This window comes from Thermobia domestica, chromosome 16 (assembly GCF_964235325.1).
Source record: "Thermobia domestica chromosome 16, izTheDome1.hap1.1, whole genome shotgun sequence".
Taxonomy (NCBI): domain Eukaryota; kingdom Metazoa; phylum Arthropoda; class Insecta; order Zygentoma; family Lepismatidae; genus Thermobia; species Thermobia domestica.
The window spans coordinates 159,833,471-159,977,649 of record NC_137469.1 but is presented as its reverse complement, the minus strand read 5'-3'; the positions used below and the strand labels follow the sequence as shown (position 1 = coordinate 159,977,649).

Genomic DNA, 144,179 nt, shown 5'->3' with positions numbered 1-144,179 from the left:
GATGAATAATTTATGCTTAGTACACTCGGAATGAATTGACTTATCCCCCCTCCCAGAACAATAAGCACCTTGATGAGAGGCAACAATGGACCTTCCAAGTTAGTAAACCTGACTTGCTGAATGCAATAGGAACTTCAATCAAGTACGATTGGAGTAATTTATGTATTGAATTAATTATTTGCCTTAGGAAATCTTGAGTTCTTATCTTTGTCATGCGATACAAAACGTTTCAATAATTGCCGTTTGTACGTAATATATATTTGCTCAACACAGAAACTTTAATTTTTATCCTATAAAAAAAGTCTGATTAAACTACTACTCTATGCTACAAAATAGGTAATTATGTTGCAATAATTTAAAGTGAATTTTAAACTTCACATTTGGTATTTATTTCACATATTTTGGTTATTATATAGTTTTATTCAGTGGTCGAAGTGAGGAGATATGCAATAGTACAGGGTGTCCGAGAAGTCCTTCCCTGATTACAGAAATTGATAACTCAGGCTAGAAATAAGATAGAAATATGAAACTGGTGTTGAATTGTTTACAAACTATGAAAGTTTTGTAACTTTTACACAGTACACTTCCACATGAGCACCCTTGGTAGCACCTAGCACATCTAGGCGATATTCAATTTCCATCCACACATTAGCCAACATCACTGGATGGATCGATGCAACGACTGTGGTTATTCGTTGCTGCAGGGTTTCAAGATCTGGTACACGTGTTCGGTAGACCTCATCCTTGACATAACCCCATAAAAAGAAGTCTAATGGGGTTATGTCAGGAGAGCGTGGAGGCCAAGCTGTTGGTCCATCACGACCAATCCATCGCCCAGGAAATGTCCTATCGAGATAGGCACGGACGTCCAAACCCCAATGTGGTGGTGCACCGTCTTGCTGAAAAACGCCATCGGGGCGATACTGAAGCAGCTGAGGAACAGCATACAGCTGCAACATATCCAGGTACACTGCAGATGTGATGGTATTCTCAGCGAAGAAGAATGGCCCGATAATTCGATCGTTCAATAACGCGCACCAAACATTCACCTTTGGACTGCCTCTGGTGACCTCCCTGACCTCCCTGGGGGGTTCTGAACCCCAAATGCGTACATTATGCCGATTCACTACTCCACTGACAAAGAATGTCGCTTCGTCGGAAAAGGCAATTCGTCTGAGATAACCATTATCGTCCTCAATACTTGATAGCATTTCGACCGCAAAGTCATATCGACGTGTACCGTCGTCGGGCAACAAGGCCTGAACGAGTTGCATTTTGTAAGCACGAAACAATAAACGTTTGTGTAAAATGTCATGGATAGAGCTTTTTGGCATCTGTAATTCACGTGAGGCCCTGCGCACCGATTTCTTAGGACTTCTCAGAAAAGACTGCCGCACAGCCTCCACCGTGTCTGCTGAGGTTCTTGGTCGACCAGACCTCGGAAGGTCAGCAACCGACCCTGTGTTCTTGAATTTCTCATATCAGGCTTTAATGCTCTTGACATCAGGTGGAGTCCTCCCAAATGTTGTCTGGAACTGTCTCTGCACCGTAGTTGGTGATCGTGTCTCATGGTACCACAGGACACACTGTGCCTTCTCCTGGTTGGTTGGCATGGCTTCTTGGGCTTCTTACTTACGTACTACAAACCTAAAACAAAAAAATTGAGCCTTGGTAAAACAGAACAAACCTAACACAGACAAAAACTTTTATAGTTTGTAAACAATTCAACACCAGTTTCATATTTCTATCTTATTTCTAGCCTGAGTTATCAATTTCTGTAATCAGGGAAGGACTTCTCGGACACCCTGTATGTCATACCACCTCTGGTTTTTCAATTATTAAAACATATCATCACTGCAAAATAGTTGCTAAATACTTTTAAGAAATCCAATTTTATACACAGTAATTGACGAATAGCTTTGCACGTAAAAAAAATCTTGTGTAGAAATAATTTGACAACACTGACATTTTTGTTACCTTTCTCCTATATATTTTTTTTTAATGAGGTGTCTTCAAAGAAGTTAATCTAGTTTTGTGCCATATTGAATTGTTTCTTTGTTATGTGTGTGTGTATGTCTTCTTGCCTTAATGCATATAAATGCTGTGTCATTAACCATGGGCGGATTTAAGAGTTCTCAGCTGTGGTGGTGTACCTTCCAGGAGTTTGGAATACCCTACAGGCGACGGGGATAGCCCGCAGGAAATTGTTAATATCCTCAATCGGTTTTTGAGCATTTTCCTGCATAATTCTATATAATACAACATAAGGGGATATTTTTTTTATTTTCTTTTTTTTTCAGAAAGTTGTTGGCGGGGATGAAAGTCTCTCCATATTCTCTTCCCCCACGTTACTACAAAAAGGTTCTCCAATAGTTTTCAATCATTATGTAAATAGTAATGCAATCTTTTAGGCAGCAATCCTCACCGAATTTCAACATTTTGCTAGTCGGTATGTCGAGTCAAAATCGTAATAAAACATACCGCTTCTGCTTTTTTTCCATTTCGTGCACTGGTTTTATTCCTATGTAGGGTAACGAGTTTTGAGTTTTTATAAGCCGGAAATCTTATATACGAATATGATTTATGATTTTATTGTTGTGTTCGTTTACACTCCGAATTTAGTGAAAAATTTCGTTTCCATTAAATATGTTTGCAGATATATATGAATGTGTCTATTTCCAGAATATATATACACAGGGGAGTATTTTATTATTTTAGTTATCCCGTTTTTAGCTGTTAAAATTATGGTCACTCTATACATAGCTATATAATACATTCAAGATACAGCTGATAGCCTGATTAACTGTCGTAACTCTGAAATGTCAATTTTAAGAGTAAGCCAAAGAAATTTGTTATATCTAAAGGAACTTCATTATCTCGTCTCTTTTTGAAGATTGTAACGTTATTTCAATATGTATAGTAATAATTATTGCAGACAAAGACTTTCTTAAATACATACACATTGCAATTATTACACGTTAAAAATTGATAACAATTAAAAATCTATTTTGAGTTACGACAGTCTTATTCTCGGGGTGCGATTTAATATAAATATTAAAATGCCAATAAGGTTAAATAAATAAAACTTTTGTTATTTTTAAACTCTGGGAATCGTTTTCTTCAGCATGAATGACGACACAAAACTGATAGTATCCATTTTGATACCCTTCCCAGTTTATTAAATATCCTATTTTCCTTTAGATCTCAAGCATCATTCCGTGCCAGTCTTCGCACGTTCTGAATAGAGCAATGTAACACAAACAATTAAGACATTATAGCTGCTAAGCATATTATCACTAACTACAAGGGAGAATCCAAAAATAAATTTCCCCAGGCGACTGTGGACAGAGGTGGGAATGGAAGACCAGAAACAGCATAAGGCATTAAAGATCAGACGTCCTTTTATTTTTCAGGCTGACGTCCATGCATTGTGGTATGGTTCGATGTTAGTTGTCGATGTACCCATCGTGCTCACACTTTCTGGTAGCCAAGACGTGTCATGAATGATTTTGTAGCTTGCGCATGTCTGATTCCTCCGCTACTTCATAGATGGTAATACGCCGGTTCGCTTTAATCATGTCAGCCACCATCCTGACTTTTCCGTCTGTAGTGGCCATGCACGTCCTTCAAGGTTTCAGTGTGTCCAGCATTTGCTGCCGCCCCTCACTCAATTGTCGACACCACTTCCGCACGATTTATTTCTACATCACATCAGGCCCATAAACTTCCACGAGGCGGTTATGGACTTCTGATCCGGATACGCAAGGTGCTCATTCATAGCAGACAACTGCTCGCACTTGCTTCTTTGACCACGATATCAAAACGCGCCTTCTCTTCATAGCTACCAGCCTCAGACTGAGACTCACCTCCGTTTTGCGCAGGCTCTGCGACGGCACAATCTGCAGGATCGCGGGCAAATGATACCCACTTGTGTCCGGGTGTGTTGGACATGCAATCTTTTTCTTGTTTTCCCCATTGCTGTTCCCCTGGGAAAACGAGAGGGGAACTTATTTTCGGACTCTTTCTCGTAATTCGAAAAATTTGTGTTACTTTGAAGCAAACTGTAAAGGAATGTGCCCGCTGCTTATCCTAAGATATGCTAAATGAAGCTAGTTAAATTTTCTTTCATTAGTTAGTAGTTTTACACATCTCAAATCACGTTAATTTCTATGTTGATGCACTGGTTTGCAACTTTTTTTTTTTTTTTTTTTTGAGTGATGACATATTTTACTGAATACACATGACATCGCAACATGCCTCTTTCATTTTTTTATCATTAACAATATAAATCACAACTGCATGCCTCTATATGCATCCCTAAACTAGTGCCTATATAGTAAGGGAAAGTGGGGTACAGTGAGACACAAAATTTTTAGATTGTTGTAATCTGCTTAATATTTACGCAAACATTTTCAAAAAAAGGGTTGAACTTTATTGGTATTTCTAGTATACATCAAGACTACAATTGGTTCGATACATGTATATGTAAGTGAGTGAGTGTCACAAAAGCCTGGCAAAGTGTTTTGTCTCACTGTACCCCAACCATGGGGAACAATGAGACACCTCACATATAATGAATATCACCAATGACACTTAAATCTATCTTACATATAACAAACTGAAGTCCACATTAAAGTTTAAGTAGGACTGTTGTCTTTTTGTTTGCCCATGCATGCTGGGCTCAGGAAGTACTATTTTGATATCTTCTTCAAATACACTCGCTAAATCAGGGACACTTGGAAAAACAAACTTACCAGCTACCTTTTCACTTTTTCTTAAGAAAGAGACCTCGTAAGTCTTTCCTTCGGTACTTTGGAGAACTTTTCCAACATAGTAAACTTTCTTTTTTCCACTAAATTCGACAAGTACGAAACTATTATCACTAATATGATGAATATCTGGAAAACAGTCTGGATCAATAATTGGAATTTCTTCGTCAGAAGAAAGTAAATCCACATCATCATCATCATCTGTTTCTTCAGTGGGCTCATCAAATAGACGCTTGTTGGGTTTATTAGGATTTATTTTGTTTCTACTTTTGCTTCTCCTGAGCTCCAGGATTTGCTTCTCTGGTGTGTCAGTTGCTATGATACTTCTGCCTTTTTTTCTGGAGCTACCCAATGTTTTCGATTTTGATTGCCGTCTCGGATACCCTAGAAATTCTTGAGGGCTTACAATTTTGGGGGGATTACTCGATTTTCCAGAGAGTAACTTAGACACCGTTTGTGCAGTGTCTTCTCCTGAGTTTCTGGGTGGATCTTCTTCTATTAGCAATATTATATTTGCTCTTTCAGTAGAAGCTGAAGGTGATGAATCCATTACTGAACTAGGAAGAAAATCTTCGTTGCTGAAAACATGCCTGTCGAACGGATAAATCCCAGTTTTACGAAATGCAGAGGTAATGTTTGAGATAGACATAGCTTTCTCGAAAGCAGTTCCAACACATGATGCGACTTCATAGATTTTCAGAGTATTGCCTGGATGACGCATCATCCAGCTCTCGACAGCAGCAGTATAATAGGAATGAAAAGGTTTGAAAACACCCACGTCTAAAGGCTGGAGACGGTGAGAAGTGTAAGGAGGAATTGTGAGAATAGTAACCCCAGATTGTTTTGCTATATCTAGGGCTTCAACTGATAAATGACTTTCATGATTATCATAAATTAGGAGGGAAGTTTTCAGGAGAACTACCAGAATGTTTAACAAAGTGTTCAATCACCTGCACAAACAGTTCAGTGTTCACCCAACCACCTTTCGCTGCCAAATCAAGAGTTCCTGTCGGAACACCATGAATCATATGTTCTTGAAAATGAACTCTTGGAAATACCATAACCGGAGGCAGAGAGTTTCCACTCGCACTTACAATACATCAAGTTGTAACCAGTGTCCCTTTCTCTGAACTTTGCACTTGGTTAACTTGTTTGATGCCTTTCTCGGTTATCACTTTTTGGTGTCTCGGAACAGTACTTGTTGCTGTTTCATCGAGATTGAATATCCTAGTGCCGTCGGAGAAATTAGGATGTCTTTTATAGATCTCTTCTAAGTTATCAAAAAATTTGTCAACGATTTCTCGATTAAAAGATAACGCTCGCGACAAGCTACAGCCTTCAGGTGATCGCAGACTTAAATTCTTGTGCCGCTTGAGAAATCCCTGTAACCAATCTAGTCCTGCCTTCTTTCGTCCAGTTGGAAGGTACTTTTACATTATTTCTAACAGCCATTTGAAATGCCAACGATCTACATTGAATCGTTGAAAGTCCATAGCACATTTTCGAGCACATAACAATGTAATCAACTAGAACACGTTCTTCTTCATCCGTGAACACCCTCCTAACGTCGTAGTGAGGTCGCATTAGAATCTCTGATGTTGGATGTTGACGCTTCTTTCGGACATACCTGTAAATATACGAAAAATACGTTTCCATTAGAATAAGCTTTCTGATATACAGGGTATTTCAAAACAACACCGACAACGTTTGGGAGGTAATTCCTGACACAAAGATAAGACAAAAGGTATAGACCGATCTGAGTTCACAATTGCTTCCTTTCGGAGCTACGGGCATATAATTTGAAGTACTCACCAACTACATCTATAAAAATTGTTGCGAAAATACCACAGGATTCTGGAACATGGATATTTGGATAGGAGTCTTACTAGTTCTTACGTGAAGTCTTGACTGACTACAGTAGGTTCCATAGTTTTGGAGCCATGACCTCTAAAATTCATTTTTTTCATATTTTCGACAGCCTATAAGATCGAAAGGAAGCATTTGTGCACTCAGGTTGGTCTATACCTTTCGTCTTATCTTGGTGTCAGGAATCATCTTCCAAACGTTGTTGATGTTGTTTTGAAATACCCTTTATATGAAATTACGTTTCATAATTTAAAATTCATTTATTGAGTTGAGTTTAATGTCCCTTTCAGCAACAAGGCTATATGAGACGAGGATCTACTGATTAACGTGGAATCCCAACCGAATAAGCTCCCGCCGGGAATCGAACCCGCGTCTCGCACGCTAAAGGCGCGTACGCTAACCGCTTAACCACGAAGGAGCTCAATTTCAATTATTATAACAATAATCTGCTGTTCTGTCTCCCTGAAAATCATGACTTCCTTGATTACGAATCGGAATGAAAGTTCGCCCAAAAGTGGCTATTTGCAATACAATATGTTGCTTGAGTGTGAAAATCAGAATGATCCGTCAATAAATTTCAAAAATAAATAATTTGCGCAATTATGAACCAATCGGAACCAAACTTAGTACAAACTTGTTATTTACAATAGCTTAGTTGAGTGTGAATACCAACACGATTCAACGAAAGCCTATAAAATGATGTCTGTTTGAAATTTTAAAAATCTACCTGTCCTTTGTGGCTCTAGCAGACTAGTAAAAAACAATATCATAGAAATATTCTTAACTTATCGCAATCGACTTGCATTAATCCCAGAATACAAATAAATAAAGAAACATATGTATAAATGTAAGTTACCTGAACAATGTTTGGAAAGCTACTCCCTTGATCTTAGCTGCTTGGCGAATGCTGATATTATCATTCAATACAAGATTAACAGCTTCAGACATTTGTTCTTCCGTAAAGGTACCAATATTTGTTTTCCTTGGCTGATGTCGAGGCATTCTGAAATGCAATGCGAAAGAAATCATTAGAATGTAATGATTTTATGCGGTTAATACATATTTTTTTTCTAAAACATTAATTTTATTGTAAGTGTACGTAACATTTTACTTCCTCTAAAGATAAAATTAGGCTTTGTTTGGATCGACTTCTTTTTTGGATTACCTATATTTTCGGTGACCCTGCGACAAATACTGCATCCAGGAAGTATAATAAAGAAATAGAAGTGAAATATTTGGGGACGTATTTTCTTATCGAACTAAACGACGTGGAACCTAAATTACGCAACAGCAATTTAATTACAAATTAGATATGTAAGTTTTATTAGAAATTAAATGTCGACTAAAAGCAGGGAATTCGTGTTACTATTCGGTTCAAAATCTCTTGTCGTCGCGAATTCTGTCGAGGAATTTGAAGCTTAAAATATATAAAACGATAATCATGCCTGTTGTTTTGTATGGTTGCGAAACATGGTCACTTACTCTGAGGGAAGAACATAGACTGAAAGTATTTGAGAACAGGATCCTGAGACGAATATTCGGACCCAAGAGGAACGAGAATGGGGAATGGCGGAAGCTTCATAACGAGGAACTACATAGTTTATACGGTTTACCCAACATTGTTAGGGTCGTCAAGTCTAGGAGGCTTAAATGGGCAGGTCATGTAGCTAGAATGGAAGAAAGTAAAAACGCTTTCAAAGTCTTGATTGGTAGACCCATAGGAAAACGACCATTAGGAAGACCTAGGCGCAGATGGGAGGATAATATTAAGATGGATCTCGCAGAGATAGGAATACAAAGTAGAAACTGGATGCAATTAGCTAAGGATAGAAGTCAGTGGAGAGCTTTTGTGAACGCGGTACTGAACCTCCGGGTTCCATAGGCCATAGAGTTAGTTAGTTAGTTTTATTTACTTTTAGAGTAAATATAGCATCCAAAACAGAAGTAAGCTTTTCGTCATTAGAAAGAAAAAGGCCAATTAACAAAGAAAGAATAAACTGTATTAATTGGGGTACAGTGAGACACGTCTCACTGTACCCTTTTTCAGTTTGTCTCATTGTTCCCCTATAGCTACATGCAGTTATTTTTCTTATTCCAGTGCTTACAGAAAGGAAGATTTTCGAAGTAACTTGGACAATAAAATACTTTATCCTCCAATGCAAAATAATCTTATGGTTTAATGTCTGATTCGTCAAAAGATTATGTTTTCTATGCTGTGTAAGAGAACACAAATAATTTACTTTTCTTACCTGAAAACTGATGAAACGCAGCTGCTCACAAACCACCTTCAGCAACTACGACGCAACTAGCATAACAAAGTACGATCGCTGTTCGCATTATTTAAGGCTCATTGTTGCAACCTTCTTCCTATAAATTATTCACAAAATCCGTATGTCTCACTGTACCCCAGTGTCTCACTGTACCCCCTTTTCCGTTACTCATCGTTGTTTGCTGCCAATAAAGGGGTTGATGGGTAAACTCTGTCTAAAGCTTGATTTTAATAGACTGAAATAGCGTAACGTCACATCCTTTTCGATGCCATGGTGATCGCCATTTTATTTTCTATACAAACACACAGGATGAGAAATAACACATAAATGGTGATGTGTTATGTATTTGATTGTAAACATTAATGTAATTGAGCAGAAATGGAACAACCAATATCCTAGAATTCTTTACTAAAGATTTTCGATATTCTGGAGGCAACATAAAATTCTTAATCGTAAACGTAAAATTACTAAGGCAAAATAAATGAACAAATATGATTCGATCAGAACACACAATTGTAATATTACATGATACACACAAATCAATACGATTTTTACATAAGGTTTGTTCCCCTTCTGTGCAATATATCGAGGCATTTATATAACCAAAAAATGGATACAAACTTACCTCTACTTCACTTCTTCATGTTTGTCTCCACTCTGCCTTTTAAATATTTTAATTCACTATTATACATTACGGAAGACACGTGATTTGATTTAAGACCATTTTCGCCTTTTTCCACCAACTTTACTTCGTTCTCAAAGTATTTAAAAATTCTAAATAATTTCACAGGCATTGTTTACTCAACAACTCATTTACACACGTTTGTATAGAAAACAAAATGGCGATCACCATGGTAAAGGAGAGGAAATGACGTCACCGCTATTCAAGTCTATTACTCTTAAAGTTTAACATTTCCCGACACACTCTATGTAACTATGCTTCATGCTTTCGAACAGTCTAAAATCTCGCTACAATCCCTATTAGCGTGCAAGACACACTGGTGTACCCTGACACATTGGTTCTGAACCACTGTTTTAATTGATATGTTGGGGCCGCGGTGGCTCAGTGGTAGAGCGTTCACCTCCAGTGCCTGGTTCGATCCCAGCTCGCGCCGTGTGGGCTTTGTGGTGGACAAACACCGTGCTCGTGTGTTTTCTCGGGGTTCTCTCGTTTCCTCCCACTTTCTTCATTCCACCATTTTCACTCATCTCTAATCATCACCGTCTCCTTTAGCTTAACCGGCATAAACGTGGGACGTAAAACTTAAAAGATTTCATTTCATTTTTAATGGATATGTTCCATTCCGTATAACCATTCGCAAAATTTGCGGAGCACATCTCAATGAAAAGCACTGAGAATGTAATTATAACTGCTATGCCGAATATATTAACATAAAAAGCAAATTTTACATTCCGTTGACACAACCATTAAAGAATGACCTCCAAACGGTTTTCACAAAATCGATTGAAAAATTTAAATTAAAGAAATAGCTTGAGCTGTAAGCATTGAGCATTACTGGCCAAATTTATTTAATTTAATCAATAATTATATTCATTTCCAAATCTAGAAATTTGCTCAAGGAATATAAGTAATGTTCTAATGAAATGTTTCTAGCAAACTTCTTGAATGTTCCTATGTGTTCCACCGTTCGAATATATTGAAAGATATTAGGCCTACTGTCATATGGGATTACATGAAACATTTAAAATTTTCAATCTGAAGCTGTTTAAAAACTATTACAAAATTTACATGCTCAGAAGCCCGGTTTGCTCACCTTATTCAAACGGAAAACAAAATATCAAAAGTTCTCCTTCTAGCTTTCCTAAGGGACAAGAAAACTGTGCCTCCAGTTACCTAACAAGTTCGAGAAACTTGAGACAAGAAGCAAAACTCTATAATTAAGCATGAGAAATCAAACACTGTCGCAAGTTATGGATCGTAAGGGATACTTGACACACACTAAAGAGCAGAAAAAGAGTTTTAATGAAAAATATATACATAGAAGCAAGTAAAAAAAAATCAAAATTCGCATTCAGACGTCTATAGAACAATATCAAAAAAATATCTCCCTTTTGAGACTTCTGAGAGGAAAATCTTACAAACATAAAGTTCCCGTCGTAACCCCGTTCTCGTCGTAAATGTCAGGGAAAACATAAATGTTGTTAGTCTATTCTTTTGAGACTTTCGCATGAACTTTAATCCATGTTTTCCTGTAACTTATGCTTATTCATTTCCCTTTTGGTATTCTAGTCATAGATTAATTTGACGACGACAAAGTCTTGCTTTGTAATTTCTTCCAGGGAAAGAGTTCTTTCACCTTCGTCAAAATTACTTGCATTCCATAGCTTCTTGGCTACTTTCATTTTCATTCTTATCTAAGAGAATATCATAATCAGAATTTAAGGTATGCAGTGAGTAGATAGATTGTAACACGTCGGTAGATCGTAGATCCTAGGTAACATTTTCTAGTTTTAAATCAACACAAAGAATTGATATATTTGGAGTTTTACCTAGGGATGGGCACAAGCGAGTTTTAGTTGAAACTCGACTCGAGTCGAAACAGACATCTTTGAGCTCAACTCGAGAACTCGGCTCGAAAAATTTCCTCCGAGCCAAATCTGTGTGTAGTTTCAAGTACTTTCTTCAAGTATCCTACATAGACAATATAATTATTATCAATGATACTTACTACACTACTACTACTACTATTTATTATTATTATTATTATTATTATTATTATTATTATTATTATTATTATTATTATTATTATTATTATTATTATTATTATTATTATTATATTATTATTACAATACCGTGTATAAACATGAAAGTTAGGCGGTTTGTATCTGAATACTAAAAACTAGTTGACTGCTGGCCTCGGTAGTCGTGAAGTCTAGGAGTCGTTCACGAGGTACTGGGTTTGAACTCCGGAGGAGCAAGTATTCGGCTCGAGCCAAAAATTGTTAAAAGTTAGAGGGCGCCGGTCAAATATATTCAAAACTGCTCGGCCCGGGTTTACGATTGACAACGGCAAGAGTGGCTAGGCTCACAGCTCATTCACTTTTGAGCTGAGCCAATAGCTCACCCAACTGAGCCGGCTTGAGCCGAAACAACCAAGATGATGGCTCACCTGAGCCGAGTCGGTGCCTCATCTCAACGGAGCCGGCTTGAGCTGTTCTTTCAGTTGAACCGGGCTTCTGCTTGGGCTCAAACCTTCGACCGTGCAGGTCTCAGGCTTGGTGGTAACAACTACAGTACATACTTACATTTGTGCTCACGACATTTAAGGCTGTCTCGTTGTAAAAATCCATTGTCATCTTGTTAATGGACACGAAACGAGATGCGAGCAACGTCCCATCTCGTGTGCAACACTAAAAATATTCTACATTACTGCTTACATTTTTCATAGCTTTCCCTTTCCAGTCTAATCAGTCAATGATTTCAAAACGAGTTAAAACGAGCAAAACGAGCGAACCATTTATAAAACTCGACTCGACTCGAAACTCGACCTTAAAACAATGACGGCGCGGAACTCAACTCGAATTCGCTTCGAGTTTCGAGTCGAATCGAGTTTTAGTTCGAATCGTGTCCATCTCTAGTTTTACCTCGATTTTCTTCTCATTAATTATTTAATTTCCCATAAAAATAGTGAAGTGACTCATTTTATCTCGTTATTTTTGTTTCAACTTACCTGTCATCAATCTAACTTTGGGGAAATTAAATTATGTGTGAGAAAGGACTAGCCACACTCAAGGGCGTCCATCAGGGGAAGCAAGGTGGGATGCTTGCCCCCTACAGGAAATTGTACTTCGGAATATCGAAAACCCAATAGAATTTTTAAAATAGTTACAGCAAAATTTAAAACTATATTTGAAATGTCGCTTTTTCTTGCCTCTCCTTGGAAACCACAACATGGGCGTCCTTGGCCACACTGCACAAATGAATATCCTATAATCTATTAAACACTCCCTAAGGTAGGCTCTAGGTAATAAATTTTCAAATTCATTACGAAAATATTGGGTAGTTATAAAGGCAATAAAAATAGATTCCCAAAAAGCTAATTTATATTTCCGTCCCTTGCGGGATCTTATGGCACAATTTGTATCATACGGGTGTATCATCGTACATTGCGTTATAACTGTCATATTTGAGCTTCTTCGTCCGTTTTTTTCAAGTTCAGAGGCATTGTAGAAGACCTTACGTATGGTTTCACACCTTCCTGCTTCGAGACATAGGAGGTGATGACGTCATAATTTTAAAATATATATTTTCTTTTATTAAGCCTATGTTCATTATTTTTTGGCGGGCTTATTTTTGCACGTAGAAGATTGAAATTTTGCACAAACATTCAGTCCACCGAGTAGTATTTACCAGATTTTTTCAGATTTCTGCGTTAAAATAGGGGGGTCCAGAGGGGCAAAAAGTTGAAAAAAGGGATATTTTGACCAAAAATCCCTTTCTTCGGGATTTTCCCGCCTTAGATACATGATGGAGACTTGTGAATGGTACCGCCTGAAAGGCAGTTCTATTCTGAAGACAATGATTGGCGGATTATAGTCCTAGGGTAATTAGGGATGTCTCTGGGAATTTTTAAATAATATCCTTTTGTATACGGGAATATGGGACATTGTCGGTATATATATATATATTGGCGGACTTTGCATCTAGAAAATTGAAATTGTGCATAAACATTCAGCCCACCTAGTAATATTTATCAGATTTTTTCAGATCTCTGCGTTAAAACAGGGGGATCCAGAGGGTTAAAAAGTTGATAAAAGGGATATTTTGACCAAAAATCCCTTTCTTTTGGATTTTCCTGCCTTAGATACATGATGGAGACACGTCAGTCGTACCGTCTGAAAGGCAGTTCTATTCTGAAGAGAGTGATGGGCGAAAAATGACCCTAGGGTAATTAGGGATGTCTCAGTGAATTTTTATCAAAATATACTTCTGTATAGGGACATATGGGACATTTTCGGTACATTTTTGGGGGGGCTTATTTTTGCACCTAGAAGCTTGAAATTGTGCACAAACATTCAGTGCACAGAGTAGTATTTAACACATATTTTCAGACTTCTGCGTTAAAACAGGGGGGTGCAAAGACGCAAAAAGTTGAAAAATGGGATATTTTGACCAAAAAATCCCTTTCTTCGGGATTTTCCCGCCTTAGATATATGATGGAGACATGTGAATGGTACCGCCTGAAAGGCAGTTCTATTCGGAAGAGAATGATTGGCGGATTATAGTCCTAGGGTAAATAGAGATGTCTCAGGAATTTTTTTTTTACCTGAGATCATGGTCTTTTGCGGTAATTTGGGTCGTTGTGGGGATTCTTGATAAATTTTCTCCCGCCCTTGCTATTCAAGATACAAAATTGAAAGTTTGCACACACATTTAGTCTACCAAGTACTATTTATCAGATATTTTTAAAATCTCTACGTTCACACAGGGCCGTTCCAGAGGGGCCGAAATTGTGAAAAAAATTTCCCACCGAAATTTTCCTTTTGACATTACTTTTCCCTCTCCTGGTATATGGTATGGGCATGTAAGTGGTACCATTTGAAAGCCTGCTCTATTCTGAAGAGAATGAGGTATAAACCATGATTCTAGAATAAATAGTGACGATGCAGTAGCTGCTTGACTGAAAGTCTAAAAAATACTCCAAAAACCCAAGATCCTGAGAGGGTTCCATAACAATTTTAATTGTAAAGTAATACTTGCTGTTTTATTCAGTACCTTCTAGAAGTAATCTTCACAAAATGCTTCTATTCACAACAATGTAGATAACACGAGATGGATGATTTTGTCTCAAGTTGTTCTTAAGTCTCAAATTACCCCATTTGATGGTACTAGTTAATATACAAGTGTGATTCAAATGAAAACCTTAAGAGCGCTATAAAATGCCTAAACATTATATGATGGAATTGATATTTGGCAGCAGTGTTGCCAGACCAGTCAATTGGAAAAGCAGGAGATTCGAAGATAAAAAACAGGAGAAAGCAGTAGACACATAGAGTGGTGGCGTTTGAATGTAAATCCGGGGAAGGGGGAGCAGTAAAATTTGCCATTATTAAGGGCGCAGTAGTCAAAACAAGCAGTCCAGAATTCATTTCCGATGAACTACGTTGAGCAAATGAAAGGGAAATGTCCCGATTTATATTAGTATTATTTGATACACACGTGTGTGAAGTAAAACGTAGTGAAAGAGCAAAGTGGAGTGGGAAAATGTCTTTTCATGCACATAGCGATAACGTAGCTATATGGTACAGTCACACATGATCGTGGCGTAAGACGATTTCTTGCTGACGATCGTGGAGAAATGATCTAAGCCACTCTTTCAACCCAAGTCTCAAGCTAAACAACACTTACTTGTAAATCTTACAGAAAGTCGTAAAAATTCTAACCATAATGCATATAGAAGATGACGTACAGTTGTATTCTTTGGATTCATATTATATACAGTAAAGCTCTATATCTATACGCTCTACAGAGCTTTGTGTATTATAACAGAGAAATTTCACCTTTTTATGTGAGGAAACATTCAAAATTCAATATTAATAATAATAGATTACTTCAACTTCTCGAATAAGAAAAAGCAGGAGATTGTTCACTTTTCATTTTCTTTCGCAGTAGATCAGTAGAATGGAGTGAAAGTAGGAGATCTCCTGCAAAATCAGTAGATCTGGCAACACTGTTTGGCAGTAATATTCATTGAGTTTCACAAAATGACCGACAGGTGACAGAGTGACCTACATACAGGAGATGGAAACAGCATTAGTACAAAGATTACTTCGCCACTAGCAACATGCACCGCATTAGAGCATCGCTCTGTGATACGTTTTTTGAGTGGTCAGAGTGTCAAACACCTATTGAAGTTCATCGCAGGATGACAGCACAGTATGGTGATTCATGTTTGTCCCTGCAGCAAGTGTACGAATGCTGTAGAAAATTCAAAAACAACGTAAGGTCTGTGTAGGATTCCCCACGACCGGAGCAGGCTCACTGCGTAGTGAAGGAAAAAAGCAGTGCTTTAGTGCAAGAACTTACAAAGGAGAACAACCGTACTACTCTGTACGAAATAGCCACCATTTTGAACATTATTATTGGTTCAGCGTACAATATTGTCCATAACGTACTACAGTTCAATAAAGTATCTGCAAGATGGGTGTCCCGTCGTTTGAGAGAGGAATTGAAAAACCGTCACGCCGATGCCTGTAAACTGCCTGCAAGAACTTTAGCAAGTTCCATTCTTCAAGCGAATGTACTATAGTAGAATCAATATGTTCTTCTCTTGATGACGACAAAATGGGAACACCAATTAACCTCTCATGACCATCCCCTGTAATAATTATTGATAACCTGCCGGCAGTCTCTCTGCCAGTCAAATTCAGCAGTAGTTTTCCGTTCCAATGCACAACTAACGCACTTGATGCACTCTGAAATTGTTTCTTGTAGTTCTGTGCAACTTCACTACAGGTTTTCTCTCAGCATCGGTGAATGGAAAACCCATTTATTGCTAGTTCCTCTACATTATGGCCTAATGCCTCTGCCGTCGCTGTTAGAATGTGTATTCCTGTTCTATGAGTGATCTTTTATCGATTAAGAGCAACACCAGTCTTTGAGCAATAAAATTAGTTTTCTCCCTATTACATCTCTTGGACGGTCCGGGCACACACGCATTCGTATTTATATTTTCTTTAACATTCTCAACTGGGTTTTCCTCTTCATTATTTGAACTACTCCATGTCTTTTTGCGTATAAAGTTCAAACAAATTATTTTCAGAAGTGCATTTTCTTTCGCGTTCCTCTTTCGTTTGAAGCCGCGCGTATCCCTTTCGTTCTTTTCACACCAAACTCATGTCTTTACTTTTAGTCGTGTAAGATTTATTAATCTGAAAAGGAGAAATCTTTTCACAGGTAATAATTCTTACATGACTAAAGCTATCTTTAAAATAGTGCCAGATTTGTGCTTCTGGTAAAACGGTACTTCAAAGCGATATGTCACATGACCCTCTTTCTATTTAAAAAGTTTGACCTGAATCCAAGATGGCGGTTTTAAAGATGGCCGCAATGGCAGTACTATACAAAATTAGATATGTTTCTTCCTCTATTTCTATTATCCAGGGTATCTTTGCATTACCTTTAGCCGTTTCTAAATTAAATGAGTTTATTCCAGATTTTTCCCCCATACCATGTTCTGTAAACGGATTCAAAATTTTAGGTCGCTTGGGGCACCATTTAATATTATTCAATGAAGCTAATTTTTCTCCTGGCTTAATTTAGTCCCATACGGAACCATTTTAGGGGGTGAGAAAAGCCCGATCTGAAAATTGATATTTATGGACCACCCTAATATATATATATATATATATATATATATATATATATATATATATATATATATATATATATATATATATATATTAAGGTGGTCCTTATTTATATGCGAAAAATAAATTTAAAAATTTCCTTGAACGAACGATCTAAAATGGTTCCATATGGAACCAAATTAAGCCAGGAGAAAAATTAAATCCATTGAATAATTTTAAATGGTGGCTCAAGAGACCTAAAGTTTTGAATCCGATTACAATACGTAGTATATGGGGAAAATCTGGAATAAAATCTTGTAATTTAGAAACGGATTAAGGCAATAGGGAGATATCTTGGATAATGGAACTAGAGGAATAGACCAACCTAGTCTTGTATAGCATTATCATGGCAGCCATCTTGGAGCCCGCCATCTTCAATTCAGGTCAAAATTTTCAAATAGGAAGAGGATCATGTAACATATCATTTTGAAGTAGCGTTTTCCCAAAAGCACAAATCTAGTATTATTTTGAAGCTACGGATAATCATGTATGAGTTATTACTTTTGAGAAACGAAATACTTCGATGTAGTTTTATTGTAGTTATGGACCACAGATTTGTAAGAATTTTGGAAGTATTTTACATAAATTGGAAACAAACTGCTAGAGAAAGTTATGAACTACAAATAAGTTTTTTTCCATCAAGATGACTCATAGACCATTATGAGGAAAAAGAAAAATTATAACTTGGAAGAAATTGAAATATTCTTTGTTTATGTAGTAATTTTCAATAAGTTCTCAATCTTATTTGCTACACAGTTCACTTTGTCACATCTAGGAAAAGATTGCATATTGGCCTTCACTATCTGTAAAAGAAACAGTTTTTGATCCTCATTTTTCGTAAAAACGTTGTTGTAATCTGTTCGTTTCACTCCCCTTTCTTCTGCATCATTTATTACGGAGATGAATTTAACTATTGTCTTTCCTTGAAGATAATCATTGTTATTTGACCATAAATTCGGATCACACTCAAGAAACCCTTTAGGTATTTTAAATCTCTCGAGAAAAATGTGTTTGTTGTAGCAAAAACTCTGATTTCTCTTTTCACAAGAATTTTTATGGTATCACCTCTTGCGTCAAGCATTTTTGCTGCTACTCTTTGCACGGTTTTTCCTTACAGTTTTAATTCTTTCAACCAATTTTTGTTTTTCTACTATGCTAACTTCATCATCAAAAACCCCAATGCTACTTATTCCTCCTTCAAGTACAAGAGATGCCGAAATAGTTTAGAAAAAGCCACTTCAGATAATTTAGCATCTATTTGTCATTAACTGTACAAGCCTTTCAAAAATTATAGGTCTTGTAATGGTGAATGGGATGTTTGATCACATTTAAGGCAACTGTGAACATATAGTCGGATCAGAAAGTGTATACTCTCCGAAGACCCGTTTCTATTTGCTTCGTTAAAAGAAATTGTTGGCGAAAGATAAATATTTTTAAACAGTAGATTGCTTTTCCCATCCACCTTGCATGGTGAATTACTCCAGGCAAACTAAAGAAAGCTCTTCGAGGAGGCATGCCACGCAAGAATATGATGGTCAGTTCTAAAAATTATTTGTAATCTTCTCTGCGGTGTCCTGCTTCTACAAGTTTGACAGCAAAATTCAACACTTCATTTCTTACATCTGGAATATTATTCCTTACGTCATCATCGTCAATTTCTGGAATAAAGTTAGTACAATCTATTTTAGACCACTCGTTCTAATAATGCTAAAATTGGGAAACGTCCGGTCCAGATGCAAACGAAACACAACACTTGTGAAATACACATTTTAAAACGAACCAACCAATGTAGCGTCTACAAAGAAGGTATAGAAGATTATTTTGGAGCATCTGCTCTAAAAGAATGCAAGCGCCGTTCACATGACACATATTGCAGGGAGTAGTGTGACAACAAACTGCCTGCACGAACTTTACCAAGTTGCATTCTTCAAGCTAATGAACTGCAGTAAAAGCAATATGTTTTCCTCTTGATGATGACAAACTGAGAACAATTAGTCTCTCGTGACTATCTCCTGTAATAATTATTGATAACCTGTTGACAGTCTCTCTAACAGTAAATTCGGCAGTAGCTTTCCGTCCCATTGCACAACTAACGCACTTGATGCACTCCGAAAATGTTTTTGTGGTCTTATGCAACTCCGCTACGGATTTTCTCTCAGCATCGATGAATGGAACACATATTTATCACTATTTCCTCTACATTATGGTCTAATGCTTCTGCTGTCCCTGTCAGAATATGTATTGTTGCTCTATCAGTGGCCTTATATCGACCAAGAGCAGCAACCTGTCGGAGTAATGAAATTAGTTTTTCCCCTTTTACATCTCTTGCAGAGTCTGGGCGCACACAAGCATCCACATTTACATCTTCTCTAACATTCTCAACTGGGTTTTCCTCTTCATTTCTTGAAATGCTTACCTCCATGTCTTTCGGTGTATAAAATTCAAACAAATCATTTTCAGAAGTGCATGTTTCTTTTGCGTTCCTCTTTCTTTTGAAGCCGTGCATATTTTTTAATCTTTTTGTTCTTTTCCCTCCAAACTCATGTCTTTACTTTTAGTCGTGTAAGAGTTAGTACCTGTCAAAAAGAGAAATCTTTTCACAGGTAATAATTGAAAGGCTTGGAGGATAAAGGTGTTATGTTACATTTTTCGAAATGTTGCATTTTGGCCGTTCATGCACGTGTTAAATGCTACTCATGCTACGTAACACATTATTTGGTGAGTCCTCGTCCTAGTGCGGATATTTAGAAACGATGAAGGTGGTATGTTAATGGACAAAGTTGTGAAAGTCAATTTTCCCATTATATTCAATTTGTTACATACCACCTTTATCTTGCAAACGCTTCAATTCTTAGACGACTAAAGCTATCTTTAAAACAGTGCCATATTTGTGCTTCTGGTGAAACGCCACCTCAAAACGGTGTGTCACATGACCCTCTTCCTATTTGAAAATGTTGATCTAAATCCAAGATGGCGAACTTTAAGATGGCCGCTATGATAATACTATACAATAGGGCTGGGCAAAAAAATTAAGTGATGCAAATTTAATGAAGATCTCTGCTCTTGCATGTGCTAAGCACACTTTCAGTATGATTTCTAAAAAAAAATCCTACTTCTACTGGTCGCAACTGGAATTTCATTCAGTAATTTTATTATTTTGTAATTTTCCAATTTCTCGCTAGATGGCACCACAATATATGTCAGTCAGTGTGTTTTTGTAAAACAAAAGGTTTTGCGTGTAGTTGCAGAATTTCCTTACCACATATTTTAATTATAGTTTAAACATATTTTCATTTTTCTCTTGTTTTGCTTAAAATAAATGTTTGTTCGATGCAATTAACGCAGTTTTATCCTATGAAAATTTCACTTTGTGGAGGATCAGTTTCTGGTCGACATCACCGTGTTTCTCGTCTGAGACCACAGGGGAGCCACAAGAAAATCGATATTTTTGAGAAAGCTTACACTGTGAAGGATCGTAAGATCGACATCACCGTGCTTTTATCTTATTGAGAGCACAGGGGAGTCACAGCTAGCTTTATGCATTCGATTTGAGGACACCCGCCTCATTAATAAACGGGTTCTCACTTTTAGTGGGAGCAGAACAATTTAATAATCATCTATACTTTCGATTTGAGGACACCCGCCTCATTAATAAACGGGTTCTCACTTTTAGTGGGAGCAGAACAATTTAATAATCGTCTATACTTTCGATTTGAGGACACCCGCCTCATTAAAAAACGGGTTCTCACTGTCAGTGGGAATACAGCACGCTATCATCAAATATCTAAGAGTGTGAACCACCTCAGAAAAAACGGACTTCTCATCCCTAGTGAGTGTGAAGTATATCTCTTAATCTATTACATTTATATTTAGTTTTAAATTTTCCATACCGAGTACAACGATTTTGTGAAATTGTATGTATTTCAGTATAGCAAACTAACAGTGAGTATGGCTTCATCTTCGAGAGGACCACTGACTCGATCAGAGTCTCACCATTCTTTATTTGGCCAGCATGAAGTATTTCCTAGAAGACAACTCCCGATGAAGGAAGAAGTAGTTAAATGCTACCTGTTCTACAGAAAATTGCTACCTGAAGAGGGGGGAAAAACACCTTCTACGAGAGATATTTTAAAATATGTGGCGAATGATCTTGTCAGTATCTGGAACAAAGCTAGCATTTCAGCCATTGGATATTCCAGCGTTTTGGGCAAACTTTCAAAGCTCATACGACTTGCCCAACAGCTCCAAAAATATCCACCAGCAAAGCGCACATCACTTACATTCAAAGCGGACTTCAGTAATTTCAAACAAGTATTTGATATCTGTACTTGCAAGTGTGTTAGAAACAAAATAATGGACAGACAGTTGTGTAAATGCGCCATAAAAGTACCATAAATTGAGTGGAATTTCTGGGTAAATCACACTTCGGGTCGGAAAATGGTAATCGGTTGGATTGACAAGATTGTTTAGAGTTCATTTCAGAAAAATCAGAAAGGAAGGACCAGGAAGAGTGGTTTAGGAAAAAGCATTTGCAAAGCCTAACTACGACTAAAACTACTACCTGTCAGTTGAACTTTATGGAAGAAAATGAAGCAAGTGGTGTGGCCTTGAAAGATGAATCACCTTATGAAGCAAACACATCCGACTCTGAAAACACAGATTCCGAAAAACGGCCAGCACAAAATAGACATCAGTACCCAAACTTAAGCCAAATGATGGAAAGCACTGGCGTTAGTAACCGAGATGCTTGCAAATTAATTAATGCATGCCTGAAAGACCTGAAACTGGATAAACCGGAAAATATACTAGAACCAACAAAGTTGCAGAGACAGCGAATTTATTGGAGAGACAAGGGAGCAGAATCTTGTTCGTTTGACTTGCGCAGGCTAATTTGTGTTGGTTTTGAAGGGCGCATAGATGAAACCAGACTATTTGGATCAGATGGAGGACAACTAACAAAGAAGGAGGATCACTACGTTATTATTGCATATCCTAGTGAGCAATACGTGGATCATATTGCTCCACAAAGTGGCAAAGCAGAAGATATTTCAAATGAAATACTCTCTGTTATACGTGACACGGATTCGACAGCTACTTTGGGTGCTGTGGTATGTGATGGAACAAATACAAACACCGGCGAACATTCTGGAATTATACGTCGACTGGAAATAGCTTTAAATCGACCTTTACAGTGGCTCATTTCTATATTGCATCTGAATGAGCTTTCACTAAGAGAAATTTTTAAAATATGGATGGCAAAACAACTGGTCCAAAGGGATTTTCGGGGCATATCGGACAGATGCTAAGTTTTGATCCACGGAATGTTCCAATAGTTGATTTCCAGCCCGTCACTGGGAATGTCAAGGAATTTTGTGTGAATATCACAAAATATTTTAGCGCATGATCAAAAGTATTTGCTGAAGGCTTCATCGCAGTACAAAAGGGAAAGGACAACGCTGATGCTGCTGTTATAAAATTTTTACAAACTGCTTCTCCAGGTGCCCTTAATCACGCCAGGTGGATGACGCTCGCCAATTGAACCCTTCGTTTGTTCATGAGCACAAGAAATCCATCCAAAAACTTATTGCAGCTTGTAACCTACATCGTTAGAGTGTATGCTCCAAGTTGGTTTGAGATAAAAACCCATCCCAACTGCACTGATGGATCACGTAACTTCTATTTTATTTTGGAGAAAGTTAGAAATTTACCCGATAGTGAGATGAAGGAAGCTGCAATAAGATCTCTAAAGTTAAATTGTTATTTTGCCCACAGTGAAAATATTCTTCTTGCAGCCCTTGCAGATCCAGACATTGAAGTAAGAAAAGATTGTTATTGCAAGAACGACCAATCAAGCTGGAGTGAGAAAATTTTGAAAATCAAATATTATGATTCATCTCGAAGCAGAAAACTACTTCAAGATGATTGATTGGGATGCTTCCGTCACAACGCCACCTCCACTTGTAAACTCAATGTCAGATAAAGAATTGCTGGCAAATATTGAAATATGACCACTGGAATTTACAGGAATTCAATGTCATTCACAAGCAGTTGAACAAGTCGTAAAAGAATAGGGTTTCCACAAAAGTGTTTGGTCATAAAGCCAGACATGGAATGATTGCTTCATCCGAGGAATCAAGAATTAAATTTGGAATAATAATAATAATAATAATAATGCATTGTTTTAGATCAATAAACCTACTGAACAGAAAAAAACTACTTTTTATCATATGCCAATAATAGCTTCATTGTTAACTCAAAGTTGGGACCCTGAAATTAAAAGATGAAATTTGAAATTTTCCATACGAAATTATCTTTACCTGTATCAACTTTTAGAACTAGAGACAAAAGCTTCTGCTTACATTTCTTGAAGTTCGCCCCGTCCTACTATACAACATTAGGTGTGTTTCGTCCTCTAATTCGATTATCTAGAGTATCTTTGGATTTCCTTAAGCCGTTTCTAAATTACAAGAGTTTATTCCAGATTTTTTCCATATACTGAGTATTGTAATCGGATTCAAAATTTAAGGTCGCTTGAGGCACCATTTAATATTATTCAATGGACCTAATTTTTCTCCTGGCTTAATTTGATCCCATATGGAACCATTTTAGGGTTTTTTTCCAAACAAATTCAAAAATCAAAAAACTGAGGACCACCCTAATATATATATATATATATATATAGTGCCAGACTGGCCACGTTAGCTACTTGGCCAAGGGCCCGACGCTCGAAGGGCCCCGCATGGATCACAAGGCACAGGATCTGTAGGCGTTGGTCGAATTTTTGAAACCATTTGTCTCCTTTACTTTTTGTATTTACAGAAAAAGATTTATCCCAGAATGTAGACAAACAAAAAGTCATTGATTTGATTGCCTCATCAAGTGAAAAGCTGCGTTAAAAAACTGTCAAAATAACAGAAGTAACCTCACGGCTACCTTTGATTGTTTCAGTATTATTGTAACATTTCTGCGATCTGTTTGTACTACATATTTATTCAATACAGAAAATATGATTTTCATTTATCATGGTTTGCCCTGACGTATTGTTTATATATATATATATATATATATATATATATATATATATATATATATATATATATATATATATATATATATAGGGTGTTAATGAGCGTTACCGAAAAACTTTAAGAGGTGATTAACCCTCACATCAAAATAAGAGAAAAGTTCATACGGACGTATGTCGAAAAGTGCATAGTTTCAGAGCTAGGGCTGTCCAAAATTGCGAAAAAGCCAAATTTCAAGAGGCCCTAGTTCGAATTCGAGAGACTGTGGACGGTGGTTCTTACCAGCGTAAAGTAAGTCACGCCTAAGCAATCCAAAATTACATATTTCATCAATTGTCAGTAGGTGTAAAGGTATTCCCTACAGAGTGTAATTCTCAGATATGTTATCAAGAGTTTTCAGATATACCCTGATTTCAAGAAGGGTTGACAACCTTGACAACAATGAACACCCAATGCTTTGGAGGGAAGTCGGAAGTGTTAGGAACCGGTAGCTCCATGTTTCTTTGTGTTCGGAATAACGTGTGATGGTGTATTTCGTCACGGTATATTTTACGTTTTCTTCACTTATAAGCGTGAAAGAATACATCGCACCATGCGTTTTTTCCAAGAATGAGAAATCGTGCTGCTGACGATCCTTAACACTTTCGACATCGCGCTAAAGGATTCCGTGTTCACTGCAATCAAGGGTTATCGCTTGCCTACTTTGGACCAATCATAAAGTGAGAACATATCTCAAAATGCGGTTTATGACATGTCTGGGAATTTCACTCTGCAGAGAACAATCTGTATGTACATCCATTGAACAATAATGAAATATGCACTTTTGGATTGCGTATGCGTGATTTCCTATATGCTGATAAGGACTACCATCAACAGTCTCTCGAATTCGAAATAGGGCCTCTTGAAATTTGGCTTTTTTAAGATTTTAGACAGTCCTAGCTGTGAAACTATGCACTTGAACGATCTACCACTGAGCCACCGCGGCCCCTACCTTAAAAAGAATCTCATGTATGAGACAGTACGTCGAATAACAGATGTCATGAAAATTAAGGGATTAAAGTCTGTTGAACATATTGCAGAAACAAATAATGATAGTTGCTCAAAACCTAATTTTAATTTGATTCAGAGATATATAAAGCGCTCTAAAACATTTCTTCATATATGGTAGTATACTGGAATCAAGTACTACGAAATAATATGAAAGTAATTTTATGATCAATACTTGTAAAGATTTGTAGACATTCCTGGAATGAATTAAGAATCATTGAGAACTATAAAATGTAGGAAATGCATACTAAGTAATGCTGGTAGTGTCTTGCGTTGATCGATTATACATGAACGAGCCTTTTTTGTAAATTCTGTTCCAGAATAAACAAACATAGAGAAGTAGTCTTAGTAGATACGTGTCAAAATCAAAAATGTTATTATGTTCGTTCAATTACGACTAAATAAACGAATTGTAGTGCATATTAAGGTTGCAGTTCGTTGCTCCTTATTATATCACTGTATCAGTGTTTATTATGTTATTATAAAAAGTATTTTCGTAACTAATAACTGGAACATATTTTCAAATGTTATTGTTAATTGTGTCGAGTTATAAGCTGGATAAGAGGCAACAGCTATAATACCGTCACATGAAGGCTGTATGTCACCGAACGTATTTGCTAGGTTAAAACGAAATATTACTCTAGCAAGTGTGGCGAATGGGAATGATTGGTATTCATTCAAATAATGCAGTTATGAAGTAAAGGCGGAGATTTGAAGCTTCCTAACTAGGGCCTCCCATAAAGAACCATTACCCCTAAGTACGTGATAATAACGCATAATTTTGTTTGCACTCCAGTTGCTATGAAGCAAACAATGTTTGATATATCGCCTTAAACTATTGAACAACCCCTATATTGTATACACACACGCCTTTGTGTGTACATTTCTGATCCTATGAAGTAAACTGACAAAACATCCACTTACACTTTTGAACAACGCGTAATTGCGAGTTATTGGATGCATGACGGAAATCCAACAAGAAACACTATGGCAAAAGTGAGTAGTGACTTCGTGACGCGTTTCAACAAATTATCCTCCGAAACAAGCCCTTTTGAAATGGAAATAAACTTTTCTCCACATATGGTGTCAAGGATACAAGAGAAGTGGCAGACCTTCTGCCAGAGGAGGAACATGTAATCTCGTTCAGTAGTCCATGGAGCAATCTATAACAGTCGACGCGTAAACGATCTGCTGAATACGGTATGTAGAATTCAGAAACATATGAAACAGGACTTAACATGCATGCATTTGCCATATATTCGTTCAAGAATTATTCGATTATTTTGTGAATCGAAGAAATTGCGCATTAGCGGTTCTCCTTGAGGGCTTTAACATAATACAAAAGCGCGGTAAAGTGATACTTTCAGATGTGCGGACTACTTAAGTTCTCGAGCACGGATTTATTATGTTATTATTGGTAAAACGAAATCGACATTTTCACGAAGACTTGGAAAATAACCTCCACATGCTGTATGGGCAGCTATGGGTAGCAGACACTTGTTGGGGTTGTTCTTATTTGAGAATATAGTGAATCAACATCCGTACATGGACATACTGCGGAAATGGTTTGTTTTTTTCTTGGGAGGCCAGGATAGGAAACGTGCTCAATATTGCATTAGAGTACGTAACTTCATAAGGTGTTTCCGAACCTCTGGATTGATGATGGGTGACCTCTATTCCCAGTTCCATTTTCTTGGCTACAACGAAGTCTAGATTTTTTTACATGTGATAATGTAAAGTCTTGGGAAGACGTTATTATACCACTGACAAGCTGAAAAACGCTGTAAGACAAGCTTTCACTCACGCCAGCTTTGTTCTGAACAATATTATATAAAACCTAGCGGCATATTATCCTTCGCCATGAGATGGACAGTGCACATACCGATTCCTTAGATCGTTAATGGTTTACATCACATGAGAATATAACACATTCATTGAACGTTAAAGATACTGTTTCAGGTTAAATTTGTTCATTATGTTTACGTATAATAGGGGAACGGAACTTTCTGGCCACACTCTACTGTTCAAAAATATAGCTGATACGTTTAAGAAATTGGGGAAATGTACGCGCATACCAAGTAAAGGATATGTCATCAGAATTGATAGGATTATATGAAATGTGTGTTAAGAAAAAATTGGGCAATGAGTGAAAAATAAGGGAAAACAGGAATACCGTTCAGGACGACCTCAAACTCATTACCAGGCAATTCAGATATACCCTCCTGGAGGTGATTACTCAATGGACTGCACATTAATTAGCCGCAAGAGGAGACATATACTACAAAACCTTACTGCGCAGTCTGCACATTTTTGCGTTCTTAAAACTATAGCGTGGTAAATACTAAATTACTGAGCTCCAGAAATAGCAACACCATGCAGTTTTACAGGACTTAGTGCACCGCTATAAGTGTGACAGGTTATTACAAATTCCTTCATTAAATTGCCACTTGGACGAAACAAGGCTGACTCGTATGAACTGCGCCTAAATCTGCAATTCAATGAGTGGGAGTATCTTGGTCTCCTAGTCCAATAACGTCTCATGCTAATATGTTGATGTGAAACTGATGTTCGCTGTGGGAAACGCAGGGATAATTTTTCCACTATTAGGTGTATCACAGGCGGAGGGCACATTCTAATTTAATATTATTTAATCTTATAGGCTGTAGAAAATGATATCATTTGCTAACGACGCTCATTGTTCTTCATGATATTGACAAGTTCAATATATATATATTGCGGCACTGGAGATAGAAAATACTTGACCATCCGATGAAGTGCATTTGATTACAAGCGCAGCAAAATATCCTCGAGTTCGGGCGATTACACACGGAAACTATGTAAGTGGTATTTACTCTCACAATTAAGCCAGGTAAGAATTATAGCGATGTAGTCACTAGGTTTTGTTAAGCCTTTGTAAAATCCGAAAAGATATAAACCTGTCTGGAAATCGGTAAGGATAGTCACATGAGAACTTAATTTATAACCTCGTTCTTAAAATCAAAAATACTTTTTTTTAGGTCAAGTTACGAAGATCAAATTGAAGATGACATCATAATTAATCGTAAATCAATAATGGTTAATAACAAGTTAAAAGAAATCTTCTTATGCCCGCGTTGTAATAAAACTTTTTCAAAACCTAAGAATGTAAAACAACATATAATCAAGAATGTATGTAACAAATCCTTTCGGTGCCACCATTGCAATCGAACACTAACATCAGCAGCGAATTTGAAAGTGCATTTGAGAACTCATACAGGAGAAAAGCCTTTCTTATGCCAAATCTGTAATAAGTCGTGTTTAACTGCTAGTGATCTCAAAGTTCACTTAAGGCTTCATACTGGTGAGAAACCTTTCTCATGTGAATACTGTAATAAAACTTTTGCAGGTAGAAGCAATTTGAAACTTCATTTACGAACACACACAGGTGAGAAACCTTATCCATGCGTACATTGTGAAAAGTCATTTAAAACCACAAGAGCTTTGAGAGAACACACACGAATGCATACAGGTGAAAAACCGTTTCAGTGCTCGTACTGCCAAACTGAATTTTCTAATAAGAGGAAGTTAATTACTCATATGCGAACACACACTGGTGAGAGACCCTATAAATGTAAGCAGTGTTCAAAAACATTTCTGGACTCAAGTGGTTTATACATACATATGAGAATACACACTGGAGACAGGCCTTTTCTGTGTCAGCAGTGTTCTCGTTCATTTACACGTTCCCATAGCCTGAAGAATCATTTGATGACACATACAGGGGAAAAACCATTCCATTGCCAATATTGTAGCAAGTCGTTTACAGACCGTGGTAATTTTAGGGTACATATCAGAGTCCATACGGGTGAAAAGCCATATTCCTGCAATCATTGTTTCAAGAAGTTCTCACGTCTAAGAGACCTTCAAAGTCATATATCTATTCATAGCAAAGATTACGGTTAACTTTTATTTAGTAAATAGAAAAATTCAAGTTTGTAGTCTACTTGACGTAAAATGTAATAGCGGTTACATGTAAGCATTAGACTTATATGCTAGTATTTTGAAACTATATATTGTCGTTGTCAATCGATGGAGGTCCATCCTAATGACGGAATGTCTCCGTATTTAGTACGCAGAACTGACTTGTTACAAATAGCTCTTCTATGCATGAAGACAAGATGTATAAATATAATCTGAGACTTCAACACTCCTAAGAAGAGCGATAGCTGTTAGAACATTCATCTCCTTCAACAGGTTCCTCGTTTGACTCCACCTCGCGCGAAATAGACATTTAGTGTATAAACCGTGAGCTTTCTCGGGGTTCTTCCGTTTCCTTTAACGTTCATTCCATTTCTTTAGTCTCCTGGGCATAATGTGAAACATTAGACATATAAACATTCCTAAGAAAACCGTTTTAATCTAATACATATACTTTCAAGGCTTACGAAAAATCAATGCAAAATTCATGTTGTCATTCGTTCATTGCTAAAGTGAAACCATCAATTTATGGGACTAGATCCACTATAATATGTTCAACGCTAACCCCTCGAAAATACAGTATGTGGTAAAACAAACAGTACTGAAATTCGCATACGGATGGCGCTCAGATGCAATGTAGTATGAGCTGTGAGTGCCACATGTGTGCTCAGTTGTGTGTGGACTAGCGTAGTGTGCAGTTGGTGCGAAGATAATGTTGCTTACAACAGAGGAGAAGGTTCTTACTGTCGAGCAATATTTCCGCTCATACGGTGTGGAGCAGCGTCTCACTGAAGGAGATTAGCATGGAGGTCTACTGTATTGCTCTGGAGTGTTAGCTATGGCATATGAAGATGAAGATTTCATGAGTAGCATATGGTTCAGTGATGAAAAGCCATGTGTACTTTGATCGCCGCATCAATCGACAGTTGATTATTGACCTTGTCTTGCATGATTTGTGCGCCTCTTACCGCATGAAAAATCTGTTGTTATAACAACAATGGATGCAGCAAGACGAAGCTATTGCCCACACTGCAAGTGAGTCACTTACCCTTCTGCTCACAAGAGTTTGGATAATCGCTTGATTTCCTGTGGAACGGATTTTCTATATCCTTCCCACTCCCCTCACCTCATGACTCCAGATGCCTATATACGGGGTATGCTGGAGGAAGCGATTTCCCGAATAGATAACTTCCTACCACTATACCGGAGTTAAGAGAAAAGATTTTGTCATTCCACCAAACCGTAATCACGAACATGTTCATCGATCTACAGAAACACTATGAATATGTGCAACATTTTGAACACATGATGCACAGGAATGATTCCTTGTAAATTTACATGTGTTGAGTAACATTTAGTTGACATCCATATGCCAATCTTTCGTATGTTTCATTATGTTGTACAAAAAATAAATGTCAACGATGTGATTTCAGTACTTTTTGTTTTGCCGCATACTGTATAAACCGAAACGTCTGTCTTTAACACTACTTACTAAAACTACGAGAAGCAATTAATCACATCTTTATGTTGTGATTAAATGTTTCTCCTAGGATCAATACCTTTGCGTGATCATTGTGAGGTATCTCCTTTTTTGCTTCGCAAAAGTTAGAGTACGGGTCTCCGAATCGACATATTTCGCAATCGGAAAAACGCATTGGGTGTCTCAGAAGTTTATGCATCAAGGGAATAAGACGACCATCCATTAAACTCCTAAGCAATATGAAATAAAGGCAATAGTTGATGTTAGAAATAATTATAATTTGGTCAAAAGATGTGTCCTTTATGAAAACTAATTTAATTAAGCCATCATCAAACCTTTCTCTTATATTAAAATACTGACCTTATTTCATCAGTCGGTCGTATATTTGCTTTATATTTTCATTATTTATCGTAGTGTACTTCGTTCATTTTTTACCATATTGTTTCATTTCTGTGTTACCACTAATATTTGTCGTTATTGTATCATACACCTAACCAGTTTCAAGTCATAAGTGATAACTTTCTATCATATATTCTATTCAGCTCTTTAATAGTAGTTGGTGTAGACAGTATCACAATAACTTCAATCACTACTTAAATCATGCGCAGCTATAATAGACCTCAATTACTCGTATATAATTTTTGAAACGTTTGAGCAATTGAAATATTCCATAGTAATTTCATATTCATTGTATCTACAATACGATTCGCATTAAAATTAGTACCATTACATTAGAAAGAGAAGAAAATGATTCGTTGAGACGGTACAACATTAATACATCACAGCACATATCAACAGCATACTAAATAATATTAATTTTAACCAATGTTAAAATAAATATTAATAGTTGATCAAATACAAGGAATATCAATTAGTTATTCAGTTTCGAACTTACATATTATCTTGAACAATACGTGGGTTTTCAGTATATTAATGAAACTGGGACCATATAATTGAAGTTTTTCTGTTTCGCTGTGAATCACTGCTGAGTCTTGATATTTCTACCAGATGCCATTTCTTCTTTCTTTGTTCAATTCATAAATTATTAATTGCAGAAACAGAATATAACATGGTAACAAGAAGAAAAGATACTAAATAATTAATTGATATATATAAAAGAATAAATATTACAGAACAAGCGAGAAATTAATAAACATATAAAGAAGACAATAGCCATTCATGAATCGTTACTATATTACAATCGAAAATCGCGCGATTTCTCTCAGCGTCAGGAACTTGAAATTCACATGAAAACGAGCAAAACAAATTATTCTCAGCTTACGTATCAGCATTTTCATGAAGTATAACTTTGAAAGTAAATAGTATCATTATTATCAACATGAAAGAAGGTTAAGTTTTTCGTGCATAATACTTTGGGGCCGTATTTTTCTCAAAACATAAGGGGAACATGTTGACTGTCTATGATGATCGTCAGTTACCGTACAATGAAGCCATTGCAAGAGAGCGGGAATGTGATTTTTTAAAATAAGAATAATAGTTCTGTAACTACTAATATATTTTTCTCTTTTTTTCTGTTTCTCCAAGTACTGTGCTTATGCCGTAAAATTAAATCCCCTTACGCAAGGAACTTTTATATACTAGAGCAAAAGTGGATATCTGTCTGTAATTTATGTTGTCTAGAAATTTGTAATGGAAGCAGATATTTATATCTTTTGTGATACATTTACAGTAAAGACTATTCAAATCGGCTCTCCTATCTTAAAGCTTTTAGAACAAACCTCAATCAGATATTCACTCTCAGTGGGAACTACAATTATCTCCAGTAGAATTATAGTTACGGAACAGCGTGGAAACATGTATTATGTCCTACTAATCTTTTTCAGTGCTGCAACATTCTCCTTCCGGCAAGTCTCGTTGCATCCGACCTTTAGAGCGTATGTTCAGGGTTCCCACAGAAAAGTGAAGATCCTTTTCCCTGACATTCCCTGACTCAAATTCTTGTTTTCCCTGACTTGAATTCTTGAATATCAATGGGAAGATATGTGGTAAGTCTTATAAATACTGTCACGTACCCGCCAGGAAGGACAAACAAAAATCTCTTTCTTTGTTATCTTTAAGCATTAAAAACAGCTCAAGATATGGAAATGACTGACAACGACGGAAACCAGTATGGAACCGAATAAAACCTGACCCCGCATGCTAACACCCAACCTTCAAATAAATGACTATTAAAGTGTTTTAGTAACTAGATAAAACGAAAAAACAAAGATAAAATTCCAAATAAAAAGGTGGGTGGCAGCAGCGGGGGCATCTCACACTCACTCTCACTCTCATCGCCGTTCTCCACAGTGAATCTTCTCGACAAAGTGATTGAAGAGCTGACCTTCCTGGAGTATGGGACTGAAACCTGCAGTGTAAGTCATTTTTCTCTATCCTCTCTCTGATTTATGAGCTGTGGATTTGGGTAGCGAAGTCGGTATCCCGTGAGGGGATAACTTACTGTAACACACTATACTACCTGTAATACAATAGCCAATAAACCAGTTACTGTCTAAATTAAAATAGTTCCTTTCAGTAGACAACATTGACACCTAAGTAGTTTCTGTAATTGTCTCTTTTGAGTATTGAAAAGATAATTTAAAGAATCGAAACATAGCTCCCCGGCGTAAACTAGATCCTAATTCACAGCTCATACTCACCATAGCAATATCATAATTTTTTTCCTATATATTTCTTTTTTTAATAGTTTGGTTTGTTTTCATGTTTCTTTTTACGTTGCACTATGCCTAACCATCGCCGTTCGAATTTAACTAAACCGTTTAACTCCCACCCCCCAACCACCTACTGGCCCTACTCCATCCTCCCCACCCATCTCAACGTCCCTTCCCATTACTTCCTCACAGACCACGCCCCAATACTCCAACCCTTTCATGATGCAATCCGTTCCACTTGAAATTTTTTCTGCAGCCCCCATGAAAAAGTTGATCTGTTCTTAACTAATTTTGAACGTCTAGCTGCCATTAATAATTGGTCTGATCAGAAGAAAGCCTCTATCTTTGTTCTCTGTTTGGCTGGCCCACCGTTGTACTGGTACGAAACAAACTCATCTTCTCTGTCTTCTCTGTCATGGTCTGACCTCAAAAAACAATTTCTTCAGCACTTCGGCCCGCAGAGAGTACCTCTTTCGGCCATTGAGGTATATCGTTCACGGGTTCAACAACCCGACGAACCGCTCACACACTATATTTACGAAAAGAAGTACCTTGCAGATAAAGCTCTACCGAATCAGCCCTTTAACGATTTCCTTGCAGATACTATCACAGGCATGCTGCCTCAATTTATAATTGAATTTTCACAGCACACCATTACAGATTTTGTTGCACTTGTTAAGGCCGCTACGCTCCGAGAACGCGCGGATCATCTGGCGAAAAAACGCCTCGCGCAACTTTCGCCTCCCCTAGCATCCTCCCCACTTACGCCATCCTATACAGTCTCACCTTTCCCTAATGAAGAATTATTGAACGATTTGGCTACTAAACTTGAAAACCTTCAACTTCAGGTCCATACTCACATTAATTCCCACTCCGCCTCCTCCCCATCACCCGTAGTCGCTTTCGCCCAACCTCCCACCGTGTCACGCTCTCCGCGTTCTACCTCCTCCACACCGAACCGCAGTCGCGATTCTTCCTTTGACTCTCACGATCGCCGTGACCCCTCCCCTCACAATTCCCGCCAAACTAACGCTTTCCGTAAATCTAGACGCGATCGAATCCCGACCCAACCTTGCTCTCACCGCTGCCCCTCCTGTACCCAAACTCCACGATCTCCTTCACCTCACCCCCCAGACTCAACTTGTAAATGTCAGTCCACTGTAACCTGTCCCTCGCACCCTACCTCCAACACTACACCCCCACACACAACCAATCCTCAACGCAATCATCAACCCCGTGCTTCTAAACGCCCTTTCCCAAGGCGAACCAATCACCGCGCAGTTTCCTTTCAACATCCTTTTATCCCTCCTTTCCCATTCAACCCATACAGTTCTTATTCCTACGCCCCAGTCGCTCATCCCGGATTCCTTTTTCCAGCCTCGCTCCCCGCGCTCCCTAACACTCAACCTCCATCTGATCCAAAAAACTCCTAACTCCCGCGGGGCGTTGTAGTTCTAACCCCGCGGCCCTCCCTACCCCTCAGGTTCTCGACCTACCAATTATCTATCACCGTGAACTAGCTTTTATATCAGGTTCCGCCTACGGACGAACTTATAAATTTTGCCTAGACACCGGAGCTGAGACTTCCCTTTTTCCCGTTGACAAATTGCCTACGGCAGCTAAACGGTTTCCTCTGGACACTACACTCAATGGTATCTCCCACGACCCAGTTCATTTGACGGAAGCTGTTTCTCTAAAAATTTTCTTGGCCGATAAACAATACACACTACTTTTTAGACTAATACCAATTAAAGGCTTTCCAATTATACTTGGAAATGATTTCTTACGAGCTCATAACGCCATCATAGATTACTCGAATAGAACGCTAACAATATCCCACCATGGCTTTCAACCGCGCACCCAACAAAACAGCCTCTCTCAGGCAACACTTTCACCTGCTCTTGTGCAACGTTTTGCACGGCAGCCACAGTACACTTTTGTTGCAGCCCGAACCTGCACAATACCTCCCCGGTCAGCCACCCTTATCCCCTTACACTTTCCTTTCCGTGCACCACATTCTGCATACCGCCTCCATACCCCTATCAATTCATCCCTTAAGGGCTGTTTTACTGTGCACACCGCAGTAAACGGGGAACACCCTCTCTTCCCGGTAGTAAATTTAGCTCCTTATCCCAAGACGCTGACGAAAGGCACTCCTTTAGTTATCGGGTCCGTACTAGCGCGCACAGACTCTTCCTTTAATGTTAATACGGTCAGGCAGTTGTACACTCCTACGGAGGCAGACGCACGTCGCAACGTACAAAAGAGGCTTATGGGCATCGGTCATTTAATCGATATTTCTAAATTTAGGATTAATCCACATCTCACTCCTGAACAGCAAACAAAATTAAAAGGTGTACTAGCACAACATGCAACTGTTTTTAATTGGGGCAAAGATGATTTCACACAGCTTACATCATTTGAGGCGTCCCTTAACATCATTGACAAGTCTCCACATCAGGAACCCCAATTTACCGTGCCTCACCGTCTCCGACCACAAGTTCGAACAGAGATTTTACGTCTTCTAAAACAAGGCGTCTTAGAGCCTAGTGAGTCTGATTATCGTAATAATATTTTAGCAGTCCTTAAACCTCACTCTAAAACTGAGATACGCCTCTGTTTGGATCTACGTAGACTAAACCGGAAATGCCTTCCTCTTTCCGAGCCTATTCAGCCAGTGGCGGATATTATAGATAAACTTTCGGAAGCAAAATTCTTCATCAAGTTAGATTTGACCCAGGGCTATTTTCAGGTCCCACTGAGTAAAGATGACCGCCCTAGTACCGCATTCAGTGTGCGCGATATTGAATTACCACATACTCATCTCCAGCTTCGCGTCCTTCCTCAAGGTCATGTCAATAGCGCCATTACTCTGCAACGTATTTTGCGCTCCATTTTCCAGGACGTTTATCCTGCAAACGTGTGTTTGTACTTAGATGACCTTTTTATACACTCACCTACTTTTGACACTCTTTTACAAGCCTTCACAGCAGTCCTTGAGACTGCCGAAAGACATTCTCTCCTCTTTAACCTACAAAAATCGACTTTTGGAGACACTACAGTAAAGTGCCTTGGTTTTCAAATTACAGATGGTACTGTAACTCCAGACCCGGAAAAGCTGGCCGCGCTCTCACAAATCGAGCGCCCCACCACTCTGAAGGGCCTCCGCAGCTGGTTAGCAGCCGTTAATTTCTACCGCAATTTTTTCCCACACATCTCTTTGAGGTTAGCACCTCTTTACAATGCTTTAAAAGGAAAACCTAAAAAACTGGTTTGGACTCCAGAAATGAATACGGCTTTTATTGATATGAAAACGGCTATGACTACACGCCCGGTTTTAGGAATCTTTTCCACCAAGGACACCACTCACATTGTTATGACAGATAGCTCACAGGTAGGCGTTGGTGCCACCTTGTTTCAGAAACGGAATGATTCCGACACTTTGCAACCTATACATTACGTCAGCTCGCGACACCCCCCGAGAGTTCACCCCCTCCCTATCTATCAACAGGAATTATTTGCTGTCTTCTATGCCTTTAAGAAGTTTCATAAGTACCTCATCGGAAGCCATTTCATTCTACTAACAGACTCGAAAGCCCTGACGGCTATTCAGCAAACAGCACAAATGTCGCCAAAGATTATCCGCTGGATTGAATACATTAACAGTTTCAATTTTACTGTACGCCATATTAGGTCAAGCTCTAACCCCGTGAGCGATCTTTTAAGTCGCAATCCACTTCCGGTGACACAAGACACAATTGATCTTTCCAATGAGGAACCGCATAAGTATCACCTATTAGCCTTGGACGATACCCTGGATTTTCCCAAACTACAACGGGAAGATAAATTCTTTGGGAAAATTATCGAAGCCCTACATTCCCAAAATAGTAACCACCCCTCCTATCACCGCTGGAATAAGGAATATTGTTTCCAAAATCATGTCCTTTACCGCCGTCTTTTTTCTACAACCACACCCCGACTTTTGCTTTGTGTACCTCTTTCTCTCCGCGATACCATATTCACCGAAATTCATAAGAACAGCCTAACCCACCCGGGATATCAAAAATGTTACCTTCTGCTACGTTCTAAGTACTTCATACCAAATTTAAAATCATGGCTGCGTTCAAAAATTAACGGGTGCCTCGATTGTGCTTTGTTCAAGCGTTCCTATACACACAATTACGATCACACCCAGAGGCTACCTGCGGCCGCTACGGTGTTTTCTACATTTTCAGTGGATCTTTGTGGCAAATTAATTCCGTCAGAACCAGATGGGTACACCTATTTCTATTGTGCAACTGATCATGCTAGTAGCTTTGTCATTACTTGTCCCATCAAATCCCCAACTAGTGAGGCGTTTATAGAATTCCTCCTAAATCACGTCATCACACCTTTCTCCTGTCCCGAGCATTTATATCTTGACCGCCAAACAAGCCACACCAGCGAAAGAACCAAGCAATTTTTGAAATCACTTGGCATCAAAGTTACGTACGTTCTCCCGAACCAACATAAAACATTAGGCCACGCCGAAGTCCGAATTCAAAACTTACAGACCGCACTTAAATTTCTAACGAGGAACCAACATAAACAATGGCCCTCTCATCTCGCAGCCGCCACTTCCTCCATCAACAAGACCCCTCTCACAGCTTTGGGCGTGAGTCCATTCCAGATTCTTTACGGCGTCGAATCTCGATTTATCGTGGACCAACTAACCCAAGCCTTTTCTCCCCACCCAGACAATGCCGATAGGTTAACCTCTCTCTTTGAGCTCCGAGACTTAGTTGAATTCAAAAGACAGTTAATCTTCTCGGACCTCAAGGCTAAAAATGATTCTCGGCACTCACCAACGACCTTTCTTCCCGGATGCAAAGTAATGGTGAAAAATCTCTATACCAAAAAGAACGAATGTTCCACGTTTGCACAAGAATTTTCCGGCCCTTTCACTATTTCGGCCAAATTAGACGAAAACTCTTTTCTGGTTCACATGAATGGGAAAGATACTCCTGTTGCAAAGAATAGGCTTAAATTATTCATACCGGACACTCAAACCAACGGGAAATTTGAAACTAAATACCGGCGTTTCCTTCAGACTTCTCACTCATCCTAGCACTTCACGCAAAGATCTCCTGACTTCGTCTCCCGATCCTTGCAGTATGTTTTCGTTCCAACGCTCATTGCAGTGTCCCTATACATATTACTCATCACGTTTCTGTTAAGCAAATATCACGGCTACACACTAGACGGCTTACTAACATCGTTTTAGCTGATAGTTTTAACCTCTTCTTGATCCATCACTTCCAAATTAACCTTATATTTCGTGCGTAAACGTATTAATCACTTCATACTTTTGAGGCTTACAGGATTCCGGTGAACATTACACTGAAATTAGGTACTACTAGTGTTGGAAAATTTCATGGAAAGTTCAAACTTGAAAAGTTAAAGCGAAAGTTCCCTGAAAGTTCGGCTCCTTTTTTAACTTGTCCATTAAAAAAAATCCCTGTAAAATTACAAACGTTTTGGTATATAACATGGCTATATTGAAAATCGAAGTAAATTCATTTCAGTTTCTTTTCTCTTTCTAATAGTTCATAATTTTCACATTTTTTAAAAACGTTACGGAGCGTTACAAGCATGTATTTCAAATTTCAAGCCTATATCATAAAACAATGTTTTCCGCAGAAACCTTCAAATGATGCTGACAACCGAAAACTTAAATTTAACTTGCACAAACAAGTTTATATCATAAACTCACGCATTACCAATACAAAATTAATCATTTTATTTTCTTTTTCTTTGTGTAAAGCACTCATTCAGTTACGATAATGTGTTTTACGTGTATAATGTCAATATGTGTCAGTCCATCTTGTATCATTATGGTGCAAATAACTATCCTGTCTAACACATAACTAGCTCACAGTCATCACACACTGTTCACAATAAGTTATTATAAAAATGAGTGTCGCTAATTAGTAAAAAAAAGGCGAAAGTTCGGGAAAAGCCGCTTGGGAAAAGTTCAGAAACGAACTTTCGAAAATGAAAGTTCGCTCATTTATATCTCTAGGTACTACAGCTATAATCCAGTTACAATTCTAACTACAGTATCACCCTCCTATATTTTTCATTCTAGCCCAAAAAGAATAATTAAAAACTCGCAGTAAACTCACGGAATATTTCCAATCTGGGGGGGAATCATATTTAATACATTTAGTATTTCATAAAGTCCTTGGTATATTACGCCACAAACCAGGCACACCGATAGAGCAAAACGGTAACAATGTCTTTACACTGTGCGCGGTAATTACGGGCATACATACAGCGATAATATGTTCAAAAGCGCTTTCAGTGTTTATTCGTTACGGGCATACATACAGCGATAATATTTTCCCATGCGCTTTCAGTGTTTTTTCGTTCCAGACCTCACAGTTTAACTTGCAAGTAGATTACTCCTACTACTAATAAGGTTAATATCAATGCATATACATATGTATAACAGAGATACGCATATGTGTAAGAAAGTCATTCACCGACATCCAATTGTATCCAAACGAATCTTTCTCAAATCCAATGGCGTACGATGTTTTTTAGGGTCATCTTTAGCCAAAATTATGCATAGAACAAGTATCGTGTTTAAGTAAGCCAGCCGACACGGGTTTTCTATAATCCAGGGTGCATACACCTTTAAATCATTTCGCACTACACTCATGTCCCTCGTGCGCGGAACGGGCATTTGCCCCGGGTCTTGGCGACGTATTATATATAACTCGATTTGCATTTTACGCATAACGTCGTTTCAACTACTGCCTACAAATATTACTCTTTCTGTAAAAAGTAGGGTTTTTCTGGTACTTATAACAGGATGCAAACACCGTGTACATAGGTTTTCTCGGGGTTCTCCCGTTTCCTCCCACTTTCTTCATTCCACCATTTCATTCGTTATTCATCATCACCGTCTCCTTTAGCATAACCGGCATAATCGTGGGACGTAAGACTCAAATATTTCATTTCATTTCATTTTTATAATACGATGCTACACCGCCGTCTAGAGTGCGCATCCACACAGAGAGTAAAAGGCGTACAACAAAATTACTTGCACATACACCCGATCATCCAAGAACGTTTCCTCTATCATAGGTGTGAATAGGCCACAGTCCCTCATAATGCAATAATTTTAACTGTTGTTCCGTAAAGCTTACTCATATCTCATTCACAACAACTAATGATCACAATTCGTTTTTCACGCACATCTAAAACACATTAGCCCGAACGACGCGCCACCTTCGTCTCAGCAATTATGATATCTGATCATATTTCAAACCAAGAGCGTCATTTCAGATTTTGCTTGGGGGGGGGCAAAACCCCTCGATATAAGTAAAATTTCGCGTTTTTTACTCATTTACTACTACTCTATTGAATAAAATCTATATAAATATCAAACTCAGGGGGATCGACGTTTCGAACATCACATTTTGCTTAATTCATAGCCTACATCACGATGCGTAACATGCGTGCGGATATTCATTATGCGGGATTTTGAATAACAGCTATACTATTCATTGCGACCGTATTCATCCCTCTCCTATCTCATACACCGAACACGTCTATTGCATTCATAGCGAGTAGTCTTGTTTGATTACTATAAAATTATTATTTCTCTACAGGAAGTGCAATAATCTCATTTTTTTTCTTGCTTCAGTGGGAACATATAAAAAACATAATAATAATAATAATAATAATAATAATAACCATCCAAAAAAAATAGTTCAGACAACAAACAAGAAAACGCCAAGGACAGAAAGGACACGGCACGTTCTCTACCACTACATAACACTTTACGTGTAGAGAGAGTGAATGAGGGGCGTCGTTCGATTTCTGATGAGGGGCGGCCCGAACCACCAAATACGCCACTGCAACAACCTCGTTACTTTCCGATACCCTCTTACCGACGGGCCGGTTTTTGCAGTCACACGTGACGCTCATTCGATCATAATTCAAAGTAGTATGATTTGTTTCAAGAAAAATATTTAAAAAAAAAAATAAAAATTAAAAGACAGAAAAATAGTAATAGCTCACAACAATAAAAACACCACCAACAGAAAAACACAAAGAAACCGTATAAAGTACTGGTCCCTTAACGTTCACACCTATACTTCAATTTAATGTAGAATAAGAGGTTATATGTTCGCTTACGAAGGGGGCTTTGCCCACCCGTCCCCTCCCATACCTCCCCCAATCACTCTATAGTGGTACTCTTTGTCACAAATTCCATATCAGATTTCAGTTTCTCGCTTTGGCGCGTTCGGTTATAACAGTCACGTTTGTGATCAGGAATCATTCAGTCATATATAGGAACATTTGGTATGCTAATCAAATATACAGTACATATTAATACCTCGTTTCAGGGGAGGTATCTTTCATTTTCTGGCCATACTCGGCAAATAATTATATAACAAAAAGAAAAGAAAGAAAAGAAAAACACAAAAGCAAAGTACTTACCCTCAGCCATTCTTCATCTGGTGCAAGACACGGAACAATTGTTACACGATTCACCGCATTACGCGAAAAAAATAAAAGCGGCTAAACGCACCCGTATCGATAATTGATGACAATTATTGATGTCACCTTTGATTTGCCACTCCGCACTTCACTTTAAATATATTCATTTCATAGTTTCAGGCACCAACACAAGGTCGATATTGATTTAGTAAGCAACTAGTACATACTTTCACTCGCAGTCTATGTTCCCTGCAGCTATTTTTCACGTGTTTCCACTGCAAACTAGCAAATTCTTCACATTCTCTTTTTCACGGAAAGCACCTTGGCAATAGTGAATAACGTTTTTTTCTTTTTCTTTGTTCTATGAAGCAAGCTTTTCTTTATTTAGACAAGACCTTGCAACAATTTCTGTAGTTTCTTTTTCTCAGACACTTACATTTTAGATAGCTGCCAATAATATGAAATAATATACAACACATGGTAAATTGCTGCCGTGAATTACAACATACGTATCATATACGGGTTTCCATGGGGCTAGAGCCCCGTCTACATGTATTTTCTTTCTTTCCTCTCTAATGGAAAAATGAATAAACTTATTTATTAATATATAAATAAACAGTCCCACGCATCTCACAGTTTTTTTTTCCTTTTTTCAGAGCCTTCATAACGACTTGGCTTTTCTGTATTCACGCTTTAGATTTGACACCCAGCCATGTTGAATTATCGATTGGCGCAGAGTATACTAAGATTGAACATGCCATTCCCCACACTCATATGGTACCTTTGGTTTATTCCTTCACCCTACCTTCGTTTGACCTCACTGACATTACTGTCCCATGTAACCCGGACAATGGATCAAGATTCTGTACTACATTAACAGAATTTTTACATTCTGTCAACAATTTTACCTCTGATATCTTTCAAGCAACCTACGCAACCAAATTCGCTACTGTCGGTCCAAAACCGCGCACTACACGTGCCCTTCTACCATTTTTAGGTAATTTTTTGAACTGGCTTACAGGAACAGCTACAGAATCTCAGATCTCGAGTTTTATTACAAATGAACATGAACTTAAAACACACTTGCAACTTCTAGAGCAGGAACAAATGGGGGTTCATTCACACTTATATAATTTCTCATATTCCCTTTCTCGCCTCGCCAATGAAACACGGCTTGGTTTTTCACAAATTCAAACCGCTTTCCGTCGAATTATTGACGATGAACAAAACCTTACGGCTCAACTATCGAGTAATCGACAACACCTCCTGTCGTTTATACAACTATTCTTTCAGATTGATACCCTTCTACTACATAAGTTAAGCGAAATTTTTCACCTAGATATATTCAATAATATTTACGAAAACTGTAATCGAAATTTGCTTCCTACTACTCTATTACCCATCAATACCTTCCAAAATGATCTCGCTAAACTCAACACTCGCTTGTCCACAAAAGATCTCAAAATATCGCCATATTTTTCACCTCATTTAATACACTCACTGCCGCTCACCCATTGCCACGTTACTCCAGACAAAGTCTATTTGCAAATACGTATTCCGGTTTTGCCCCTATCTTCGTCTTTTACTTTATTCCGTATTAGGACTTACCCGGTCGCCACACGAAATGAAACCTGTTCGCTTGCTTTACCCACAGATCTTGCCCTCTTTAATGCTACGCATACCATACCCCTTTACAAAACAGATTTGCCTTCCTGTGTTTATTCCACTCGGCCATTTCTATGTCAACTCCCGGTAATTTCGAACCGAAATTCACAGCTCACCACATGCCTGCATCATTTACGTTTCCCCACAGTAACCGGACTCTTTCACGGCGTCTGCAATTTTTCTTGTACCCAGGACCACCCTTTCTCTATCCTACAGCTATCTAGCAAAGAGTTTATCTTAACCAACTCCCCTTCTCCACTTTTTCTCGTATCCCCGAATGGTACCCAGCAACCATTACTCACACAGGACACTAGCACCATTAGGGTCTCCATACCTTGTGATCATTCACTGTCGACATCCACTACAGTTTTAATCCAACGTCCTTCCCTTTGTTTCCATAGTATTACCAACCCACGACTCATTTTATTACACCATATGCTATCAGTTAATCATACCTTATTTACCCTTCCCGCTGATCGCTTGTTTCCCTTTTATCCTAACTTTACCAACATTCCCCTTAATTTCAGCAAGCAAATTTCCCCCGTTTCACCCACTCTTCACACTTACAACCCTCCTAGTTGGGCGAGTTGGATTCCCGAAGAATATGCATTCCCCATACATAGTTCCCTCCTATCTTTCCAATTCATCTTATCTTTAGCCAATTCCGTCTCCCTTTTTCTTGTATATCGCCGCCTTCAACGGTTTGCCCATCACTCAGACCAACCCCACCACGAAAACCTTCCGCTTACAGCTCCAACATCAGATTTCTGATTCTTGCCCTTTCTTTTTTTTCAGCTTCTATACGGCGTTCGTCTTCCTTACACAAGGCATCTGCCCCTTCATGGCCTTACAATACACCGACCTTGTACTCATCGTCTTTACACCGTTAACTATGTTACTTCTTATACTCGCCTTTGGGTTCTGCTGTAAATTATATTTCACCCGCCGTTTCTATTCCCTGCTGCGCACCACCAACTCTCGTCTTCCAACTCCACGAGAACCACCCACCCACCTTACTTCCTTATCGGCCCCGCTTTCATTTCCTCTGGCAGATCCGCTTTTTGAAAATATTGTATAACCCTTGCGCGCTGTCTGATTGGCATATTACGTAACATTGGCCTCCTTTATTTCAATTTCTTTTCGACCATCCCCTTTATACCTCTTTTACCTTTTTTCCTGCTACTGTCAACTCCCTCCGGTTCCCCTCTCCCCAAACACAAGAGCAACGAGAGAAAAAGAGAAGCATGAAATATACTAGACTAAGACTTTTTCTTTCTCCCTTCTGAGCAACAATTATTTAAAACATTTCTCTATTATGATATTGCGTTTCATCCTGTTTCCTTCCTACCCCTTGCCCGCAACGACCATTCAGTTCCCAAGGCATACTCCAGTGGGGACCGGCGCATGTTCCTGATCCGACATCTGGCGATCCACAACGGCCCATGTTCCTGATCCGACATCTGGCGATCCACAACGGCGCATGTTCCTGTTCCGACATCTGGCGATCCACAACGGCGCATGTTCCTGTTCCGACATCTGGCGATCACCAACGGCGCATGTTCCTGATCCGACATCTGGCGATCCACAACGGCGCATGTTCCTGTTCCGACATCTGGCGATCCACACCGGCACCGTCTTCTTCGCTCCGAATCCGGATTCCAACTGTTCCTGCTCCGATATCTACTGATCCAGGTGCTTTACCCGCTGGCCATTGGTCCACAGCCCCCGCCACAACCGAAATCCACCGCCTTCGACTGTGGGGGACTCCAATCTCCACATCTTTCCCAGCATGGCTTTTCTGGAACTCTGGACCATACCACGCCGTCAACAACGCTCTGCTCCATCCCCTCCCTTGATATCCATTTTGCTACCGCCCACGCTCATAAACGTACTTTCAGTGATTCAGTGTATTAGTGATCTCAGTGTTTTTTTTTTCTTTTTGTGTGTGTGTGTGTCAGTGTATATACAGTGGCATTTTTCCTTGTACTCAGGAATGGACCCAGGAATGTACCCAGGAAGGACAAACAAAAATAAAAATAAAAACATTGTGAAATAAAATGTCACGATGACCACGTTGACTGTTGGTGCGATCCTGGTGGGGGACTGTCACGTACCCGCCAGGAAGGACAAACAAAAATCTCTTTCTTTGTTATCTTTAAGCATTAAAAACAGCTCAAGATATGGAAATGACTGACAACGACGGAAACCAGTATGGAACCGAATAAAACCTGACCCCGCATGCTAACACCCAACCTTCAAATAAATGACTATTAAAGTGTTTTAGTAACTAGATAAAACGAAAAAACAAAGATAAAATTCCAAATAAAAAGGTGGGTGGCAGCAGCGGGGGCATCTCACACTCACTCTCACTCTCATCGCCGTTCTCCACAGTGAATCTTCTCGACAAAGTGATTGAAGAGCTGACCTTCCTGGAGTATGGGACTGAAACCTGCAGTGTAAGTCATTTTTCTCTATCCTCTCTCTGATTTATGAGCTGTGGATTTGGGTAGCGAAGTCGGTATCCCGTGAGGGGATAACTTACTGTAACACACTATACTACCTGTAATACAATAGCCAATAAACCAGTTACTGTCTAAATTAAAATAGTTCCTTTCAGTAGACAACATTGACACCTAAGTAGTTTCTGTAATTGTCTCTTTTGAGTATTGAAAAGATAATTTAAAGAATCGAAACAATACACTTTTTTTAACGGCCTCCTCCATCCCAATAGCCGTCCATTACACTCCTTTAATTACCATTTATGTATTTTTTATATTCAACAATTGACAAAATCTAATATTTAAGTATATAACAATATTATATGTGTATGATACAATAACACATACCTTGACATTGGAAATTAGTTATTCCTTGGCTTGACAAAACAACAAGAAAATCCTAACAGTGACAGCTCTGAGATATATTACACACATTTTAAACATAATTTTGTTTTGCTTTCAGTTCTTAAATTTGTTGTACGAGAGTGTCCTGTTCTTGTTTATAACATAATTCCAATGTTTCTTCTTTGCTTCTAATTTCTTGACTTCAGCACTTACTTTTCTTTTTGCAGCTTTGACTTTACTTTCCTCTGCACTTTGGATTCGTTTCTCCTGAAGGTATTCATCATAGCATCTCCGACCTGAACGAATTGAAAGAAGCATTCTTCGATCAATGGGAACAGATTCTGCACCTCCATAGTATATAATTGTGTCATGCATCCGCCTCTGCGCAAGTAGAGAGTCTTCTATTTGCTTTCTACAATAAGTGTCTTATTGACTGAGAACCCGCCCTCCACTGAGGCATTGCCGTGAAATAAAATTAAACATATTTTCACAATATGCCACAAATCAGCATACTCTTGTTTCTTGGACAATACCTTTGCAAAGAAGTCATTTAACTTAGTGCTGCACATTTTCTCTTCACATTCTCTGAAGTCAACTCAAGTTCAGTACAGCAAGATATAAACTGACTCTTTGCTTTCTCAGCTATAAAATCAGATATCCTGTTATGCTCATGCAGAGTTTGTAGAATGCATTTCATCCTAGTCGGAGCAAGTTCTGGATTGTTCTTCTATAGACTGGGATCCAAAGCTGACAGAGCATGTACCAGTTTGTACTTCAGAGGGCTCCTTTCCACAATCTTCTTGATTGTGCCCAGCAAAACGACTTCACTCATACTTCGACTTCTACTTTCAAATTATCGATTATTACCCCGTCCCTCTTCTCAGTCTGATACACACATACACACACACACATATATATATATATATATATATACACTACCTCATTCCCTCAGTATGAAATAGCAACACTATTATCACTATCATCACTGACAATGATATATTATTGCCTTTCTCTCCACATTTACATACAGTACTCCATCCTTGCACATTTAAGTTCCCTGATTTTCCATATTTTACACGAAATGCACACTTTCCATGACTTTCTCTGACATGTTTCCATTTCGCTGATTTTCCATGGCTTTCCCTCATTTCCCAGAATGTGGGAACCCTGACGTTACATCCGTATCTCATTCAGATTTCTATTATCAAAGAAACTCTGAAACAAGGTGGTTAAATTGTGTTGCAAGTTAGATACCTATTCTTTCTCGTTTTGCTTTTATAATTTTCTAATACCTTCCGATCGTTCAATTGAAAGTCAGATCTAGATAAATTGTATTATTCATGAGTTGAAATAAGAGATTCCAATTTAAAAATGTTACTTCTTTTAGTAACATTAATAGTAGCCATTTCATTCCTTTACAAAGTATACCCACTACTTCTTTAGTGCATTATTTTGCATTGCGTAGTTTGTTCCAGAACGGAAACCGTGATACCCGGATCCACAGCCATGATAAACGACAGCTATCAATGAAAACGTCTTGCATAAAATTACAGTAAACAGCGGCAGATTATTAGACTGTCAAAAAACTTGAAATCGATACTTTAGACTATTGAAATCGGAATAATTTCACAAACTTTAATTGAGCTGTAATAGTTGAAGAACCTTCACCTAATCTGCACCATGTCTCGATGACTAGTATCAGCTGCATTGTGGGTGCACCGTTCCCCGCGTAGGTTGTCATTAACACCAGACCATGAACGACAGCGCGTGGAGTATTTTTGCACTCGGGCAGCATGGAATCCTCATGAATGGAACGGATAGTGTTCACTGATGAGTCTTGATTCTGCATTAAGACAAATGATCACTGTGTGCAGTTGTGGCGGCGACAGGGGCAAAGATAACATCCATCCAATATTGTGGAACCAGTCGCTCAGTGGTAGAGCGTTTGGTTCGATCCCAGCTCGCGCCAAGTGAACTTTGTGGTGGACAATCACCGTGTGCGTGGGTTTCCTCCGAGTTCTTCCGTTTCCTCACACTTTCTTCATTCCACCATTTCATTCATTTCTCATCATCGTCTCCTTTAGCATAGCCGGCATAATCATGGGACGTGAAACTCAAATACTTCAATACTTTGGGACCACTTCGGAGTCAACTCCGCGCTACTACCGATTGGCAAGATGTGACACAGTTCCAGCAGTTATGGACTGGCTTGCCTCTGGCAACGATACGAAGACTACGACTCATTTCCAAACTGGATCGACGTATGTATTTGTGCCCGATGGAGGTGATACAACTTATATGCAACGCGTATGCTCGTAGAATCAGATTGATTTAATATTGTAATCATTACAATAAAGTTGTATGGCCTTGCAACTCGTGATGTTTCATTTCCTCTATTCTTCTGGGTGCTTCATTTTCTTTTCTTTCATATGCGTCTGTAAGCGTAGTTCTTAATTCAATATTGGATTGGTAATTTAAAGCATCTATTTTCATATGGGTGCAGTCACGAGCAAAACAACAGGATATATCTATTACATATTTTTGCATTGATATCAGAATGACCAATTGAAATTGCTCTTGATAGTGAATAAGCAATTATATTTCGGATCCTTGTTATGGAAAGTAGGTCGGCTAGTTTCGAATTTACTTAGAAGAGATTGGAGCCTATGCAGAGTCGTTCTGATGCGTGATTAGTGCCATACTAGACAGTTTGACTAACAAGTTTCTTGCAGTAGTGAGACCTTTAGTATGACGCTAGTCATACGTCCAAACGACTCTGCATAAGGCCCAATATGTAAGGAGTATTGTACAACCACTTCTTCTGGCGTCTTGTGTACAAAAGGTGTAATGTTTTGAGTTGCATGTATGGTAAGAATATGATTGGGAGTCGTGAGTTTCGTTGTTGTATCTACGTTATATATGTATAAAATAAGTAATAAATTTATTATTAAAACCAGAACAGTAAATTTAATAACCTAAATTCCAACATATTTATCCAATTGTCTAAATTTAAGAAAATTTGCCTGAAACTCCTCCAATCGCAAAGTTATTATAAATAAAAAAAATAATCAGCATATACATGATTTAAACTAATTAAAAATATGTATTAAAAGGTATGCATTCAAGTTGGTTAAAAGCTTTCAGTCGTAAATGGTCATATTCATAGATACGACGCCAGGGAAAAACTCTCACTCGAATACTGAGCAATAAGAGGGGAAATGACTTAAATTGTGAAACAGTTCTTTCCGGATACAACAGATTCTGGATTATGTGACTTGTACTAGGGTTTACTTTTAAATTAGTTTGATGGTGTATGAGCAACATCTATTTTTGAGAAACTGATGAAAATTATACAAAGTGTCGGTAGTGCGAGTGCCAACATGGAAATTGTCAGACCTAATAAAATTGTAGAAAATGAAATAATTCAGCATCTTTCTGCCCCTTTCCCCTAGAAATATTTTAAGCAACTGCTTGTTTAAAAGCTTCATTACATTCAGATAGATCTTGATTCGCTTCTCGCTTGGTATTTTAGGAGGAGGAAAATGTTCAGTTTAGTGAGACTTCTAGTAAACGTAGACTGTACAGAACTGTAAGCAGTCATACTTTTTTCCAAAATAAAATATATTTTGATATGTAAATATGTCGTTATTACTCAGTAGAGAGGTTGTTATGGTGACAACTGCATACCTGTGGCAGCAGCACCAAGTAAGTGGTAGAGAATGAAGTTACCAGTAGTGTGGGTGCCTTGAATCGTTAGCTGTGAATGACATGAGCGGTAATTGTGCATCGTAAAGAACTCCACCTAAACTCAGAGCAAGGCTAGATAATACTTTCCGAGTAAACTCTAATGCCATTAAAAATTGTCCAAGGAGTGTGATTCACTGAGTTCAGAAACGTCATCTTACGTGTGTTGGAATGACCACGTTGAAGTACGGCGCGGAATTATCCCTGTGGGGCAGAAACAAGCCAACTCTCAGCCTGTCTTGAGCCGCACATCATCTCCGATTCAGGAAATCATCGGCAAGAATCCAGCCACAGGCAGAAGTATCAAGAAATAGCTACAAACCACTGAAACCAGAGAAAACATTAATTTACCGCGATTTGTTTGAAAAAGTGACGCAAGGGCTGTGTTTATAAGCTCTTAAAAAACACATTCAGGAATGTACCCACTGTCGAAAACTGAGAGGTAACTATCGGGTGAAAACTGGAAATTTTTGTTGTAATGGATGAGGCATATGTTTATCTTGATTACTACAAATCAACTGCAATTTCTTATCGAGCGAAAGGTGTGAGGGTCTTTCAAAGATGCCTCACTGAATGTAAGGAAAGTTTTGGCTCATATATCATGATTATTGCTTCATATTCATACAATCAGGGGTAAAAGTGAGGGGTCGCCGTCCCCTCACTTCCAGAAAATATCTGTTGTCTCCCCTTCTTTCTATAAAAATACAAGAGACATGGGGAACGGCATGACGTCATGCGTCCTCCTACCTTTTCAGACCTACTTTTACCCCTGCATACAATAGTACGTTCATTATGCATCATATGGACAAAATGATGAATGTTAATTCAGAATACTATGAGGCTAATGTTCTGACACCCGTTTATCACTATGCCATCACCCATATCTATGAGAGGGACCAGGATCATGTGGGTATCAAGTCACACTTCTCACTCAACTCGTATCTTCCTCCAACACATGGCAGAAAAAACTGGCATTCGTGCTATTCCATTCACAAACATTCTAGTGAATTCATCTGATGTCTCACCGCTTAGTTATTACCTTTGGCCTACTGAAACGAGCCTTGTCCCACAGGAGGCCCTGCATCATTGAAAAACTGGAGAGTTTGTCAGAAGTACTTATGAATAGACATGTCTACCCTTCGTATCAGACTTCTACAGTGAAAACTTTGCTGTCAAGCAAAACACCATCGAGACAGTGTTCTATTAACGTAGCAGCTATTTCAAGTTGCAACTATATATCGGAAACAATCCCTGTAGCAATATGAACAATACTCTTTCAAATAGGTCTAACAATTAATTCAACTTCCTTGTTGAGCCAAACCTTCGCTTCTCTTAAATGAGCTCAGCCTAATTTCTAAAGGGGAAACAGAATGGAACACACTGTTTTTAAACAATAATTCAAAGGAAGTATGGGATTAAATTCATTTGCTCCCAATGTAATTGCTGATCTTTAGTTAGTACTCTCAACTCGTGCGCCCGCAATTATTTTGCTACAAATTAAGCAGACGTTTGCCATATTGAGCAAAAATGTATTAAACATATAAAATATTTTCTACTTTATCTAATGATTAGTTAGTTATCCACCATGCGTCAGAACGTCTAGTGCGCATGGTCCCAGGTTCGATACTGAGCGAAGTACAATCCCGGCATTCGCTAAAAATCGGAGGTAATTAGAGAATGTCTCTAAGTAGTACCGAATTCAAGTCTAACATAAAAAATGACATTAAAAAGCCGATGTTCTGGTAAATACTGAAAACACATCAGCAAACCATCTGCACAATTAGTCTTTTATAGACAATACTTCAAGGAACTGGATTACAAAAGAAAATATGCTTAATGTCTTTAGTAAACTTCAAAGAATTTTTTGACTGTGTGTACTAGTTGGTTTCTGTTTATCTTAAGATATTCCTAATCTCTTTTCTTATTGTGAAGTGATAAATAATTGTTGTATGGTTTTGTTCAATGAAGTTCAAGCAACAATGATGATTCTGATTATATATAGGCCTACATAATCTATGAATGAAGCTAATTTAAATCCTAGGAAGGGAAAAATTAAGTAATAGTTTTCCTTCAACAGGTTGACTGCCGATACATGTGAGAGTAAATTACATGAGCGTTTCAATGTTTTACATTTTACGATTAATAGAGATATATGTTCGGAAACCAAAATGAGCAGACTGATTTACAGACCGCCGAAAATTATATTACCAATATAAACTGCAGAAAAGGTGATCCGCCGGTGCGCTGGTATGTGGGCACAAACGTAGAATTGTAGTGACCTACCGGTGGGCCAAGCGGTAGTCAAAGTGTTAAATAAGAAATCTTCGGCTTATCTGTAAATTGTCTGCACGCTTGCGACACCTCTCAGAATCAGATAGGAGGCGGCACAGGCAGCAAGAACATTAACCTGCCTGAACTATTAGGACCGTGGCAAATTGAGGCGTCTTGCTTGTAGAGAAAGACAAAGAATAACTTTTATATCTGATTCCAATTACTCACTTTAAAATTCGTAACTATCGTGTTTTTATGGTGCGTATAAAACATTTGTTTCTCTTATATCACTTCCAAATGGGAGATAAATGAAAAGTACAATACCTGATTAATCAAAGTAGTCCCAACGGCAACCATACATTTTCGCCATCACTCAGCCAACGACTGGATTTCGTGGCGAAAGAAGTCTACGATGCGAAGTTCTCAAATGCACGTAACACCGTCCAATCGTCAGGAAAGATCTTTCCCCAAAAGTGATCGACATGACGGAGGTGGTAGTCAGTGGGAGAGAAATCGGCTGAGGGTCTTACAGTGCAATTCAGAGAGCCTGAAACATCCTTTACACGACGTACAGGCGACCATCACTGGATAATTATGAACAAGCTAGGGGTGCATTTAATGGAGATCAGCATTGTAATGATCTGCATTGATGGTTTCGTTTCGTTCGAGAGACATAATGAATCATTCTTCCCATACCAGGAACATGGGTGAAGAAATGGTATAGAAAACTGTCCTGGAAGTTGATCACGACTCAGTCGTTGTCCCGAGAACTTTTAACCCTTTGACCGCAGGTCATTTTGTTTTCCTACATTTTCAGTTAGTGACTTATTGATCAAAAATTATTTACCCCGATTAATATGGTTAAGGCATTATTTGTTAGAAGAGAGATGTGGCTATTTTTGGTGTAGTTTACATTTCAGTGTTTCCAACGGGAGGGAAATTATTGATGGAAATGTAGGAGTCAATATTTACAAAAAAATCCCTAACCAAATTTCAAGATTTTTTGTAGCTGGAACCACTGTTGACACATAGGTCCAAGTTACCTAAAAGAATTCTTTAATGTGTTGATAAGGTAGAGTGAAAACCTGAAGTCGCTGGCTACCATACAAAGAGAGAAAGAAAAAAATCTCTGTTATCATACACATGAAATTTTGACACTTTTTACCCCTGAGAAGCAAAAATCAACAGATACGCCGGGGCTACAGCTTCCCTAACTATCCTATTGAAACTTTTTATGGTGCATTCTATAGGTCGAAGAGAAGGCTTTCAGATAGTGGTACGTTTGTTTCAATGTGCACAGCAAAGAGAAAAAAGGAAAATTTTCGGATTTTTTTTTTTTTTTTTACCTAAAATCGGGAATTATTTTTGGGCTGGAAACTGCTACCAGACAGACACAAACTATCTGAAAATAAATCTTGGTACCCCACTAATATATCGCACAAGTATCATGGCGATGTTTAACAAAATAAGCATAAAATTAAAAAGAAATATCTCATTCTACCTCAGAAACTCACCATTTTCTTACCATTTACAAAACATGGTTGATTATAAATCTCAAGTGTACTTCCCCTAACTATCCTACTAAAACCTTTTATGGTGCGTTGCGTAAGCTAAGAACTACGCTTTGAGATACTGGTGCATTTTTTCCAATGTAGCCAACAAGAGGGAAATGTACCTAACAACCGAAAGTTGAATCCTATGTGGTGGATTTAAGATAGCGGCCGGGCTGTGTAACATGTTTCAAAGCAGTACTTGATCCAATTTGTTTTCCATATGCCCACACTCACATCCAGTTACATATAATGAACTAAAAGCAATTTTGTGCCTGAGCGTTATAGTAGTCTATGATTGAATTCCGGATATATGAAGGCTTATAAATATGCAAATTATCGGTATGGGCAGCAAAAATCAGTACAATACACATTGGGCCGCGGAGAACTTGCATTTGAATCAATTTTAAATGAATCGCACTGGGACACTTCACGAATGTACTTTGTCAGAGAACTGCACACATCCAGACGGAGATTCTACTTAGCTGGTGTCAACTATAGTGGCGACCACGAGTACAACCTTCTCATCTTAGTGGCTGCACGTAGCTGCTGAACAGCAGTGGTATGGTGTATGCAGTGGAAGGTCTGCAATGCCACGAACATTTTTCTGAGGATCTGTTTCCACGATGTTCTTGAGGACCTCGACCGAACATGATGTTGGTCGATGGTTACAGCCCTCATTTTGGAAGGCTGTATTACCGGTACCAAGTTTGATAAACCAGAGGCAAATGGTGTGTTCATTCGTCATTCCAGGCTCAAATGTGCTATTAGTTTTTTCGGCTTGCTGTGCAGAATATCCAGTTTAAAGTTGTGCATAAAAATTACTTATCTGTTCTACATGTTGCACTTTCATAGCACTTTATTCAAGAATGCACGATCATTTGTTGGACGTGTACCAAGGTTGTCAAGTTAGACGCTTAACTGTCCATCCCTTTGTGTTACTGAAGTGAGTTTTTTACCAGACGCCAAATTGGACATTTCATTTGCATCAATCTAATATAAAATGTAATAGGGATTTAGGAATTCTTTATAGAGGCTTGGATGGCATGTTATATTTGAACCGATCCAGGTCCAATCCCCGGCTACCCGAGTTCCTGTTGGATAACATCGGTGTCCATGGGTTTCCAATTGTTTCATAATCATTCAGTTTCATAAAACATCCGTCTTCTTGAGTCTAAAGTGCATATTCGTGGGACGTAAAACTAAGAATTTCATTTCATAGCACTTTTACTGACAATTGTTCTAATTTTTCCAACATTCTTGTCGGAAGACGATGTAAATTATGAAAATGTTCTTTTGAGAAAACTAGAAGGTATTGGGAGATAATAGTGCATTAATAAGTACCTGCCTAAGGTAAGGTGGAGAGTAATGATAAAAACATGAAAAACAATTTTATGTGAATTATTGTGTTTTCGGTTGGTTTTTAGACATCCCATTTTGTAGTTGTATACTGTCAAAATTTAATATATCTAATATTGATAAGTTGGTATCATTTATTATATATGTATTTATATACAGGGCCCTTATGTCTTCTAAACTAACCGAATAGACGCTGAAATTTTGTACCATGCAAATATCGGCAGGAGAACATTGTCTGGCATAGTATGTGATCAAGTTTAACAATATTATCAAACCAACATAAAGTTATATTTTTTTCAAATGTCACATTGGAAAAAAATGAAATGAAATCTTTGAGTTTTACGTCCCACGATTATGCCGGTGAGGCTAAAGGAGACGGTGATGAGTAATGAATGAAATGGTGGAATGAAGAAAGTGGGAGGATACGGGAGAACCCCGAGGAAACCCACGCACCACGGTGTTTGTCCACCACAAGTTCACTTGGCGGGGGCTGGGATCCAACCCGGGACCCCAAGCACCAGAGGTGAACGCTCTACCACTGAGCCACCGCGGCCCCAAATGTCACATTGGGTTTATTACATATTTCGAATCTACATATAAAAGAAAAACTTAGCAATGTAACATTCATTATTCATCGTTACAAACTAAGAACGCTACAATATCACAAACATTGAAAAAGAACCAAATTATGGGGGGTTCTACAACAGTACTAACGCAGGTGAGACAGACGTTGTAATGCACATCTAAACTACTCCAATATAGAATAATACGGTCATCATATGACGTATTTCAAACAAGTGGAAACAAAATTACAATGAATTGAAAATTTTACTTAAAGGAGTTTATTTCGAAGAAGTGTTGACGTAAGTATGACACCCAAGTATGTACAGCTTTTCAATAGACGTAAAAATCACAATGATGTTTACAGCAATTTAATACCTCAAATCACTCGATAGATATATAAAAAATAACATTTGATATATTTCTTAAAACAGGATATTTGTGAAAACTTCTTAAAAGAATTTTTGATTTACTTTGCTCCTAGAACATTACAATAATACTTTCTGGTACGCGTAATTATAAGTACTCGCAATTACACAATTTTAAGCAGTGTTGAAAACCAACAAACTAACTTTTACCATATCTCCAGAACTGATATCAAACTGCTGTAAAAGGCATCATAATTTTCACATTTATTGAAAACTATTATGTAATTGGACTAGGTATTTATCTAAGCAGTTTTTTTTTCTTATTTGGAAATAAAGGCTTTCATAATTGCAGTATTGTTGTAGAGGCCACCAACATTTCGGTGTTTATGATACTGTATAATACTGAAACACTGAATAGTAAATATAACATTGTAAGTTTTCGTATAACATATAGATTTAAAATGTGTAATACGTAGTACCATTTGAAAAATATAGCTTTTTGATATAAACGAAATTATATGAAAGTTTTAAGTCCCACGGTTATGCCGGCTAGGCTAATGGAGACGGTGATGATGAGAAATGAATGAAATGGTGGAATAACAAAGTGGAAGATAACGGGAGAACCTCAAGGAAACCCACGCACACGATTAGCTTTATGATGTGTTAGCAACATTGTTAAATTGGTGGATCACAGAGTGTGCCAAACAATGTCCCCGTGCTGATAATGTCCATGGTCCAAAATTTCAGCGGCTTGTCAATTACCTTAAATGTTACAATGGTATATTAAGATAAATGGTCCACCCTGTATATAGTTACATCCGATATGTTGGTACGCGTAAGCGTCTCTGGCATGTTAAAATGTGGGAGACGGAGACGACTAGAATACCAGTAGACCCCAACTAAAGTTACGTCATTATTATGAGTAAACTGGAATCTACTTTACTAATGGCATCCGCTCTTTCTACCTTTGGCAACACAATTCATCATAATTTTCTTCCATCACTGGTAGACCACTTCCCGAAAAAAAAAATAATAAGTTTGTATATAATATGGTTCTTAAGTAATTTTTTCACCTTGACATTCCTGCCGGTAAATTCCTGCGCAGTGTTCTTAAACGCATTTGCAGTAGTGTAGTTTTATAGTTCTCATATATTTTGATTTTTTAGCTAACAAAATCCTAACACTCTGAAAGAAGTCTTATGATGACACTTGATTTTATTGAGAATTTCGAATTTTTGATTTTCATTCTTCTTCTGTACTCTTAAACTCAATACGTATATTATCTACCTTTTTTATTCATTTCGCTGTATGTTTTTAAACTTGTCCAATAAATCATCCTCGTTTACTTCGTTTTCCGTTTTAATGTCTAAAATGTAATTTATTCTTGCTGTCATCCGGCTCCTCAATGTATTCTTTCCATTTTCCTTAAACTCAATTCGCTCATTTCTATCTTTAGTTTATATATTGTCATAGTAATTGTCCTTTGCTGCCCTTTACACTATTCGCATGACATTTACCCTCATGTATAATATTCAAATTTCTCTATCGTTTTACTTTGTGGTGGACAGACACCGTGTGCGTGGGTTTTCTCAGGGTTCTCCCGTTTCCTCAATTTAGGTACCTTCTTGCAGTTGTCTGGTCTGGGAACTCCGAAGAATTAAATCCAATTTAAAGTTTGTGGTTCTATTTGCAGCAGTGGGCGAAACTTAAAAATAGTCACCCCTCTATGTTGCTAGAATTGCGGATCTACTGACGAGGGAGTGAATCCTCGTCGATTTGGAATGTCTGCAAACCCTCAAGGAGTCACATCAAAACAGAGTCTAGGACTTTATCTAGGTCAGAGGCGGTCCTAATCAGTATGTTCTACTGGGATAAGTTTCCATCCAGTGTTATTTACATTTACCCTTAGCAAACATCACAACTGCTAATAAACAACCAACCATAAAAGCATGTTATTAAATTCTGAATGGACATTTGCGATGCGTACCTTATAATTTTACACTTCATATTCAAACTGACACACAATCATAGTCATACGTCTTGCAAATAAAATCAGAAAAATAAACACACTGCTGAGCAAGACTGTACTTATTTAATATAAAAGCATATTTACACGTGACGTTTCGATCTTCTTGCCAAGATCCTCATCAGACGTACACTGAGTGATACAAAAAACTACTCAAGTATATATACACAATTCATCTCCCTATCTGCTCTCTCATTGGCACGTTCAAACAGCCAATCAGAAGCGTGGAAATCTATCTGAACTGACCAATGGGAAAACATAACATTCTACCAGAAAGAAACAACAAGGAGCAAGCAACTATTGAATACATTAATTCGCATACATTTTTCTGTATTTGTCAATAATATTTCTCCATTCTTTATTAATGTTGATATCTTTGGTCCAATTCATTAAGTTTACATCCCCTTCCTTTTCTATCCACCAGGCCTCTTTTCACTTTCTCGACCATAACCTTTTTGCCCGTTCGAGCACAATAACTTCTTCCCAGTTCACATTATGTCGTTTTTCTTTTACGGGCTTAAGGATTGCGTTAGTTTCTCTGCCACATTTCACATCACTTTACGTCGTTTAATTCTTTCTTTCAATAATTTCCCCGTCTCCCCAATATATTTCATATCACAATCCTTACAATTTATACAATAAATGACATCTTCCTGATCTGTTTTTTTCTTTTTTCCTCCCTTTGCTTTTGACCATGTCCAACAACATTCTGCTACTTTTTTATATATCTTGACCCCTTGCTTTCTTAACATCTTTTATAAACCTCGGTATCTTCTCCTAGCCCTACAATACCTTTCTATACCCCCTCATTGTCCTCCCCACTTTTACCTTTTCCAGAGACCACAGATGCTTTACCGATATCCCTTTTACTATAACCATTCTCATACAGCAGTTCTTTAAAGATTTCCACATTCTCTTCTACATTTTTGTTACAAATTTTGGTAATTCTTTCTAACATATTTCTTATGAAATTAACTTTTGTGCTTCTATCTACATTACTTTTCTTATTACAATAAATACCAGCACTACATTCTTTCTGATACCATTGAGTCTTAATGCTCTTCCCTTCCCTACTCATTAAAATGTCAAGATAACATAATACACCTCCCTGCTCTGTCTCTTGTTATAATTCTATTCCCTTCTCCTTATCTTCAATACTACCAACGAACTCTATCAACTCTTCTTTTGATCCTTCCCATATCCCAAAACGATCATCAACGTATCAACATAAAAATCGAATCTTTTCTTTCCCCTTTTCTACTTCATCCTTCTCCCACACATTTATAATGATATCAGACAATACCAGACTTATTTTAGATCCTATGGGTAAACCATCTTTAATCTTATACATGTCATTCTGAACTTCACAGAAACCAAACTCCCATATTAAGTTGAGGGCTTTCCTTTCTCCCATTTCCAGCCTTTAACACATTCTAACCCCATAACTCTCTTAATCGTATCAAGTACTCTCTTAGTCCTAGTCTTAGCACTTCTCTTTAGACTAGGAAACATGGCTTTCACATCTAAACAAAACAAAATGCAACCATTATTAATTTTAGCATTACTGGTGTAGTTTATTACTTCTCTATAGTCTTTAACTGCCAAAGTCTCTTGTCTGTCTCTTACCCACTCTAACACTGGTTTCAATTCACTTTCTAGCGGTTCCAAATAATTATTCCTACAGTTCATAACTGGCCTAAACTTTACTTCCTTTTGTGTATTTTTGGAAAACCCTTTAACACTGGCAATCTTTCATCTTCATTCATCCATTTCTTAAGTCCCTTCGTTTTACATTCTTCTTTTAATTCTTCTTTCTTCTTGTCAACTAATTCATACTGTCCATCCACTAAATCCTTCACCTTGTCCTCATACCACGCTTTATTCATTACCACTGTCGCCCCTCCTTTGTCAGCTCTACCACTATGTCCTTCCTTTTCCTAATGCTACCATATCCTCTTCTTTCTTCTTTTGTCAAATTCGAAGATCTTCTGTGGATTTCTTTCTTTACCAAAACTATTGCCTTCCTTCTTAACCTATCTCTGTCCTCTTCTTCTTTAACCTCGTTCAACGCTTCTTCTATAGAGTAGACTGTCATCGACCCTGCTTGTTCCGTCTCTCACTTTAAATTTACAACCCAATGAAAGAAAAGACTTTTCTTCTGACACTTGCACTTCCCTTATCACCACCACCCTTTCTTTGGTCTTCTCGCTTATGCCCAACGCTATAAATTTCTTTTTAAGTCTTCGTTCTACTTTGCTACTAAAACATATTTCCCATTGTCTTAAATATTGTACTAACCGGTCTCTTACAAAACTAGATGCCAAATCTACACATTCTATTTCTAATTTTTGTGCGAAAGCCTTACTCACGTCAAACCAGCTGTCAGGCTCCTCGTGTTCTCCACCTGTTTTCCTTATAAGCGTCCTTAACCTCACTGACTGTCCTTTTATATTCTTCCTCTGGATTTTCAAACTCCTAGGTATTACTTTCTTCTCCATACACTTCTGCAAAAACCCACTTGCTGCTCCATATTGATTTCTCCCCTTCTTCTGTTCTTCCACTTTTCAACAGTCCTTTTCAGCTTCGGGCCCTTTTAAAACTGACACACAGTCAGTCATACGTCTTGCAAATAAAATCAGAAAAATAAACACACGAGCAAGACTGCACTTATTTAATATAAAAACACATTTACACGTGACGTTTCGATCTTCTAGCCAAGATCTCATCAGACGTACAGTGAGTGATACAAATAACTACTCAAGTATATATACACAATTCATCTGCCTATCTGCTCTATTATTGGCCCATTCAAACAGCCAATCAGAAGCGTGGAAACCTATCTGAACTGACCAATGGGAAAACATAACATTCTGCCAGAAAGTCAAGTTTTATTTTACGTATTTTACTCGGTGTTATATATTCTTAAGATACGAAATATTCTTTACATTCAACGCTTCTTAAAAGAAAAATCCATTGGACTTTCGGCTTACATGTGTAACAGATAAAAAGTAATATTTAAACCGTCTCTTCTCTCTTTCGTCTCTCCATTTTCAGCTCCCAACAATACACTATCTTAAAAATGCGATTTGCATTTATTGTACATACATAACACTTCTTTGATTCGACGCCTCGTAACAATTACATCAGGAGTCGTTGGTATTTTAGTTTCCACCTCGCAACAGGGGGCGGCAATCAACACACACAGCGAACAAAAAAAAAAAAAAATGCACGGCAGCAAGTACAAAGCTGAACAGTACCTACCTTTCATTCCTACTTTGTTGTGAGCGCTTTTATTTTTGCAGCCAGCGACAACAAATCCTGATTAAAGCATTAACTCAAATGTAGGATTTTATATATATATATAATGCATCTGACCATTGAAGTTTTAAGAAGAGCTTGCCTCAGTATGTAATCCGTGTTTTTAGCTATACAAAGCCGGAATGGCTCCGCCTTCCTCCTCGTTATCTCAGATATTGCAGTCTTGGATAGCAGTCAATGATGTATTTATCATCGATGCCATTTTTTTTATCAAGTGTGCGATAAAAAAATAGGTGCACTATGAAGTTTCACAAGGGAACATATTGATAGTACATTGAGAAATCAAACAATGCACAGTCGATAGCGGAGTGAAGAAAATTGAGAAATCCAAAGTTGTACAGGCCGACACCCAGAAACAGGAGATATAGAGGAAAGAAGGATCTAGAATCATGTGAAGAAAGCAATACAAAAGATACACTGTCACAGAAAGAACTTAAAAATGATTAAAGTAATCAAAATGACATTTACACAACAGTATAGTAAACAAACATTGTACCCACAGACAAGCCCAATAACATCATATGTAATGCAGTGTTGCCAACTGAGCACAAAATGAAGTTTTGTTAAATGACACGGAAGACAAATGATAACATCTAGCAAATCTAATTATGAGTACAACCATACCTCTAAAGTCTTGATGTGCAGTGTTGCCAACGTTTGAGTATAGGACTATGTGAATCTTGGATGTAGAAAAGTACATGATTCGAATTAGTTGAAACCAAAATCTGACTCAAACAAGAATATAATCACTGAAGCACAAAAATAACGGACGAAGCATAGTGTCGAAGTATTGTTGCCAAAGGAAAATGTCAGAATAGTACCAAAACACAGCACATAAGCTGAAATGATCCATGCTCTTGGATGACAAAGTGGTCCGCAGGCTAGCTGCAGGTGCACATTTTCTATTTCCAATTGGAGCGTTCTGCAACATAGTAGTTGGAATCCTACAGTTAGCTACATGCAGGGATGGATTTAGGGTGTCAATTCAGGGCATTTGCCCAGGGGCGCAGCTGGTTGAGAGGGGCGCCAGATCAATGCAAAATTGGGAGGAAAGGGAACAGATATATACGTTGAACTTTACAAGCATGGTTCTACTCTTAATTAGATTTTCTAAATGTTATAATTTGTGTTCCGTGCCATTTAACAAAACTTCATTTTGTGCTCAGTTGGCAACACTGCATTACATATGATGTTATTGGGCTTGTCTGTGGGTACAATGTTTGTTTACTATACTGTTGTGTAAATGTCATTTTGATTACTTTAATCATTTTGAAGTTCTTTCTGTGACAGTGTATCTTTTGTATTGCTATCTTCACATGATTCTAGATCCTTCTTTCCTCTATATCTCCTGTGTTTCTGGGTGTCGGCCTGTAAAACTTTGGATTTCTCAATTTTCTTCACTCCTCCATCGACTGCGCATTGTTTGATTGGGCAATGCTACTATCAATATAAGATGTTTCCTTGTTAGTTAGAGCGGCATATTCACACTTCATGAGGAAAACAATTACCAAGTGAAAAGAAGCAAGTTCTACTGACCCAGATGCAAGAGGATTCTTCATTGAATATATTTTACAAGGAAATATGCGAAGCAATGATTGCACCCAATATCCCTTGGAACAAAATTCAAGTATACCAAAGTTCCAGAATTTCCTTGAAAGATATTGTGGCGGTAAAGTTCCTGACGAGTCAGCCCTTGGAAAAGAATGCCTCCAATTTTCTACAAAGAAACTTTAGAATCAATTACGACAGTAGTAGGCAGTTGGTATGTACGAATTTCGGTCGACGAAACAACTGATAATTTAAGACAGTGTATAGCTAATTTCGTGGTTGGTAAGCTATTTGTTGATTTTCCAAATACACCACATCTCATTACATGCAAAGTTCTGGAGCATACAAATTATAGCACAATTGAAGACGCGCTGTAGAAAACAACATAAGTGCCACCGTAATATCGTTTCACTTAAATTATTTTTTAATACATTTATGCCTTAGTTAGATTTTCATACATAGCTTCACTTCGTTATATGCTAGGTTGTATTTCTAAGCAATAGTATTTTCTATCTTTGTGACGCTTAGGCACAATTTACTATCTTTTGTCTCTACTCTTACAGTAACTATTGTTTTCTACAGCGAGTCTTCAATTTGTGAATGATGGTCTTCAAATGTTGTATCTGGATGGCGTACAAGATGCGAGAGCTCTTCTTAGGTACACAGACAGTGCGTCATACATGTTAAAAGTTGCTATGGCATTTCAGTGTTTTATCCGAACTTCACCCACTTCACTTGCACGGCATATACTCTCCAATGAGTTCCTGAGGAGGTGAGAGGCAAGTCTTCGGAGGTCAACCAATTTATTTCTTCCACGAAAAAGTGTTTCTGAAGGCATCATAACGTGTGCAAGTTTACAAAGAACAATAGCCAGGCGTATCACTTCCTCCGGAACCTATTATTACTACATGGGGCACTTGGATACGGGCAAATCAATTTTACAATCATTTTGAAGAAGTCAAATCTGTGCTTGACTCATTTTTGATGGACTCAGCTGTATCGGTACTCAATAGTTATAATTTCTTCAAGGACCCCAAACTTACTTGCGATATGGTATACATAAACAGGAGTTTTGGTTGGATTGCTACAAGCATCAGAACTTGAAACTGTTGATTTTTCTCTCCTGGAAGCCATGGATATATATATGAGGACGTTGGAAAGAAACTGACTGGTGTCGGAGATACGGGAGAGACAGTTCGAAGAAAATTTGACGCAGTGACTGAAAGGAACGTAGGTTACTAACAGTAAGCCGCATTCCCATTGGTGAAAGTTAACCTAATGATATTTCTCCCAACCACATCCACCTCCTAAACTCCAATTACTTCTTGCGACGTAGAGGGAAGTTTCTCTGCGTACAAGAACATATTGTCTGATCAGCGACAAACATTTATTTCTGAACATTTGGAAATGTACACAGTGAGATATTTGTATTTAAACAATTGAGCATATTCAAACAGTGCTTGCTCCAAGATTAAAGGTTACAACGATAATGTATATTTCTTATGTACTTTAAAATATTATTTTTATTTACGGGCGAAATGACCTATTGAACAAACACAAGCTATCAAGGTGAAGAAGAAGAAATTACATAAAGAAATAATTTAAATATTTGTATCCTATCGAGAATTTTCTTAATTTGGTTGCTATGACGAGTTGTTTATCTGTTTAATGTCGCTGCAATGGTAACTGAAAAAAGAGATGTAATGATCAACCATCTTGTGTACTCTGAATGTATATTTTAATGTGGCGAACGAGATATAAATTGAAACATAATGATATATGTTTGAAGTGCATAACTGTGTTGAGTTATTCTAGATAATCTTGTGTATTGCATAAACATTTAGAATCACGGAATATCTAACGTTGCTGACGAGAGAATTAACGTTACGTATTTTATGGTACCAAAACCATGGAGATCAGTTTGAAGTATTAGTAAATTATCCCTTAGCATCACAGATTATCTGTTGCTTCGTAATAAAAGAAGAATTTGCAGAGGACCTAGAATAAATGTGAATACTGAAGTTGAAGAAGTCGCAGGACTCATAATAGTCTGGTCTCTTGTAAATAGTTGAAAAAAAAGTGACCAAAAGCACACGAAAAAGTGACCAAAAAGTGATGAAAAGCACACGAAAAAGTGACCGAAATCTCATCATGCTCCTTTTTTTCTTTGTCAATTTCTCCATCACCTCTCTCTTTGTTTGTTGTTATGTTTCATCTTTACTTCTTCTCTTTGAGCTTCCTCCTTTCTTAGGTTTTCTAAGTATGCTTTGTAGTTACGGTAAGCAGACTCAGCAGATGTAAAAAGCTTCTGAGTAAGTGGAACTAGTTCTGGCCTATTTCTGAATTCCTTCCTCCCAGACATTATATTTAACTTAGCATTCAGAGTTCTCAAAGCCATGAAATATTCAAATTCATCAACTACTCTTAAGAACATACAAGAAGCACAACACAAGACGAACATAATTAAACACACAAACACACAACGTTGAGCGGAGCGTTAACTATTGCGAGAGAAAATTAAAAGACTATTATGATAGAAGAAAGAACAGACACAGAAGGGTTCTCCACCCCACCTTGAGAGGTTAAGCATCCACCAACCATCCACTGTGCTTTAGAAACAATAAAAGCTGAAGTGAGAATAACGCTGACTGTTTCACATGTGGCAAGTACTGAAGCTTTCAGAAGCGTAATGAGTAACAAGTTTCTGCCTTTTTCCATTCATTTTTATAAATGTTTCATAGAAAACGCAAAACATATATCACACAAAAAAGTCACTTTACCTCCCAAAAAAGTAACTTTTAGTGAAATATTTTTTAAAAAGTAACTTTTAGTGACAACTTGAAAAAAGTAACATTTAGTTTTTAAAAAAGTGACTCGCTATGAGGCCTGAAGTCGATATTCCTGGAAGTGAGACTTCAACAGATGTAATTAAACTTTTACAACAGCTAGGACAACAAATGAATTCCATGTCACAACAGATGGATACTAAGTTGGAACGAGCGACACAAAACTTTGATACCAGATTGGAACAAGTGGCTCAGCAAATAGGACAACAAATGGATTCCAAAGGGTTGGGGAGGGTGCCTCAACGACTAAGGTGTTTTGCACTCTTCACTGGTCGTGTAAGAAACAAAGTCACACGAACGACAAAAAAGACTAGTCACTGAATGTGCGTGAAGGTCAAACATTAAAACTTTTACTCGCTAGCACCAAAAGGAAAACAAAAAGTACCATATAATGAATAAAACGACGAATAAATAATTGGCAAGAGTAAAGATAGTGTACACAGAGCGTAGGTCGCAAGCACTGGAACACAGAAGAAAGTCAAAGCGCCGTCAAAACATGCAAATGCCGCAAAAACTGGAACAGCTTCAACACAGTGGCTTCATCATCGCCGAGAACAGTAGCGAGGTCAGCTGGCAGTCCAAACAAAAGTCTGGCAGCAGCAAGAGGCACACATTCCACTAAGAGGTGACGAATACTCAGGGGTTGACCACAATGATGACACACAGGCGGAGGCGTACGTCGCAGAAGATGTGCATGAGTGAGATGACAATGTCCAATCCGAAGGTGGGCCAAAGTCCGCTCTTCCAGGCGAGATGATCGGGAGCTCGTCGACCAGACTCCAAGGCGGGGCTTCACTGCATGGAGCTTATTATGAATCTGCTCATCCCACGAGGACTGCCAGCGCTGACGGAGAACGTGGCCAAACACAGAGCAGACACCAGAGCTAGGAACAGGAAGAAGACAGCGTCGACCAGCAACAGCAGCCTTCTTCGCAGCAGCATCAGCAAACTCATTGCCAGGGATGACTACATGGCCAGGCACCCAACAGAAAGTGATATCATATCCCTTAGAAGTAGTGCATGACAAGTAAGGAGGACGTGCTGGACCAGCGGATGCGTAGAAGTGGCATCGGCTAGGCTATGTAAGGCGCTGCTGGAATCAGAGCAGAGCACAACACGGCGAAGATGGAGACGGCGGATATGGTGGAGACTCTCCAGGATGCCCCCATCTCTGCAGTGAAGACTGTGCAGAATGGATGAAGCTGGAACCTGAAACGGTGGGCATCCAGGACAAAAGCACTTCCTACAGCATCAGCCTGCTTGGAGCCATCAGTGAAGATAAGACGGTGGCCTCGATAAGAGTCGAGGCGGCACAAAAACTTGCCGAAATTCCAAATCGGTAGTAGTCGCCTTCTTGAACCGCAACAAGTGGGAATTGACCACAGGCTTCCAAAGCTGCCAAGGTGGAAGAGGCAGGAAACCCATCGGAGAAAGCGCAGGGAGATCGACGTCAAGGTCGGCTAAAAGCTCAAGGGCACGAATGCCAAAAGGCCAGGTGCAAGTGGGCCGGGCTTGATAGCGTTGAAGACGAGCACCAGCATCCAGGGTGAAACTAGACGGGTGATCAATAGAAGCTCTCAGGTGAAGCAAGTATCTCAGTTGCAACAACTGGCGACGATGATCCAAAGATGGTTCGTTGGCTTCGATGTACAAGCTGAGGATCGGACTTGTGCGATTAGCACCAATCGCAATGCGAAGGCCCACATGGTGAACAGTGTCCAGGTGACGTAGGACAAACAAACGGGCAGAGCCATACGCCACACAACCATAGTCCATCTTAGAGCGAATGAGGCCCGATACAGTCGAAGCAGCACAACAGGGTCAGCACCCCAAGTGGTATGGGAAACCAGGCGCAGTAAATTCATCGCACGGAGAAAACTATACTTCAGCTGGCGAATATGGGCATTCCAAGCAAGGCGGCGATCAAACTCAAGGCCCAGGAAACGAACACTCCACATAAGACAGACGAAGAAGGCCCAAATAAAGATCCGGATAAAAAGCACAGTTCTTCAGACGACAGAAGTGTACACATTTTGTCTTTAGTGAGGAGAACTGAAAGCCTGTGTGGGAAAACCAATGGTGAAGGCGGTTAAGCGTCAGTTGTAGCTGGCGAACGATGGTGCGAAGGTCGTGTGACCGACAGTAGATGGTGAAGTCGTCCACATACAGCAGCCCATGCACAAAGGTGTAAGTTCGGCCATGACACTGTTCACAGCCACAGCAAATAAAGTCACACTGAGCACACTGCCTTGCGGAACACCAGTAGCCAGAGAAAAAGACCGAGACAGTGTGGATCCAAGCTTCACTCTAAAGGAGCGCTCGCAGAGAAAATGCTGGAGAAAAAATCCCATATGTCCACGCAAGCCCCATGCGTGCACTTGCTGCAAGATACCATAGCGCCAGACCGTATCGTAGGCCTTCTGCAGATAAAAAAAGATGGCGACAAGATGCTCCTGATGTCGAAAGGCGTCCTGGATGACAGTCTCAAGATGAACAAGATGATCGGTGGTGGAACGATACCGCCGAAATCCACACTGAAAATTTGATAGGTAGCCATGATGCTCCAAAAACTAAACCAACCGGGCGTTGATCATCTTTTCGAGGACTTTACAAAGACAGCTGGTAAGGGCAATCGGCCGCTAGTTGGCAGAAGTCGTTGCAAGCTTGCTTGGTTTCATGATCGGGATGATATAGGCTTCACACCAGGCAGTAGGAAAAACCTCTTCAATCCAGATCCGGTTATAGAGGGTAAGAAGATGGTGAAGACCCTCAGGAGAGAGATGCCGAAGCATAGCATAGTGAATATTATCCGGACCTGGGCAGTATTTTTCGTAGAGCGTAGAACAGAAGACAGTTCATCAGCACTAAAGGGTGCATTGTAGCTCTCACTGTTATCAGAGCGAAAGGCAAGGGGCATGCGCTCCGTACGCTGTTTCACAGCAGGAAAGCAGGAGGATAGTTTCCAGAACTGGAAACATCAGCAAAATGGCAACCCAACTCCGCCACAATTCGATCCTGCTCCGTTACAAGATGGCCATCAATAAGCAAGGCCGGAACACCAGTAGATGAGGGATGCCCTTGGAGACGGCAAACCTTAGACCACACTTCGGAGATGGTACTATGGACAGAAAGCGATGAGACATACACACGCCAGCTGCGGCGTTTAGCCTGCTTGATCAAGAGGCCGAGCACGCTAGAGCACGGAGGTGGCGGAACTCAGCTAATTTGACATCACTAGGGGCACGTCGAAAGGCACGCAAGGCTTGTAGGCGGGCACGAATAGCTTGGCGAATTTCTGCGGACCACCAAGGAACAACACGACGACGAGGAAGACCATGATGGACAGGAATAGCCGCATCAGCTGCAGTCTGGATGCTGCAGTGAAAAGCCGCACAGAATGTATCCACAGACCATCTAGGATCTGGTGCAAAAGCAAAGCTGGCAGAAAAGTGTGTCCAGTCAGCCTGACGCAGGTTGTAGCGAGACGACGGTTCCGGTAGAGGGAGTTGAAGTCCAGTGAGTATAATGGGAAAGTGGTCGCTGCTATAAAGATCCGGATGTACTCGCCACTCCAGTTGAGCTCATAAGGCGGGGCTACACAGACAGATCAATATGTGAAACAGTCCCCGTTGCAGCGGAAGTGTTGGGCTGCCATCATTCAAAAGAATCAAGGGCTGGTTCGCCACGAAAGTGGCCAGTGCTCGGCCACGAGGTTCGGTCCGGTTAGATCCCCACAAGACATTGTAGGCGTTGAAATCACCAACCAGAATGACGCGTTGGAAGCTGGCTGTAGAGGTTTTCGAGATCAGCTTCAGTGAAGGCCTCGAAACGCGGGAGATAGATGCAGCAGATGGTAACAGGCTGCGGGAGAAACACTCGTGCTGCAACCGTCTGAAGGGTCGTAGTCAGATGGAGCAGTGTAGAATAATATAGCTCAGAGACACCAATGGCAACACCGCCAGCACCACGACCATCAGTCATCTTATCCTGGCGATAGACAGTATAGCCGCGAAGAAGACAGTTGGTTGTGGGAGTGAAATGAGTTTCTTGTAAACAGAAGATAATCGGATCCAAGAGCGAGAGAAGCTGTCGAAAATCCTCGTGGTGAGTGGAAAAGCCATTGAGGTTCCATTGAAGCAGGGCCATGGTTTAAACAGAATCGACAAGAAATTTGCCACTGCCTTTCTTACGGCGTCGCGGAGTCACATCGTGAAAAACTTCGCAGGCGTCTTCTTCCACACCATCCATTGAAGAGGCATCATCAGCAGAGCGACTGCAAGATGGTTTAGGCTTCTTCGAGTTAGGAGAACTGACAGAGGGCTGACGAGCCGCTTTCAAAGAGCCTGTGGAAACAGGAGTTGACGGAGAACCTTTTTTCTTCTTGTCCTTCGGAGGTGTAGAAGTATCAGTTGGCGTGGGTTTCAGAAATTTCTCGCGTCGAGAGCGACGTGATGTAGATACTGCAGGAGAGGCTGGCGACGGAGAAGTCTGCGAACGAGTCATGGTACCTGTAGACTTGGTTGCGCTAGAAGATGGTTTAGACGCTCCACAAGCACAGCCAACACCAGAAAACAGCAGCAAAGGTAGTCTGGGTACTTACATGACAGATTTGGGTGCCAGTCGTGGTCAAAGTTACTCTGGAAGCATAACTCCTACCACCAGGCGTCTTGGGCATCACGCGACGGCGAGCCTCAGCAGCAGAGATCTTCTCACAAGTAAACCTTACGTTTGGGTGAATCGAGTTGCTGACTGAGACACATATGAGAAAGTAGTACTAAATGTGGTCAGTATTTCAGTGAAGTTGTAGGTGCGAAGCTCCAGGGGTTTAGGAGATACAGCTACCAGAACATCACATGGAAGTACAGAATAGTCTTCATACAGTTGGAGGTAAAAGCTCTGTAAGACCTCTTGTAACGACAAAAGGTGAATAACAAACATAAGAGTACATATTAGGACTAGGGGGAAGTCATATAGTAAGGGTATACCTGACGGTGGTCATCTTGAAATCCGCCATTTTGAATTAAGGTTAAGCTTTTCAAATAGGAATAGGGTCATGTGATACGTGATTTAAGGCGCAAATTTAATCAGAAGAACAATGGTGACGTTAATTTTGATTTACGTGCAATTGGTAAAAAGTTACAGGGAAATTAAATATTGTTGCATCATATGTATTAGTCTTTACCCCACCTTGTAAATTTTGTGTTAATGATAATAATTAAAGAAAAAGCAGGTGGATAAATATTAGGTCTATGGTAAAAGTTGCCTTGATGGCTGCCATGTTCAAATCCGCCATTTTGAATCAAATAAAAGTTTTAAACAAAACGCATAACATTGACACCTTATTAATAGCAAATTTTACCATAACTCCAACGGTGGGGTAAAGGACTAATACATATGATGCAATATTTAATTTCTCTGTAACTTTTTACCAATTGCGCGTAAATCAAAATTAACGTCACCATTGTTCTTCTGATTAAATTTGCGCCTTAAATCATGTATCGCATGACCCTATTCCTATTTTAAAAACTTAACCTTAATTCAAAATGGCGGATTTCAAGATGGCCGCCGTCAGGTATACCCTTACTATATGACTTCCCCCTATTCCTAATATGTACCCATATATTTGTTATTCACCTTTTGTCGTTACAAGAGGTCTTACAGAGCTTTTACCTCCAACTGTATGAAGACTATTCTGTACTTCCTTGTGATATTCTGGTAGCTGTATCTCCTGAACCCCTGGAGCTTCGCACCTACAACTTCACTGAAATACTGACCGCATTTAGTACTACTTTCTCATATGTGTCTCAGTCAGCAACCGATTCACCCAAACGTAAGGTTTACTTGTCATTGACTATAAGCTCCTTGATCGCCTTCTCCTCTGTAAACTTAGGGTAAACTTAGGGCAGTCCCGGGACCAGGCAGGATGGACGCCATTACAATTAACGCATTTAGAGGATGCATTACACTTCTCAGATCCATGTGAAGGACCGCCACAGTTGGTGTGGGTAAGCTCATGTACCACAAGTGGCTGCGCCGTTACAAGTGGGAGCAGAATGTCCAAAGCGTTGACACTTGAAACATCTCAACGGCAACGGTATATACGGTCGAATCTTCAATTGTAGATAGCCAACACGCAAAGTGGGCGGCAATGTAGGCAAATCAAAGGTCAAAATGTAGGAATGGGTGGCTATCAGTTGCCCATCCCGCTTCACAGAGATACGATGCACATCAGTAACGTTGGAGTCGCGTAGCTCTTCAAGGATGTCCTCCACCGGGACATCGTGCAATTCTCTGCAAGTAATCACACCCTTACTAATATTCAACTGGCGGTGTGGTTGAACCACAACTGGCACTGATCCAAGCTGCTGACACTTCAAAAGAAGAGTGGACTGCTTATCAGTAATGGTGTGCACTAACAACGAACTATTTCGTAGCTTCTTTATCTGGCCATCCGAGAAAGTGCCCGTTGCAATATGGCAAATCTGTTTAAAAATAACAAAAGGCGAGAACTTAGTCAAAGAACCAGCTGTCGCTTCTGACTTATCTTGAATGACGAGATATCTCGGGACTGTGTCAACTTTGCTTCGCTGAATAGGTGCTGATGAAGGTGATTGATACAGATCCATGAAGAAATGAAACCCAAAGTCTTCTCAGCTTCCCCGTCATCGTTCTAGGTGTCCAACGAGGTGGGCAGGTCCTTCCTGCTCCACCCTTGTCAACAAGCTGAGCTGTGACTCCGAGTCAAACTGACAAGGAGCTAGGGCCACTTGAAACACCGACTGATGGGTACTTTGGAGAAAACCCACGTCCCACCGTGTCTGGGGAAGAGATGAGTGATTCTCCGGAGATCCCTGCGTCGCAAACTCCCAGCTTTCCCTTTCCGGGCATCACTCCGTCCGGTCCGGCTGGGTGCAAACACGTTTCACTCCTCGGTCCAGGCGTCGTCCAATAGCAAAACCAAAGCTCATGTCCATATCCACGCAGGGGTCAATTCAGAAGAACCGTCCGGCTTCATCCGAGGCATTCTGGTTGCTGCTGCGATCGGTATTTTGACAGATTGGGTGATCGGCCCAACCTAACCCCCAACCTGGAGGACCAGTGGCTGATTGCGACCCCTAAAAGGAGCCGGGCGATGGGGGCGCTACATCCTAACGCCGGCAGATGAGGAATCGATCTTTTGATCCAAAAGTCGATAAAATCCTTACCGATTTTGCAATCGCAGCGTATAATGACTTGAAACAAATCAATCCTTACCAGCAGGAGTCACGTATTATCGCATCAGTAAGAATATTACTACCGTTTAAGCTTCAGCAAGTATTGATTTCGTCGCAATGTATTAATTTGAATCATTTAATAATGATTGTTGAAAATTATGAGGGTCAGTCTAGATTGCAAGGTAAAACTAACAGAAGCCAAGCTAATCGTATTTCTGTACCAAATATCAATGTTAGAGAAGATTATAATCATAATACGAGAGGTAATGTTAGATTTTCTCGTAATGGCAATACGACCGAACCTAACTTCAGAAGAAACAGAAATAATAATTATAGTTTTTAGGAACAATGTAAATAATCGATCTAATTTTAAACGTACTCTGAGATTTCGTAGTAATTACATAGGTGGCGGAAATTTTCAAAATAGGAACCGAAGATCGGGAGAGGTAAATAACATATAGGACTATGCTCAAGATTGTGCTATTCAATGTAACCTAATCGTATCTTTTGGTAATGTAACTAAAGCTAAAATTATGGCGTCCGTCAAAGCATACCAAAAATATTAAATGGATGCAATTAGTTGAAAAGCTAGTCCCTTCAGAAGTCTTATCTAAGATTAATATCGATAATATCGAAGTTTTAAGTTAATCATTAGTGTAACCAATTCTTTATTGTGTGTTATTCCTTTTGTAATATTAATTGGTTTTTGTTTTGTTTCACTTTGAACATTGTTATGATTTCATTTGTAATTCGTACTTTGTTTGAATTCTAGTTATATTAATTTGTTAGAATTGGATGTATTTTGTTTAGAAAGCCCATACCTCGGTTTGCGAAATTGATTACGAGGAATGCATGAGAATTCAGCATAATTCTCAATCTATATATGAATTTATTAGAATATATTTAGGTTGTAATTTCTTTGTAATTCGTACTTCTGAATTCTATGCAATTATATCTATGCATCGATACAAATATTGTCTATCAGATTTATGCTAACTATGCCCGAATAAATGAAATAGGTTAAGTTGTATTTTAACGTACACCAACTTTATTATTAAGTATAAATGGCATCAAATTAAAGAATCTATTAGGACTTAAAAATAACCAACAAACGTACCACATTTTGAATATCTCCTTATCGTCGGTAATTTTATAACTTAAAAATAAAACTGATTATTGTATAAATATAAAAATGATATTGAGATATAATGAAAATGATATATTATTTTAAGAATTGTAATTTTTATATATACGAGGGTTACTCAAAAGCTAAGGTAACTATTGTATATGAAATGTCTAAGGTCCAGGGTTCTTTTTTTAATTGTGATCAATATAAAGAAGTTCCATGGTTCGGGAGCCATTATACAACGATAATGTATATTTCTTATGTACTCTTCAGTATCATTTTTATTTACGGGCAAAATGAGCTATTTAAAAGACACAAGCTATCAAGAAGAAGAAGAAGAAGAAATCATTTAAATATTTGTATTCTATCGAGAGATTTTCTTAATTTGGTTGCTATGACGATTTGTTTATCTGTTTAATGTCGTTGCTATAGTAACTGAAAAAAGGTAGATGAACGAAGAACCATCTTGTGTACTCTGAATGTACAGGGTGGGGCACGAAATGATCCACCATTTTCTTTTTAAATAAAAAATATTCACAATCGGAACAAAGAAATGCACGTCACAAGAAAGAGTGTACTGTGGAGAAATATTCTAATCCAAAACATGTTCAATGTGGCCGCCATTGTTGATCTGAACTGCATTTAATCGAACACTGAGGTTATTCACTACTCGACGACACATGTTTTCATCAATTTCACTGCAAGCCTGAACAAGAAGTCGTCTGAGCTCTACCAAATTGTTGGGATGTTTCGGAAAAATCTTTACCTTCAAATACCCCCACAGAAAGTAATTACATGGGTTTAGAACAAGACTATGAGGTGGCCAAGATTGTCCAGCATGAAACCGGTCTGGAAACCGATCAGAAATAACGCGCATGTGAAAAATTTCGTGTAAGAAATCCAAGACAATATTCGCAGTGTGCGGTTTGGCTCCATCTTGCATGAACCACTGCGTGCTGATGGGCAAAGCAGTAGCAAGCGACTGCGGGACAAAGTTATTCCGGAGCATAGTCAAGTGCCGCTCAGTGTTTACTGTTTCTTCGAAGAAGAATGACCCAATCAGTCCATGGCTGGAAATTGCAACCCACACTGTAATCCTGGTAGCGTGGTGTTTTTCATGAATCAACTGTGGATTTTCATTGGCCCAAAAACGCACATTTTGTTTGTTAACCACTTCGTCCAAATGGAAATGCGCCTCGTCAGAAAACCAAACGTTGTGAAGGATTCGTTGCTTACCCTCTGCCCACTGCGCAAACACTAATCTCTGTTGCTTGTGATCATTTGTGAGTCGTTGCACTACGGTCACCTTGTATGGATTAAAATGGAGGTCACTCTTCGGAATTCGTTGAACCGAACGTCTTGATATGCCAAGTTGCACTGCTGCCTTTCTTGTCGACTTCCCAGGACTCCTCTGCATTGCAACTCTAACAGCTTCAATATTCTGAGGCGAACACACAGGCTTTCGTCGAGGACGCTTCGGTTCCAATATTGTTCCTTCCCTCTGAAAGTTTTCATACAATCTGTGGATGGTTTTGTTGGAACCATCGGGTATTGACCCTCTCTCGAAAATATCTTTGAGCAACAATAACACTTTTTGATTCATGGAACAAAAGCACGATTGTTGAGCGCTGCTCTGTGGTCAGTCTGCTCTTGTCAGCCATCTTGAAAACTAGCCCTCTAGCGGTGGCAGGGTGAGTTAGGTGTCAATTTCTTCTTCAACTGTTTCTCCAAACTGTACTGCTACTGCTGTAAAAATGTACATTGCGATTTTTTGTTCCCCTGAAACGTTATATATATAAAAGTGGCGGATCATTTCGTGCGCCACCCTGTATAATATTTTAATGTGGCGAACGAGATATAAGTTGAAACACAATAATATATATTTGAAGTGCATAACTGTGTTGAGTTATTCTAGATGATCTTGTGTATTGCATAAGCATTTAGAATCAGGGAATATGTAACGTAGCTGACGAAAGAATAACGTTGCAATGTAACTTGAATTTTTGTTATTTTTGAGTGAAAAATGTGGGCAACGAACATTTACTTCGGAACATTTTGAAGTGTACCTGGTGGTGGCATATTATAAATGAAATGTATTGAAATTGTGGTTAATATCTGACTGTACATTGTACAAGATCAAGAACACTTAATGTAAGCATTCTCAAGATCATGAACACTTAATGCAAGCATTTTATTATTGTAACTTGAATTTTTGAAGTCCTTTTAAAATAAACATATCCCTTTGTGAATAAAGAAATTTATAACAAAACAAGAATTAATGTTTAAAATAAATATTTATGGTACATATTTCATTATTAATTTACATTTTTTTTACATATAAATCAGACATTTTTATTACACATTTATGTACACTCATGTCCAAAATTATTGTCGCATGTCTATAAATATGTTGTAGGAATATAATTTGATAATGAATTCGCCCGGTATTTCTTACAATGTTAGTATGTGTATAATCGGCAAAAACATGTATGTGACAAATTTAATGTCAAAAGAGCAGTAAATAAGAACAATAAAACGAAAATAAAACTTTCTTGTCCATTTAGCAACACTTTATTCTACTCATTCTAATTTTCGTATATATAACTCTTTTCCTGTGAAATTTACCACAAATATACATTTCCCGATTATACACATAGTATGAGTATTAAAAGTACCCTGCAAAATTAATATCAAATTATATTCTTACAAGAAGACAATTATAGATATGCGACAATCATTCTGGACATGAGTGTACATATTTTAGGAGTTGATATAACATACCAAAACAAATCACTTTTAATAAATAATTGTGTTACAGTTTCTGATTAAAGCAATGATACATTGCCGAAACTGTAACATTATTATTTATTAAAAGTGATTTGATTTTGTCAGATTTTAGTTTTAATTAAAGCAAAGAAGTTCAAAAGCTAGAATGAGCGGCATTCGTATAGGAGTGTGTTAACGTACGCATGTCCCATGAATAATAATACGGCTCTATACTTATCCACAACTTGATAAAATCTCATTAAAAAGGATACATGAGGTCAAAAAACTCCCAAATTTATACTTTTGGTAAATTTTTACCCAAACACGTGAACTCATGAAGATATATATGTACATACCATGGTCCTATGCTACCATACCTTTTTTAAAAATATATATATATATATACAAGGTGTTTAATAAATAATGGTCATAAATTAAACCGTAGATAGTTCACGCCAAAACTAACAAAAAAGTCTTAGTAAACATGTGTCCGCAAACGCTTCGTAACGGAGATAGGGGCTGTCGAAAGTGTGGGAAAATGGAGTTTAGAGAGGATTATCTCAAAAAGTATGAATCGGACAGAGGGCGGTCCAATGAATGAATATCGAAGTCAGACCTGCGCTATGCAGAAATGCATGGTTGATAACTGCAATGCGCGCGCAAGGGATTCCCCAAAGAAACGGAGGGATTCCCGGAAAATTGTCAAAGGAAAGGGGGCTCGAGATGAACATCGAGGGCGAGTCTATCCACCAGTAATTCATAAGTCGTGGTACCAGGTCGAAAGCTCGAAAAGATACAAAATGGCGGACAATGTTTACGTGCCGTGTGTGGTTGCATAATCAGCAGGAAATGAGAGAGTCAATGGAAGAAAGGTGGTGGTGCATGTTGTGAACTACTTCAGAGCACATTCCTAAGACGAATGCACATGTACAGAGTAGTCCTTTACTGTAACAATACAAAGGTAAAACAAACGATGCGCGAAAATGAATGGAATGCCCGAAAGGAACACTGGTAGAACATGCAAACCAACTTCATTTTCCCACACTTTCGACAGTCCCTATCTCCGTTACGAAGCGTTTGCGGACACATGTTTACTAAGACTTTTTTGTTAGTTTTGGCGTGTACTATCTACGGTTTAATTTATGACCATTATTTATTAAACACCCTGTATATATATATTTTCCAACATTTAAGGCTGGATCTACACATTTCTTCCGAAATTTTTGAGGGGTGCGTTAATGTATCCTAGTCCTATGAGAGACAGAGGGTCCTTGCACTCAACTATATAACAATATAGCATGATGAAACCTTGTGAAAGGGAATAAATTAGGTCAGAAACCTCCAATTTTCAATTTTTGTCAATTTAATACCCATGGAAAGGAATGAGATGGACCGTCCAAACTTCCAGAGGTCCTATACACTTCTCGCAAAATTTGAGGAGATGGGCCCACGTATCCATTGCCGTATTTTAGAGGAGGTGGTCCTAGGTACTCCTGAACCATGCAGTTTGTTACTCCACTTGATCCAGACATCATTTGGCTACAATATTGAATTAAGATATTAACGCTTGTGTGAAATTAAGTTATTGTGTTTTCACTTCGTGGGATGCTTAATGTCAATTCCCCATTTCTTGACACCTAATTAAAAGATATATGTAGACATATTTAAAACCTATCTTAGACAATCGCTGAACAACAAACTTAGCACTTGAAAACAACTTATCACTCATTCACTATTTTGTTCTTTATCATCACACTTATTGTTAATACAAAAAATATTTATTTTTATTCTTCACTTCCACGTAAAACAGTAAAATAAATAATTCCAATTTCCATTGTTGCTTATACAAAAATTATAAATTGCGATACAAATTTCAATATTTCGCAAATTGCTACACAAAAAGCATAATCTAGAAACGCTTATATATACTGGTGTGCAAAACTTAAAGGTGAGACAGATAAAATAATATAAAATACTGCATAGTCAGTAGAAATGAATGAAAGTACGGCAGCATGTTACCAGGAATCTCTTATACGTACACACAAAGTAAGACGAATATGGCGTGACATTAAAGTGACCGTAGTGCCGAGTCGGTGTCCTTCTCCAACACGAAGTAGTTAAATGAAAGGTACAAAATAGTGCGCGTCCGTTAGAAAGCTGTTAAGGTGCATTATACAGTCTGTTAAGTACGAGCGTAAGAAACATGTATCTGACAGCAAATGAAACCATATATTTGGTCTAGGAATTAATTCGTGCGGTTGGTACGCACACATTGAAGCTGTAGTACAAACACAAAATACATAAATACCTTAAGAAAAATATTGTCCATCGCTAGCCACCACTTTCGCCCATCTGTCAGGCAATGTACGGATTCCGTGGCGAAAGAAGTCCTCATCCTTGGAAGCGATCCAGTCAGAGACCCATGTTTCGATATCTTCTGAAGAAGTAAACCGCTGTCCAATCAAATCGTTGTTCATGCAATCGAACAAGTAGTAGTCCGAAGGAGCAACGTCTGGTGAATACGGCGGGTGGGGTAAAACTTCCCATCCGACATTTTCTAAATAGGTTTTGACCGGTTTTGCGACATGTGGGCGAGCGTTATCATGTTGAACAATAAGTTTATCATGTCTGTTCTCCCATTCTGGTCGTGTTCTGGCCAGAGCTTGCTTCAAACGCATTAATTGTCGTCGATAACGTTCTCCATTCATAGTTTCACCCGGTTGCAGCAGCTCATAGTACACCACACCTTTCATATCCCACCATATGCACAGCATAACCTTTGCACAGTGAATATCTCGTTTTGGTTGTAATGGACCTGGTTCACCTGGTTTCACCCAGGCCTTTTTACGTTTAGGGTTCTCGTAATGGATCCACTTCTCATCACCCGTAATAATTCGATGCAGAAACCCCTTTCTGCTCTGTCGTTGAAGCAGCAATTCGCAAATGGTTTTTCGTCTTTCAACGTCTCTGTCTTTCAATTCATGTGGAACCCAATGTGACATCTTTTGAATCATTCCCATGGCTTTCAAGCGTTTGGAGACTGTTGTTTGATCAACGCCTAATGCTGCTGCAAGTTGTTCCTGCGTTTGACACGAATCCTGCTCGAGCAATGCTGTCAATTCTTCGTCTTGAAATTTTTTTTGGCTGTCCAGCTCGCTCTTGGTCTGCCAAGCCGAAATCACCACTTCTAAACCGTGCAAACCACTTCTGACACGTTCGCTCAGCTAGAGCATGGTCACCATACACTTCCACCAAAATACGATGACTTTCAGTCGCACTTTTCTGCATGTTAAAGTAATGCAGCAGGACACCCCGCAAAAACACTTTATCAGGCACAAATTGCACCATGTTCACTTAACTACAAACTGGTGTTGTTGACGCTTTAATCCACTGCCCTATACTACGAACGATACGCGATGACAGGGGTTTGCAACACATGTGTGGATACACGGAACTGTGGGACGCTCCGTTCGTTGCGCCATCTCTTGTCCACCCGCACGAATTAATTCCTAGACCAAATACATGCATCAGATACGCACGAAAGAAAAATGCACGTACAATTAATAGCGCGTCCAGTCACCCGCAGCGTCGATAATGGCTTGGCATCTCCGAGGCATGCTTGCAACCACGTTTTCTGCATATTCGCATGGAAGAGACCTCCAAATGCATCGAATCTGCGTTGACAGCTGGGTTAAAAAGAAGATCCATTTGCCTTGAAGCTTCAGCTTGATGTATGACCAGACATTTTCAATGGGATTAGCGTCAGACGAATGTGAGGGTCAATCCAATACCTACACACCTTTCTCCCTTTTCCAGTCGTTGCAGAGTTTGCTGTGGTGCTTAGGATCATTTTCCTCCTGCAGTATCCAATCTTCATTTTTGTTGATGAACCAACGTTTGGCAGTCGGTAGCAAACATCTGATAGATTTGTAACATCTTCCGTGCATTTAAATGCCGGAAAATACGTGCAACGTGCCACCAATTTTGAGAAACACTCCCAAATATGCGCATTTATGGGATGTTTCACTGTCCGTTGCACCAACCTGTTGGCTATAGTTGACCAAGCCCGTTGTCTGCTTAGATAACCCCACATAGAAGCTTCGTCGGTATAAATTACGTTGTCCCACTCGCCTTAATAATAATAATTTTTGTCACTTGTGGAGTCACTTTCCCTTTTGACCCATGTTCTTTACTACTTTATAACCATTTACCCACTTTTGAACAAACGACTTGGACTTCACTCTTTCGCCGCCGCGGCGTAACTCATTTTCGACCATCTGAGGTGGCTACAGAGAAACAACCTTAAAACTCGATGTGTAAGCTGCATTCATTGCTGCTGTTGTCTTTTTCAGTCACACATTCACATTCAACTAGTGTGTTCTGGACATTGTATGGAGGACACAGGTTCCCTCTATTGGGTTGTCAAAGAACTACGGCGATATCTGTTACCAGCTGTGCGTAATGCCGCTCACGCTGTGTAACAGACTGTAGTAGTATTACTTATAACATGGCCCGGAGACATTTGCGTAACTACACATAGTGAGAACAATCGTCGGAAAACTACAAGAACTACGAAGTGTGACGTGTGCTGCCCAGAAGTCTCGTAGTGTCCACGGCATTGTTTCACGTGCATGGGGAGTGTTTCGAACCACAGGCAATAGTGTGCGAACCACGGTCAACTATATTAGCGGACAACCTCTACACTGTGCAACGTCAAGAAGGGTCCGCCAAATAGCAGGTGTGATTATACACATATTTAGCAGGACGCAAGGCGCCCAATCTGATGTTTATAATGGCATGCCGACTGCGTGGGTGCTCTTTACCTGACGGCCATTACGCTGTATTCCAGCGTTTCCCAACTGGTGTGCCGCTAGGAAATCGAAACAAAATTATTAATTCTATAGCAACCAAATTGCAAGACACAGGAAAAAATGTATATTTTTGTATTTCACATTACTATGAATTTCTACCATGGAAAAAATTACTGTAATTGTAATATATTATTCTACATCTATTACTGTGTAGCAGACAGTATTTCGGCTCGTACACGTTTCCACGGTTAGCTGCTATGTTACGCTTCAATTAAGAGTCATAGTATCACCGAGTAATGGAAGCACTTGTACGGTACGCGTCAAGTGAACGTTCGTAGAACACTCATTCGCACGTGAATGATAGAACAACACTTTGTTCAACAGGTGTGCTTTGACTTCGACGCATCGCAAGCTGTGTGATTGCAATAATATGCACTGGTTTTGGTTAAAACAGCAAAGTTAAAAGTACAAGACATCTGTTTGTTTGTTCGTTATTTAGTGATCTCCGTTCTTAGTGAAAGGTTGGATACAGTTTTCGAAAAAGAAAGCGTATTTTAAAAAATCTGAGTTCTGTATTTCATTGCAATTGTTTTCTATTTTAAAATTAGAATAAAAAATAAGCATAATGAATTAGCATAGGGGAAAACCAGTGATCGAGCTTTCATCTCTGTGAGAAGATCAGTAATCAGAGAAAAAAATTACCATGGTATTTTATATTTGCAAATAATAATAATAATATTTATGAGTGTGCCGCGAGAATTCAAGTTACATCCGTAGTGTGCCGCAAGTTGAAAAAGGTTGGGAAACGCTGCTGTATTCTGTTGACACCCGTACATCGGCAGCACCGCACAGTGCTGCCAAGTACTTCATGACTGGACTGGAAAGTGCGGTCGCGTTCCCATCTCAGATCAGCAGATTTAGTTTGAGTAGTAATTCTGGATGTCCACTCATCTGGCAAGAGGTGGAAACACGCAATGAACCCAGCAACACTGTCGTACATGATCGTTTTGTGGACCAAATGTTCTTGTGTGAGGAAGTATAATGTTGCATGTGGATACAAATCTCCAAATTCTTGAACGTGGTACACTCACCAGACACTGTATTCCTTCTCCACGTGCGTCCCTTCAGAGGTACAGATGAGACCCGACTTCATCTTTATTGACGACCGCATCGAACAGCGTATGTGTTGGAGTTCAGCGAATGGAATGACCTGATCGTCCCCCGACTTGAATCCCATTGAGCATGTGTGAGCACAAGTGCTATAGGGAAACGTCTTGCAGAACGTCCAGATGCACCAAGGACCATCCAGCAGTCAACAGCGCTGATGGAGAAATTGAGCTCGATGCTACAACTCAATTCAACCTTGAAGAAGATGAAAGAACGTTGCAGAGAATATCCGTGGTTATCGCATATCATTTTAAGGACCATTTTACTCCTATAATGTCAGGGAGACTATTATGAGCTGCAGTGGCTTCAGGGTAAGTAAGATATTGTTTCTGTATAAAAGTGCCATTTTTGGTCTAAACATGTGTTTCTTTCTGTTGTTTCCTGTATCTTACTGTAGTACTACTTTCTATGTATGGTTGAAGTTTCACCGATTTAGGCCTTGGGGGTAAAAACCATGCTAAACTTACTTTCGTTCTCAAGTTTCGCACACCAATGTATACAGCTTATGTGTTGCAGTATTTGAACAAATGAGTTGTTCTCTTATGACATGGAAATTATTTTCTCTGCATTTAATATAAACAAATAAGTATATGTTCTTAGCGCTAGTTCTTCAACGTACATCGTGACCGTGAAAGAGAACAGAAGATATTTTTAAATTATCTCACAGACATAAAATAAACAGGCACAAGACAGTTACTTTTATTATTGAATTAATACTGAAATGTCGGACTTTTTTTTTTAACTATTACATATTTATGGTAAAGTTCGTTGCAAATCACAGACAGAGCAATGCAATCGTACCAAAATAGTTGCGGAAGAAGCACGATGTATGAAGTGCCGATCAATGCAATATAAAAGACTATTATATAAGTCGCCGCCACTGAAGAATTCAACCAGTATTTTTTTCTCCCTTCTTTCTTTTTTCCTAGACGTTTACAAGATTCTTCAGTCCATGTGGTTAAGTTATTTAGTCCAGTCCCACAACTACAGTAGAAACAAACATGATTACAAATAACATCAGTATTATAAAACGAATTATTAACGACCCCAACTTCTCCCCCTGCTATAAGGAGATCATGCAAAGAACCATTAACTCCTAATACTGAACTTCTAATGATGGATTTAGTTCAACACACATCGTTGCTTCTCATTAGTCTGACAATGTCATTTCATGCAAGTATTATTATATATGTTTCTGCAGACGGTAGACAATGATTTCAAAAAATGGGAAACAATGTTCAATTGTGAACAGAAGGACAAAATGATAACATTTGGCAACCTCGCGCTGTTCGTGACTAACTTCCACTGCTTTTCAAAGAATGATGGGAACATGTTGCATGTGAAAGTGAAATGCTAAAAAATTACCTTTGGCCTAATTATATTGAAACAGGAACTCCTCAATAAGGAAGACAATACCTATTGTTACAAAATTATTTTAACAGTTCATGACACTGTGTTCACTTGTATCACCTGCGGCCATTCGTCAACAGGCCATACACCATTCTCTCTGACATTTGGAGGACTGCTTTTCCAATCCCACTCTTTCACTGGAGTAAACCAATCGACTCCATAGTTAGCCTCAATATATGCTTGGGTTTCGCATGGTATGCGTACTTTCAACTCTAGAAACTCTGTCCAGCACAGAGTAAATCGTGGAAATATATATCTGAAACAGATAAATACATATTTCAAAAACCTAAAATTGACATGGATCAATTTTATTGATTACTAACATTTTAGTCTTCAGTTTACGTCACAAAAACAATGCTTTATCCGACTATTTAGAAATTTTACAACAATCACCTACAGATCTGTTATTGAATTCTAATAATTTAAAAGTTTATCTATTAAAACTTTTAATGTTTTATAAGCACAATAAGTTTAAAGGCCGTACATTTAACATATGCAAATGACGGAAAAAATAATATGTAAAAATACTAAAATAGTTTCTAAAAAGCAAATGAAAATTACAATGACTCTGTGACACGAGACGAATGCTTCCAATGTACGGACGAACGATTTCTAAAGCAGGATTTAAAAATATATAAAAGACAAAAAATTCTAATATTTTAAAAGAATTTATTATTATTTTCGCGACAATACTTAATTCACAATTCTAACTCCCTTTCATGACGTCACAAGCTAGGTGCAGAAAAGTTCTTTGTTCTGAAGAATCTACGATAATACTTAAGAGATTCTGTTAGTAACTTGTTTGTCCCTGTAGTAACATTTCATAAATCATCATGGTATGTAGTGCAATGAGTAATACGTCTAGTTCTATGCAGATTGACCTCCACTGTCATCTACAAAAAAAGGCTACATTACCAAAAACGAAAAATTTTTCTCATGAATTTTTGACTTACTACGTAGATAGGTGTGTCATTCGAAGTTCTTACTCTGAGTAAGATTCAACGGAAGAAACATTAAAATTCTTGTATAGTAGGAGAAAGTCATGATGCTTTGTTCGCAAAAACATTTTCTAGCTTAATGTTTGTACTCTTAATAAATGTAGTATCTTAAAAAAATAAAGAAGTATTTTGCATTTGGGCTTCTGACAATAATTGGAGATGGGAGCGCTAAATTCAAGGGTTCACTTCTTACAAGTCTGTTGTATACCTAGGGATTTTTTTTTTTTTTTTTTTTTTTTTTCAGCCTCTGACAACGAAGCAAGTATAAGGAAAGCACGGTTCAAAAGCTTTTGCAAAGAATGAAGGCTAGAATGACATTACGTAGGAAATTCCGGAACAGACACTTAGGAGTGAAAGTTTTACCCTTTTTGGTTTCTTTAATGGTTCAATTCTTTGTCCAATTTAAGATTTGCATTAACTGGAGGAATAGAATCCGTTCATTCTTCACTTAACGTTCTGTTGACAACAGGAAGCAGAGACGTTATTTCCGTCGAAAGAAATATCAAGTCAAGTTGACAGTGAATCGATTATATGATCATTAGTAAGCAATTATTTATAAACTAAATATTCATAAGACTTCGAATGATTGTTACCAGTCCTTTTGTCATAAGAATCAAGTCTCGAAAAATAAATTACAAACATTGTTGTTAAGGTTTGAAAAATTTATTTCTTATTGACCAGATTTTCCAGGAATATTTAAAGGACTGTTAAGGTCTATTCATCAACTTCCCGTACATTCAAGAGCACTGAAAATTAAGAATAGATATCAATACTTTCCCAGAGCGTGAGAAACATTATTATTATATTATGTGTTCATAGAACTACGCAATTCAGACTGACGGCACATACATTACTCTTTTAACAAATTTTAACGTTGTTCATGTAGATGTTATTTAGGTGTTGATAAAAAGTAGTAATTGGTGTTACTGTAAATAATGAATGAACCTGGTTCAAGTTAAATAATTATTTTAAAAAGACACAAAATGACAGAAATTATTCATGAAAAACGGGTAAAGAACGGCATTATTCCCAATGTAAAGTTTTATTTATTATTGATAGTTTACGGTATATTTGTTAATGTAAATACACGTATCTTTTTATTATTTGTCTTCTGGTAACACTGTTGTTGTCAGACCGCAGTGGCAGGGTCTATCTCGCCTCCACCTTACGTAATCGTGAGATTTCTGAAAAAAAAAAAAAAAAACACGTACAAAATTACAGAAAAGGTAACGTACTTTCCTACTTGGAGAAAGTTAGCGAGTTTCTTCAGAGTGCACATTCGCAATTACAACCGGTCTTCTAAAAAAAGCTAACATGTTTAAACATCTGTGGCTTCCCCAAGAGCTGCCCTGGTAACTGATTCAACTTCCGATTACACCTTTCTCAGTAGATCTATATATTTTGAGTTAGTTTAGTACCCTCTTCTTTTCAAGTACTTCCAATGAGTATGAGGGGGAAGAAAGGGGACTCAAACAAAATGTGGGTGATAAGTGGTTACCAAAAAATTCTCCGTTTCATTGAAGACGTAACACGTAGTTGACAATCGCTGCTGTCTTCTTCTAACATGAAAATAAATTGTGTAATTAAATCACGACATACAATACCATCCAACATTTCACTGTAAAAACAGAGACCCAATGGTATGATGCTGCGTGATCGCACATCACACCTATCTTTCCAGGATAAGGTGGTACTTTTATGTATTATTACCTTCGTATACTCATTTGATTAGTATCGTGATTTTTAATTTGGCTAGTAATATAATCAATCATATGGAGCCCAGCTTCATTTGTAGAAAACTTTATCCAACAATTTTCTACGTTATCTCGAATTAATAATCTAAATCAGTGACAGTACTCATCCCTACTGTCTTCTTTACTTTTCAGCTCTTGTTCGGGATAGATTTTACACAGGTGAAGATGCAATTTACATACAGATTTAAGTGTTTTTTATCTAAACCTGACTATGCAGCGAAATTTCAAACGTAGTTCCTAGATGTTATCATTTCTTCAATATTGTGTAGAAGACACAGTTGCTGTTTCGTAAGACAGGTTGATGAATTATCTGGTTTCGTGGAAAGTTTCCCTGAAATATTACTTTAACTGCTTCATATAAGGAAGTAAAATATACAATGTTCCACAAAACTTAAGAAACCCGAGAGAACGTGAGATAAGTGACGTGTGGAGCTCATTAAACGCTGGTAGGAAGCATGCACATAGAAAGAGACGCACAGGCAATGCGAGGACCCGCTATACCACGTACGTAGCACCATCGCAACCGCGGTGAACAGATTTTACCACGAAGCGTACCTGACAGCCCAGTTGTATCTCAGGCTGCAAGAAGTGAGTTGGTGGCTCCTGTGTGGAATATCAAGCGTAGACACCTTGCAATGGCTGGCAGACATTTGATTGACGTTGACCGCGAACGAATAATTGGGCGATTGCAACTAGGCCGATCCCAAGTGGACGTAGCGCAGGAATTCAGTGTGAACCAAAGCGATGTGTCAAGGCTACAGAGTCGCTTTGAAAATGGACATCCAGTCAGTAGACGTCATGGAGGAGGTCGTCCGAGGGAAACGTCGGCCGCCGCTGACGGGTTTCTCACAATTGCTGCCAGGTGTGATTGTCAAGCGTCATACTCTCAACTGGCAAATGATTTGTTTCAGGCGACGGGACAACGTGTTAGTTGTGAAACTGTTCGTCGGCGGCTCAGTACAGCAGAACCGTATGCCAGAAGGCCTGTGTTGTGTGTTCCATTAAAACGGTAGCACAAACATGCACGTTACACATGGTGTCAGGAACATGTTGCATGGGAGAAGACCAGTGGGCGCGCGTTACGTTCTCTGATGAGTCTTACAGCCTGTCGTCTGATTTTTGGTCGGGCATTAGTGTGGAGAGAGCCAGGAACATGTTATCATCCAAACTTCATCGCTGAACGCCCGTCCTTTGGCGATGGTTCCATCGTAGTGTGAGGTGGGATCATGCTGAATGGGAAAACTGACCTCCATATTGTGAAGCATGGCACTTTTACAGCACAACGGTATCGGAATGATATTCCGATATTCTCCATACACATGTGCGCAACTTCCGCGGAGCACTAGGTCCAACTTCCTGTGTACGGATGACAATGCCCGCCCACACCGTGCACATCTCATGTCTGAGTATCTGAAGAGCGAAGACATTACGCGCACTGCATGGCCTGCATACTCAGGAGACTTGAATCCTGTCGAGCATGGATCCTGGGAGCTCTTGGGCGGCGAACAGCGCACCGCAATCCACCACTACGCACTTTTCCTGAACTACAAACAGCTATATCGAGGAGTGACGCCATCTGCCGCAAGACTTAATCAATACTCTGATTTGCAGCATGAAGGCCAGATGTGCCTGTGTATCTGTCCGTGGTGGTCTCACGTTATATTGACTCCCTATACCCTTGCATAATCCAGTTTTACATGTCGAGGTATCGTGGTCCTGAACTTTCTGGCCACCCTGTACATAACAACTTTATTATTGTCCTTCACTTATGTTGCATTGTGCATCCGTACCGTCTTTCTGTTGATTATACTTGGTGCAGTGATCTTGTCGTTTTATTTGCTGCTACTTTCTTCGAGTTGCTTAAGTTTTGTGTAGCAGTGTAATATTCAATATGCATATTCTCTCTTTTGTGCAGAACCGCATAATAACGTCGTCTTCTATCAACACACGGAACATAAAAACAGTACCACACACCACACCTAGCACTACCGCTATGAACCGTCCTTCATGTCGCACTGGTTCAAGATCCTCTCAACTTTATTAAGTATTATTGTTATTTATATAAATTTGGTGTTTTATATCTAAAATCACATCACTAACACAGATAAAGGTGAAATACACAGCGTATACCTCCTGCTATAGTCTGACAAGTGTTGTTCGAAACAACACGAATACGTCGTTAATATCTCTGTAAACTCAATAATGCATAAACTTTTCCTGTTTTTTTCGTCAATTCGGTAGTCAATTTGATGCATGCTACCTATTAGCATTAGGCATTATCTCAAGCAGCCAGGGACGTACGCTGGGGTGGGTTCTGGGGGTCCGGACCCCCCGAAACTTCGACTTTTGTGTAAATTTACCCTAATTTTAGGAATTTTAATATAAAATACCCTCATATTGAGTTTGGACCCCTCCCGAAATAAATTCCTGCGTACGCTACTGCAAACAGCTCCATACTGTTCCTTATGAATGATTGTCATTTGGTAAGTAATTACTTTTGTTTCATTTATTTAAACTTCAACCTGTTTCATTTAATACCATGGGCGCCCGAAAGGGAGGGCAAGGTGGGGCCCGAGCCCTCACGAAAGTGTATTGAATTTCTTAAGATTTTCTTAATACAAATAAAAAATACTAAACGTAATATAGGAAACAGGAAAGTGAGCCCCCTTCTAGAAAATTCTCTTCGGGCGCCAATGTTTAATACTGAATGTTAAAAGTCAAAGTTTGGTCAAAACCTAAATAACATCTAAATGAACAACATTAAAATATATTGAAAGAATAATGCCTTTCTATTCTTATTTCATTGTAATGAACCAGAAAAAGGAAACGGAAACATCTCAGTTTGAATAACTTACTTGAATTTTTTCCCACTCTTTGCCTGAGTGCCTCCATTCCACATAATATCTCCTTCTTCGTAAAAGAAAAATATGTCCAACTTAATATCATTATCCATAAAAGAGATTTCCAAACTGTCGTTTATTTTGCCAAACCAATGAGTTAACTTAAAACCATGTTTTGTAAATTCAGTCACAATGTTGTTATTATAATCTTTAATAAAAATACCTATATCAACATCTTTGGCATATGGGATTATATCACATTGACGGAAGTAACCTGTAAATTCAAAACAGAAATATTATAATCGCACAATAAAACGTTTTAGTATTTTTCAGAACTCTTCCCATTTACTTAAAAATTCAAGCTGAACAATGTTATACAGGAAAACTTAACAAATTAATATGAAATAGTTAAAAAAAAAAAAGTTATCTGTTGTTCACCCTATATTTTTACAAATGTTTTAGTGGTTCATTGTTTTTAAAGCAACAGGCACGTATACCAGTTACAAATACCAGTGCTTCTCGCTATTTAGCTTCCTTCCAATCATCAAATATTCTAAGCTATAATTAGTAGCAGAAAGTTAAAAACTATCGAAAATAAATTTTATTCTTACCTTCACAGCTACAATTGCACTTAAAATATTTATTATAAATAAAAATACTTTCCAATGAATGGAAGTAATGAATACATAGTTATGGTATTCCAGCTTTACAGTATAACAGTTGATAGATTTTAGAAACAGAGCGCCGGGTTTCAGAGGCAAAATCAGTCTCGAATCACAACTGACAGACTACTACTTTCTGTGATTTTAAACGTTTTTCTTTTACGGGACAAGATAAATTTCCTAACATTAATTTTGTATTATCGGTAGTTACACCTTGTAAACAGGCTTTTAAACTTTAGGAGGCAATTACTTTATTCTACACCCATTTAATTTATTTTGTTTATAGTTGATATAACGGGCAGTATAGCCACCTGAAATGGACTCCACATTAGTGGTAGTTACGCTTTATTATCATTGAGTTTTTGATTTTTAATCTGTTACAGAGCAGCCGCTTCACTCTGTTGGAACAGCTTTATTTCATTACTTTGTGTGTACATAAATCTTTCTTTTCATTCTGTGTACCTTTGAAAATTGAAGTGCTAAATGGGAATTTACAGTTAGATAACTCAAGCATGCAATATACATGTTTCGGATTTCTACATTAGCTGTTAAAAGGCTAAAATTGTAAATTGTGATGAATCTTTAACATCACCACGTACATTACCAGGACAATATGAAAAACATTAATAAATTCATTTTATTTAAAAATTGGAAAATGGAAAACATCATTTGGTTGACACAGGTTATTCTCGGATATGTAGTTCAGATAGAAAGAGAAATCAGGATCCAGTATTGTCTTTTAGCTCTCAGTAGCTAAATCTGAAAGAGAAATCCGTTTGCTAGAAAGTAGAGTTCCGCAAACAGCTACTATAAAAACAAAGAGAATGTGGGTCAAAAGGTCTCACTTCCAATATTCATATTGTGCGTGGAGTTGCTGTGTGAGGAAGCCCTAATCTTCAAGATTATTCGAAAGCTGAATTCATCATTTGACCAACGAAATGCGTTAATTTCCACTCGTTGTATTCCAAGACGGCTCCATGCACTAAGTCTGGTGTGCTATACAACTACTTTTACCCGAGAGGTCCTGGGTTCGTTTATGGACTTTAGCCACTCTGCCTGTAGCAGTTTGGGCCACCAAGATAATCAGGAGTTAACAGCGTTCCACCACAGAGGACAGAGGAGGAACTTTGCTGAAAGGAAATATCTTCAATCCCTCGAAGAGATTGTGAAGAAACTTTGTAATGTAATCACCCAAAGGACAAATATTATTAGTGCGCGAAGTGTATAAATTTCCGTTCGCGTTTGCTTCATGAAGCTGGGACCAAACCAAGCGGCCAATGTAAGTAATCCTTGCAATGTAAATTTCTGAATTCTAAATGATACACTCTGAAAAATGTTTCACTCATAAATCACCGCTAAATGACCTATGGAGTGTCTAGCTATCATTTTATATTATTTTAATCAATTTAATAATTATACTTTAAAACTAACGTGACAACTATTTCATAGCTTTGGCATATAGCTGTCTAAATGTTCTTTGAAAGAATCTTTAAATCTCCATTTGTGATGTAGTTCTTTGTATAGGGCATTCATATAGCTTAATACAAGTAATGTAAATAAACACTCATAATCATAAAATTAAATAGTGTGTCAAGTATTTCTTAAAAGGAACACCCAAAGGTTGAAGAAAGGTACGAATCTAGTAGTAATGAGTTATTACGAAAGAGCTCAGTATTCGTAAAACAGATTTTTCTTTAAGTGTGTACTATCGGTGACCAAGAGCTCAGTCGCTTTGAAAGAAAGATTTATTTACATGTTAGGGCAGCATTGCATGTTGCCTATCTTGAAGGAGATTGCTCTTATACTGCCAAAGTAATATTTTATATTCCGGTTTCTCACAGACTACTACTACCAAATTGAAATAGTAACATTGTTATGGGATATTATTAGATGTCATAGTACTGGACTTCGATTCTTGGTAACGCTACGATACATTGTTATTGAACTTAATTTTATTTACATAATCACTTGTGTTTATTAAAATCATGTTACACGACTAAGAAAGAAGGAAATAGTGTTATGGAAATTATTCACATTACTCATGAACTGTTGTCTTCATTATGAAAAAGCAAATACTGCAACTTAGTTAACATTACGTTAAAGAAAATTTACATAATGAGGTTATTATATAACTGTTGAATAATCACTATTAAATCAGCATTTTACTTTCAGAATTGTGTACGGAAATGTTTGTAACACTGTAAGAATTTTTGTATTCATCTTTTCCAGAAATTTCTCAGATTGACAAAATTTAAATTATCCAGAAGATTGAGTCTGGAAATTTTAAGGATTTTTGGTCAGCAGAATGTTCTTTCTCAACTGAGTTTTCTCAAGAGTTCCACGTGCTGGCTGGAAATCATTGTTGTCATGAAACATCTCTGAAATCTGCAACCTCATGTTTTCGATTACATAAAACTGTTTCCTTGGAAGGAGAGTAGTTAGTTGAGTTGAAGTTGAAGACCGGGAACAGAGCGAGTAAAAGATCGAAATTGAGTAGTAGAAGTTCGAGAGCCGAGAGAGCTCGGACCGTAGAATGAGACGTAACGAACAAGTAAACGCGACGAGTCGTAAATTATAAACAAGCGAATATGTCACTTCGTAATACGAGACTATACTTAAAGTAACGAAACAGAATAAGTCATTTTAGTTTAAAGTGTTGGAGAAGTTTGCATATAATTCTTATTCGAGAGTGTTTTGCGGATACCAAGTTTCATTCATCCAAGGACTTTTTATAACATCCGAAGCTGAGCTGCAGAGGAGGATTCTTGACAACATGAACCCAGAAGTACTCAAGGTATGACATTCTTTTGGCCAGATTTCCTTATTTTTATTCCTCACAACCTTTTGGGCATCTAAACACGTCAAATCTGAGAACACCAGATTCTGTATCCAATAAACTAATCCAAAATGAACACTAAGCTTTCCTTTGAATCAAATACCATGTTTATTGTTCATAACTTAAATTAGTTCTTAACCTTCATGGTAGACATTTGCCCTAACTTTCAGTGCCGTGTTTATGAGAGAAATTTCAGATGTTTCTCTAAGTTTACTTTGGTCTTCTCCTTTAAGCTACAATCCCCACATTCACTTCAGACTAGAGTAGACCAGACTAACAATACTCAAAATGAAAGTTTAATTTTCATCAGCATTACATATTGTTATTCCCGTGATATTAAATTGTATTTTCATTCTTTCCCATATAGCCGTATACACACACACACAAAAAAAAAAAAAAAAACGAATAATAAACTGCTGAAGTTAAAATATCTTCGAAATTTTTAAACTTGGAATATACTTTGTATGGTGAGCTTGCTCCTATATTGGTTAAGGCGAAATACTGGAGCTGGTTAAGGCGAAATACCCCGAAATACTTCCCAATCAAAAAATTCTAAATTCTCAGTAATAGTAAGCTAACTACATTTTTCATCATACAAAAATAGTACACTATGTGCGATTAGTTAAATGTTTCATGGAATAAGGACGGAAAGAAGCAGGGGAAAAAAGAGAAACTGAAGAACAGAAAGCTGAGAAGCGTCCATGTAGACACCATGTTGGAATACAGATAGTGGAACATATAGTTCCTGTTTAATTCCTTCAACCGCTTACAAGAGATCCCATAACCCTCAAAACCAGGGTGCCAGGGTTTTTAGCACATTTTAAATCATTTTTTCATTGTTTTTAATTTTCTTTTAAGGTTAAGAAATTTTTAACTTTCTACTTTAAATTACAATGTGAAAGGCAATTCTATCTGAGATTTATGACAATGAGAGGGATTCGGCGCTCATTATTTTCTTTGCTGAAACCTTTTCCTTTCAGTATATTTTTTCAGTCTTATTCGGAGTTTTTGTGATTACTATCAAACCTAGCAAGGTACCTCTTGCATCCTATGTATTTCAAAGTATTACACTTGGTGACTGGTTATACAAATATAAGTGAGCAGATAGTTGTGATACCAGATCAATTTCCTGTGTACATAATAATAATAATAATAATAATAATAATAATAATAATAATAATAATAATAATAATAATAATAATAATAATAATAATAATAGGAAATTCATGGCACAAGAGCCTGTAAGAACCAGGGAATATTACTGCAGCTTTGAGACTCGTAACTTAGTTAACATGTGTGGTCACCACATCGGTAATGCTTGTTTTCCTTGTCGGCAATGCTTGTTTCCCTGATCGAAGACTGGCCGCGCTGCCGACATCAGTTGGGTTTTCACATCGAATACACCAGCACTCTTTGACATTTGTGTCCTCAGGGAAACAGGTAAACCAGTGAAGGTAGCATTTTGGAATAAAAATAATTTTATATATATATATTGAAAGTGACTATGTTTATGACTTCATACATCTTGAACAATACGAACATATTTCGATCAAATTTGCAACATGAGGTTCGCGCCTGGAATGGTTTTTATTATTTCACTTTGATGGTAGGACTGAGAGAGGATATATATATAATAAAAATGAAGGTAATTATCTTTGTGACTTAGTAACTCTTCAACCACAGACTGATCTAGATCAAATTTTTAATGTATATGAAGTTCGGGTCTGATATATTTTTTTTATTTCACTTTGACGGTGCAACTTAGGGAGGGAGATATTTAAAAATCATCGAAAATTACCGATATCAGTGTCCGTAGTTTTCAGAGTCCCTGAGATGAACAGTGACACTTCCGATGCCATTTAAATCCAAATTCAGCCCCACAATTTGGGGAAGGTGGGATATATACACGGAGTGTAATGAACTATACCAACAAACTGTAAGAGGTGATTCCTCACGTCAAAACAAGAGAAAAAGTTCGTATGGACCTATGGTGAAAAAGTGCATAGTTTCAGAGCTAGGGTTGTCCAAAATTGCGAAAAAGCTAAATTTCAATAGGCCCTATTTCGAATTCCAGAAACTGTAGATGGTGGTTCTTATCAGCGTAAAGGAAGCCACGCATACACAATCCAAAATTGCATACTTCATCAATTGTCAATAGGTGTAGACGGTATTTCCTACAGGGTGTATTTCTCAGATATGCTCTCAATAGAGTTTTCAGATATACCCTGATTCAAGGAGGGTGTGATGATATGTATTTCGTCACAGTATATTTCACGTTTTCTTCACTGATAAGCGTGAAAGAAAACATCGCAGCATACGTTTTCTCGAGTACAAGAGACCGTGCTGCTGACGATCCTCAACACTTCCGACATCGCGCCAAAGGATTCCGGGTTCACTGCTATCAAGACTTATCGTTTGCCTACTTTGGACCAATCATAAAATCAGAGCACATCTCAAAATTCGGTTGATGGCATGACTGGGAATTTCACCCTGCACGGAATATTCGTACACTCATTGAACATTAATGAAATATGCATTTTTGGATTGCGTATGCGTGACTTCCTTTACGCTAAGGACCACCATCTACACTCTCTCGAATTCAAAATAGGACCTCTTGAAATTTGATATTTTCGCGAGTTTGAACAGCTTTGAAACCATGCACTTTTCGCCATAAGTCCATATGAACTTTTTCTCTTATTTTATGTCAGGAATCACCTTTTACAGTTTGTTGGTATAATTCATTAACACCCTGTATATATATTAATGATCGAAAATGACTGATATTAGTGTTGAATCCATAGTTTTCGGAGTCGACGAGACGAACAGTGACATTTCCAATGCCGTTTTAATCTAAATTTAAACCCCATTGCTCTTTATGTCCAAAATGAAACGTATTCCCTCCGTGCGAAGAATGGGAAATCTGCTAATATATACAAGGTCTGTATGATAAGTAATGAGACTCGCCGCGCCGCGGCGCGCGTGTCGCTGGAGCGGGTTTGTCGGTGATGGAGGATGTAGGGGGGGGTCCGAGCAAAGCAACGCACCGCGCGTCAGTTGGCTCCGAGCCTTAGTGGAGCGCGGACAAGCCTTGGACAAAGCCCTTGTGAACATTCTTGTCACGGCGGAAAATCAACAAACATGGAGGGTTCCATCGAACAGCGTTATGCGATCAAATTTTGCGTTCGCATGGGGAAAACGGCTACTCAGACGCTTTCTCTCATCACGGAGGCCTACAAAGAGGAAGCCCTATCCAAAGCCCAGGTGTTTCGTTGGCACAGTGCGTTCCGGAACGGCCGGGAAAGCGTTGAGGATCTGGAGAGGGCTGGACGCCCGACAACAGTGACTACGGACGAAACTGTGGCAAAAGTGAGGGATCTCCTGAACTCAGACCGTCGATTATCGTTGAGATTGATTGCTGATGAACTCGATATGAACCACACAACAGTGCACAAGATTGTGACGGAACAATTGGGAATGAAAAAAATCTGTGCGAAACTGGTGCCGCGAGTGTTGACTGACGAACAAAAGCAACGACGTGTTGATTGTTGTCAGGAACTGTTGAACCTCATGAACAGTGACCCTAACTTTGAAGATGACGTCATAACAGGTGACGAGTCGTGGGTGTTCCAGTACGACCCTGAAACGAAACGTCAAAGCGCGGAGTGGCACACTCCTGCGTCCCCGCGCCCCAAGAAGGCCAGAATGTCGAAGTCAAAGGTGAAAACAATGTTGATTGTTTTTTTTGACAATGTGGGGATGGTCCACAAGGAGTTTGTACCCCAAGGACAAGCCGTCAACGCCGCCTTCTACAAACAAGTCCTTGAGAGACTGCACAGGAGCGTCAAGCGGAAAAGACCGGCGATCGCTAGCCGGTGGAAGTTGCATCACGACAATGCCCCTGCCCACACCGCCTTCTTAGTGACCTCCTTTTTGACCCGGATTGGGGTGGAAGTCCTTCCACAACCACCCTACAGCCCAGATGTGAGCCCGGCCGACTTCTTCCTCTTCCCGAAGCTGAAGCCACGCTTGAAAGGAACCCGTTTTGCAGACGTCACAGCCATCCAAGCAGCCGTGACCACATTTCTAAAGGACATGCCGGCTGCTGACTTCCAGGGGGCGTTTGCAGCGTGGAAACATCGATTGCAGAAGTGCATCGACGCAAGAGGAGAGTACTTCGAAAGCTTTTAAGTCCCTGTACAGATCAGATCAATAAAACAATGTTTCCAGACCTGGTCTCATTACTTATCATACAAACCCTGTATAGCGGAAGTCACTTTGATGCTAACGGATGTTACTTTGACAGCTTTGAATAGTATCCTAGAATTTTTATGCTAAATAATAATTATTTTTAAGACATACAAAGGAAATTTAGAAATATTTTTTTTTTAAAAAATAACATAAACGTGTCCTTAGCGTACATGCTGTCGGATTCTATTCCTAGTGATTGCAGATTTTTCGGTATTGATTCAGTAGGCAATTGAGAAACTGAGGAACTGACCACACATTACCCTTGTAACAGAACGTATTTGTAGGGGAAAGTGAACTGTAGTATCAGAGATTGTTTTATTACACAAAAAAGGCATCTATACATAATGAAATAGGTACTTTTAAGTGTAGACACAAATGCCATTTTCTTAATTCGACATATCAATAAGGATATATTTCTTGATTGCTGGGTCTGCTAATAATAACCTTGTAAATTACACATTCTATACATAAAATATTTATTTTCCAAACGGTGAAAGCGAAATTTCATTTATGGCTACAACACATATTATTAACCCTTAACAATTCACTACCTTTGAAAATTATAAAAAAAATATGATATTTGCAGTATGTCGTCTATTTGTTTTGTATATCATTTGAAAGTAGTTTTCTAAATTTTCCCGCCAATAGTTTTCGAGAACTAAGTTGTGTCCAAATGGTTACTTTGCACAGTTCTCCGTAAAGTGATTTTTGAGTACTTGTAGCCATATAGTAATAAAGAAAAGTAGTCTCATAAGAAAGGATAAATAAATGAAACATGGTAAGAGTTGTTTACTTTATACAATTTAATATCTAAATCTTGAATATTAATTTATAAGAAAATGTAAGGTACTATCTATGAGTCCACATAAAAAAAAATAATAATATTTACATTTCCCTGAAAATGCAGATTGAATAAATATGATATTCAAATATATGCGTAGTTTTATAGAATATTCTTTTTTATTTCATTTTTTATATTTTTAAATTTGAGTATATCAACGTAGTGTAACAGTGACTTAGGGTCTAGAAAGGATATCAATTACCAAGTGACAAAAACGTTCCTTATCGTGATACATATACTTACAGATGGAACTACATAAAGGAATTCTTTATTGAGGTTGTTACTCCCGACTTACAGAAACGACATATTCCCTTAGATGTGTGGGCTGGCCAGTGAGCAACAAACTCTTTCCTTGTATCATCACATGGTCACGTAGTAACAGATCGACATATTTTCACTTGAGGTTCGCCCAAGGTTTCTAAAGATCGTCTTCCTCGTTTAGGCTTTCCGCATGATACTAGTGCAGATGCAGTATCAGCCCGAAGCACTTTAAGATGTTTGGATGATTTCCCAAGTACGTTACACTCTCTTTTGTAAGGTAACCAGCTGTTTATAACAACTAAATCTAGCATGTACCCAAAAATTCTAAGACACCATCGTTTTGATTTTATTGGTGTACGGCAGAGTTCTATAAACATGTTTGACTTGTCTACACTTCTCATGTGTTTGCCTCAGAAGACAAGAAAAAATCTTTCTTATCTTCTGCCTCCCAAACAATTTTGTCTCATTGTTGGAAGAGTTGAGATTTTCATTACATCCTTCAAATATTGCATTAATTTTACACTTGTAAAAGTTATCAATGTGCACGACTAAAAACTCAGACTCCTCTCTCTTGAATGACGGTGATTTCCCGTAATTTTTCAGCAAGACGGAGCTCCACCTCACTATGCCTTATGTTCCCGCCAATGGCTCGAAAGACCATTTCCGGGACATTGGAATGGGCGACGGAGACGGATAGAGTGGGCCAGATTTTACGCCACTAGAGTTCTTCCTCTGTTATCATCTGAGGAACCTTATTTATGAAGAACCCATCCATGATATCCACCATCTGATGCTGAGAATTTTGCAATGTTGTGAAACCGTTGACATACTGTTGCGAATCCATGCGGATTGGCAGAGGCGCTTTGCAGTTTGTCTTGCTCAAGAAGGATAACACATAGAGCAAATAATGCTGTAATATCAAATTTTCACACTTTGTGACAAAATAACTTCTGAACCAATAACGGTAGATGAAATAGTCTGTATCACTGTTTCCCTGAAATTGAGGTCGTGTCAAATGATATCCCACATATCCCCTTCCATTTAAAAATCCAAAGTTGGATCCAAGATTCCGGCTTCCAAGATGGCCGCCAGGGCAACCATGTCAAACAATATGGTCCATTACCCACCCGAAAAACATATACCATGAACCAAATATGAATGCCAAGATGTTCCTGTGCTACAGGAGTCTTAACTGACTGATGCCTCACTCTGTGCTATATCTCAAGTATATAATCTGGATCTGAATCACTGAAAGTAAGTTCAGGTTCTGGATCCGAGGTTCCGCAATCCAATAGATTAGAAGAGAAAGAGAACACTATTGTTGGCCTTATGCTTAGTTTCCTTCCATAGAATATATCAACGGAGGTAAGTTCTTCATCCATTTTTGATGAAACACAGTCACCTGCAAAAATGTAAATAGCCTATCACAATATTTCTCCTTTGTATCTGACATGAGATTTCACAGTAAAACTTGTTTATACACACATATACATCTACATACATATATATAGAAAATCTAACGTGAAAAATAAACATAGTACTCTGTTTATTAGTCAAATTTTAAATTTCATACAGAGGCTCAGTATGAAATTTAAAATTTGCCTAATAAACAGAGTACTATGTTTATTTTTCACGTTAGATTTTCTATAAAAATATCAAAAGATACATCAATTAAGCTAGTCCAATATTTTGTATTTTTTCCTGTACAAAGTATCCGTTTGATACGTTACTGAACAATGTAACCGAATGGCTACGTAGTATATTTTTATCGTAAATAGTAATCAATTTTTGACATTATGCCGTTTTCATACTTGCACATTGTTGGGCAATGACTTACAAACAAGAACATATAGAGAAAAATAAAAACATAAACTGCTTACCTTCAGTATTTAATATTTTCTGTCTGCTTCCAGCACTGCTTGCAAAACAACAACATATCCACACACTACTTCCCGCATAAAATTAACCAGAGTTGTCACAAGGGGGCAATAGCTGCTCTCCCATCGCAGAAAGTATGTACACAAATAACTACAACGAACAATACCGAAATGTATCACTCTTCAACCCAATAGGCAAAATCAAAAAATGTGTAACCAAATGGTTACGAAAACTCGTTAAGGGTTAAAAGAATAATTTTATGTCATATATACTAAATTAAAACATTGCCGCATGTGTATAAAAATATATGACGGAATACGTTGTCACATCAAACCACAAAATTATGTAAATAAGGTTATTAGATAAATGAATAAACAGGCAACATAATCAAAATGCTAAAACATCAACAAAGCACTGTTCACAATTGAATCAGCTATTGCGAAAAGGCCATATGTCCATCTCCATCACATTTTCATTTTAGTGCAAATTTGAGACATACGCGAAGAAACGCGCATCCGCTGTGAAAAGACCAATTGTATAGTGACATTACGTTACATATCCTACACTACTGCCTCAATGTCTTCGATGCCATCGTACACGTCGAGCTTGTAATCCAAAGTTTTTTTTTTTTTTTTTTTTCTCCTCGGCAATTTACTTTGGTGGATATATAGCCTTTTCATAAATGACTGATTGAATGTAAATATCTACGAGCACACTAGAAAATCTCTAGGCAAACTTCTGCGGTAAAAAAGGTGAACAAAATTCTCAAGGTCACGCTGAACCTAAGTACGGGAAAATTAAAGTAAAAAAAAAAAAAAAAAGAAAAAAGAAAACCTTTTTGTTATTAGTAAAACTTCTATCCAAAGTTATATCTCAAATCAAGTAAATAGCTTCCCTAAATTATACTATTCTACTACTTTTTAATTTCGTTGATCAGTGGCCAAAGTTACACTTTAGTTTCGAAGTACTGACTTCAATTAAAAACTAACAATCATTAATATCAGTAAATCAAATAAAACACGAACATTTCACATTTATTTATACAATGAATACATCATAGTTTTTAAAACTTAATTTCCATTTTATATATCACTTTTAAAGGTAATAATTTGCGTTCTAATGTTATTTTCACGCAAAAAATAAAAAAGTATATTGTGGCAAATTAAACTGCAGATTACATCATTACAGTATATAAAAACTTTTTTATATATTACGCTATGTACATTGTAAGATCAAACCACGAAGTTCTCTAAACGTACACATTCCATTTTAAAAAGGTAATTCAAAAAAGATGCTAAATATTAAAGAAATTTTGCTTACAATTCCCAAAACTTTTAAGAATCAACTTTAAAAATTTGACAAAAGTTCTGGGTATACTTCATGAGTGAGAAAAGAAGAATACAAATATAAAGTAAAAAGATTTTTTTTTTAATTATGCAGTTAACAAGAATACAAATGAACAAATCTAAAAAAGATTCTATAAAACAGATTTAAACAAATCTTCAGTCAGATCAATGGATTTCCTAAATTATCTCATGGCACCAGCTTTTATCATTCTTGATTAGTTGCCTAAATTATGTTTTAATTCCACAGTAGACAAATAAGCAATTTAAGATTTGTTGCCCATGTAATACGTAACCTTTTAATCTCAATTCACAATTATTTGCACTTACATAAATTTATGATTCTAATTCTAATATATAAATTTTGTTAAACTCAAAAGTTCTACTCACAAAACGTGTCCAAACGTCTTATAATGCATTACTATGAAACATCATTATTGCATATTTAAACTATATTTACTTCGAGTTTCACTTGTTTTGTTACTTACGAAATACACAGAGTCAGTAATAAAAGATTTGTACAATTTCTAAATAATAATAATAATAATAATAATAATAATAATAATAATAATAATAATAATAATAATAATAATAATAATAATAATAATAATAATAATAATAATTACCTTAAGAGATTTTTCTTTTCTCATGTGTGATTATATTGGAACAATATGTTACCGAAAAGAAAAGCAATGAAAAGTTTGGATGCACTGCAAAGGACAGGATTCAATGCTTTTACCCCTCGGCTGTTTTTCCATTTTTTAATTCAGATTTGAAATGCACGCATGTTCTCGTAAGGGAAGTGACCTCTGTGCTCAAGAGACAACAAGCAAGTCATATAAAATGACTCTGGCTTCTTAATTATCGATGACATACACTTTCGATCCCGGTAAACGGGCAAAACTGCAAAGTAATTTTCTATGGATACTAAATAATCACAACGATTCAAAATTCGCACATTGAAGCTGAATTTGCATTTGGTGATAATATGGATAGGACGAAGGGAGGATACTTGTTGTCAAATGTAAGTTTGAATGGAAACTCTTTGATTGACTTACAGGCTTCAGCAATTGATTGGCAGTAACGACCTTTAAAAGGACATTTAATTTCAATAATATAATTTTCCTTTCCTTCTTGGCGAACTATGTCATCAGCAGATGCTGCAAGAAAAGGATGATTAATATCTATAAATAAACCGTAAGGACTCTCTTTTACCCCATATTTCTATTCATACTTGTCGACTGCTATTCTTTTCATGTTCTTTTTCCAATTGATTGCAAGGTTTGAATAACCAGAAGAGTATAACAGTCATTTTACTAATGGGAGTAATGGCGTTCTATTTTTTTTTTTTGGGGGGGGGGGGGGGATTTGTACAACCCGTTCGTCTGTTCATCTCTGGGAATAAGCTTGCAATCTTGTGTTCTTCTCAATCTCCTCTCGTTCAGTTGCACCAAATCGAATTCTCGATTAAAAAGTTTTCACATAGTTCTTTTAATTGTTGTGGTGCTGCGTCACAAGCTCTATAATCTAAATCAGGAGCTGAGTGATTGCCTCCAGTGCTTTTTCCAGCCACTTGGTGCTCACCTTCTTTCCCTAAATTTAATTTTCTTCGAGCTAGGCGTTCTTTCTTTTTAAAAAGAGTGTTTCTTCTTCTGAAGATAAGTCTCTGCAATGGTGAACATTTTTTACTGTTATATTTCTTTCTTAACAGATCGTTATGCCCTGGACTATTGTAAGAGAGTACTGCCGCAGACATCCTTTTAGTGTAGCTTCTTCCTCTTCCAAGATCAACCCTTTTTCCTCCAACAGGCATTTGAAAACAAGTGACATAAATGTTTCAGCAGCATTACTTGTTTTATTTTATATTACACTACCTGACAACTCTACTAGTCGGATCATCGCTTCATGTACCTGAGTATAAATACCTGCACTCTTCAAAAAATGAATATCAAATTGATCGCTTTCACTGCTTATAAAGTGTGATTCTTCATTGCATAAGGAGTGGTCCCCAAAATCATGCAGTGGAATAGCATGAAGTATTTGCTTGAATCGTTTTTCTTCTGGTGTATTGATTGCTCTCAACACTGTCTGTTTAACTACAACACGAGCTTTCATTAAAATTCTGTCTACTTTGGATTTTATTGCTTTTCTTACTTTTCAACCTGCTTGACCAGGAAATGCCTTAAATTTTCACTTATCGCAAAGTCTTTTCCGCAATTTCGCACAGCGTGGTTAGCACATTCTATCTTTTGAGGAACACGGCGTGAAACAGAAGCAAGTTTCTCTCTAATCTTTTTAACTGAAGACAAATCACTATCTCTGATTATTTGCGTCCACAGCACTTTGTGTTTATCTACAAGCCACTTAATTCCTTCAGGTAATATATGAGATTCCATTGCCGCAAATGAAAATTCTCAAATTTCTATTACACTTGTGCTCCTTTAATGGTCGACTTTTACATTCAGCCGTCTTACATTCTACGAAGGATTTATTTCGAACACCAACATAAAGTACGCGTTTTGTATGGTCATCGATAATGACTGCAACATCACTTTTAGAATCAAGGCTATACCCATAGGAACGTTTACACTATCCTCCATCAACAATTACACTTATTCAAGCATTTCCATTTTCGTCCACATTTCCTTTAGCAAAGGCTTTTGTCTTTTCTTCCTCAATTGCCTTTTCCAAAACCGAAATTTCCAGTTCTTTCATTAACTTTCCGCAGTCTTTCTTCGTACTTACGGTAAGTTTTAGAAGACATGAAAGGAACTTAAAGAACATCAAACAACTCTTCATTTTGGGAATGACCTATTTCCAGACTAACCGCTCCCCATACTGAGTCAAAATGCATTGACTCCGGTGAAGCTGTGCGAACGCATACCGTGTTTGACCAAAGTTCTTTACAGCACTTAAATCTCAATATGCTCATCATACCATAGTGTTGAGAGGATTCATGGACAATATATCCCCCGAAGTTACATTCCATTGAATGTGTTTCCACTAGAAAAATTTTGTCGACGAACACTAAAAGGTCAACTATTCTCCTACTGCATGGAATAGGTGTTTATTTAAATAATTTTTTTTTTGTTCGATTAACAACGTAGGAAGATCTTCTCCAGTATCACACTTCGACTCATAAGCTTGATAATTTATCTTGGGACTTCTCTCACTATTCTCAATGTCACATGTTAAATTTCAGTCACCTGTGATTTCTCAGAAGGGATTGCTTGTTGTACAATGTTTAAATCTTGCGCACTGAAACAAGAGAAAAAGTCAATTGACAGAAACATCCGAGAATCCAAATTATAAACTTGCCAGCATCGATTCTATTGAAAACTGGCCTACTTAAACAGATATACTAAACATTATTTCTGCATAAAAAATAAGTCGTAACAGTTTCGATAACTTAACGTTATCTTCATCAGACGTGATTATTTCTGCAATAAAAGCCATCGCATGTAATAAAATATCTATCACAGTTTGCTATCAGAAGACTGTGATTTTAATGTAATTAAAGTCGGCACGGTCAAATCATCCTCTGGCGGCTTCAAAGGAACCGGAACATCACTGAAGAAAAACATATATTTCTCTGTTACATGAGAAGGATATTCCAACAAGTCCTCCTAGTTGAACATAGTCTTTCGGTTGGCTTGCTAAAAAGAAAGCGATATTGCAATTTTCTATCCTCTTGAACAGAAACTGATGTACAAACTTTTCAACACGTTAATCTTTCTAGCTCCATGTTTTGCTATTTAATACGTTGGATTACTTAGAATGGCTAAAAATTTCTATGTTAGTGACACTATTAATATACGTAAGTTTAATGATACTAACAACGCGATCCGCCCGCGACACGCTCCTTCCGTTTATAGCTTGTTTGGAGAGCTATTTACAAATACTGTTATGGTAAACTTTCTGCTTGAATACAAAAGAAGCCCGTTGGGGGATGATTTGAATATGCCAAGTATATAAGATGCTATTACCCAGCAAACAAATCTATGGTATATTCTTTATTCCAAGTTTCATTTCTTCCGCTTATAACGCTACATACAGATAAGATCGCCACTTCAAGGAAAATTCGAAAACACCATCTATGTAGCAAAGTACGTAAAACAGAGATCTTTACTGTGAATCTACATTTACCCTTCTAATGGATACTGACCAACAAGGAGTTGTGCTGTTACCTTCTTTACTTCGTTTTGCAATCTGAACCCAGTGGCTATTTGTTATAAATTTCCTGAGTTTTCCAGACGAAAATGGCTTCCAATACGTGACAAAAACACAGGGTTTGCACAGCTCAATAAGTACATTTTAAACGAAATACAAAATGATTTGCAATATAGAATAATAATCGCAACGTTTTATTCATAAATCACTGAAAGTTGATATAGAAAGCAATGCACAGTACTAGCGTCTCCCGTATTTATGGGAGAATTAGATTTAATGGGCAACTTCTCTCTCTTTCTATCTTAGATTTATTGATTTTTGAAAACAACGGTAACAGACATCCTTCTCCTTACATGGCTAATATGCTGAAAGCTTATACAAAGCACAATAATAAGAAGTAAAATCACGGTATGTCTAGATTTAGCCATTTAAATATTTAAATATGGCAATATGTTCACAAAACAATGAGACAATTTGTTCGAGAAATGTATGTGGACGGAAATTTTTATTCTCAAAATGCGGACATGTCTGCAAAAATGCAAACGTATGGTAACCCTAGCCAACTTGTTTACAAATGCGGGAAAATTAAGTTTTGTTTCTGTAATATGAAACTGTGAAAGTTTACGTTAAGTTCACTGGAGTTTAATTAGGGTGAATCTAAATGTGCGGAATCTAATTTTTGTTCCTTCTTTGGCTATTAAAATAGTATAGGATTTTGTGACTAAAATTGCAAGAACAGTTACTAATACATATGCGGTAGTTTATGTTATGCATCAGATATATTGCAGGAATGCATTTGGAATTTGTTTCAAGTAAAAAGACAAAGACAAAGAAGAGATACTGGATACAGATATAGTGATTACACATAAAAATCTGCTCCTAGAAACGCTTTAGTAAACACTATTCAACACAGATTTTCTAACGGAGATATGAACAACCATTTTTGAACAGTTTTGGAGTGCTGAACACGAAAATAACAATGAAAAAGCGAGATTTGTTTTTGTTTTGAATTATAGAGGAGAAAAAGGTGACTAAAAATGACACTATTCCACAAATTTTAGTAGGTTTTGTGTAATGGAGACATAAGCAGCCATTATTGGATAAAGGTGCTCACGACAAATATGACAATGAAACAGCTGTGTTTTTGTCTTGATGCTATTGAGGAAAGAAAGGGGAAAAATAAGCATAATAGGAGATTTATGTATTTCTGCTGTTTTCATGTGCGAACTCCCAATATGTTCACAAATTCTGCATACTTTTTACAGCCACGCATACTATGGTCTTTGTACTGCTTTTAACCACAAAGTTAATGCCACTTTGTTCGAAGGGAAATGGAATATGCTAGGAATATAGGAAGAAAAGGGGTTTTCTAAACCTATCACGAAATCTGACAATTTTCGTAGCATCTTCCATTTCCCCTTCGAATACAGTGACATAAACTTTGTCAATACAACAGTATGAAGTTCTTAGTATACGCGGCCACGAAAAATGTCTAGGATTTGTGAACATATTGATTGATTCATTTTGAGTTTTACGTCCCGTTCAGCAGCGAGGCTATATGAGACGTGGACCTACTAATTAACGTGGAATCCGAACGACATGAGCTCCCGCCGGGAATCGAACCCGGGTCTTCCGCGCCAATGGCGCGTACACTAACCGCTTAGCCACGAAGGAGCTCTGTGAACATATTGAAGTTTCGATATGAAAATCGCAAAAATGCATACATTTCCTATTTTTGCTGGCTGGGGTCCCCTTTTCCCTCTATAACTTGAAACAAATACAAATCTCATATTTTCGTGCAATTTTCATGATTGACATCCTAAAATTATCCAAACATTGCTGCTTATGCTACCATTAGATAAAATTTCCTAATTTTTTTTTGTTTTGTTTTTTTGCTACAATTATTTCCTATCAAAAAATGAACTCTTGATACTAGTCCTCGTATCAAGTATAAGACAACGTATCAAGTAGTATAAGACAACGAAAACACTAACAGCTAAGAAACAGTAACTTGAAAAAAAGTCTTATGTTTTGCTAAATGTATATTACGAAAACGAAAATGGAAAGAAACGATCTACAATGGACTCATGGGTTACGAACTTACGTTCCGTTAAGACTGATTGTGAACTAAAATTATTTGTTTTATTGATTTTAATATAAAGACAATTAATCAGTTTTAACAGAGAAACATATATTATTATTATTATTACATTTTTAATGTCTTCTTTTTTGCGATGAAGAATATTACAATGAAATTAAAATTATCTTTAATTAGTTTAATTATCGTTAATTAGCCATAATGAGTGCTAAAATAACAGAAAGTGCAAAAAGAACAAAAACTAAAATCTGATTTAAACTACTCGCTAAGCAACACAATACGTTTATTGTAAAAAATATTAACGTGTAAGTTTCGCCAACTATCCACTTGGCTTCATCAGACGCTATCTAAAAAGCTAAAAATTTTGAATATACCACTCTGACAAATAATGTTTATAGCAGCATTACTGACTGCGTGCGATTATGAATAGAGATATATGTGTGTGTACATTCATACCCTTGAAACATCGTTTGTGAACTAAGGGAAAAATTCTTCGTAAAATTTGTTCATGAATCTATTTATTCTGAAAAGAGGATTTTATGAGATAAGAGTCCACTGTACCAGTTCTCTTTTTAAGCTCAACTTTTAAAGAACATCCAACTAATAAAACTATTTTCACTTCAAATTAGTATTTATTTGTATTTTGTATAAAAACACCTAGAAGATTAAGTTTTCCTTGAATTACGTTTCCTCACACACAATCAATTTAATGAAAATTGCTACAGTCCCGTAACAAGTTTTCCTAAAATTGAGATCTAATCGAATCGTTATTTCATTTCTGAACGATTAATTCATTTCACTTCATACAAATCGCTAAGACCATTCTCAAGATGGAAATTGGCCACTAACTAAGAATAGGATTTTATGATTTAGGATTTAGATTTCTGGGCTTTCGGCATCTAAGGCCATTTAGCCTTTCACGTTTTGAGGGATGACGTCCCTTGGCGAGCACACAATCCGGGAAAAGGGAAGAAAGGATTGGGGAAGGAGGAAAGCGGCCTGGGACCTATAAGTTAGGTACCAAACCGGCATTTGCCTGATGTGAATGAGGAAAACCCAGGGAAACCTCATTCAGGGTGGCTAGCCTGAAAAAACGTTTTACACCGGAAATCAAACTCGGGACCGTTCGCACCGCAGGCGAGAGCGTTAGCGACTACGCTACGCAGGGTCACTAACTAAGAATAGGGAATGGCCAACCCACGCACTGGTCACTAGTGATATTCGGGTATTTCGTTAGCAAAATCCTCAAACTAGACATAAATATTTTATATTTCAAAAATAACTGTCACAATTAAGAAAAATAATTCAGTACGAATTGGCCAACGAAACTACTCTGGACATAACTAAAAATAATGTTCTTAATGACTTCTTTCACACCTGCTTTTCAATACTGACAGCCACAAACAGACACAGTTACGGAAAGATGAAATACAAAATGTCACACGGATTGTAATACGTAGGATATGTATGAGACGAGAATGTCTCGAGGCTGGTGTCATTTCGAAAACTACGATATTCAACAAGAAGCCTTTTGGGGAATTAGACGCTCGAACTTTCGAGACGAGACAAGACGGCTCGGGAAATGTCATCGGCTTGTCTTGAATGACTCGAAATACTCTTAGTCTTCAAAATTATTTCCAAAGAAGTATTCATTCAGAAAGAGCTATCTGTATGGGAACGAGTACCAGCATTTATTACTTTAAAAGAGGTTCTGTCTAATCATAATATTTAAGGTAAGGCGGTTGCTACCTCTTTGCTGAATCGAGTCTTTACTTATCTAATAACATTGGATTTAAAAAAAAAAAAAAATTCTCAGTAATTAATGAGCAAATCCTTACAAAAAATTGCATGGAGTCAGGTTGGTAATAAAGGATTGGTCTTACGGGCTTATAATTTTACTACAAGCCTTCAAATAACTTTTTCATTTCCCCCTTTTCTTTGTGAAGTTTGCAACATCACGTTAACGAAACACTGTTCTCGCTTTCTCTCTCCCAGCAGGTTGTGGTAACTTGGACGAGCACTGAAAATTGTTTACAGCTGAGGGACAACAACAATATATTTATGACTTTTCTGAGGTGGCTTTAAAGGCTTTGGACTTTGGAGCGTGCGTTCGTTTTCTTTGCTGAAGTGGAAAAGCGAGAACAGCTTTGTTCTTCTTTCATACACACATATATATTTGCCATGTGTATATGTTTGTAGGAGTGTTCCTTTGAATAAAGGTATTTCTAGTGTAGATGTATGCGAATGCCACTTTATTGTAACTTCCCTCTTTGTCAAAAAATGAGTAGACATAAATTTTTTGAGCCCCGGTAAGAGCAAATGTGGTTCGGATCTCACGTTAAACTAGAGATCTACATTTTATATAGCTTAACTGGTGAACGAAATGCTAAACACAAATCCAACAACAATAATCCAAGAAATAATCTGCTAATAGTCTGCTGTAGCTTAGTGGTTCTATTATACTCTATGAGGTATTTATTGGTAAACTTCTAAATTTATTTTCTGGCTCAATTTAAAATAAATTAAATGGTTTGTAATACCAATAATTAAGTTTTTTAAATAACGAATAGTGGTCAAAACAGAACTTAACAGAACATGTTACTGGTCAAGTTTATTTTTAAATTAAACTCAATAATGTAAAACAATGTGAATATTTATTGTTTACATAACAAGTTTGCGTTTATTTTTGTAAACTGCTTAGCTAAAGCTTCTTATGCGATATGCAAATTTTCATTCAGCCTTCATATCAGCTTTCGGCCCCAACAAATAAGCAAAACGCTAAGGTTTCTTCAAAATCAAATAGACAAGAGGACTTTCGGAAGACTGGGCGTCTTTATGTCATGCAACAAATTACACATACTCTCCAGTTCACAGTGACTTTGATTATTATATTATTATTATTATTATTATTATTATTATTATTATTATTATTATTATTATTATTATTATTATTATTATTATTATTATTATTATTAAAAATTCTAGGGGTCGCTCTTCGTTTAAAAAAAAAAGCTGTAAACAGCAATTGAATTTTCATGAAGTTCTTTATTTTTAGTTAATAGTTTATCCATTTTATTTGATGTTAGAAGGTGAATTTTGAGGAAGAAAATATAAAAGAAATAAAACAGAAGTCGAATTACTCGAATTTTCCATTCAAAATGTTCCGCCAAAACGGCTTTAGAGATACTGGAAACAGAAAATAGTTTCAAATCAGTCGGTAAGTACTTTAAATATATATTTTTAAAAAACAGAATAGTGTGTGCAGTCTAAATACTATAAGTTAGAGGAGCCAACCCACAGAATAAGGAATGCACATGAGACGAGACGAGCTCGACAAATCTGCAACTGCCTCACGATGCTTGATCAATGCCAAAAAACTTATTACAGAGAATAGAATCCATTAGTATGTACACTAACTAGAAATGCATTTGTGTAACGAAAGATTTTTTTTAAAGAAATAGTTCGTTTTAAATTTTTTTCATATACATAAAGATAACTATTAGCAGTAATTTAGCATAACACATTCTAGAACACTATTAAAAATTATGAAAGTAAGAACTGAATTTTATTATTATTCCAATATGCTGTCTGCACTGGTCTATTGGTTCCCGTGAGGTCACCGAAGTTAAATAGCGCTTAGCCTGCTCAGTATTCTTTTGCGTAAATTCAGATAGTAGCGACAGTGCAGCGTTCAAACAACGTCGTAAAGGAAAATGAAGCAGTGATTGAAAGAAAGAAAACATTCTGGCGAACGGAAACCGATATGGTGATCACATACTTCTCCCAAGTTACGGGTGTTCAAGGCTTATTATTAGTTTACACAGAAAACTGACTTTCTACGTGTGCTAATTCTTAGGTCACTCACAATTTTAATAACTACTGCAAAACATACTTTATAATTGTATAACTCAAGTATAAGACCTCGAAATACTTGAAATGCAAGAGGCTCTTTCTAGTTTTGAGAGCAAGCACAAAACTTCGCTGAAGCGGTACACTCAACAAATACGTTGAAACCCTAAGGTTTCAGCAAAAACAATAAATACACCAACCCCTCCTTTCCCGTGTCATATATCTTACAGACGGGGACTCACGATTGAAATTAGCCTCAAGAAATAAGAAATGTCAATTCCACAGCTGATAGGGACAGGGCTCTTAAAACCCTATTTTAAACAGCTTGTCCAAATTTCTTGCACACTGCTGAAAGAGAGAGAAACACATACCGCGCTGCTGCAAATCTTCAAGTGAGAAAAAAAAGGAGGGTGGGGAATTGGATTACTTAATTAAAGGCTTGTAGTAGAATTATAAATCTGTAGGTCCAATCCTTTATTATTCACCTGACTCCACACAAATTTTTGTGATGATTGGTTCATTGCTAGCTGAGAAAAACTGAAGAAAAGTTCCAATGTTATTAGATGGGGGAAAAGTCGACTCAAAGCAAGGTGTGGAAAGAGGTACAGTACAAACAGCCTTAATATAATCAAAATGTTCTTTGAGGCTAATTTCAATCGTAAGTCCCCTTCTGTAAGATGTAAATTTCACCACATTTACCTGATTGTTAGCCCGAGAGTAACTATATTTATCACGAGACCGGGAAAGCTTTAGTTCTTATATATATAGGTTATTTTTAAAAAGTACTGAACAAATGGTATAATGGAGAAAATAACACGACGACTAACTTTCAACAGATAAGTCACCGAGTGTCATATATAATTATAAAAATAGAGACGTCTAGCAGTTTTAGAATGGGCAGTGCAAGTTTATCGCATGTGACGTAAGTAAAGAGTGTACAGAATTATGGTTAAGGAAAATGTAGGAAAGAAACCTTTGGGTAGACCAATATAAAGATAAATCTCACGAAAATGTGTAACTACAACCTTGCGTAGATTGCACTGGCACAAGATAGAATGTTATGGCTCGCTTTAGTTTGTATGGTTATAATCTTCCGTTTCTGAAGACAAAGGAGTTATATACTTTGCTTATTGTATATGAGTGCCGAAAAGAAACTCTGGAAAGCGGAAACAATGGAAACCGAAATTTAAAGACAGAAACATCACACTGATTTTGCCTCAAACCATTTCCCTCATAAGAAATCTTTTATTTCTAAAATGAAAAGTCATTCTGTTTGTTATAAGAATAAAAAATATGACGAACTACCCACCTAAGCAAGTTCCACTGCTTATCCAAAATGGCACTTTTACGTTATCAAGAAGAGTTTTAGCTTTGGAGAGAATCTTCCATGCACGATGATTAAATCTTAATGCTTCTGCGCTGGTGTCCTTCCCATACAGTTTATAGAACACTTTGGCTCTTCTTGCACTACACTCAATAAATCTTGTATTCTTAGCTTCTTTCAAGAAATTGTCAATATCTCTGGGAACTAAAACAGATAGGCCATCCATCAAAATCGATGACGTGGAAAATCTGAAAAGGTATGGATTTATAACAATCTCTCAAAATGAATTTCAAAAGTATTCGATTAATCTGAATTTTAAAGATTTCAGAAGGCAAATGATACACTGTTCATTGTTTATTTCATTAAGTTGTTCAATAAGTAAGATTAAGAATAATGAAAGTGAAGGAAGAAAACAAATGGAAGTAGTAGCAGTTATAATACAGGGTGTCTACTAAAATTACAAAATGAAATTTATTAACTTTTTCGTGACCTTTTCTTTACCAAATCATAAAATTTCCTAACATTTTCAAGAGCGAATTCGGGTGCGAATTAGGCCGAATTTTCATCCATGCGATAGACACGTACTTTGCTTACGATTTGGTAGCGTCTAAAGCCGATCATAGACATTTTTGGTGGTGAATTTTGACGTTTTATAGAACAAAATTTTCCAATCTGTACTTACATTTGCACAGTTAGAAAAAAAATCGTGACCCAAAAGCTAAATTTCGTGACTTTTTCGTGACTTTCATGACCGTTTTCTGATTTCGTGACTTTCGTGACCGTTAGACACCCTGTAATATCATGACTATTATTATTGTTACCATTGCAAGGTAACCAAGAACTTCTTGACGTTTCATTCGATGAAGCGCTCACAGAGAGGACACGAAGTGACTTACTCACCAGTACAGATGAGGGAGGGTTAATGTGATTATTGTCCTGCGCCAATAAGCACATTGCGCACACACACACAACTACTTCAGCTCGTCCAGTGTAGAAGAGAAATCAAGGTATCGAAGAGCTCGTTCGTGGTTGTTTGCTGCATGACTGTAAGGTGGCCTGTCAGCAGCCGCATGAAGTCGTCAGATACTTCAGACACTGGGAAGGATGCATAAAGAACCGCACCGACAGGCACTGGTTCCAGAAGTTCACATCAGAAGATTTAAGTCCACAGTGGGTAATCCCAGGTGTTGGATGACCAGACCTTGAAAGCAGTTATACAAGAGGATAACAATCAAACGTGTGGCCGAACGCATCCAGGTTTCGAAGAAAACAATTCCATTTCTTCTGCGCCATATAGGAAAGGTGTACAGGTGGACCAAGTGGATACCACACCCATTGTTGGCAGCCAACAAGTAATAACAAGTGACTGTTTGTCGTGATACCGCAAAACACTCATATTTGGCTTAGTGTTCACGAGTGACGAAAAGTGGGTTCAAGCGTACCAGACATAAACTGTTACCACGTAATTCTATGCCTTACACCTCAAGATCACTTCTGCACTCACGCAAAAACAAACTGTATCTGGTGGACTAGCCGAAAGAGTGGTGTATTGTGAGCTCCCACTACCAGGTTACATAATCATTACGGACTCGCAGCAGTTGCAACGGAGCACCATGCATTACAGCAGGAGTCAGACTTGGGTAACCGCAGTGTGTGTTCAATGAAACACACACAGCACGAACGACGAGATACAATTCACGAGGATACTCGCAGCACCCTAGCACCATCAGATACCGCATGTTCCATTCCCTGGACAACCACCTCCGTGGGAAATCCTTGAATAATGAGTCATACTTGCAGCAAGTATCTACAGACGTCTTTGCGACCAAGACCCCAAAATTTTATCGCCACGGCACTGCGCAGATGCAAGAATGCTGGCAAAGGCTGCTGGATGCTGATGGAGATTTCTTCGAAACTAACACTAAGTACTATGTGCTGTATGTCTGTTTCTGACGATCACGAACGGCAAGAACGTTTTGGGTTACTTCCTAATAAAAGCTACTTTGAACCCATGGCAATTTCATCCTAAGCTTTAGTCTCGTAACTGTATCTTTAACGTTTTTCGCGCCGCACCAGTAGAATTTCCCAAGCTAGGAAAAAGGAACATTGAAACTTACGAGAAACAGTAAAACAGAAAGGAAAAGAAAAACATCAGCAGCTGGGGTTTACTTCTGAATCTATTATTACCAGCCTCTTGCCACTATAATCGCGTCAGGTGTGAAATCATAGTCATGTACCTTACCTTACGCGGTTATGTAATAACAACCGGTTCACGAGGCTGTTGAAGAATTTCTCCTGCATGCAGGTTTGTTTTTGCTTCTTTTCGTCTTGCTTTTATTAATATTATCAGACAACGAAACTGTCATATTAAAATGAAGCAATGGAACTTAGAATAGTAAATGAAACTGCAAGAAATAAGACAAAGAAACAAAAAGTACGATTATGTTCACAAAATGAGCAGTACGGACGAAAGACAAATACAACATTAACGCCGTCCTAAACGTTATCGAACATTTCAATATTCAGGACACTGCACTAAAACGTGCCGAAGAGACTTAGAAGGACGATTCGGTCAAAAAATAGGGACTGTAAATTAACTCTGCAAAAGTAAGATTCTGTCGAATGAGAGTACATGAAACGGAAGATAAGCAATAGTAGCTAGCCGAGACAATTAATGAACAGGATATTATTGCTTAAGATTTGTGCGAGCAGACGAATAGGCGACACGTTTAAATGTTCCTGGAATGAAACTACGCAATGAAAGTAGGCTTATATGGATGGAAAAGAGCAAATATTGTTACTTGTGTGATGTGGGTTAAGGATTATTATTTTCCTACTATACATTTCGCAAACACTACTGTTTACTTATTCATGCAACCTCCGTATTTCTCCTTGAACTGCTTCTTACTTCATTGTTTTCTTCTTTCTTCAATTTTTCTTGTGTTCGGTAAAAAAGAATAACTTTAGCACTTAAGGTCGAAATTTAATAGACAATAGACTTTTTTTTTTTGCTTTTCTGAGGAATTAGAAAACTATACACAGAAGTTTCATCTTTTCCAATGAAACAATGTTTCCATGTCCTTTAAGTTAGGTGGATGTTTAGTGAAGAGCGATGAATCGAACGCCAAGGAGATTTCGATGCCTTGACAATAGTTACAAGATTTTGTTGTTTGTTGTAATTTATAATGTAGTCCCATTGCTTGTCTATACTATCCTAATCCAGGTTTAGTTTGGATCTTTAGGATGAAGAATAATTAATACCTATCTTTTTCTATAAGGGAAGAAGTTTTCGTGCAAAATGTTTAATAAAATGCTTAGATTCATTTAGGTGTTTTGATTTTCACACCATTCGATTCAGCACACTTCACTACACATCCACCTAGTTTAATGTTACTGGTTATGGAAACAATGTCTGTTTCAACAGGAAAGATGGAAGTTCTGTGTGCACTTTTCCACTTCCTCAGAAAAGTTAGTAAGGATACTATCTACTAAATGTCGACCTTAAATGTTAAAGTTATTCTTTTTGCTGAACATAATAAGAAGAAAAGGAGAAAAAAGAAAGAAAAAACAAATAAAATGAATTAAAAAACTATTGAAGAAGTAAAAAAATGAAAGCTTTCAGTTTAACGTCTCACGATTATGCCTTTAGACTAAGGGAGACGATAATTCAAGCAAGTGAATAATGATGGAGTAATTGGTGGAATGAGAAAATGGGAGGAAACGGGAGTACCCCGAGGAAACTCACAGACAGGATGTTATCCACCACAAACGTACTTTGCCAGGGATCGAACAAGGACCCCACGCACCAGAGGTAAGCGCTCTACCACTGAGCCACCGTGTCCCCAACCCCAGTTCAAGAAGTAATCCGGAGGTCTATATGAATAAGCAAACGGTTAAGTTTGCGAAATATATACTGTATATCGTAGGGAAATAATAAAATAATAATCCTTGATGCGTCACACACATTACAATGTTAGCTCTCTTACATAAATTAGTGCGTTAATATGCATACATTGATGTATTATTCTATAGATAGTGTCTGCCATCCAAAACATTTTTACGTTCTATTGTGTGGCGAAATACATTGGTTAAGATCACGTGCAAGTCAGTCTGCTACAGCTATAGACGTAAATATCTTCACGTATCATCTAACACCACTTACTTCTCGTAGGCACCCTCGTCTTTCATTCCTTGTAATCGATTACTCTGTACTCCAATAGCATTCAATTTCTTGTCTGCATGAGGATCACTATGTAACTTCCCATGCCACCAATAGTTTCCCTGGAAAGGAGAAAAGTTTAAGATTAAAACTAAAATCGCAACAGATCCTGACATCTCAAACCTTCTTATCAAAAGCAACTCAAATCACATCTGATTAGTACTTGCAAAAAGTAGTACTTTTCTTTTTATTAAGTATGTTTCCATAACGAAATGAAGACCCCAAAGACGCATTTCTCACAGCCAGCATAAATTTTGAAGGTGGGTAAATTTGGATTTTGTTCCACAAAAAGTAAACGTAAAAAAAAAAAAAAAAAAAATCAACTGTTTGTAAACATGTACATACATAGTGTAGTCTAGTGTTTATTATAACATAGTAATTTGTAAATTATTTTTAATTTCAACATATGTTTGTTCAGACCACAGTTTATTTAGAAATTTCCTGTAGTATATCTAATAGACATAGATTTCACAGTAAATCAATTTATCATATTTCGTACTTGTTTGAAAATATATGCATGTTGTTTGAGAATTTCTTCCAGGCATTTGAAGGTACCCAGTGATTTAAAGAAGAGGTTTTCTCAGGGTGGATTAACCAATACCAGTCAAATGGAAAATATTTATCCAAGGAAGCGAAAAACTTTTCCATCTAACACAGCAAACCTAGTGTAGTGACTAAATACGTGTAAGAGATGTCAAGGACTGCAAATGACGGGAAGTTAGTACTTACCATTAATCTGAATTATTATTTGGACTGAAGAATGTTTCTATTTCCTACTAATATTATTTTCAACCCAAATAGATGTAAAGTAATTGCCTTGTGTTCCCTTACATCATCTTCAGTGAAGTATTCTCTAAAATTCTCTTTCCAAATTCCAATAACTATATGTAATCCTGTCAAAACTGATTGGTTTTGATATATACAAATTCTTCGCTAGTTATCAAAATTTTATAAACAATATGTACGAATTGTGTGTATATATCATCATCATAGGTATTCTGCCTTTATTGGCAGGTCACTTGCCGCAGCTGAGAAGCTTCCATGCTCCACGGTCCTCTGCTAACTTCTTCGTCTTCGCGTATGATCTTTCTGTTTTTATATCATCCATAATTGTAGTCTCCTTCGCCCCCTCCCTCTCTTTCCTGCCACCATACCCTCTAGGACGTCCCTCATGATACAATTTCTTCTTAAGCAATGTCCCAACCAGTTTCCCTTCCTCTTCCTAATAATATCTAAAAGTGTTCTTTTCTCACCCACCATTCCTAACACTCTCTCATTCATTTTCCGCTCGACCCAACTAATTCTTTCCATTCTTCTCCACACCCACATTTCGAAGGCTTCCAGTCGATTTTCATCACCCTTACGCAATGTCCACGTTTCCGCCTCATACAGTACAACACTCCACACGAAGAATTTTATGAGTCTTTTTCTTAACTCTTTATTCAAGGTTCGACAAAACTGACTTTTCTTCCTCCTAAAGGCTTCTTTCGCCATTCCTATCCTTGCTTTTATTTCACGTTCGCATTTCATGTTATTACTAAGAATACTACCCAGATATCGAAAACTATTCAGTTGTTCTATTTTCTCCCCTCCTACTTTTATATTTGACACAGACCCCTTCGTTACAATCACCAATCCAAAAGAATATATATAAAGTTCACTACGTACGTTATTAACAAAAAATTGATCAGAATTCCTTAAGTACTGTCTTAAGAACATTTTGAAGTCATTGTCATCGTGAAATCCTTTGCATTCACTTCGGTGAAAAATAAGATTGTGTGACTATTTCGGATTTCCATATTTTTATCGAATAAATAAGGTTTGAAGGTCTCCTTTAAATCTCTCAGAAGTACTAAAAGGATGTTCTATGGTTACAGTAAAAACTATTTTGTAGGTAATGTGAGCCACTCTGGTGTCTACGAAACAAACTGAGAATGTGAAAGAACGCATATCGGCACCTGTGAAAGGAATGTAGAGACTGGGATCAAAGAAAGCATCACATATGCTAAAGAGAGAAATCTTTTGTCTTGTTATAAGCAGTTGAACGCTTCGCAACTGTGTAAAAAGTTTATATAAAGCCTTACCAATGGTTGAAAGAAATATGTATAAATCCTATCACATTGGAACAAAAAAAATTTAACATTAAATTTCGATAACGGTGGCCTGGACAAAAACGGAATTACGTAAGCAACAATTTTGTTTAGAAAATACAAGAGTCTACAAAATCACATATTTTAATTTTTCAAAGAATAAAAAATGTACCCAGCAACAGGATTTCACATTTACAAAATATCCAAATTACTTAGCAAACACAGATTTGGCAACGTTCTTTGGCACAAGAAAATATTTTTAAGTGGAAATCAAGCCAATTTCTAACAGGATTATAGAGTTACTGCACTTGATTAGGAAGTTCGTTGGAAAACTGTATTAAAAATGTAAAGGAATACAAACTATTACTTTGCACCGATTTTGATTGAAAATAGTATTAGTAGTGTATGCAAACTGTCCCAAGTCTATACAACAATCCGTCTGGTACGTGCTAAATTTCTATTTATTATATCCAAATATTTGCAGGTAAATATACATATACACATTTACTTTGTGTCGCGATACCCTTCGCTACACTAGCCGACACTAACTTCGTTCCCAACATTAATGCATTTCGCTGTTAACGGAAATATACAGACTAAGACAAGGTTCAGATTAACAGATAAAACTTCCCCTCAGTGCCTTTTTAATCCAGTAACTCCTTCTCGGTAAACAGTTTACAGCTAGCCATTATGGTTCCGCCAGATAGAGAATTGTGTTCCTTCCTCTTTTTATAGATTTTGGAGTTGCCAGTTCAATAGTTAATTTGATGTCCTGCTGTTATACCTATATTATATTTACAAATGATACGACATCGTATTGCACAGAGTTGCTCTACAAATAACATGAACATTGTCACCATAAATCTCTCATCTTTAATGCTGTCGAAAAGACTTTTTCCTTCTGGTTTAACATCCCACAGTTATGCACCGAGGCTCAAGGAGACGGTGATGATAATGAATGAAACTATGGAATCAAGAACGTTGGACAAAACAAGGGGACCCCAAAAAACTCACGCGCACGGTATTTATCCACCACCTAACGCCAGGATTACACACCCATTTAACGCCAGTTCTGATCGAACGAGGGATCATTCTCTGAAAATTGTAACAACTTTGCCCACCTTCTTAGAAAAAAATAAAGAGGCAATAAAAAGGAAAAGTTTATTCAAATACTCTTCCTATAAAGGATTCGTGGACCCAGCACGCTTACGTTTCTTATGCACAGCGTGAATCTCTGCAAGGTCGGGCAAAACAGTATACTTTTCAACTGTGTACAATTCATGAGCCAGAGACACATGATGACTACAATCAATAAACTTAAGAAACAATGAATACATGTAGAAGATACTTTAAATGTGTAATCTTTGATATTCTTACTTCATATTTATTTTATATCTGTATAATTACGGGTGTGCACAAATATTTATTTCAAAACCAATTAGCCGCTATTTGTTGTATACAAGAATAGAAGTACAAGATTGATTCCAAGCAGTCAATGTGCTAATATTCGATCAGCTGATCCCTTCATACAATACATCCCCCTGGAACAACTTCGGTACAAGTTATTACGACTACAATTACAGCTCTCTCGTGGCTACGCGGTTAGCGTACGCGCCTTTGGCGTGGGTGGCCCGGGATCGATTCCCGGTGAAGTACATGCGGTTCGGAACCCACGTTAAGCTATAAGTGTACGTCTTATACAGCCTAGTTGCTGAAAAACACGCTAAACCCAAAATCAATCCGATTATTACGACTATTGCATTTAATTGCACTTTATTAACTGTAGCACACGTATAAGTATACATCTCGTATTGTCATAGCATCTAAGCACTATAGAAAAATTAAACCTATCTTACTTTACTTTTAATATAAATGCTATTAAAAAGGTAACCAGGATGCAACAAAAATGGCAACAATGCACCGAATGTATAGCTATCCTCCGGTGCAATGTTCCCATTTTTGTTTGAACACTTCCTTCTCCTAACGGTGATTATGGTTTCGTTCTTCCAATACATTTCTAAGTTTTTGTAAATATGATATTCAGAGACATGTATTCATTGCAAAGCTCGAAGTTCCGTCTAGCTCACTTTCTGATAATTCTTAGCCTGGGTTCCTATCCACGAACTGGCATCGGAATTTTACACACAAACAGTCAAGAGACAAGATTATGCGTTTATAGGTTTTTACTTACAGCAACGACTAATGAATGTATCAATATATATCAAGACTAACATAGTGCTTTTTACCAAAGTGTACCAACTTAGGAATCTATACGGAATTGCTCTTAAAAATAAAATGTATAATAGAGAAAATAACTGGATACCTACCTCTCTCTCATGAAAAAGTACAATATGAATAACACATTGACTTGTTTTTAATATCATAGCAATGGGTACATCTTTTGTGAGAGGCGAAGTAGTCTCAACAGGATTTAAATTATATAAAGTCACATCTTCAAATCCACTTTCCCTAAGCTTCCTTACTATGCTACCCTGAAAAGAAAAATCACTTATTTCTTTAATGACACGATAAATAATAACTTCATACAAACTAAGCAAAAATTTTAAATAATTTTAATTTCCATCAAGCACTTCTTGCTTTTACACGTTATTTCTGAACGCAGCCCATTTATCTAATGCAACTATGCAGAGGCAGCAAACAAGTAAAGCAGGAGATACGGGAACCAGTTCTTTTTTCCTGTGGCTCAATATATATATATATATACAAAACTAGAGTGAAGAGATTGATCATCAATTACCATGTGTACAAAAACTAAGTGTATCAACTAACGTTCCTCTAATAACATACTAACTCTGTATGTCAAGAAATTACAAATGAGATAACCATTAACTATTAGACTCTGCCAACTCTCCTTGTGGACTAAACAAGATGGATACTAATTGGAAATGATAATAAAACAATGCTGGAATAGAAGGGAAAAAAATTGACGGTTGGATTGGCACGGACTTAGAATTCCATCTTCTGCTCGCCAGCCAAGTGATTTGAGTTACCAGTGATACAATTTGTTTCCTTTTTTTGTTGAATTCTCTTGGCCTTAATTCACATTTCTGGAAATTCTTCGCAAATAAATAACTGGTGAAATGGACTGAACCGACGACATTAATGAAATTCGTGAAAAAATATGCATATGATGGATGTCAAGACAAATCTCATATGAACGAACTCGCGAAAACTACACTTCAGAGTACAACGATATTGTATATTTGTAAAGTTATTTCCATTCTTTTAACTATTTTGGACAAAAGGTGCTATTTAAATGTGCACAGGCTGTGATTAGGAAGAGGAATATATATATATATATATATATATATATATATATATATATATATATATATAGAACAATATGTTGATGTATGATTTTTAACTGATGTTACTGTAACAACAGAATCATCTTTTATATATATATATATATGACAACCTGCTCTTGTTGATTAAGAGACTGACAGAAGATAGTTATTAAAAGTCGACATTACATAAAAATTGATGTGTATTATTTCAGTGTATTGCAATTAATATTTCTTGTGGAATATATAGATATAAAACTACAAGTGTTTGATAGTGTTGTGTAACTTCCACCCAATATCATATGTATTGTATATCGAACTGGATAATGTAACGAAAATAAGAAGATATCATTACAAGAGGCGTGCGCTATACATTGAGCTACCGTGGCTTTTCTGAACTGAGAAAACTTGTCATCATTACTTATTGTCTATAGTGTGTTAAAAACAACGATAGACTTGAAACCGTGGTGCACGGGACCTCAAACAGACATAAAACACTGGCGTCTTACTATTAGCTTTTGTTTATCTAAACCCTCGCTTAGTGCATAAGGACGTAGCTAAATTGGTTGATGAATTCATATAGGAACTAGTACAAGTTGTATACTAATCGGACTCTCGGTACTTACTCAATGAACCTTAAAAGAAAGAGCTGTGTATCAGATGAATTTACAAATCAGCAACTCACTGCCTGTATTATTAGTTATGAAGGTAAGCGTGATCCACAAGGAAATAACAAACAGTCTTTTTGTTTTCTGTATTAATCATACACTCGCTTTGCAATAGGTACTACAAAATAGTCTCACCTCGACTAACGATTCTGATTCAGAACTACGTACGTTAGAGATAAACTTCGTCCCGACGGAGTTTGCACGAGAAATTTGATTCGTCTACTACCTGTTCAATAGACATTCGTTTGCGTCTTATCAGAAAAGTATCACTTCTATACGACTTGCCAGTCATGTTCGAGGTTAATAAGTGAGTTGGATAGTCTATAACAGAGACCACTTACGGTTAAGTTTTTCCAACGGGGACGAAGCATTAGCCCTAAACTGTACAAGTCTTAAATGGCTGGAGAGTCCATGGAAAGAATATTGTAGAAGCAGTAAGAAAAGGTCGAAAATACCGCTATTTATCGAATATTTAAGTATGTAGTTTTTAGCAGAGAGAAGGGTGCGTACTCCCGCAATATGTTATTCAAATTTTACAGGATTTTTTAAAACTTTTTTTTTTAATTTAAACCTTCCCCTCCATCATATTATGTGCACACGCACACACGTTCCGAAAATGAATAGCAAACGATTTACGGAAAATTGCTTTAATGTTTGTCTTTAATATGTCTATATGATTCTGTTTTTCAGGAACAAAAAGAGCTTAAACATAAGACTCTTTTCAAAGGCACTAAATCTAGAGCAATACCTGTTAATTCATGCGCGAGAGATGAATCATCTAGAAGTTAGCAGCAAAATTATGTTTTAAAAGTATTTCTTTGAGAGTACGAAGTGAATATACAAAGAAATGCTGACTTAGAAAATCTCCGCATTTAAAAAAATGAAATCTTCAAGTTTAACGTCCCACGGTTATGCCGGTTAGGCTAAAGGAGACGGTGATAATGAGAAATGAGTGAAATGGTGGAATGAAGAAAGTGGGAGGAAACGGGAGAACCCCGAGAAAACCCATGAGCACGGTTTGTCCACCACAAAGTCCACACGGCGCGAGCTGGGATCGAACCAGGGACCCCAAGCACCGGAGGTGAACGCTCTACCACTGAGCCACCCCCCCCCCCCTCTGCATTAAAATTGTTAAACAAATTTGATTATCATTATGGAACCAATTTGCTTCCAGCATTACCCATGAACAACCCACCAAATTGTAACATTCACAATTATGAGGTGATCTGTGGTTCACTGTCCTCTTAGTAGCGCAGGGAATGTCTTGGATGTCTCCTAATGAATCTTGGTTAGTTGGTCTTGCAGCTCTGCAGTTGGAGTCTCCTTCCTTGGACATATTGTTTCTAGTGTAATTTACGCTATAGTTGTGTTTCTAGTTATTAGTGCAAAAAAAATTCTTGTTATTCGTCCTTTTCAGTTCATTGTAATATGTTTAGTCTTATTATAAAGAGAGTGTAATTTAGGATGAGCGCCTAAGCGCTTAACGAAAATGTATTTAACGTCTCTTACATTTAGTTATGCTCCTTCCGTTGCTGAGCGTCAAAAATCGACCTTGAGTTAAGTTGATTTTGAGTTTAACGTCCTTTTCAGCAGCGAGGCCATATAAGACGACACCTACCGATTAACGTCGAATTCGAATCACATGAGCACCAGAAAGCAAAAACCGATCGCTAGCTAGGTCTTCAGTCATATTTATAACTTATTGGCTGGTTATGTCGGCGTCCTCCCTCACAGGTGTTGTTCTCATGTCCATATTGGACAAAAAAAAAATAATAATAAATAAATAAATAAATAAATAAAAAAAATAAATAAAAAAAATTAAATTAAATTAAATATTTCAGTTTAACGTCCCACGATTATGTTCTTTAGACTAAGGAAGACGATGAATAGGGAAGTGAATGATGATGGAAGAATTGGTAGAATGAGAAAATGGAAGGAAACTGTAACAACTCAGAAAACCTACGATGTTGTACACCATAAACTTATTTGGCTAGGGATCGGATCTTATCGAATTTAATAATCAGTGTATGGATTGCATCTAGAAAAAAAAAATACACACACACACAAGACGACTTTCTATCTGGACTCGAGGAATAAAATAGATAATGAAACATAAAACTGATCGCGTCGCTAGTGCCCTATGTGACAAAGAATCTACCTCATAGCTGAAAGGCGGGTTTCGAGCCCTAACCCACTCTGATTTTATTATTCTATCATTTTTTGTTGTTTGAAGTTAAACGCCCCGCTTCCATACGAGACGTGGATCAATTTAACTTTGGATCGATTTAACTAAAGGTGTTCTCACCACATCGAACCTAGTGCTCCTCACAAAAGACGAGATAATACATTTGGTAAGTAAAATATTCTATCTTCGCCTCTAGTTCCAACATTAATAGAATTTTAACATACTTACCTTTTGAGTAAGAAGCCTGAATAATGTTGCAAAGGTAAAACTATATTGACCGTCACAAAATAAGCATTTCTTGTCGTAATTCCATGCAGCGTTCTTATACTGCTCTAACACACGTTCATCTATTAAAACTAATGGTAGCTGCCACTTAGAAAAAATTGCAAGTAAAGTTCGTATATCATCTACCACAGAAGAGCTTCGTTCATCATATTGCAGGAGAATGATTAGGAAGGCTAACTGGCCAACAAGCAGAAGAACGCCACCAACCAAACATAAATGAATTGCATGGATATTTTTCATTGTCGATACGAACTTGAGGCATTCTCGTCAAATCCAGAGACCTACAAGTGAAAGAGCAAATGTTAATAGCTATACAACACCATAACAGCTTATGTTCAATAAACAAAAATTTGTACTTTTAAATCTAATATATGAATACAATTTGCACGTTCCAAGTTCGTAATCGCAATATCACAAATGTCATGTTTACTCATGTTTAGGATGTATAATAAGTAAAATAAAATATTTACGAAAACTTGGCAAAACACAAGATTACATCTTCTTAAATTCCTGTTCTTTACCATGATGTAATTCTAGAACTTCCTGTTTTACTATCCTGTTGTTGGCACATTTCTTTTGGCTCACCACCAAGTTTTCTTCAATTGTTTTCTGAAATATTTAACTCAAATAATAAGCTGAAATTATGATCTTTAACACAAAATTCTATTATGTTCCCCATTCATTTCCGGCACTATTGTTACATACACGAGTCCAACAATTTCCTATTCACGGGTTGAAGAAACTCCTGAATAAGTTGATGTATAACATGGCCTCGGGATGTAGCAACACTGCAACAAATGGATGCGAAAAAAAAAAACAATGGGAGTTTTGTGTTGGAGATCATCATAATTTCAACTTGTTTTCATTACTTGGGTTAAATATTACAGGAAACAATTAAAGATAATTTTGTGGTGAGCCAAAAGAAGTATACCAACAACAAAAATAGTGAAACGGGAAGTTTTGGGAGTACATCACGATAATAAAATAAAATTAAAAAAAAAAAGGAATGTAACCAGGTGGAATCTCGTTTTTCATCGAATTTGCGTTCCTTGTAAAAGGTAACAACCCAGTTGCCGAAAATCTGAGTTATCAAATAAAAGACGACGTACTAATGTCAAAATTTAGTTTACTTATTATTATACATTATATACAAATACGTAAACGAAAATATGTTGACGTCCTACATTTAGGGTTATTATCATTTCAAAATGGAATCTTTTAAATACCTGTAGGATAAGTGCTACAGAAATATTAAGACAGAAATGGAAGAACAATCATGAAGCAAGAAAAACCGGACAGATCTCCAGGTATGGTATACGAAGAACAAACTCATATGATCTGCCACACATACACCGTGACGAAATTTACGTGGTCAAGGATTGAACCAGGAGTCATTCACATCAGAAGTACACACATATGCATTTAATTAACTTTTCCTAGGCTGAGGTTTCAATATATCTTCAGGGTTCTCACTTTGGCTAGCACGAATTTTTACGAACTTTCCAGATTTATATAAATAAAGTAAATGTTTTCCAGACCAGATCTACTATGCAAGCACAGCACGGAAGCTACATAATGAAGACCAACGTCTCTTTTCAGCATGAAAGCTATATAATGAAGACTAACGTTTCTTTCCAGCACGGAAGCTATATAATGAAAACTATCCTCTTTTCAGCACAAAAAATATATAAAGAAGATTAATGTCTCTTTTAAGCATGGAAACTATATAATGAAGTCTATAACATCTCTCTTCAGCACATAATGAAGACTAGCGTCTCTTTTCAGCACGTAAGCTATATGATGAAGACTATCGCCTTTTCAACACGGAAGCTATATAATGAAGTCTAACGCCTCTTTTCAGCACGGAACCTATATAATGAAGACTAGTGTCTCTTTACAGCACTTAAGCTATCTAAGACGAGGTCTTAAGACGATTCTTCCTAGTTTTTAACTAATTAGCCCAGTTAATTTCCAATATCTTATCTTTCACTAATTTCAATTCCAACAAACATGACTAATACTTGAGCTGACAATAGATCACAAATTTGTTTCATGAAAATTTGTTCTTTACAATCGAGTTTTTTGACTTTGAGAAATGTTATGCTTTCGTAAGATATGATGATCTCACCATATCTCTTCTTACGAATTTCAATACACGGATGATTAGGGGTATATATTGACAACCTGCTTGCATCGTGCCTTGAATTTGGGGATGATTTGCGTTGTGATGCAAGAAGTTGCTTCCGTCCATTATCCGAAATGGACAGGTATTAAACCAATTCTGATATACGTTTTGCGAGAGGATAATTGAATAACAAACACTCTATTAGCTTAATGAATTAATGTATTCTGATTAATTTAATAACGTGTAATGTGTGATGTTTAAGAAATGGATACGACATAACACTCTCAGATCTCAGTATTCGAAACTTCGGAGAATTTAGACATAGGCAACAACATAGCTGATGACCACATACCTGGAGCTGATCGTAGGCTGGACCATGGACAATGAAATGAACCTCCTTCTGGAATCGAACTGGAACGTCCGATGTACAGTTTACCGTTAGTAAACATGGAACTTAGAAATGACCATTGTACTGTCACTTCGGTACGAAGAATGGTTGGCTAGTTGACTGCTATCCGATTACAAGCCAACAACTAGAGACCGTCTGGTCCTGATCCTATGACCGAGGTTTCACACACCTCATCGACTTCTCCTCTCTCGACTACCCCCACTATTCAACCAAGATTTGGTTTTTATTGTTGTGTTCCAGACGATGGAATTTGTCAGCTATCTCTGGATTGACGTCAGTTGCCTCAGCTATTGGACAACTTTCGTTTCTCCATTGTTATGCCATGTCCAAAATTCTCAGACAGTTTATTTCCGCCAATCTGTATATTATGTCATATCCTAAATTGTGTCTTTTGTTAACAAGCTGAATTTACAAAATATCTTACTTAATTTTAAGCTTACACGATCTTTTCTCAACTCTCTTCTTTACAACATATTGCAGACTTGTGTCTGGACGATGTTACATAAACAATAACAAACCATGTGCAATAGTCTACTACATGTTACTGTTTACATTTTCCTTATTCTTTCTGAAATCCAAAACTTGATTTTATTTCAATACAATTTTAAACCAGATTTTACTTAGATAATTGATAATAATAATAATTGATAATTGAGTGCATCCACAATATGGAATATGAAACAGAACACTCACACTCAGTCAACTTCTACATTTCTCTGGACCACAACACTTTGGGACTTGGGATGTGGTCGGATTATCAGAAAATACAAAAAAAACACGCATTTACAGTAAAATAAACAATCTCTGAACTCAAAAGTGACTGGTTTGTTCTGTACAGTAAAAACCCTTTTAAAAAAAAATGCACATTAGTTGTTATTATTGTAAAGATCAATACATACTGTATGTACAGCATTTACTAGGTAAGCCTATAGTAAAAAATTACTTAGAAAAAAGTCAGTTACAGATTTCAGTTAAGCAGATGAAATTTTATACTTAGCTGCAATGTTCCAGCATTCTTGATCCACAAATTGCCTAGGTGTTGGAGTTCTACTCGATGTACTGAAGGGCAATATCAAAAGCGTTCTTGGCGTCGGTGTGAAATCCGGGGAGAGGGTTCGTCATCATTACCGTCCGAGACCTCGTTCACAGTTTCTACACCATTATTTTGCAAAACAACAGCAATAATTTGGTTGTCATTGAGCTCTTCACTGGTTTCACAATCTTTGTCACATTGGACGATCCACTCATCAACTTCTCTGGCAGAGATATTCGATTGTACATTTTGTAGATCTTTAACGATTTCCTGCGTGTCGCTGTTTTGCTCATCTTCGATCTGCTCACTTTCGGTTACTCATGCCAAAGCTTACGCCAAGATTTTCGCAGCGTGTCAGGTTTCAGTTCCTCCCATGACTCGGCGAGTATATAAATAGCATCTTTGATATTGAGGGATTTCATAGCTTCAAATATGTTACAACCTTCTTCCGACTTTTCTAAAATTGAGATGATACACTTCTGCGATGACGCTCTTTAACCATTCTAAACCTCCCTGTTCCATTGGTTGGATATGTGATGTGACATTTGGTGGAAGGAAGATAGCTTTTATGCTCCCTTTCATTAATTCTGCCTCAGATGGATTTAATGGTGCGTTATACAACAGCAATAGAGCATGAATAGCGAGGGCTTTTTTCTTTTTTTTAACAGATGGAACGAACTCATCGAAAAACCAAGATTTAAAAGATTGCAACCCATCCAAGTAGATTTGTGATTGCAGTAATAAACCGGCAAAGAAGATAAGTTCATGTTTTTGAATACCCTATGCTTCTTAGATTTGCCAACAACGAACAGAGGAAGCTTGTGTGTATCATCAACTTTGTTGCAAGGAGCAATAGTCAGTCTATCTTCTATAAGTCTCCACGATTTCATTTGATACAGCAAGCGTTTTGTTGAGCAGCATTTCATAGTTTAGACCTGTCTCGTCTGTGTTATAGATTTGGCAAGGTAACAGTTCATATTCTTCGACAATTTGTTGAAACTTCACAGAAAACTTCTGAGCCGCCTCGAATTTGCAGACAGTTTTTCACCAGAAACACACCGCACGCCATGACGGGTTATCCAGCGACCAATGTAGGCTTCACTAGCTGCGAACTCACTTTCGGCTTCTAGTTTTTTGTGCACAGCTATTGCCTTTTCTTTTATACTGGGCATAGATATAGGGGTTCCTTTATTTCTTAGCAGAACCACGCGAAGATCCTTGAGTTTAACCATTGTTTGTGGTGACGGAATTTCTTCGGGCGTGGAGAATCGGAACTTTTCCATTGTGACGACTGAGACTTCAGTTCTGGTTCCAGATCATGTATCCAGGCTTCATCAATTGCAACGATCCTCCAATAGAAACTGATTTCCTTCTGTTCGGTTACGTTGAAGCAATTCTTCTGCAATTTTTTTACAACATACTTTCTGATCTTCACTCAGATCATACGGAACCCATCTGGCAGCGATTTTTATCATCTTTAACTTTTCAGTAACGATTCTGTAAACTGAAGTGACAGACATTCTGCCCTTATATGCAATTTGCTCACATGCTGTTAGTCGATTCTCTCTCAAAATGTCGTTCACAATAAGCTCAGAGGTGTAGTCAGTTCTAGTTGATGGTCTTCTACTTCTTGGGATAACCGTAGTGCTTACCAGGGGGTGCTCTTAACCTATGTCCCGAACCTCTACTTTCACGCTCTCTTCACAGTGACGTCACCAGCGAGGAACTTAGAGCTTGTCGTCTGCTTGGCGCGCGAAGATTTGCTAGTAAGACCACAAACAATTCTTTATTTATTTTGGGTTTTTGCTATGTTGAATTATGTTGCTTTCTTTTCTAGTGGTGTACGTGGACGAATATTATTTAATAGAGAAAAGGTCTATATCTCGGAAGATTTCTTTACGTGGGCTTTGCTGTACAGACATGCAATATTGCAAGATAGTGTGAATTTAAGTACGTGTATTTGTCTTTCATCTCCAAGTGTTCCACATTATAGTATTAGGGATGTACCGATATATCGGTAATATCAGCCACTTTTGGGAGTATCGGCATTGGCAAATAAACACCGAAATTTACCGATACATTTTCCAAACTATTTTCAGTTTGTTTAATATTAACAGTGACACTTATATTTCATGGGTTTCTTTTAGAGTTAAAAGTTGTTCTAAATTATTATCAATTGTACAATCAATCGATTTCTTTATGCATGTATACACCTTTGATTTGCACTATTCATATTCACTGATAGTTTTAGTCCCTCCATGCCAAGATAGTGAAGAAAAGACAAAAGTCCTCAGTCAGGATCATAGGCACCCGAAGACTATTTTCTAGGGGGAGCCGATTTCCCGATTTCAAAGTAAAATAAAGTAAGTTTATTTTCCTTATTCATTTTCATAAATTTCTACGTATGCATGAAGTTCATAATTTAAAATTATTTTTCGATATTCTTTCTGCTTATTGGTCCTCTAGATGTTTATATGAGTTAGAAACCAGAGTAAAACTCCGGGACGTCGTACGGGTAGAACAGGTGGAGCAATTGCCCCACGCCTTGCACCACAGAATGGAAGAGTTTGACCGTTGAGGAAAACTAGCAGGTTAACTATCTCTAATTCATTGTTGTGATTAGTGTTGTCCATGAGAGGAGATCGAGGCGAGAAATGTCTAATCTCGTCTGCAATTCGAGACGAAAAGCATCTTTTAAATTAGTTTAAATTTAAAAATATGGGAGTTCTCGTCTCGTTTTCGAGGCAAGATGAGAAACTTCATGAGTCTCATTGGCAACAAAAGTTCACCCAAGTATTAAACCTTAAACACTGGTTTAGTGTTGCATGGTTCATCGTAAAAATAAAAAAAATAAAAAAAAGCTATAAATTGATAGTCATTGTAACAACACAATGAAGAGCATTCAAAGATACACAAGTCATTACACAATATACTCCAATAATAAATATGGTTTAACTGTTGTTATATCTCATCCTTCGTGGATCTCTCGTGACTTTAGGAAGCCAGGACAAATTTTGTACACAAATTTATACAAGAGGCTAGAGAAACTTCGAGGCGAGACGAAAAAAGCTTTTTTCGAAAATCGATTCTACAATACGAGAAAACCTAATTTCTCGTCTCGTCTCGATTCGTAACGCTAGTTAGCATACAAATATTTCGATATAATCCAAATACATTTTTCCGGACTGTACTATTAATGTCACGAAGTGCAATCATAGCGTCAACAATGGTTACATTGAATATAATCTGTGATGGATAGTCGACATGACGTTTAACACGGATGGGTTCCGTTTTAATAATCATGTGAAGAAGATATGAATGGACAATTTTAAACTTTAAGCCTAAGTGCTGTATATTGAACGAAATAAATTGCTAGGCATCATTGGTTCCGCAATTACTTTAACTCCAGGCACCGGAAATTTCAGAGATTGCCCTGGTAAAACACATATTTATCTGCAACTTTGCTTAAATACATTCACAGCAACATTTCAGATATAAATACATTTAAAATGTAATTACAATTCAACAATTACAGTGAAACCTGTCGATGTTGGCCACCATCGGTTCCATTGAAAAGTGGCCAACTTAGACAGGTGGCCAACTTACAGAAAATAAGTGTGATTGATGTATTTTTAAGATAGAATTTCTAGTATTACTTGATTGTAAAATTTTAATAAGCAATGGTAGCATAGCTACTTTTAAATAATGTATATAGAGTGGTAATCATAACAATGTACAGTACTAGAAAAAGTACTACAGTATGTTTAATATATGTACCTTTATCTTCTTGAAAACTAGTCTGGTGCACTTAGTTATTCGGACTGAAAGCGCAAACAACCAACCATATAACAGAAACATACTCACGCTGTTTATTGAAATTGATATTGTAGCATACTGAGTTATTTAGATTGAAAACAGGGGCCGCCGTGGTTCAGTGATAGAGATTTCACTTCTGGTGCATGGGGTCTCTGGTTCAATCCCAGCTCGCGTCAAGTGAACTTTGAAGGTGGACAGATACCGTGTGCGTGGGTTTCATCGGGGTTCTCCCGTTTCCTCCCACTTTCTTCATTCCACCATTTTACTCATTTCTCGTTATCACTGTCTCCTTTAGCCTACCCGGCATAAACGTGGGACGTAAAGATTTAATTTCAGATTGAAAACAAGAAAAGCAAAATTATAAATTGAACAATTTATGTGCAGTTTATATGTCTTTTTTCGACAGTGACAAATATTTTCTGTAGATATCTTTCGAAAAAAATAGCAAATCAGTTATTATACAAATTTATTCATCGTGGTTCATTCTAAACGTATTTCTTTTATTCTTTTTAGCGTTCTAATTATGTAGTTAACTACTTCTTGTTAATGAGCTACAAGTGTTTCCTCGTAGCAAAATATGTTTTAAGAAAATCTTATGGGAATTCATATCTCAAAACTTCCGCTATCTTTCCACAAGCCGTCAGGTGCCAATACTTGATAATTGACATGGTTAGCTTTAACCTTGAGAATTTTCCGGAATTACTAACGCTCCCCACTGATGAAAGGAGCTGATATAGCTAATGGTTTTCCAAAACAGACAGGGTAAACAAATACGTATAACCATTTCCTGAATTCCTGTACGTGCTTTTTCATATTCACATCTTCCTCCACCAACCCTTTATGAGGGTAGTGTTCTGGCCATTGACCTCCAAGAACAAATCGTGCGAATCCATGTTTCTGTGTGTCTAGTCACAAATACAGAACATCTGCCTCTCATATGGGAATAAGAAAGAGTTAAGAAAAATAACAAAACGGTATTTTGCGTGGCCAAGATTCGCAGGTAAATTTACCATTATCATCATAGGACAAACATTGCTTCAATGTGGCCAACTTCCAAGATAGACAGGTGGCCAACTTACAGAGTAATAAGTAATGAATGTCTTATGGGAAAATGCAGGTTCAACACGAACCAGGCCAAGATAAGCAGGTGGCCAAGTTCACAGGTTTTACTGTATGTATCTTATCAATAAATAAATAAATGATCATGCAACACAGGTACATCGTTAATTTTCCATAATATAAATTGCGTTAAGATGTTCTATTTATTGCTGGCTTATTTATTATTTATTTATTTGTAGTTTGTGTGTAGGAGAATGTTGTGACAGTGAAAATGTTACGCATAAAGAAAGAAAAAAGACATTCTGGCTGCTTCGTACACCTCTATACCTACTTGCTGCTCCTCGCTGGTGACGTCACGCAAAACGAGGAGCGAAGCGTCTTTGCGTATAGCTCATCCTTTCCTTCTAGTAATCTTGGTGCTTACACGACATTCACGGAAACGAGCTAATCACCGTGATACAGTGCTACGATCCACTACACTATCTCGACAAACCTCTCGCAAAGCATTGCAATTTCAGTTGGATTCTTTCCACGTAGAGTTTCCATTTTGATATAGGAACGCTGGCCACTTATGTAATGCAACCTGAGTCTGATTCATCTTCCATTTTAACACTGAATTTCTCACAACACAACGACACGAATCAGCAAACACAGACACAACCGTCAAACCCACACTCTGAATCAAAACTTATATAAAATTGAACTTGATCACACCACTCAAACGGTCGCGCATGCGCTGTGTGAAAGACTTTTGAAATGACCCTAAGCAGATGAGGAGACACCATATTGTATTCAATTCAAGTAAATTTTCCCAGTTATCCTAGAACATACTGGGCAGCGAAGGGGAAAATCTGTTATATGCTTCTTGGCTTCTACATTTCCTGGTGAGTTACGACATCAAACATCTACTTAATATATATATATAAAAAAAAAAAGTACTTTTTAGTTTACAAGTATTTTCTGCTTGTTGGCGCCGCTGTATTTAATGTCGGAGTTCGTGATAAAGCATGGTCGTAGATTTGGGTTGTGTGCAGGTTGCATGATTTTCATCTCAATCGTATTAAAATACGGTAAGTTGTTCAAATTTCTCGAGAAACATATTTTAGTTGATTTAGGAACTCAGTGTACGAAATGTTCTTCACAGCCCTTGTCGAAGCATTGAACAAGCTTCGTTGCTTCTTTATACAACCCTGAATTTTTATATCGTTGTAAGCAGATGCTCTCTTTCTGCTATCAGCAACCTAGAAAATAATACAATAGTGCTTTCCTGTTGCTTTCCACCCTGCAGTATCTCAATCACTGAAGTCATCCTGATTACGCCTGCGACTAATATTCCAGGAAGAATGATTAGGTGTACACACTCGATTTGCAGACGATATGGCGTCTCTTGCGGAACCTAGAAACTAAAATCAATAAGACAGAAAAAAAATGAAATGAAATCTTTAAGTTTTACGTCCCACGGTTATGCCGGTTAGGCTAAAGGAGACGGTGATTATGAGAAATGAATGAAATGGTGGAATGAAGAAAGTGGGAGGAAACGGGAGAACCCCGAGAAAACCCACGAGCGCGGTGTTTGTCCACCTCAAAGCCCACACGGCGCGAGCTGGGATCGAACCAGGGACCCCAAGCACCGGAGGTGAACGCTCTACCATTGAGCCACCGCGCCCCCATCAATAAGACAGGAAACCTGAGGAAGGGTTGCGAAGAATATGGGATGAAATTAAATGATACAATGTTGAATGACAAAAGCCATGGTGATTGGAACGATGCGGTCGATGCTAAATACAGAAGTAGGAGAAAAAGATAGAAGAGGCGACTAGTTCTTCAATACATGGATAGTATTATTAGTGACCATATAAAGTGGGAACGTGAATTAAAAGCAAGGATAGGAATTGCGAAAGAAACCGAACGAAGAGTTGAGAAAAGTAACATAAAATGTTTCATATGGAATATTGTATTGTATGCGTCAGAAACATGAACATGACAAAAAAAAAAAAAAAAAAAAAAAACGATGAAAAAAAATAGGAAGCTTTCGAAATATGGGTGTGAAGAAGAATGAAGAGAGAATTGGCTGTGTAGAGCGGAAAAAGTGTATGTTCGAAATGGTGGGGAAAACAATTTTAGATGTAGCTGAAAAGAGAAGCTGGTTGGGGCATAGGCTACGAAGGAACTGTATAATGAGGGCCATGCTGGCAGAAAGGAGAGGCAGAGGTCGAAGGCTATAGATGATGAACGGTAAGAAAAAGATCGTGCGAGAAGACAAAGAGGTTTGCTGAAGACCGTGGTGAATGAAAGCTTCTCGGTTGCAGCAAGTGACTTACCACTGGCAGAATATCTATAATGATCATGTATGTATATGATTTTTTGAACTTTCATTGTAGTGGTCCGTTTCTTTTGATATACTTTTTTTTTTTTCCATGGTTTGCTGTAGCAGTGTAGGAACAGGGTAGATTGACAGGGGACAGGTTTAAAAGATATATGTATAATTTATTACAAGCTTTTCTAGGTTGGGTTACGTTTAGATAGAGTTTAGTAACGTATAGTTTTATGTTAGTAGAAAGGGTGTTTTTCTTAATTTTCCAATTGGTGGTAAATTTCCATGATTAAAATCAGTGCCATTCTCCGTGTTTGCGAAACAATACTCAACTGCGATCCTAATGTAAAACTGGACGTTTATTACGTCAAGCCCCACCTGCTTTTTAACATAATATTAATGACTTTAGAATAGGTTAGATTAAGATTAAATTAGCTCGAGATTTCGTTGTTATGGTACTTAGTACATAGATTTGGCGCTACAGGGCTTATCGGAACCCTAAAGTTATCTGAAATAAATCTGAACCGAATGCAACGCCGCATCGTTATCAATGTAGTAGAAGTACATTTCATTTTATACTCTCTTATACTCATTGTAGCCCATTGAAAACAGGTCCAATTATGTATTAACTAAATATACCCTGCGTTGTTGACAAAATCGGCGCAGTAGCCTCAACAATCACATTTCATAGGGGTTGCATTCTGGTGCACTTGTTTTTGCGCGTCACATTTTGAAAGATTTACAGGTAAAATTCAATATTCTGCATGAAAAAACATATTTATAAGGAACAAATTTCTGCAGGCAACAGAATTAAATACAAAGTAATACAGCTGTACTTTAAATTACAAGTACAGAGTTACTAGAGTAAATTACAAATATTTTACGACGGATGAAATAAGTGAGTGCATATGAAAGATGGCTCTATTAGATGCTACATTCCACCAGTGGCATATTCCTGCACAGTGTACAGGACCTGCATTTCATAAGTGCAGCGTTACTAGCACGAAACCATGGCAAGTGCTATTGAAACTTGGGAGTATGTTTAGCAGAAGGGGTCCAGAAGCACGTAAAAAACACAAAATTTACATGAGAAATGGATGATGCAAGTACTCAGACCTAACATAATGTAACCAAATCTAACTTAGCCTAACCTAAGATAACCTGAACTAACGTAAAATTAGTAGAAATAAATGAAATCCAATCACTTTTTGGAAAACTATTGTAACCCCAACACTAACATAACATGAACCTAGCCTAAGCTAACCTAATGTGAACAGAAATTACCAAAATTGCAACATTTTTTCTTAGAAAAAGAGCTGGACCCCTTCTGCTAAACATAGGCCGAAACTTGTATCATTACCAAAACCTATTTCTTTCCACTATCCGTGCTTGCGCGTATACTCACCATCGCTGACGCGTCTGTTCCCTTCGGACACAAGCCCCCGCGGGCTCACCAGCGTCGCCATACTCTGACTCGGTTAGATAGCATTTGAACTTTTGTGACCACCTAGCACAAGTTAGTTTGTTTTCCAAAAGTTTTTGCTACACATCTGGAGGCCGTATTTACATGCGCCATAAGAGAATTGTAATTTTTCAACAATTACTTCCGGGACCCTTCGAATTTTATATATGCCAAGTGAGATATTTTCATATCTTCCAGTGGAAACCTTTTAGTGGGAAAGTAAGAAGCAAATTAGTGAAATAATTATAATTTTTCAACAATTTTCTTGTGGTGCGCCAAAAGTAAACCTGTACGTGCATTTTTTCCGACAACGTCAATTTAAGCAGTACATAATGTTGACTACAGTGTTCTTTTTTTGTGCATTTCTTACCTTTCAGGTATGTCACCTGCATAAGTTAACTACTTATGCACATGCTTTTATTTTCATATACCATATGAAGTTTTTTCACTACTTGTACTAATTCTTCGTTATTTTTTAATCCTTGCACCATTTAAAACCAAAATGTTAGTAACGAATAAAACGACATTATTCTTTTCCTTCTGGTTATACTTTAAATCAATTGCTTTCGGAATTCTCTGTTAAAAATACTGACGCATGCAAAGCCTTATAACACGCATAAAAAAAATTTAAACCTAATGAAAGATCATATACCGCCATCTCTTTTTCTTCTTCTCTTCATAGGACTATTATCAGTCAAATAGATAGGTGCACCAGCTAACTAGTCATCTGTGCTAGTAATGCTAAATGGTCAAATGTGTACCTCAAACAGAGGATTTATGATTGAAAAACAAAATAGAATAATATACAGGACACAAGTCGGGAAAGAAGTCAAATCAGGAAAAGGTCAAAGTCGGGAAAGGAGTTCAGACAGGGAAAGAGGGCGAAAAGCCAAGGTCAACAGGGCAAAAAAGTAGAGGAAAGTGGGAAGTATAAAATAAAAAGAGAAAGGAGAAATAGAAAGTGTAGAAAAAAGAAGGGAATGTATGTACGTGTAATTTTTAGTACTTCTACATCACGATATTTTACGACTTATAGAAAAACATATTACAGCACTAATAATTTTAAGAAAAGGCCTCAGGTTGTATAGGCCCTACCTAGAAGAAACATTATAGTTGAACAATTTGATGCTTATTCCGTTCATTTGTTGTTTATAAAGCAGAAGCTATAAGGAAACAAGAAACAAAATCCGTCTACTCCCTTTTATTCTTGAAGTCGTATAAAAATACAGCTTGTCTTCACTCATTCAATTTCTCAACTTCAATTTTTGGAACATGAAAAACTACAACCCATGTACAGAACGTATACTGTATTCATTTTTTTTTCTTCTTTCAGGGTACAAGAAAACTAGACATACAGTATCTGTTAATAAACAATAAATTACAAAAAAAAAACTAAATAAATGGATTCATAATAATGTATAAATCTCAAATGTAGGTAATACCGTAACTTGCAAGTTAAATTTAGCAGCACACACATAGGGCTGGATCCACGATTTTCTGAGGGGGGTGCTCCAATAACTACCAAGATAACCAACCATATTGAAACTCTTCAAAGTGGTATGTGACAGTATTCTTTACCCCCTGGCAACGCTGATACATAGAACGGGAGGTGGGTTTAAAGAGGGTCGCAAGTAAAATGGAGGACAAAAATGTCCTTCTCTTCTCCTGCCTTCTGTTTTCTTTCCTACTTTAAAAATGTTATATTTCTTTGCTTGTGAATTCTTTTGCTTCAACCTTCAGAAAATGAACTTAAACTTGCTTTTGCAAAGCTCTGCTTTCTTTCAAGCCCCAAACGGAAACATAATGGTAGAAAGTTTCGGAATGTGTTGCAATTTTCACTGTTAGCTTACATTTTAGATAGTGTATACGTGCACCTTTGCACCCCCCTAAATCCGGCCCTGCACACACACACACACTATATATATACTCAAGGGATATGATCAAGGGAGGGTTAAACCATAGTTTGCCTCTTTATCCAGCAGGATTGAAGCCCATTTTATCCAGTATATATCTGAGCGTCAGGGTGAGTTAAAATAAGTGTTACAAGCTAATATCTCGCGAACTATACATTAAATAAGTAAAATATTCAGAGATAATGTACAATACAGGGGGGCCGAAAAAGGTGTTAGTGATAAAGGCAAGAGTTTTGGTCTTGCAATTTTTGCAAGAGTCTTGCATGCAGGACCAAGTGCAAGAGTTTACACAATTACTGGTACTTGATTTTATATATATATATATATATATATATATATATATATATATATATATATATATATATATATATATATATATATATATATATATATATATATATATAATAGCTATAAAAATGAAGAGGAAAAATCGTTACATCTTTCACTTGAATTCCTTGGCTTCAGAAAAAATGCAGCTGGATTGAATGTGTTCCAGTAGTTTATGCAATCCGTGTGAGTCGATCTGCCCGTGTAGTATATAGTTAAAGTATATAAATCCGTTGTTCGCGTTTTCTGTAGTTATTACTCGTTTTCCAGCCACAGGTGTCATCTTGCGTCATGTGAGCTTTTTTAGTGGATAAACACCGTGTGCGTGGGTATTCTGGGTGTTTTCCGTTTCCTCCTACTTTCTTCATTCCACCATTTCATTCACTTCTCATCATCACCGTCTCCCTTAGCCTTGGTCAATGGCGCCGATCCTGGAGGCCCGAGGCCCCCCAAAGCTGAGCCCCTCTGTATTGGACTTATGAATATACAATATTTAGTATAATTTGAATGCAATTTGTCTTAAAATCCTCATATATGCCTTCTGCATCTGAATGGGCCCTCCAAATTTACAGAGAAATCGGCGCCCTTGGCCTTGGTGTATAATCGTGGGACGTTAAATATCTAGTTTAACTAGATATTTCACTTCATTTCCAAATATGGTGGTGTTCTTCTTCCAAAACTAATGACAGTTAACACGACTGTCAACTTAACTCAAGATGGAACAGGTAATTAATGAAATGTTCTTCTATCAAAATATAGACACTAACATCTGTAATGATATAGACACTTTTAATGAATTATTTAGCGATAAAACAGGGATTACGATTATTCAATTCAATATTACCGTAGAAGTGTTAGAAAAATTTAGAAGAGTTTTTAGTATTGTTACAAAATATTGCTATAAATGTAGATATAATTGTCTTAACAGAAGTATGGAAACATGAATCAACTTGTAACACTAACATAAATTACCTTTATTATTATTGTTATTTTAATAACTCTATTAAGAGAAGACGAAATTGTGGCAAAATAACAAGAAATGCTAAAAGAACAATAAATTATGGTAAAAGAAAGATATACATTAGAATCAAATTGGAATAGTAAACGTGAAAATGAAAATGTATCATTCAATGACGATGACAGTTATGATGAGATAAATTCTTAAGTGCATATTGTTTAAAATATCTTTAAGTCGTTGGTACTCAGAAACCAATTTGTTACTTTCTTCCTTATATGAGAAAGATCTCCTCTAATTCTTTATCTGTGGGTAACGTACCCAGAATGGCTGACACATTCCCATGTTGAACTGCGACACTGATCCGTTGAATAAGGAAAGATTTAGATCGTTTTTAGCCCGCTATAAGTAAAATACGATGGCCGATTTCCTTGATAAAATTAGCTCCTTCTTGACCCCAAATACCACTTGTCTCGATGGCAACTGGAATAAACCAATATTTATCAACGAGATTAATATATTTATTCCTCTTGTCGGTCTCCTTACGAGCAGCTACGAGACCTACGCATGATGATGAATGTGGAAGATTGGAGGGAGCATAAGTATCTGTGCAGGTGAAGTCCCAAACTAGAGCTTTCATTTTTTTTTTTTTTTCAGGGCACTAAAGTCATTCCATCTGGTCTTTTTCCGTCTGAATGACTGCATCCGTTTGGTTCTCATACTGATGGGACACCTGCAGATGTGAGAGTTCTCAAAATGATATCGTTCACACTTGAGTGCCGTGATTGTCTACCTGCGCTACTCTTGCATGACAAGCCATGTAAGCCTCTCTTATCGACGAGAGCATTACGAGCACGGCAACGGTGTGATTCGCAAATATCTGCTCCTAACCGCAGAGCTGTAGCTATACGAAAACTTTCATTGCTGAGATGTAGACCAAAAGAAGATAATGGTAGAGCTTGAAGCTATGCACCGTTTTCCGGGTACGAAACAGCAAGGAATCTGGCCTTGTCTTCGATCTTATCAGTTGATTGTATTAATGAGGAAATATGATGTTTTACTATGGGTTCGTCCCAGGATGATTGAAGATTTCTTTTCTCGTTAGCTGGAGTAGCAGACCCGACTAAATTAGACCAATTGAAGACTTGGGGGCAAAAACAGGTTACGTTCAAAAAATGAAAATGTAAAGGAGGTAGCTTCACAACCGTTTCCACTCATCCGATTTTCTTCAAACTTGGCACATATATAGTAAACCGAAAATAAATCGACACGTATTTTTTGTTTCTTTCGGAAAACAGGTTAAGGGGGGCAAAGGCCCCCTTTTCAAAAATGGGCCCTCTTGATTAAAAGGTCCACATTAAAGAAACGAAACTCTGCCGATGCAAAGATGACTTCAAAGTAGGAAATATGGGTTTTGTCGTTTTGCAAGAAAAGAGTTTAAGGGGGCAATGGCTCCCTTCGAAATGACAAAGGACCCGCACAATTATTACGGAAATTAGATTTCGGTGGAATTGCTTAAAATCGTGATATGTTGTAGATATTGTGTACCTGAAAAAAAAAGTCTCAATGGGCACAACCAACAATCACTGACCGTTTGGCCACTACAGGGCCACTTTTTTAAAACAGCCGAAGATAACGATATTCTGGATTTCAGTAAAAATGACTGAAACCGTGATATGTTGTAGATATTTTGATCCTGAGAAAAAGTCTTAACGGATATAACCACCAATCAGTGACCGTTTGGCCAGTACAGGGCCACTTTTTTTTAAAGCAGCCGAAGATAGTGATATTCTGGGTATCGATGAAAATGGCTGAAACCTGATATGTTGTAGATATTGTGATCCTGAGAGAAAGTCTTAATAGACACAATTACAAGTCACTAATCATTTGGTCACATCAGGGTTACTTTCTTAAAACCAGCCATGCGAAACGATGCTCTGGATTTCTGTAAGAATGAGTAAATTTGTGGTATGTTGTAGATCTTCTCATCGTGAGAAAAAGTCTTAATGGACACAACCATCAAGTGTTCACCTTATGGCCACTACAGGTCTCCAGATTTCTGAAAACAGCTGGGTATAACGATATTTTTGCTTGCGTTGTAAATAAATGAAACTGTAATACGTTGTAGATGTCATGATCCTGAGAAAAATTGTCTAGTGCTTTCCAGGGTTTTCCTTTGTCAAGATGAACCCATACCTTTTCCTGGTTGTTGGTTGTTGGCTTCATACAATTCCACCAAAATTTCAGAATATACTTACCTTCTGATGTTTTAAGAAATGTGGTCCCGTAGTTGCCAAATGGTCAGTTATTGGTGGTTGTGTCCATTGAGACGTTTTCTTAGGATCACAATATCTACAATATATCACGGTT

The 144,179-nt window shown here is 37.6% G+C and overlaps 3 protein-coding genes across 3 annotated transcripts; all 3 read right to left on the bottom strand.

The window, feature by feature from the left end:
• Window positions 1–6,107: 6,107 nt before the first annotated feature.
• LOC145672672 (uncharacterized) lies at window positions 6,108–7,919 on the bottom strand. Its single transcript, XM_081741837.1, has 2 exons — window positions 7,492–7,919; window positions 6,108–6,396 (listed from the first exon to the last, which is right to left on the bottom strand). Exons 1-2 carry the CDS (start codon window positions 7,662–7,664, stop codon window positions 6,108–6,110), a joined length of 462 nt encoding a protein of 153 aa, XP_081597963.1. The 5' UTR covers window positions 7,665–7,919.
• A 64,140-nt stretch (window positions 7,920–72,059) lies between these two features.
• Window positions 72,060–72,674, bottom strand: LOC145672671 (uncharacterized). Its single transcript, XM_081741835.1, has one exon. The coding sequence runs from the start codon at window positions 72,672–72,674 to the stop codon at window positions 72,060–72,062; it is 615 nt and encodes a 204-aa protein (XP_081597961.1).
• Window positions 72,675–84,155: 11,481 nt separating this feature from the next.
• On the bottom strand, window positions 84,156–139,299 carry LOC145673489 (ribitol-5-phosphate transferase FKTN-like). The gene is made up of 7 exons (XM_081743238.1): window positions 138,985–139,299; window positions 126,340–126,677; window positions 122,281–122,445; window positions 117,807–117,925; window positions 113,630–113,892; window positions 90,150–90,408; window positions 84,156–84,798 (listed from the first exon to the last, which is right to left on the bottom strand). Exons 2-7 carry the CDS (start codon window positions 126,634–126,636, stop codon window positions 84,576–84,578), a joined length of 1,326 nt encoding a protein of 441 aa, XP_081599364.1. The 5' UTR covers window positions 126,637–126,677; window positions 138,985–139,299; the 3' UTR covers window positions 84,156–84,575.
• Window positions 139,300–144,179: the final 4,880 nt, after the last annotated feature.

Coding starts and splice junctions, on each gene's coding strand:
- LOC145673489 (XM_081743238.1), bottom strand. CDS start 126,636: ATGAAAAATATCCATGCAATTCATTTATGTTTGGTTGGTGGCGTTCTT. Junction 113,893..117,806: donor GACGAGGGTGCCTACGAGAA/GTAAGTGGTGTT, acceptor ATACCTTTTCAG/ATTTTCCACGTCATCGATTT. Junction 84,799..90,149: donor AAGAGTGGGAAAAAATTCAA/GTAAGTTATTCA, acceptor TATCTGTTTCAG/ATATATATTTCCACGATTTA.
- LOC145672671 (XM_081741835.1), bottom strand. CDS start 72,674: ATGGATCTGTATCAATCACCTTCATCAGCACCTATTCAGCGAAGCAAA.
- LOC145672672 (XM_081741837.1), bottom strand. CDS start 7,664: ATGATTTCTTTCGCATTGCATTTCAGAATGCCTCGACATCAGCCAAGG. Junction 6,397..7,491: donor GCTTTCCAAACATTGTTCAG/GTAACTTACATT, acceptor GTATATTTACAG/GTATGTCCGAAAGAAGCGTC.